We start from the raw sequence: 105,327 nt of genomic DNA, 5'->3' as shown, positions 1-105,327 counted from the left end.
GAGTGTGACCCTTAACCTGTGCTATGTCCTGGCATTTTGGAGCTTGAGTGAACGTAGAAAGCCTTAACATGTGTTAAACCAAAAAGGGTTTTATTTTGGTTAGAACAGAATTGCCTACCTTTTTCACAGAAAGTATGTGCCTTTTAACAGATGCATGGTAGGTGATGACTCAGAAGAAATATCCCCCTATCCACACTGGGGGCGGAGGAGGAGTTAGAATCTCTAGGCTATGCTCACGTTGTCAGTTTAAAACACAGCTAGGTCATTCTTTTTTCTTTTTTTTTCAAATAATGAAAAATGAAGTTTTTTTATATATGTATATAAAAACTATAGAATAGAACCAGGATAGATATGGGTTGTGGGCTCACAATGTGTATACACCACTACTCAAACCAGTGGTGAGAGTGCACTGGGTGAAGAGTAAAAGGAAATGTATATGCAGCCTTAGTTTGTACAATTTCAGATGGCGGTGATGCTTTGGTTTGTGGGCATTGTGTGTGTTCTTTAAAGTCTAGCTACTACATGCCCAGACTTGCCTGAATTAGCCCAGACTTGCCTGAGCTGTCCCAGACTTTCCTTACAGTCTTATTTCATGTCTTGCACCCAGGGATGCACCTTCCAAAACAAGAACCACTGCACAGCTGTCCTTCAAAATTCACACTCCTCTAAATTTTCTACTTCAGTTCTCCAGCTGAGTAATGTGTACAGAAATGCATACACTGCGGTAAGGTGTGTAGAAAAACCATATATTGATGAAAATAACATTAAAAATGCATTTTTTTAGGGGAAATAGCTTTACAAAAATCTGTATTTTTATTGCAAACTGATGTGGAAATGTGGAGAACTGAACAAGTTTAGAAAAAAGAGGAACTGGATTTGTCTGCCCCTCCCTGTACCATATCTATTTATGATTATGCCCACGCATTCATTTCCCATTTCACAGTTCCAATTCCTTATATCAAGTAATCCACATACAGCCAATATTTTAGTAAGGAGTCTTATGAGTTGGAAATGCCCCTGGAAATGCCTTTTGCTGTGGATCTCCTTTTAGCCATGCAAAACATAAACAACTTTCTTCTTATGTCAGCCAGAGCATGTATTAAATCTAGAATCAACACTGTCCTCTGTTTAATTCCATGAATGTGATTCTCTTGTTTCTTTTTTTTTAAAACTTTTTTAAATTCAAAATTAAAGCAAAACATATTATCCAGAAACATATCCTTATTTTTTCCCCATTTTCCCTCCCTCCCCCCACCCTCCCACATAAAACCCACCCACCCCCACCCCCCGACTTCCCTCAGTTCCAGTCTTTGATTTCTCTGAGAATGCTGTTTTCTGCATGTTACACAGTTGTATAGATCCTCAAACTATTTAGCTGATTATCATCAATAAAAAGTTTGTGAATGTTCATTCAAAGCTAGCCAAGGAGTCCAGTTCGCTTTGTTGCATCTTCAAATACTTTGTAAAGGGTTCCCATTCATCTTTAAAGTCACAGTTATCCTTGTCCCGTAGCTTATATGTCAATTTTGCCAGTTCTGCATAGTCCATCAAATTTTCTTGCCATGATTCTTTAGTTGGGGTTTCTTCAGTCTTCCATCCTTGTGCTATTAGAACTCTCGCGGTTGTTGTCGCATACATGAAGATGTTTTCCAGCTTTTTTGGCAGATCTTTCCCTACAATCCCTAACAAAAATGCTTCAGGTTTTTAAACAAATGTTAAATGGAACATTTTCTTCAATTCATTGTATATCATTTCCCAAATTTTTTTAATTACATTACATTCCCACCACATATGATAAAATGCCCCTTCCTTTTCCTTACACTTTCAACATATATTTTTTGTACATTTTCCCTAACTGCACTGGTGTTGTGTACCATCTGTATATCACCTTCATGTAATTTTCCTTCAATAGGGAACAATCTGTAAATTTTAAATCGGTTTTCCATAATTTTTCCCAATCTTCCATCATAATGTTATGAGCTACATCTTGTGCCTATTTAATCATAACTGATTTTACCTCTTCATCTTTCGTCCCCCATTCTAATAGTATGCGGCCTTCAGTAATTTCACTTTCCCTTCGATCACTTCCGTTTGAAACCTAGATTTTGTATAACTGAATCCTTTCTTGCTGTCTTCTTTATGTGTTCCATATATTTGTCGATAATGCAACCAACTCTGAAAGTGGTCTTTGATGTCATCATAAGCTCTTAATTTCCATTTTCCATCATAGTCCTTTAATAAATCAACATATGTGAGCCATTTCTTTCCAAGTGGTTTGAGCAGTAATGCTTCATGTTTCTTTATTAGCTAATAAACCAAAGTTATTGGTTGAGCAATATTGGTTGGTACATGTTAGAGTTAGCCCCAGAGGTAAAGCTGGAACAACTAGATGCCCATCTGACTTTATTAAGAGACACATATGCTAGTATTATCAGGATAAGGACTGCCGAAACATCACAGCGTGTCAGGCATCAGCTGAAATTATATGGGAACAGAGGAAGAGAAAAGTGAAAAAGTGGAAGTAGAGACGCTGCATAGGATATGATCAGAACAGGTAAAAATGAAGAAACAAATGGAAAAATAAACTTCTCTTAGAATTCCCAAGTAAGCTGGGTATGAGGCTGCTAGTGGTCTATAAAGTATATCTGCATGTTCATTAGCAACCCTGGACTGTAGCACTTCCACAAGAGAACATCCTAGTGATAGGCTGGACTCTTCCAAAGCACTATGCTCTGAGCATTTCTGCAGGAGGCAGAAAGTCAGCAATAAATCCTTTATTCCATGGAGCAAGTTGAACAGTAGGATTTTTATTTATTTACTTATTTTTAACAACAACAAAAAAAAAATCTAATAAAACCGCCATCCAGTTGATAACCTGTCATTTTGGAAACTATTCTTGGGACATTTAACCAAAAGTCTTTGAAAAAGATGACATCTGTGCTCCTGTTCCTTTTATTCAGAGCTCAGTCAGCAGGCATTTCCTTTAAAAAAAGAAAAGAAAGAAAGAAAAGAAAAAGGGGAAATTATATCCCTTCATTTATACCACAGTGACTCTGCAAGGTAGGCAAGACTAAGAAATTCCAGAGACCTTCAGGGCCAAGGACCCTTTAACCCTTTGATCCTTTGAGCTATTTTTAAGGAAATTTGCCAAAATTGGATTTCTGCCTGGACACTGTTTCCAACTACTGTATTCCAGTTGTGTCCAGGAAATTTGGATGTATGGCAGCCCTACAACTCCCATCATCCCTAGCTAACAGGACCAGTGGTCGGGGTGATGGGAGTTGTAGTCCCAAAACATCTGGAGGGCCGGAGTTTGCCTATGCCCGGTATAAGCTTTCGTGTGCATGCACACTTCTTCAGAGATACACTATACAAGATACATTCTGGAGGCTTACATCATTAATCAGATAATAGATCTCCTAGATCCTTTTCAGGACTCAATACTTTAACACCACAGGCATTTGGGATGGAAGAGAGCACTTAATTTCTACCCAGTCTCTTATTAAAAATGAAGCAACTTCCTTATATAATCTCCATGGATCGGGAACTTAAGACACTCCAGTGAGACAGGGAGCCTCTGAATGCTGCCCAGCTCCCACAGCAAATAGATGGATGTGGTAGTGGTGTAGCCCAAGTCTCCCAAGACAGATGGATGCCAACCCAAATCCCCTAATAACTGTGCAACCTGCTCATATTCATATCTATCTATCTGCAGTGCAAATACACTTTAAAAACAGTAGGCACCATAAAATTATCAAAACGTCAATAAGATCAACAAATTTTAAAAGCAAATATACATAATAAATTGGGTAGGTTTGCCTAACCAAAATGTTTTTTAGCAAGTGCTGAAAAAAGTGCCTGCCTGATATCAAGAGGCAGGGAGTTCCAGAGATCAATTTGCACTTAGCAGAATGGTTCATCTGATATCATGTTTTCGTTGTGAGGCTTTGGATCCAACCCCACAGTTCATTCTGTCTGCTTTAAATCATTTTCAACCTTTTGCACAGGAGTTACTGTAAAGACTCAGGAAATGGTGAGGTTTAGGTTTTTTGGTTTTCTTTTTGGTAAGTTTCCGAGGAAAGAACTGAAATTAAAGCAGCAAGCTTCTAACTGCAGTCATCCTCAAGCCATTTGACTAGATCACTGCCAGCTGCGTCCTCGGAAACCAGAGCAAACACTGCTTTTAATGTGGTCTCCAGAGTGAACGCTGCGGAGGCAGTGCATGAAGCTCCAGCTAATTGCAAAGCAGAGGTTTGGCTTGTGGCTTCACTTGCTCTGCTTTGCATTATTTCACGCCTCTCCACCCTCATACCATATGACGTCTCTGAGTAGGAGACTATAGGAGGCTGTTTAATCGGATTGGGGAACCTCAGGCTCGGGACCAGAGGACCTCTTCAGCATCCGTGTCTGGGCCTTGGAACGCTTGGAAAGCCACACCCCCTTTCCACCCGCCACACCCTTCACTGGCCCTAATTTTGCTGTTCCTTGAGTGCTTTTGCCTTCCTGCAGTGGTTCTCAAAGGGTGTGGTGGGAAGATTCCAGGAGAGTCAAAGAAACATTTAAAATTTTCAATGTAGTATAGTACAGTATAGAACAGGGGTGCCCAAACTTTTTTCAAAGAGGGCCAGATTTGATGAAGTGAACATGCATGAGGGCCGATCAAACTTGCTAAACTTTTTTTAGGATTGAACTTGCTGAGATTTTTTTTAAGGATTTTACCCCAGGACATATATTGCCACGTGGGCTGGATTAAATTTGCTCGTGGGCTGGATTAAGCCCCCAAAACAGACTTTGGACATGCCTGGTATAGAATAATATAATTTTTTATATAGGGGTGTGTGTGTGTACAAACACACACACACACACAATGAGAGCAAGAGCATTGACTTTTCTCCTACATATTGTTGTGAACAGGGATTTTCCACTCTGACAAATATGAAAGCTCAGGAAAGAGAATGGCTTCTTCGTGCTGATGAGGAGAAGAGAGTTTGTTTGTCTCAAATTAGGCCTAATATAAATGAATCACTCAGCAAAAGCAAGCTCATACCTCTCATTGAGTCTATATACATACATAAGGTACATACAAGGGTATAGCCAGGACTTTTGTTGGGAGGGGGTGCAGAACCGATGTGATTGGTCAGTTAGGGAAGTATTTCTATTGTTTCTGGGGGGGGGGGGGTAGCTGCTCCCCTTGCCCTCCCTTGGCCGCTCCCATGGGTACATACATTAGAGGCTTACACAGGCAGGAAGAACCAGATGTGCAAATATAAGATGGGGGACACCCGGTTTACTAGCAGTACATGTGAAAGGGATTTAGGGGTTTGGGTGGGCCACCAGCTTAACATGAGTCAACAGTGTGATGCAGCAGCAGAAAAAAAAAGCTAAAGTTATTCTAGGCTGCATCAATAGAAGTATAGTGTCCAGGTCAAGGGAAATAATAGTCCCACTCTATTCTGCCTTGGTCAGACCACACCAACTGAGAAACATTGGCCTGCAAGCACTCCAGTTGGAGAACAGCCTTTACCAAAGGTGTCATGGGCTTGAAGACGCTCAAACTCAGGACAGAAGGGAGAAACGTGCTAGGAGGAAGGCACACTTGGCAAACCCTCCTGCCCGGAAACCAATGTCCCCACTGTGGAAGGACGTGTGGATCCAGAATTGGCCTCCACAGTCACTTACAAACTCATTGTTAAAACCATGTTTATGGAAGACAATCTTACTCGGCTACGAGTGATAGAAGAAGAAGAAGAAGAAGAAGAAGAAGAAGAAGAAGAAGAAGTGGTGTTCAGGTCAAGGGAAGTAATAGTCCCACCCTATTCTGCCTTGGTCAGACCACACCTGGAACACAGTGTCCAATTCTGGGCACCACAAATTAAGAAGAACATGCTGGAACATGTGCAGAGGAGGACAACCAAGATGATCAAGGGTCTGGAAAACCAAGTTTTAAGAGGAACTGTTAAGGGAGCTGGGTATGTTTAGCCTGGGAAAGAGGAGAGAGGATATATGATAGCCATTTTCAAATATCCAGAGAGCTGTCACATGAAAGATGGAGCTATCTTGTTTTCTCCTGCTCTAAAGGGTAGGACTTGAACCATTGGATTCAAGCAACAAGAAAGGAGATTCCAACTAAAAATCAGGAGGAACTTTTTGACGCTATGAGCTGTTCGACAGTGGAACGGACTCCCTCAGAAGGTGATGGACTCCCCTTCCTTGGAGATGGCCAACCGTCATAGCTACTTTAGTTGAGATTCCTGCATTGCAGGGGGTTGGACTAGATGACTCTTGGGATTCCTTCCAACTCTTCTATGATTCTATGTGCTTTTGCTTGTAAAGAACGGGATCTGTCTGCCACCTACTGGTATAAAGCAGGAAATGGTTCTGAGAAAGCAGCAGAGAATGGGTGAGCTCTAAGTTAGCTGAAGCAGTTTGCGGTACAGGCTTCTTACCCCTTCCCCTTTTTGAGGATTGTATATGGGAAAGCAGAACACTCCTTGAGGCACTGGATTTCTAATGCAGCTGATCTTCAGCATTTGTAAGGTGAAACCATGTATGGCAGTTCTACCAGGATGGGTCTTGAGGGATCTAGGATCCAGCTAGGTTGAGGGTCCAGATACAATGACCAGGAAGGGCCCAAAATGTAGCAGAACAGTATGGGGTAACAACCCCACCCTCTCTTTCAAAATGTCTCTAGCCATTTTATGCCGGCACCACAAGACATATAGCAAGAGTACCAACCCTTTCCATGTCTTTTTACCCCTCAAAAGTACCGAACAAAGGAATGCCTAGAAGATTGTCGCACCTCTGATATGGGCTCAGCAGGAGAGCATCTCCATTAGAAACCACATCACCAGGTGGTCTGTGCTGTATAATGGAGGGAGGGAGAATTGGATATTATCGAAAGCAAACGACCATCTTGATGGTCCTGATCTACCCAGAAAAAAGGACATGGGAAGGTTGCTTTATCCCAATTGAGACTACTAAGTCATTGCTTCCAGTATTCTTCACTGAGTTTCAGAAGCAAGAGACAAAGCCTCAAATTGTTGGTGAAAGATTCAGCTTTATCAATTGTCACATTTTTTGACTGATCGCAACTGCCCAAGTTCTCCTATCAAGGCATTGTTTGGTGTCATCAACCCAGGGGAAAGCTGTCATCAGCACATCATTGTCCCATGACAAAATAACTGCCTTAAGCTATCTTAGGCCCTTGATCCATTTAGCTCAGTATTATCAACACTAACTTGCAGAGACTCTCCAGTATTTCAAACAGGGGATACTGAGGATTGAATGTCGGAACAACTGCATACTATGTGTGTGCTCTGACAAGGCGTTTCGGCCCTTCCCTGAATACATAGGAACAAGTGGCTTCATCCCTTAATGACCCACCTAGCTTAGGACTGTCTACACTTGCTGGCAGAGACTCTCCAGAGTTTCAGGCAGAATCTTTCCCAGGCCAGTGTGAGTGTAGTGGTTAAGAGCGGTAATCACATAATCTGGGGAACCGGGTTCGCGTCTCCGCTCCTCCACATGCAGCTGCTGGGTGACCTTGGGCCAGTCACACTTCTCTGAAGTCTCTCAGCCCCACTCACCTCACAGAGTGTTTGTTGTGGGGGAGGAAGGGAAAGGAGAATGTTAGCCGCTTTGAGACTCCTGAAGGGGAGTGAAAGGCGGGATATCAAATCCAAACTCTTCTCTCTTCTTCTTCTTATCTGGAGATGCAAGGGTTGAACCTGGGATCTCAGCCACTAAGCTATGGTCCTTCCCCTTCAATTAACTGCTGATAAATGATGGCTCTGTACCATTTTGAGAGTTTGCCTCACCTTTAGAATAATTTGGTGCAGGAGGCTAGTACTTCCTCCATCACCATCTATACTATTGACTGTCAACATCGCTCCATGGTCTCACAAACAAGTTCTTCCTAAACCCTTTTCCAGGGATCCTTTAACTCAGGGGTGGGAAATCTGTGGTCCTGCACATCTTTGCTTTCACTGGCAATGCCAGGAATTTAAATGGAGACTGCCTGCAATTTTTCTGTCATTGCTATGGTACACACACACACTGCAGAGAGGCCTATATACACCCATACCCCTTGAATGCACACCAAACAATATGACACATTTTAAAAAAGACTCAGAGATTTCTGTAAAAGTAAAATTGTGCTTTTATTTAATTTTTTTAAAAATGTACAATCAGACACTGTCCTGCTGTGTTTTGGAAAGCATGGATTGTTTAAAAAAAAACCTTGATGACAAAAAACTTAGCTTATTATTATTATCATCCTTTTCTTTTCATTTCATTTCTTTTCATTATATTAATAATATTAATCTTAGGATGAAATGTTTAAATAGGGTTGCTTTCTTCCTTGCCCTTTTCTATATCTGTTTTTTTTAAATATATATAGAGAGAGGTGGATCCAGACTTGCAGTGCAATCTCCACCATGCCTACTAAGAAGTTAGGTCCTCCTTCTTTGTCTCAATGTTGCCCTTTTTGAACTCAGCAGAGAGGAGGATGGGGACAAAACTAGAATGTCATTGGCTCTGGTGCCACCTACTGTTGCACACTCTGCCATCCACCCTACCAGTCCAAATGTGCACCAGCCACCACTACTCCCAGGTGAGTGGAGATAGGATTGCACCTTTAGTCATGCTTGGAGTAAACCCACTGAAACCAATGGACCTTCAGTTAGTCATGGAGAAGTCTGGATCCAGTCTGTATATATAGGAAAAGCTTCCAGATCATCAGCTAATAAAGCTCAAGGATGGCTAATAATGATCACAATAATAATGTATATATTTTGTGTGTGTGATTCTGTGTGTGAATATGCCAGATTGTGTCCTCTTCCCTGACATCCCCTCCCCTCCCCGCTTCCCTCCCTGGCGATTGTCATCTTTGGTGCAAAGAAAGCCAGCTACAGATAGGGGAAAAAAGGATGCTCAGTTGAGCACGCTACGTTTTGAAGAAGCCTTTCCCACCCCCAATAAAAAATGGTCAAGGGAGCCAAGGTTACGTCAAGCAACACTGATGCTTTGGTAAAGTTCCCATCTCCATTTCTAATCTCCCTTCCCCCAAATTTCTGGAAAAACAAACAAACAAACAACCATTCTTTTTCTTTCTGTTAGCCAACCCCGTGGAGGATTCATGCTCTCTTTCGTCTCCCTTCAAGATTCCTAAAGCTGTATGGTCTCAGTTTCATCTCTGCAAACTGGATGGAGTGCTCATGACCTTTCCAGTGGAACCAGTTGATACCCTGCAAAAACAGAGGCAAGAATGGAAGGTTGATATAAATGAACGGGCGAACGCAACTGTTTACTAGCTGCTGTGTGCAGTTAAGAGTATCAGCTACAAACCTTGGCATCCCTGGTTGAAATGCCATCATAGCCATCAATTCTATCGGCTGATATTTATTCCCAAGCAGTCCTTAATAGCAATGGTGGGAAACGTCAGACTCAAGGGACAAAATGTGGGCTTCCAGGGCTTCCTATGTGGCTTCGGGACTTTCCCCACACCACATCTTCTTTCTCTGGGCCTCCTTTAAGTGCCTGGAACTGTAGCAGTGCCGCCTGCCTGCTTGTCTAATCAGAGAGTAGGTATGTAGGCAGGGAAAGAGGAGGAAATGGGCTTTGCACTGCTGGAAGCATTTAAGCAAAGCTGAAAATATAGCCATCTGGTGGGCCTGATGTAGCTACACCCTGAACTTAGCTCAGTTCTTTTGCCTTGATGTAATGATTCACCTTGTTTTACTCAGTATACACCCATTGAAATTAATGGATCTAAGTTTAGTGAGTAAGCATCAAGGGAAAATCTGCACCTGATACCCTGTGGGACATCTTCAGGAGAAGAAAGGGCTAAGAAGGAAACACTACACAAATGCAGCGTGGAGTTCCTAAGGCTGCCAAGTGGCATCTTGTATGCCTCCTTCTGGGAACTCCTGCAGCCAAGCTGGTGCCAAATGTAGTGCTATGCTTTCCTTTTGGACCACATCAGAGAGGCCGAGAGGGGGCACATTGTAATCAGGACAGCCCAGGACCTCCATACACATTGCCCAGGCTAGTGCCCCAGAGAGGGCACTGCTAACACAGCAAAAACAGCAAGGAATGCATCAGTTATGAGTCTCTTCAGCCACAGCAGGCACTACAATTATCCAGCAGTTTTGACTTCACCCCCAGAGGTGCACTGCATTGTCTCTTGATGGAGACAGATGCCAACAAAAAGTTAGTGCTATCCATTAATTTCAATGTCTACTCTGAATAGGGCTAGCACTGGTAGGACAACCTCCCATCTCCACTTCTAAGCTCTGCAAGGTGGCGACTTGCCCACTTGTACCCTGCATGACAAGTGCAATGTACAACAACTTACCTGGCTGTGGTTGTTGTCCCCATATCGACCCATCAGGTTAACACGGTGGCAGTTCTTGTACCAGAAAGCTCCTTTGTAGGATAAAGCGCAGTTAGTGATTGCCATATCGTGGTCCTTGTCGTAGGTGGAAAAGGCGCGTGCATTGTGATAGGTCATGGAATCGCCTGTGTGATGGAGAAAAAACATAGCTGATTTTTAGGTTGTTGCTAGCAGGAACTGTACTATACATTTTTGTGACCCGAGGTGAAGGGCAAAATCTCCTCTTCCTCATTCCAAATACAAGTGGCTGCTGGCTCCTATTGGAACCTGTAGGGTGGAAGTCTGGGAGCCCAACAGTAGATGGCACTAGAGTCAATAACAGGTGGAGCCAACTAATCCTAGTTTTTAACCCACCCTCTTCACTGCTGAGTTCTAACAAGGGCAACACTGAGACAAAGGAGGAGGAAGACCACAGGCAGGGCCAACCTTTGAACAGGTAGGTGGCTTGGGAGAGGAAACTGGTTGAAGAAGAAGAAGAGTTTGGATTTCATATCCCGCTTTATCACTACCTGAAGGGGTCTCAAAGCGGCTAACATTCTCCTTTCCCTTCCTCTCCCACAACAAACACTCTGTGAGGTGAGTGGGGCTGAGAGACTTCAGAGAAGTGTGACTAGCCCAAGGTCACTGCATGTGGAGGAGAGAGGACGCGAACCCGGTTCACCAAATTACGAGTCTACTGCTCTTAACCACTACACCACGCTGGCTCTCTTGAGCAGTCCTGACTGGTTTTAAGAAAGAAGGCAGGTAGGTTGGAGCTGACTGAGGGGGGGTTCAGTGCAGTGGTGTAGTGTGGGAGGGCGGGGGGGGCATGGCTCTTGGTGTGTGTGTTTTTTTGTAGGTGCACAACCAGACTCCCTCACTGAAGGTGCACCCAGGCCAGGCCTTCAGGGTATGGGTGGTGGCAGCACCTCCTTTGTGCACAAGAAAGGGATGCCCATGCATGCCCCACCCCTAGGCTGGCCGACAGGGAGGGGGAGGATGCAGTTGCCACCACCACCACCCACCACAGAGGGAGGATGAGGGTGTGACCCAGGGGCGGAAGTGGTGGAGAGGACATGGCAGCACTGTCGCCCCTCTCCTCCACAGGGCTCTGGCACATGAGTGTGCTCCCTGCACCACTTTGCAAGGCTGGGATCAGACAGTCCTACCCCAGCCATGCAACGCTGTGCAGGGCTGCCAGGGCTATGTGAGTGCACCCTTCAAACCTGTCTGATTGGACTGATTTGAAGAAGCGTCGAGGGTAGGGCTGCTGCAGCAGCAGTCTCTGCGGTCTGCCCCCCGTGTCCCGTTGAGCACTTCACAGACAGTGGTAGCATACACCCTGCTGCTGGTTCAGTGGGTTCTACTTGCTCCAATGGACTTGGCTCCACCCAGGAGCACCTCCAAGAGACCTTTGGTTGTCCACTGTTGGAACCAGAAAGTTGTACTAGATGGGCCTTTGCTGTGTTCCAGAAGAGTTGTTCTTATTCCCACTTAAGTTCTTTAGATGCATATGTGGGTGGGACCTTTGACAATGGGACAACCTCCTCCACTATACCTAAGGCCAGTGGGCTAGCTTAGGTGGCACAGAGCAGATAGGTTTAGGAGGAAAAGGGCAGAATGCTGCTGTTCCCTAGCATCTACCACCTGAAGTAGCTGCCCCACTGCCTAATGATATTGCCAGCCTGGTTTGTGGAACACAAAAGAAAGACTGATGTCATGTGGCCAGAAACAAAGAGAATGGTCTGAAGTAGTGGTCTGAGTGAGCCGTTCCCCATATTGGAAGAAATCTGCAGAGAAATACTCATGAATTTCTATGACGAGGTTTAAATAAGTGAAGAAATAGCAAACTAATGGTGGAATTGTGAAGAACTAAACTTTATATTTTTTTTGGGGGGGGGGAGAAACTGAGAGAATCAGAAATGGACAGATACAGCCATCTGCTTTTGGAGGGCGGTTTACAAAATTTCTAGTCTGGTGACCACTGGCATTTTTCACCCTGCCCCTAGCAGGCTTCAAAACAAACCTTGGAAGGGTGCATATGGTTTGCATTATAAACTTACCTATCTCTGGGGATTCTCAGAACAAACAGACCCATGGAGATTAGCACACATGACTAACTTGCATCTATTAATTCCAACAGGGCCTGCTCTGAGTTGAATTAGCTGGCCACAACTCCTCTAGATTCTTTACTCCCTTTCTATTGCATGTGTTTTGTTTTTGTTGGGAGATCATCCAGCTCATTCCAATACAGGTTCCAATATAAGGGGGTGGGAAGGGGGCAAAAGAAAGGAGTGGAAGGAGCCTGTGGGATTTGGCCTGCCATCTTTGCAACAAAGCAGATGTGGTCTTCTGAAACATTTTCCATGCTTTGTCACACAATGTACAGCTTGTTATGATGGGGAACCGCTAAGCACATTCTTGGCATCTTGACCCATCATGTTCCTTCTTGTGTAAGCCATATTCAGGACAGGTACTTAGAGCTTCAAGAGAGACATTGCTGGGCTCTGGCTGTTTGTTTACATTCCAAGACTGAAAAAACAGCAAGTTGCTCAGCACCAGGTAGATTTAAAATGGAAATGACACACAGAAGCAAAGTTACACAAAAAGGCCCATAATCCCTTGCAGGAAACAAAGGTATCCCAATGCAACCCATTTTAACCCTGTGTTAAATTGATGGACAAAAATAAAAGAATGCTCCTTCTGGGGGTGGGGAACTCTATATCAAGACGTGCTCAACCACCACTTACCTCAGCTCTTAAATGCATTGTAAGAACCATAAATGCCAGAACTTGGGCTTGGGTTTGGGTTTGTTGTCCCCCCCTTCCCCCCCCCCCATGCATAGCTTACACAAAATTAAGGCTGAGGGTCACAACAAGTTATTAGCATACATTGTTGACAGAGAGGATACCACAGTTTGAAAAGGATTTTGACAAGCTGAAACATGTGCAGAGGGCAACCAGGATGATCAAGTGTTTAGAAACCAAGCCTTATGAGGAATGGTGGAGGAGGCTAGCTATGTTTAGCTTGGAGAACAGAAGACTGAGAGGAGATGATAGCCATCTTCAAACATCTGAAAGGCTTTCATGTGGAGGATGGAACAAGCTTCGTTTCTGCTGCACTGGACGGGAGGACCCAAACCAATGGATTCAAGAAATAAGAAAGGAGATTCCTACTAAATGTTAAGAACTCGCTTGATAAAGAAAAAGCATTTTATATGTGCTGTATAAGCGAGATAACCATAGCTGTCAACTTTTCCCTTTTCTTGCGAGGAATCCTATTTGGAATAAGGGGACTTCCCTTAAAAAAAGGGAAAGATTGACAGCTGTGGATATAACACTGTGACACCAGATGGCGCTGTGGGGTCCCATCTTTCCCAACCAGATTTCCCTGTATGAGTTTACAAAGCATTTAACTGAAACGCTTCTTTGATCCAGCCTGACGGTAATAGCTGTTTGACAGTGGAATGGACCACCTTGAAAAGTGATGGACTCTCATTCCTTGGGTGTTTTTAAAGACTAATTGTATGACCACGTGTCAAGGATTCTTTAGTTGTTATTTCTATATTGCATAGGTGGACTAGATGACCCTTGGAGTCACCTAGAATTCTAGGATACCTATAAAAGGTGACTAAATAATGAATGACTGCCACATTGTTTCCATTTTTCATTTCCCCTACTCCGAATAAAACTTAGTTGGCTATCACCTGTTGTTGTTGTTAATTATGCTAATCAAGACTCAACAAGAGAAGAAATCAAATGAGACATGCCCCAGGTAAGGATTCCTTTCTTAGAGATATTCAGATTGCCCCAGAATCTTTTCTTTTTAAAACAACTATGATACATTATTGTAACTTCCTCCAACTTCTTCATAAAATGAAAATGAGGAGGCAGGAGCAGAGGTGTGGGTCCTTCTGTGACTGACAGCTCCAGTTTGCAATCTAAGAATGACTTTACCAGAGCATTGGGGAAGGACATAGAACACAACAGAAGTAGTTTGAGCTTCTGATTTCCCTCTGTTTTTTTCAGAAAGGTGCTACTAGATATGTATTATACTTTACAGCTGCATCTGTGATAAGGTTATTAGACTTTGTATTTTACAGAGTGTACGTGTTTATTGCTTGGATGATACTGTGTATCATTCCTGTTTAGCATATATTAACTTTGCTCATTACATATTATGTACCATTAGGCATTGTTTATTATTATGAGTTACATAAATGCAACTCATAATAATAATCAGTACACCGTAATAATCAGCACATAATAATACATATATATATATATATAAGTAAGTGTTTTGTATTGCATGGATTTTGTACGGCATGCATATTGTGTTAGGGATTGGCATATACTGTTCATTATGTTCTGCAGAATCATAGAATCATAGAGCTGGAAGGGACCCAATTGGTCACCTAGTCCAAACTTTTGCAATGCAGCAATGTTGTAAATCACCTTACAAACAAACAATTGCAGAGGCTTACAAGTTATTCTGAGGCTAGCACACAAACCCACCTGCTGTGCCACTATATCCTTCCACTTTCAGCCGGTAGCGAGACCTGGCATCACCGACAAAAAACTTGTCATAGAGGGCATAGGCAGTTTCTCCATGGTCACGCAAATCCACCCGCAGCTCATACTGGCCCTGGGAAGTGATTTTGTGGAGCTTGTCCAGACCTACAGGGAACAATCAACAACAGTGGAACAAATATATGGTTCTATACTTAGGCAGGAATAATCTGCTGCAGAAATATAAGACGGGGGACACCTCAGTTGTCAGTAGTACATGTGAAAAGGATCTAGAGGTGTCAACACACAAGCTTAACATGAGCCAACAGTGTGATGCAGCAGCAGAAAAAGCTATTGCTATTCCAGGCTGCATCAACATAACTATCCAGATCAAGGGAAGCCATAGTATTGCTCTAGTCTGTCTTCGTCAGACCACACCTGGAATACTGTGTCTAGTTCTGGGCACCACAATTTAAGAAGGATATTGACAAGCTGGAAGGTGTGCGGAGGAGGGCAAACATGATAATAAAGGGACTGGAAACCAAGCCTTATGAGGAATGGCTGAGCGAATTGGGTATGTTTAGCCTGGAAAAGAGGAGTCTGAGAGGAGATATGAAAGCCATCTTCAAATATCCAAAGGGCTGTCACATGAAAGATGGAGCAAGCTTGTTTTCTCCTGCTCCGGAGGGTAGGACCCAAACCAGTGGCTTCAAGTTACAAGAAAGGAGAATCTGGCCAAACATCAGGAAGAACTTTCTGGTGGTAAGAGTTGTTTGATGGTGGTACAGACTCCCTTTGAAGGTGGTGGCAGTGCCAAATATAGGCTGGTGTAGGTGGTCCTCCTGCACAGGGCACCAAGCCAAGGGCGCAGTCCTTTGTGCAATGTGAGGGGACACTTGTTAGTCACGTACCTAGCCAGAATTCACCATTGGGATTTCCAAATCCAGCCTCATAAGTCCTCCAGTTCTGGTAGAATTCCTGCTCTCCATTCTGCCTTCTTAGAAACACCTAGAACCCCAAAATAAACATTGATATTGTTATAAACACTGCTATAATAGGACAGTGGCAGACAGCATGTGTATTTATATACCCAGTGCTGCCTGTGGTGTGTGGCTGGTGATCTCCAGACCCTCATGCAAGAATCTTTCCCGATGCTGCTCACTAGCCGTTACTCAGAGACACCATGAACTGAACCTGGAGCCTCCTGAACGCAAAGCCTTTGATTGGCGACATAGACAGTTTATGCACCAGACCAGCAAACACAGGAAGCCACTTTATACTAGACCTTTCCAAATCCCAGACCCTGAAGTAGATTGGGCTGATGCAGTCTTCTTGAGTTGAGGCAGTCCTGGATCACCCCTAGGATCCTGCCACAATGACAGTGACACTTACTTTTTTTTAAATTCCATAATGTTTCTTTCTTTCTTATTAAAGATTTTCTTGGTTTACAAAAGTACATGCCTTGTCTCTTTTTTCAGGTTGTACAGTCTTTCTTACAGATCAGTTATGTTCGTTGTGAGACATTAGTGTTGAGTACAGTATAAGGTTGGGGAAGAAGAGGGGGGAGAGGAGGGGTAGGGTGGTAAGGCTTAAATTCTTTTGTATAGTGTACTTGTGGGGTTTTATGTCAGCGTCAACTGGGTAGGTTCTCTTTCTATTTGCTTGTTATAGTTCCTTGGTAGTGAGAGGTATTGGGGAGCAGGGTGTGGTTGGTTGACTGTGGTTGTCTGCATGGGGTTTATTTGCATTTGTGAGGGAGGGGAGGGCTTGTTGGGTCAGTTAAGGGAGATTGATTTGTATGCTTTCAGTGGATTCTTGTTGTTGTGTTGTTCGGCTGTGTATGTGAGAAAGGGGAGCCATACTGGGGTGATGGCATCCTCTTCTATTTGTCCCCATGTCAGTTTTAGTTTATTGGTTAGCTTTTCTAGTAAGGTCATTGCCCATACTATTTGATACCATTGGTCCATGTTTACTCCTGACAGGTCTCTCCGGTGCCTGGTTATGAAGTTTCTGGCTGCTGAGAGTACAGTGACTCTTACTTGAGGGTAAAGAAGAGATGTGCATTTATGCTATCAGCAGTACATGTTCAGCAGAAAGCACAAGGTCCAGAAGTCAAGATTCTAAGGTGGGTGGGAAAGCAAGGCAAGAGGTTAATAACCAAACAGAAGTTTTGAATATTGCAAGGCAGTTTTCATGTAACTCCCACCAAGCTTTTAAATATGAGGTGGGTAGAGCTCATGGACAATCTCTCTTGCCTTATGTTCCTGCCACATTAACACACACACACTCCACATGGGTGGGTGCATCTGATCTCACCTGAAAGGGTGGCACCTGCTTCTCATCAAAAACACTGTCTCCTCCCCTGCTTCCAGGATTGAAGCCATGTCACCTATGTATTCCTGTTCAGGGCCTCCCTCTGACTAGTCAAAATCTTTCCCCTCCCTGATGAGGTTCTGTGTTCCATAGGAGGATCATGGGAGGGAGTTGTTAGATCTGTTTCCTCCTCTCCAACATCTAGAGACTCAAGGAGAGGACCTCCCTTCTCCATTCCTGGGTGCCTGCCAGCCCCTCATTTACTCCTCCTCCTCTTTCCTCTTCCTCTCACACCTGGGACTGTCAAATCATGCCAGGTCCCTCTGGGGTCAAGGGGTCTTGGAGAGCCACAAGTCAAATAAGGTCCACTTGGTCCGGCAGTGAAGAGAGGGGGGAGAAGGATGCAAAAATGCATCCTCTGTGCAAACATCTCCCCGTCCCCTCTCACCCCCAGCCAATTACATGTTAATTGAGTTTGAAAATTTGTCCATCAAGTTCAGTATCATCTACACTGACAGGCAGTGGGCTCCCCAGGGTTGATCAACAATTCTACCTGGAGATGCTAAGGACTGAACCTCAACACCACGTGCTCTCCCACCGAGCCAAGCATCCACAAATCCACCGTATCACCAGGAGCAAGAGTCTGCAGCATGCAGGAGACCCAGTGCTACACAGGACCCTAATCTGGATGTATTGTCTCCCCTGAAGCTTTTGAGCAAGTAAGAAGCAGCTTTCAGGCAGTGGGTAGAGACTTGGACTGTTTCTTAACTTTCCCCATTCAATGCAGAAAGGGAAGAAGACTCTGTTTCTCTCTCATGCCCTTTGTGAATGCAAGAAGATGGGAGTAGATTGGTTGTAGCTACATTAATGGCTCATAGCTACCGATTGTGTGGAAAGGTAGATAAGTAATTAAGTAAGTGGAGTAGTACAAATACTCACAATCCATCCGCCTCCATCAGAACTCATGTCACAGAACACCTCTGTAGGCTGAGACTTGTTGCCATTTAGGTAAATAGTGTAGAGGCCAGAGGCTGTTTCTCCATTCAGTAGAGCCTGGGAGCAGTCTCTGGGGTAAGGATACAAGAGTCCAGCTGCAGCAAAGGGGAACAAGCAAAGAATCACTACTTGAGTACCAGCCCTTGTTACCGAGAAAGCAGTGGTGAGTGGTGCCTATTGAGCCTGACATGGAAGAAGGCAGGTAGACCAAAAGAGGTCGAGGCAGAGCCAACTAATTCTAGATTTGTCGCCATATTCCTCCCTGCAGAGTTCTACAAGAGCAACACCCAGGCCCCATTCACACTATACATTTAAAGTGCTATGATACCACTTTAAACAGTCATGGTTTCCTCCAAAGAATTTTGGCAACTGTAGTTTTTAAGGGTGCTGGGAGTTGTTAGGAAATCCTCAATCCCTTCCCAGGGCTACAATTCCCAGAGCACTTAAACAATCAATTCATAATCACTGGGAACTCTGGGGGTTGTGGCTCTGTATGAGAATAGAGGGTGTCCCAGCGACTCTCAGAACCTTTAACAAACTATAGCTCCCAGAATTCATTGGGGGGAAACATTGCTGTTTAAAGAGCTATCTAGTCTGATCCCCAGCAATGCAGGAACCACAGCTAAGGAAACATAGTGCTTTAACTGTATGGTGTAAATGTGGCATGAGACTAAGTAAGAGGAAACTGGCATAGGCAGTTTGATCCTCTAGAGAAGATGTAAGTAGAAAATCAGGCTGCTAGGGGCTGTCTGGTGGCACATGGAGGTTAGGGGTGCAGTGTCCCATTTCTTTCTTGACCTCCCTTGAAAGAAAGGTGTGATTTTGTTAGGCCCAACAAAGATGTCAAATTCTGACCACCATGACAACATTTACGATAAGCATAGGAGCCAATTTCTAGGGGCCATGGAGGCTTCAGCCCCTGCAATAAAATATTTAAGGGGGCTGCCCCCCCTAAGTTGATGGCCATTGCCATTCAGATGTTGTGTGTGCACTGCATCATGTGATCGATTATGCAGGATGGGGCTTACCTACCCGCCCCCCATATTTTATTCAAGTTAGCACACCTGACGCTGAGGTAAATCATGCCTTCATTTGAATGTGGAAGTACAAGGGTCCACACAGCTGCTCCCTGGTCCTTCTCCTGCTGTGTTACCTGAAGCTAAGCCATGGTTTGGCTCAGCATTATGTATGAACCATGCATCATGATCTGTCTCCCTCCAGACAAACCATGAGTGGTATGCCAAGAACAACTCATGACTATAGCTTGTTGCTTAAGGGGAAACATGGGTCCAGGTTCAGACCATGGCTTAGCTCCTGGTAGCTTTGGAGCACGAAGATTGGGGGAGGACTGAGAAACCACCCTTCCCCTTTGAGCTGCCTTTCCCAGCTCTGTGGCATTTTTAAAAGATGCAATCAGAACTGAATGTGATAATCCAGACTCAGGTGCACAGCAGATGTATTGAAATATGGGCCAGTTTGCTTTGGGGGGCAGGAGTAGGAAGTGTCACCTGCCACCTCCCAGTCCCTGCATGTATCATACTTGTGGTGAATATTGCTGGGATGATCTTGCTCTTCAAATTCCGGTTTAAGGCCTGTAATTTCACTGTGTACTGGGTGGATGGACTCAGCTCTGACAAGCTGTAGGAATTCGACTCAGGTCCCAGGATAACTTCCTGCAGGGTGGGGGGAATCAATAATGAATGGAGGGTGAATGAATTAAGAATGAAGACTTGTTCCATTTTTTACATGGTTGTTGAATCATTCATGCTACCTTAAGAAAACAGTGTCAAAGATTGATGAGGCCATTTCTGTTCCTGATAAGACCTTCCCACACCACACCACATTAGAAGCAAGGGAATGGTTTCCTTAAGATAAAACTTTCATACAAGAATATGCTGGTGGCATAGCTAGAAAGCAAGGTTAGTGTTGGTATGAACGTGGCTGATACATGCACTAAGCACAGCAGCATATTTGGAGCACATCAAATATGTATCCCCTACTGTGGCATCTCTATGAACATGACTGCACTAAATAGAGGGGATGTTTCTGCTGCCCAAACTCATCATGTCTTAGACACCCATCGAAAATGGTCTCAAAGGGCATTTGCTGGCAAATAATTTGGCTGTGCAATGCCAGGCTTTTTATGAAGAAAGCATGGAAGAGAGAAGGGCAGTACCCCCACCCCCACCCCTGGCTATTTTCAGGGGTGGGGTGAATTTTGAAGGCAGAGGTTCAAAACTCACTGCCACTCCTCTTTGCCCTTCCTAGGCTGGCACTTCCAGTTTCTTGTCCCCAGAGATCCCATTGGAATGATGTGGGATGCTTGGCATTCTGGGAAAACAAATATGGCAGCCTCCAGCCCAGGAAGAGCATTTTTTGAGCTTGGCCTCTTTGCTCTTAAAATTCACATCAACAGCCTGAAGTCCTACCCACAAAGGTTTTGTGTACTGCTGGAAATGTTCGTGTTCCCCTCCAAGCCCTCTGATATGTCTCATGTATATCTGAGCAGTGCAATTCTGGTTACATTGGATTGTGTCCAATATTATTTTCGCTCAGAGAAGACCCATTGAAATTAATTGGTCAGGACAAACTTAGGCCTATTGGTTTCAATGGGATCTAGTCTGAGTGGAACTGGCATTGGATACAACCATAATTACCCCCCCCCACTGGTGTAGATCTCCTGTTCACAGGAGGAACACAGAAAGCTCCTATATACCACTGACCCTGTGAAATGCTGATTGATTGCTGCTCTATGGGGCCTTCTGACAGGGATTCTTGTCAGGCTTATATGGGAACCTGGGAACTTTTACAAACAAGCCATGCGCTCTAAGGCTGCATTCACACAGCAGTATACTCCATTTCCCTAACATTTCCCAAATTGTTAATTCTCACATTATACTTGAGCCTTCACACAACTCAAAAGCTGGAAAACTAATGGAAGATAGCACATGTTCATTTCCATTTGATTCCACTGAAGATACATTTGCAACCATCCTTAACCTGGAAAATTGTGAGATAAAGTGACAGAATTGGGGGCAGTGTATGGGCATACAGATCTTTCCTGTGGTTTTCATGAGGGGCACTTTGGTGGTGGAACGAGGGCGATGGCCAGCCCTCCTTTGTTAAAATTATTGTTCTAATGGAGAAAGAGTTTTAACTTGGGTGGGTGCTGTTTTACTGGAGGGGGCGGAGGTTGATTTAAATTGTTTTTAAATGTTATATTTTTTTGTATTTATATGTATATTGTATTTTTATGTTTTTATATTTATATGTATTATATTTATATGTATATTGTATTTTTTTGTATATATGTTTTATTGTATTTTTGGTTTCTATGGAAGCCACCCAGAGTGGCTGGGGAAACCCAGCCAGATGGGCGGGGTACAAATAATAAATTATTATTATTATTATTATTATTATTATTATTAATTAATTTAGATTTTGTATTTGTATTTGGGGACTGGTGTATTGTTTAGGGGCCTTTGTTGAGGAGTGTATTTTTTATTGTTATTGTTAATTGTTTTAATTATTTTTATTATGCATGTTGTGCTTTTTATATTGTAACTTCATGTTGTGAACTGCCCCAAGACCTCTGCGTACAGGGCAATATGCAAAACAAACAAACAGTCATGGGGAAACAAAAGCAGGCATGTGCAGAAAGGGTAAAGGATTACAGTCATACCTCAGGTTACAGACACTTCAGGCTGTGCGTTTTTGGGTTGTGCATTGCGCCGAACCTGGAAGTACCGAAACGGGTTACTTCCGGGTTTTGGCGCTTTGCACATGTGCAGAAGCGCCGAATTGCGACCCGTGCATGTGCAGATGTGGCGCTGCAGGTTGCAAACACTGCAGGATGCGAACATGCCTCCCACACAGATCACGTTCGCAACCTGAGCGTCCACTGTAGTGATATTGTCTAACAACATTCATTGTTGTGTCACACCATGCTCAATGATGCGAATGAAATTTATTGCAACATGCTGGTATATCAGTCTAAAACTCATAGTTCCATAATGCACCAGCCACTGCAGTGTGAAAGACACATTAGAAAACAGACAGAAGTGCTGTCATTATAATCAGAGGGAAACTTAATGCATGTCTGAACGCATCCTTAATATTGGGTCCTCCCCTTTGCAGTCTGCACATAACAGAGACTATCATACTAGACTCAAATGCTTACCTTGACTTTGCCATCAATTGATTCATAGATCAAGAGGTAACCTGTAACAGGGGCACGAGGGGGCTTCCATGTTAGCTGTGCTGTTTCAAACTGAACATCAGTTGCAATGAGATCCCTTGGAGCATCAAGGTCTAGGAGAAAGATGAGAAATTTTTATTTTTATTTTTTATTTTAAATATATTTTAATATAAAGATCAGTCTGCCTGGTGCCTTCCAGATGTTTTGAACCATAGCTGCCATCGACCCAAGGCAGCATGAACAATAGTCAAAGATGTTAGGAGTCATAGTCCAAAAAAACCCCTGAAAGGAACAAGGTTGGAAAAGATATGTATAGGAACCAACTCATGCAGACTCAGCCCTCCCTTCTGAGAATCCAGTGCAATATACTTGTTTTAGGACCACAAGCTTCATCAGTAACCTATGATAGAACAGAACCTACCTGTAGTGAATTTTGTGGATATGACTGTGCTTTTCTGTGGTCCCTTCCTGGCATAGATCCGGAGTGTATATTCAGAGGCTGGACGGAGGCCAGTGAGATCATATTCCACAGTATTGCCTGAGACACTCTGAGTAATTTCACGCTCTAAAACAACAAAGAAAGACAGAACATCGATCAACGAGCAACTTGGATTCAGCAGGTGCATTTGTTGATCCATAGAATCCTAGAATTGTAGAGTTGAAAGGGATTCTAAGGATAATCTAGTCCAACCCCCTTCAGTGCAGGAAGATGCAGGGATCAAACCTTCAACCTTGGCATTATTATCACAGTGCTCTAAGCTAATGGCATATTGGATTCACTGCTTTTGCAAAGCATGTGTTGCTCCTCTTAGCTAATTTTGGCCACTCTATATAGAGAAGAGGACTCTGCAACACAGCCCACTTGGATGAGAGAGCTTGTTGAACTTCATCCCTGCCATTTTATTTTCTTTCTTAGAAATATCTCAAACCCATCTCCCATCATAAGGTCTTAGGTCAGGATACAATGCAAATTACAATTCACATTGAACCAATCTGGATCACAAATGAACTTGCCAAAAAGAGCAGGCTACAAATACAACAAACACCTTTAACATTTCAAATATATTTATACTATAACTTAACATGGCTACTCTTCTGCAATTCATGGGTTGTAGCCAACATTGGTCCTACTCAGAGTAGACCCATTGAAACACGGCCATTGCTAAATTAGGTGCATTAATTTCAATGGGTTTACTCCAAGGACAACCCAACAATTTTAGGAGAGCTCCATGACAGAGTTAGCAAAAAGCAAATAGTGCAATTGTGGCTGGTGCCCATTGGTACTGGTAGGGCAGAAAGGAGGGAGGTCAGCAGGAGGTGAACCCAGGGCCAATGACAGACTGAGACATCCCCTCGAGTGGTTGTAGGTAAGAAGAAAATTCCACAACTGTTTGCATTAAAAATAAAAATAAAAATCCTCATCTGCATGGTAGTGCGAATTTCTCCTAATATACACATTTTGTATTCAGTTTTGCCTGACACACATTTTTACAAAGCAATCTCCCCTGACATAATGCATTTTTGTTTGTTGTTATTTGTATATACACTATTCCCCCCAGCAGCTGCATTTTTAGTACACATTTCTTGGCTGGAGAACTGCATCGCAAAATCTGGAGGATTGCAGATTTTAAAATATGACTTTGTTTCAGTTCACATGCTATTTCAGAAAGTGCAAATTTGGTAGTTTTGACTTTACAATTGGGTCGCATTTCTCCCCCAGCCCCAGCCTTACTTCAAAGCAATGTTGACTTACCACCCTCAGTAACATAGGAAATGATGTACTCATCAACAGCAGCAATTGCTGGCTGCCAAACAGCCAGTGCTTTGGAATCAGTGATGTTCACTGCCATTAGCCCTGATGGACTATCCAGAGCTACAGAGTGGGAGACAGACAGAGATAGAATGTCACAATCTGCCTTGGTACCACTTGCTAGAACACCTGTGTGGTATCATCTGTATTACTTCCTTCAAATCCCTTCTGAAAGAAAGACATACATTTTCTGTCAAGGATAGCCCTCTAGTTCCCAGTAATGCAGTGGGAACTAAGTCTAAATGCATGCAACTGTAATGGCCATATCTTGCTCCCTTGTTTCTCCCAGTCTTTCTTCTCCTTTCTCCATTGTTGCCTCTGTGTCAAATTTTAGGCTGTAAGCTCCTCAGGGCAGGGATCTGCCCTTTTGTACTCTCTAAAGCAATTGTGAGGAATCTCCAGTCCACAGGCCTAATAAAGCCACTTCGCCCAAATCATGCACACCTGACATTATATGTTACGCCAAATGGCTGAAAAAGAACAACCAGGAACCTTAAAATGAACTCTTCATTTTTCCATGGTAAGCAGGGCTTTTGCTACCAACCCCAATGTGGCTGGCTGCACTCAAAAGTGGAACTGTTCCCTGCCCCTAAACTATGTCTGCCTGCAACCCCATATTGGTAGGTATCTTCCTTTGCAATCTCGCTTGAGTCCAAAGGAAAGAATCAGGAGCACACCTGTGGTAACCAGACATCAGGTGTTTGACAGTGGTCAGCCCTATCTTTTTCTCAAAATGGCTCACCAGGAGACAGGAGCTCTGGATCCTGTTCCCTACTCCTGCTGTAAAGCATCCTGGCTACTGATCACTTAATTACCATCAACTTCTGGGACATACCTGTGGTCACAGATCCAGAAACAGGCTCACTTTCTTCAAATCCTTTGACAGAGATGATACTGACAATGTACTCCACGCCAGGGATCAGTTTTACCAGTTTAGTTCTACTCTTGCTTCCATCTACTGTCACATAATTGGGGGGACCTGGAATAGATAGTAGCTTGGATGACTGGTGGGACTAAGTGTGCAAGGTTCAGAAACCAGAAGCAAAGGCTTAAGTATTTTGTCTCCAACATTCACAATACGTTACCAGCCATAAGAGAACATAAGAGCCCTGCTGCATGAGCCAAAGGCCCATCTAGTCCAGCATCCTGTTCTCAGTGACCAATAAGATGTTTCTGAGAAGCCTACAAGAAATACATGAGCACAACAGCTCTTTCCCTACTCCTCTTCCACAGCAACTGGTATTCAGATGCATACTGCAACCAGCGCTGTGGGTAGTACACAGCCATCATGGGTATGAATTTGTCTAATCTCCCCTTAAAGACATCCAAGTGGGTGGCTGTCACAACATCTTCTGGTTGCGCATTCCATAGTTCCTTTATGCACCATGAGAAGAAGTGTTTTCTTTTGTCTGTTGTGAACCTCCCAACATCCAGCTTCATTGGTATTATGAAAAAGGTAGAAACATTATTTCATCCCAAGGGTCATAGCCTTCCTCAGGTAACCTTGGGGGGTGGGGAGGCACATGCCAGCAGAGGATGGGGTCAGAGACAAAAGTAGACAAAGCAACGGATGCAAATCTTATCTTACACACATACCATCTCTCCCTATGCTGCATCCAGGCAAGCAAGAGAAATGATCACTGTTCATGAACACTTTTAAGTCAGGCAAAACCATTCGTAAAGGGCATAGATAATTGCTGGTGGGAGATTGGGAGATGTGGCCTGAAAAGATTCTGAGGGCCAGGCATTTGGCCACCTCCAGTTTCCCCTCCTCTGGCCCATCCCTGTTCATACACCCTTCTTCTTCCTTACCTCCTGTAACTGGAACATAGGTAATCCGGAAGAGGTCCACCCTTGTCCGTGGGGGTGTCCAATTGACCACAGCTGAGTCTTCGGTAATATCAGAGAATGTAATTTCCTTGGGAGGTCCCATTGCTAACCAAGAGACAGACAGTAAGGCAAACAAAGAGAAGGAGTTAACAAATTGTTGCATCAGCCAGGCTGGTAGGGAAAAACACACACACACTTGGTCTCAGATTTCCAGTCCAGGAGCTACAATAAATATTTGGTCCAGTGTCATGACTGGAATGGAAAGTTCCATACCACAAAGCATTTTTACTTGGCACAGGCAAATGATTGTCTTCATGGCCAAGTTTTTGTTTTTGACAAGGATCTTGAAGTTGTAGTCAACACTGGACACAACTCCCCCCTGACCCCCCCCCAAAGAATTGTAATGCGCAAATCCCAAGACACCCTTCTGCCAGGAGACGACATCAGGATAGCAAATGCTGCACTCAAAATGGATCATTCATGGTCTTTGACAGTATGTCAGGTGTCATAGCTCTAGCTGAGAGATTCATGTGTTCTCAGTTGTGAACATGGAGCTCTTGTATTGGGGAAGCCTCTGCACATTTATGCTCCAGGGCCTGGCTATCAACTTTCCCTTCTTTAGTTTCAGTATTACCCTTTTATAGAACTCAATGGGGAGGAAGGTGGGGCCAAAACTGGAATTAGTCCTCATCTGCAGTATTCACTTAAAGCAGTACCATAGAAGCATAGAACTGTAGAGTTGGAAGGGACCCTGAGGGTCATCTAGTCCAACCCACTGCAGTTCAGGAACATGCAGATGTTCCATATGGGGATCAAACCTGCATCCTTGGCATTATCAGCACCACACTCTAACCAACTGTGTCATCTGATGATTAACGTACCATCCCACTTTACACAGTCATGGTTTCCTCCAAAGAATCCTGGGGACAGCAGTCTGTTAAGGCTGCTGGGAGTTGTCAGGAGACCCCTTCACATAGCTACAATACCCATATTTTCCCAGGAAGAGTGATTGCTAAACTACTTTTAGAACTGTAGTTCTGTGAGCAGACAAGGCATCTCCTAGGCACCTCACAGCACCTCCAACACACTAGTGTTACCAGGATTATTAAGGGTAAGTCATGACTGTGCATTCACGCACACACACCTAGGAGTTTCCAGTGGAAATGTAGATTGGACAGGGCATATAGTCATTATGTTTCTATTTCCCAGCTTTTTGCCTTCATAGCATTGTTGGGGCATTTTTGTCACAATGTTTATGCTGATGATTGGCATCAGACGTAGATACTCTTTGAATAGAAAAAAAAATGTGGCTGATGTAAATCTGTCAGTTTTGTGTATATCCTGCCCTCTTCCCCTTGGTTAAATGTCCCTGCATACTCATTGCAGATAATGATAAAACCATGTGCAAATCAAAGCTGTTCAAGTTTACAAGTTTTCATGTCAAGATTTTTGCTACGGGTCTTACATTTCTTTTGGCAGGTCAACTTGCAAAAGGGAAATAAAATGGAAGAGCTATCCAACACCCAGAAGAAAAAAATAATCTGGCAGCCCAGTATGTACATTCAGCCTTTTAACTGTAAATAGATGATTTCCCCCCAGTTGCAATGAAAACAACTTAGGGTTTTGTTTTTTTTAATAAAAAATAAGCAACCCACACAAGAGATGTCCATTAGCAAGCAAGAGACAAATACCAGAAGCAAATCACATTAAAATAATCTAATAAGACATGCAAGTTAAAGTTCAACTAATTTTTTCTTCTTCTAAATTTGGAGGATGTATGTGCTTTCCTAACTTGACTTTGCTTACAAAACCCAATTCTGAAACATCTTCAGCATTTCAAGATTTGTAAGGAAAGAATGAGAAAAAGCTATCCTAAGGGCTGATGGGTGTTGGAGTCCAACAGCATCTGGACCTATTTACCCTTTCCAGTCCAAAACTCAGTGCAGAAGGGATGGGGGACCCATGGCCCTCCAGGTGTCACAGGTTTCTTTATTTGCCTTTGGGAAAATCTTTTTTGCATTAGCATCAAAATTTGGGTGTACTGACAGACCGAAAGGCATAAAATCAAAAGCTAATTACACGTCACTCACACATCATGAGGACCACGATTCCTTGAAGCTCTCTGAATTGCTGCACTATAAGCAATGTTGTTGGAGATTTTAATGGACTTTTTCCTGTTACAGAATTAAATCCTGGGCTCCTAAGTCATTCTGAAAAGGGGCTGACTCAGATTCTGTCACTGATGATGGTGGGAAGGAGGCACTGTAACAGCTAATAGATATTTATCCTGGAGAAAAGCTGTATCATAGTGGCAAAGTATTTACTTTCCATGCAGAAGGACCTAGGTTCAATCCAAGGCATCACCAAGTAGGGATTGGAATGTCTCTTGCCTGAAACCCAGATAGGGCAGGAGCACCGACATGTCAATCACCTTGCACCATAATAACATTGACTGATTGACTTGTAGGTGTTCCTTCCAACCTGTTAAAAGCTGGCCTATGGAGTGGGGGAGAGATAGTGATAAAACAGTATTGAACTTCCTATGACATCAGGTGTGGTCTAAGTGGGCATGGTTGGAGGAAAATGATCTTGTGGTTCAAATGGGGAGGCCTTTTGGGTTAAATGTGGCCCCTGAGCCAGAGGTTCCTCAACTCTGGTGAAGACAATACTGAGTAAATGGACCATGGTCTGAGTTGTTACAGGACAAGTAAAGCCACTTTGAAATAGCTGTCCTCTTTGCATGAGTTGGTCTGTGTGAAGACCTACTGACCAGTGATGGATGCATGTTCCAACAAGGATTCCACAGACGTTACACCCATTTTTGTACTTTCCAATTTTTTATGGTATGAAAAGCTAGCATTGCTTGCAGCTAAATTTTATCCTTTGGAATTAATGTACTTAAATTAGTCATGTCCATCAGTTCCAAAGCCTCTGCTTTGAGTAGGACTAACACTGGATAATACTCCTTAGTTCAGAATGACAGTTGGGCTCACATGATGGGATGCTCCTTCACCTTAAAAAATAAAGAAACAAGACCCTGCATATGGAAATGAAGCGTGTCAAGAAGAAAGGTACAGATGTGAAAGACACATGCACACATATGCAGGTGAGTGGATCATGCCTTTCTCATCCTTGCCACACTTTATCCAAACAATACCTGTTGTAGCGATTGTATTTACAGGTTGGGAACGTTGTCCACTGGTAACTCCATAGAGATCAATGTAATATCCTGTGCCTTCTTTCAGCCCTATTATATCTTGGGTGCGTTCATGGCCTGGTACAATTAGTTCCAGAGGGTCTGATACCATATTGGTGTCCCTTATTTTAAGAACAAAACTGTCAAAGGCTCCATCATCTGCCGTCCAAGACAGACGAAACCCATCAGGGGTTGCATCTGACACCAGAAGGTTGTCCACTTCAGGTTCTGCTTCTGAAAGTGCAAGAGGGAGAGAAAGAGAAAGAAAGAAAGCAAGAGAGGGAGAAATAAGATTTTTAATTTCCTTTAAAAGAAGAAAAAGGAGGAGACTCCGAGGAGATTTGCCCCAAGTCAGATTAGCGTATGATGTAAATGTTCCCGTCACAAATTCAAAGAAGTGGAAAGAATCCGCTATCCAAAAAAAGGAGGGAAATGCATTCAGAGATTATGAGCAAGACACATTCTTATCAAAATATGTGGGTGTAGGTGCGATCACTCTTCAAGGACCCCCAAAGCAGCACGGCATAATCACTCACCATCTCCCCCTGCCATGCAATATTAAAACATGCTGGTAGTAAGCCTGATGTTCATTCGTTCTCTGTCTTCCATCAGAATCTCCTATTTTTCTGCTCATTTTTTTAAAGAAGGTCATTAAAAGCAAAGCCACTGTAAATTATCTGAACATTGTCGTTTTCCCGGGTTCACATCAAAGCACGCCTTTGAACAAAACAACCTATTCTTCCAATTCACAAATTATAATAAGTTTGTAGCCCCTTTAGTCCAGCACCCCTGATCCGGTGGTGGCTGGTGGCACAGAAGACGAGGAGACTATCAGTAGGTGGAGGTGAAGCCAATGATATGCTGAGTCAACTTATTTCAGTTTTGTTCCCAACCTCCTCACTGCTGAGTTCTGCAAGACTAACACTGAGACTGGTAATAAGCAAGAAGGCAGGCAGGTGGGGATACTGTCTTATTGAACCACCCCTTCTGCCCTATCCATACAGAAAATGGAGGGCAGGAGTGGGGAGCTTCTGCAGCCCTCCTGATGTTGTTGGGCTACTATTCCCTGTTGGCCATGCTGTATGGGACTAATGGGAGCTGAAGTCTAATAACATTTGGAGGGGCAGAGGTTTTTCATGCCTGAGCAGATGACTCTCGACTGAGGGAGAGCCTAACCAATTCCCTAGGTAGCTGGTTCTATTGTTGAGCTGCTTTCCCCTAGCAATATGTTTTCCTATTGCTTATCTGAAACCTGATCTCCTGTAACATAAGCACAAAGTTCTAGTTCTTTTCTCTGAAGCAGATGAGAATAAATTTTTGCTCTCTTCTATGTAGCACCTCTTCAGACAAATCTGATCCACATGGTGGATGTTTGACACCTGACTGAAGCAGTTTGATTAGTGATTTCACTGGAATACTAGGTTCATATTATGCATGTGCCCAGCTTGTAATGAGCATCTGGATCTCAAGATGAGCATAGTCCCAGGTGCAAAAGCTCTTATCTGGCTGTAGCATGTCCTTCCCTCCCTGGTGCCAAAATTTGAACTGGGTCAGGCCATCACAAACTAACCTTCCAGGTACATAGGCAGCACACATGTTTGTAGTGAACTAGTTTGGTTTAAGTAGTTTGGTTTCACTGAATTGTTAGAAAAAACCCTTCTGAACCACACCTGAAAGTGGTCCTCAAAAATTCCGGGTGAACTAAACATGAATTAAGTTTATTTGGGGGTAGAAACTTTGAACAATTTCTAGTTCTTCTTCAGATTTATTTTCTTACATGTGGGTTTTGTTTGTTTATTTACTCTTTGGGCCTTTAAACGTAAACATCATAATTGGGGTAAATAAACCAAAGAACTCACAGTCTACTGTGTGTGTTCTGATGTCTTCTTAGTCTTAAATATATTGTATACTTCAGTTCAGCAACTTGGGAATGCTGATTTTTTTCTCTTTTTTGCTTAGGGTTACTTTGGATGAACTTAGATGGAACTGTGAACTGAACATGAACTGAACTAGCTCATCTTGTAAAGGGACATATGTGAACTGGAATTAGTTCCTCTGGGGACATAATAGTTCCCAAGCCCATCTGGCTGGCCACTAGTGGAAAAAGATAACTTGGCTATATGGACTTTGGGTCTGATGCAGCAGTGCACTTGTTGCACTTTTACAGGTGGAAGGAACTAAATAAAGCGGTATCACTGTTTAGCCATGCATGCTTCAAAAGCTGCCAAGATTGCTGTAGCATCAATTTTCTTCCACCTTCCGGAGCTGTGTTTACTTAGCAAGATATTCTGAGATAATGAAAGAGAGATGGAGAGAGAGAACAGAAAGGCTACAAGTAAATATGGGTAGATGTCAAATAATGCTGCTAAGGATTGGAAAAATCCTTAGTTTCTTGGCTAGGAATTGAATTAATATGGTGATTTTTTTTAAAGGATTAAACACACACACACACAGAGAGAGAGAGAGAGAGAGAGAGAGAGAGAGAGAGAGAGAGTAGGATGGTCAAGAGCTTCCTGCAGGGTTCTACAAGGGGCAACACTGAGACTAAAACACTGAAACCCCCTGGACTGGTTGCAAGAAAGAAGATAGGCAGGTGGGTGCTGGCTAAGTGCAGACTGAGGTTGGTGGGGCAATGCAGTGATGTGTATGATCCCCACACACTCTCACATGCACATACAAAGGACATACACAGGCAGACAACCTCCTCATCAGCTGAACAAAGCAGATCAGCTGAAGAGAGGGAATATTACTGCTGTCTATCCATTAAATGATCAAGGTGATGGTAGGGAAGCATCTCCACCCATCGCAGTGCTGTGTCTACTTCCATTCCTTTTCTTTTGGCCATTGGTCTTGAGAGGGCAGGACGAATTATTTATAGAGGGCTAGATCATACCCTTGAACTAGGAGTTTGCTACTTGAGTGTGAAGGCACAAGCTACAACAACCTGGCTGCAGCTCAAAACCAGTCTAGGTCTATTTAGTGCCTAGATGGGAGATTGCCTAGGAATCCTATGTATGCTGTGCTGCATTGAGTTCTATGGAAGAAAGACAATATATTAATCAACTAAGTAAAATCTTCCCCAATAGGATTCCAATGAAGCTGGATACCTCGGCTTACAAGGAATATGAAAGCTCAACTATGTATGCAAACTTAGATCATATTTGCCATCATTGCAGATCCTCTTGTATGAAGAAAATAGATCAGACTATCATGGAGAAGAGGTGTTTTAAGGAGTCCTGGAGTACTACCAAAAAATGTTCCAAGCATTTAGATTATTCTTCCTTCAGAAGTAAGTTCCTAACACGGATTTAAATCCTTGGTCAAAGCCACTGCTGAAGATTTCCAATGAAGACAATATGGTGGTGAGGCTAAGTTTAGTTAAATGGATATATTGATGGGTTTAGATGTGGGGTACCCTTCAGAATACTTGGTCGGCCATAATGTTCACAGCTGGTATTGTCCCTGTCATCATTTTGCAGAATGACCTAGCTCATAGGGAGTTTAACACTCATGGAGTTCTTGAAAGCTCAAGTTTTCTTGAAGTTAACCATATCTGTGAGCCTGATCAGTGTTTGGATAGGAGAATTCTTCTCTTGCTGTGTACCTCATGCAATCTGCTTTTCCAAAAGTAGAATAAATAAACAAGGGAAGAGAAGTAGAATGTATAAACAAAGATTCAATCAATGAGGATACATTGAAACTCCCCCTTTGGATAGGGGTTCAAAGACATCTGAACAAATCAACATCTGTTGGTTCTCTCAGTTTGGTTCTCCAAGAGACAGGAAAAATAGGGCATCCAAGAAAGAGAAGTATGGGAGTCATGTTAGTGGATGTGTCAGTAGCTAGTGATGAGGAAACCATGGTTGGTCACCAAATGAGGCATTAAAATAAAAAGTGTCCAGAGGAAGGATGAAGAAAGTGTGCATTAGAGGTAGAGAACATTCCAGTTGCATTAAAATACCTGTTAGAGCAACAACACTTAAGGGCCTAGTTTGACGACCATGAGCAAAACCGTAAAGCACAACCTCATAGCCAATGCCAGTTATGAGACCTCTAAGTGTCAGCTGACGCTGGGCTCCTGAGAGGAGGAACTCCTGGGGGTCCAGCAGTTTGCCAGAATCCACCACGATTATTAGAAAGCTGTCAAAGGCATTCTCTGATGCCATCCAGGACACTGTAAAGCCATATGGATTAATGCCTGAGACAGTGAGGTTTTCCAGTGGGGGCAAGGGCTCTGAAAGAAGGGGAAGGTGTGAAAAACACAAAGGAGAAAAAAAAGAGTTAGATAAGACAGTGCGTGTAACTTGATATAAACCACAGGTCTGCATGGGGGAGCAGGGGAAACTAGCAACTATTACAGTGTAGTATTAATGGTGAAATAATTGTATATAGTTTTCAAGGTAGATTCATACATGCATATCCATCACTCAGTGGGCTGTATCCAGTGCCAGTCCTACTCAGTATAGACCTGTTGAAATCAATGAACTGAATAATTTGGGTCTACTCTGAAGAGAACTTAGTTTGGGTACAATCCAATATCTCCATGGATAGCACAGTCAAGTTTCATGATGTGGTCTATGTAAGCTGCATAAAGGGTTATGCCACAGTTTGAGACCAGGTTATTAGAAGACCCATCAACACCTGCATGGACCTGTCCTAGTCATAACCGAGACTATGGAAGCTCTGCTTCAGTGCCTTCTAAGATCTATGGCCGTGTTTCCCAAACTTGGGTCTCCAGCTGTTTTTGGACTACAGTTCCCACCATCCCTGACCACTGGTCCTGCTAGCTGGGGATGATGAGAGTTGTAGTCCAAAAACAGCTGGAGATGCAAGTTTGGGAAACACTGATCTATGACGGTGGTAGACAAACTTCAGTGTGTTTACTCAGAAGTAAGTCTCAGTGTGGTCAGTGGAACTTGGTTCCAAGTAATTGTGTATAGCACCAGAGAACCTGTGGCTCTTTAGATGTTGTTAGACATCATCCCTGACAATTGGCCATGTTGGCTGGGATTGATGGCAATTTTAGCCCAACAATATCGGTCTAAAACCTCTGGCAAAGGAGAATTTACCACCTTCCAAGGCAGACCAAGATCTCATGACTACAATTACACGAAGATGGAGATCATATTAACCGTCAATGTTTTCTTCTCCAGACACATAGTAATATAAATTTAGTATTGTCCATTGCCTACTGCTGTTTGGTTTAAAACAAACAAACAGGCAACCCTCAATTGAAAGTCAATCAACTTTGCTCCACAAAGCTGTAATCCATCAACATTCTTAGATATGGGATAGGCAGTACATGGTGAAAATGCCGCAATCATAATTGCCAATTCATTTAATCCAAATAGGAGGGGAATGGAAGGGGTGGGGGGAACAAACACCCAATGTCTTTTAAATGGGTACCTGTCATCAACAAAGAGATGAGAGACTCAGTGTGTCTCCCGCCTGTGGTTGTGCCCTGAATGTTAATGTCATAATCAGTATAATCTACTGAGCCTGAGACGAGAGTGTCATGAGCCTCTCCTGACACCGAAAGCTTCTGAGACTCCCGGAACAAATGGGAATCTCTAACATTTACAGCCAACTTTGCAAAAGGCCCATCTCTTGTGGTCCAGGAGAGGTTGAATGTGTTGGCCTTAGCATTTGTGAGTGTAAGCATGCCCAGCTGTGGTTCGACCTCTGAAGAAAAAGGGAACACAAAAAGCGGAAAGAGAAAAGCATTACTGGTTGGCAGCCATGTGGTGGTAGAGAAAACAGAAGGTGCATCACTTAATCAACAACATGTGATGTTCCCCACCCCTGGCACAAAACCACTAAGTCCAGAGTATAAAAATGACATAACTTGCATCAATGGATGGTCTGCTCATCTAGGAGAGCCCCCCAATAAGTCTCCCTTCTCTTTCCCCAAGGTAAGATGTTTTATTTTTTGCCTCAGGAAGGGAAGGGAGAAAAATGGGTGTGAGCAGGGACCAAAGCAGAACTTAAGCAGGCGCCAGCTCCCAAGAAGCTGTGCTTGCCTCAGCACTGCTTACTGCATGTGTGAAACCTAACTGACCCCAATTAAGGACTCATGCTAGAACTGCCCTCATGCTGCCATATGGTGACAAAGCAGTGTTGGCATGGTTTTGTAATGCTCATGTGCCTTTAAAGAAACAAGCTCAATGTGATCTCATGATCACCTGAAGATGGTGGAATGTACAGCAACACAGAAGACAGATATAGCACCACCAGACTTAACATGCAAGTTTGAAATAGTTTCCCCAACATTTCTTCACCACTTGGACATTGTCAAAGCATGCTTTTCCGGTCACATCAGGCATAGGCCTTGGAACTTAAGAGCTCCTGCATGCAATGCAAAATGAAAGAATCCTGTCAGGCAAGACATACAGTAGGATCTTGGTTACCCTGGAGGTGCCTTTGTTAGCAAAACACGCTGGCATCTTGTGGAAGGTATGTTATCATCCTAACCCCAATCAAGGATGATTGGTAGAAGTGACTGTACTCTTGGGCTGGAAACTCAAGAAAGAGATGGGCTTTGCTTTTCCATTCCAAGTATTGACTCAGCATAATAATATATGTAGAGATGCCAGGCAGATGATACTCTTGATATGTATAATGGTATTGGTACCAACCATGCAGCTTCCCACCTCTCTTTGGTTGATACATTGCAATACTGAAAATATAAGTAACTGAGGTGTCTTCTAGGTCCAACAGCAGAACACTGATATGTGCCATCATAAAGCGAGGTGGCATGCAAAGATTTATCTCTCAGGATGACAAGAACTGTGGGATAGCAAGGCCTCATGATGAAAACATCAAAGCAGGAAGAAGAAAGACAGAAGAAGTGCAATGATGGTCAGTGATGGGAGATCAGATGCAGTGATGCTCTAGAAAAATGTCTGCTGGAACAAGTACATACACATATATTTATATATGCATATATGTATGTTGTAAGTAGCACACACACATACACATACATATGTGATGTAGATTAGCATGTGTGCATATATAGAAGTCCTTAATTGTTGGGACACAACAGTTGTAACAATGTTGTCCTCCTTCAAGATTACTCCGGTTCTGAGAAATAAGCACCCTTTCTAAATTAAGACAGGAAGGAAAATATCATACTTGGGGAAACTGCACTTATGAGTAAAAGGAATCAGAGAAAAGGCAAACCTTGGAGGTGATATACCTGTGGTAGCCCATGTCGTCAAGGTCTGGCTACTTTGCCCATCAACCAAGCCATGAAGCTGGAGGGTATAATTAGAGTTCGGTCTGAGATTGATGAGGACAAAGCTCCGAGAGTCCCCCGGCACTGTGTACTGCTGGGAGTCCAGAGACTGGTTGTTGGTGTTTCTAACATCTAAGAGGAAATGGTCAAAGGCAACGTCCTGCGCTTCCCACATGAGGGACAGGCTGTCAGAGGAAGTATCTGAAACTGTGAGTTTGCTAAGGAGATGTGCAGTTACTATGAGGAAAAAACACATTGGAATCAACATGGGCAAAACTTCCAAGGTGGAATACAATAACAGAAGAACTCAAGGATGCAGAAGAAACATGCCCGGTGGAATCCTACCTGTAAACTTTGGGTTGTATCCGGCTAAATATTACTGAGCATATATCCACTGAATTTAATGGACTTAAGTTAGTCACTGGGTCTACTCTGAGTAGAGCTAACATTTAAAGCAACCTTTAAAGGGTGCTTTTTGGTTGTCCAACTTATACAATGGCAAAAATACAGGAAAGCAGTAGGTAGCATTGAGACGACTAGGACTGGAAAATGAATCAGTTTTAAAGAGATATATACACAGAATTCTAACCCATGGGCTTTTCTCACATTGAACTGCCTCTTGTATTGAGAACCTACTCCTGTCTAAACTATGTGCACTGTTGGTTTGTTTTTGGTTTTTTTTAAAAAAATCTGGATAATAATATGCAAAATTATGTTTAAAAATACATTTGTGCATATGTTTGTGACAATACCCATAAAATGTCAAGCCTCATGCTGTACTCTGTTTCCTCTGGACACTCTTATATGTATATTGAAACATATGCATTTTGATACCAACATGGTGCTCTCCAGGTTTTGTTGGACTACTAGTCCCACATACTGTGCTAGCTGAGACTGCTTTATAGAGTTATGTGTGTTGCTGTGTCTATCTATTTATGTGCAGGTTACTTCAGTAAATCTTTAGTAAATCTGGGGGGGGGGTATAGTATGTGTATAATATTATATGTATAATGGGAAACTTCATAACTTCATATTTTTAGTGAAACTGGGGTGGGTGGAGACTTTATTGTTAAGATTAAGGCCCCACCTGCACTACACATTTTTAACACATCAAGGGTGCCAAGAATTGTTAAGAGACCTCTATTCTCTTCACAGAGATACAATTCCCAGAGTTCCCTGGGAACAGTGATTTGTTGTTATACTCATTAGTTCTTCACATGTATAACCAACATCTGCAAGGGGCTACAGAAGATGCTAGATGTGGTTACATATATTCAGCACACTTTCCATTCTCTTCCCTATGAACCTTTGGAGGATCAATGGAAAGTATAATATACCTTAGAAAAAACTACTTAGAAATTTCCCAAGTCCATCAAAATAGGATATTGTGATGGACTAACAAGCATTTCTATTCTCATTTTCCCTTAAAGTGGATGTGTTCTACACTTCTAGAAAAAATGGCTGCTTTACTTCATGGAACATAATAAAATCTATGCTGCACCACAGGAAAGTCCCAAAATTTAAATAGGCATTGAGTGAATTATTATTATTGGTCCTACATCTGCCGCCAGCCATCTTCACCAGATAACCCTTACTTTCAGTGTTTATAAGAGAGGAAGAAAAACTTATCTCTGTTACAAAATTGTAAGAAGAGCTCTATTGGATTAAAGCCAAAGGCCCACCATAGTCCACCATCTTGTTAACACAATCTGTGATTCCCACGACTGGTATTCAGAGGCATACAGACTAGAGGGAGAACTTGGCCATTGCGCCTCATGATAGTCTTACCCTCCATGAATTTGTGTACTCCTCTTTTAAAGCCATCCGAGTTGGTGGCCATCGTTACCTCTTTCATAGTTAAACAATGACTTTAAAAGTGGCATACACAAATAGTTAATTTTCCTCTTTATTGCCCCTTCTCCCTACCAAAAAAAAAAAAAAAAAAAAAAGCAAGCCCATGAAGAAAGCTCCAAATATCTTTTCATGTAAGGGAACACTTCAGCACACTTACAATTTTGGTTGTCCATTTCTGCAATTCACCAGAAGGCAATAGGAAGTATAAAAGAGTAAATGGTGCTGAGGTTACGGACGGTCTTGAAAAGGAAACTGAATAACACATGATACACGTGAGGTAGGATCATATACCTGTAGTAGCTGTAGTGCTTAATGCCTGAGTACGGAAACCACGAGTAACTCCATAGAGGTAGATAATGAAATTAGTTTTAGGGGACAGCCCTGAGATATGAGCAGCCTTTAAATGGCCTGAGATGTTGTATTCCATGGGTTCCAGCAACCTGTTGGAATCAATAATTTCAATGATAAAGCTCTCGAAGTTTCCTTTGGTGGTGATCCAGGAGAGATTGAAGCCTTCAGGGGTGATGCCCCAAACTGTTAAGTTGCTGACCTCGGGCTTCATCGCTGAAGAAGGGAAACAACATTGAATTTGATTTTAATTTTGATTTTAACTGAAAGTTCAAAGTCTGTTCTATTTGACTTCAAGTCCCGAGCTGAACAATGCAGGAGATGAAATGGGGAAGAGACCAGCTCAAGCAAGCAAATAAGGAAAGAAGCTAAAAGCCAAGGCAAAATAGATGTCGAAGATAATCAAGACCCCCATGCGTAGAAGCAGAATGCAGAGCAGCTCCCTAGGAATGATTTTGAGACTTCTCCTATGCACACTTCTAGAGGGGAAAGTTGCAAGAATATCCTTTAGATCTCACACACACACACACACACACACACACACACACACACACACAAACTAAGCTGGGAGAAAACTCTCAGGAAATAGCTGAGCATTTTTGAAACACTTGCAAAGAAACTTTGTAAATACTGTACTGAGCTGATAGCATATGGAGGGGAAGAAGAGGCATATTATGCTGCCTGGAGATCTTCAGAATACAGATGATTATAAAAGAAATTAAATGCAGAGGAAAGTGCCTTTGAGCATAGATTTAGGACTATGGTTTTCATGCTGGAAGATTACTTTAATCTACAGCCAAGCCTCAGTTCCTTTCACTCAGTTCCTTAATATTCTGCTAGGGATGTTCTTCAAATAAGGAAAGCATCACAACTGATAAACCCCTGTCTCTGTTTTTTAGATGAAAATAGCAGGGAAGCAAGTAGCATGTCAACTGGTAGCTCTCCAGAAAGTGGTTCCACGGGTTACCATGAAATGAAATAGTCAACCTACAGGAGATTTGCTCATCATTAGGGAGGGAGGGAAACAATGCAGGGTTGAGCAGATGCCATTCTCTCTCTTTCTGCAAAGGAAGGAAGGAAGGAAGCAAGAAATGGTGGCTGAAACAGGTGAGCAGATGCAAAAAAAGACAAGAAGATACCTGTCATGGATTCAACTGAAAGGGGCTTTGTTCTGTAGCCCCGAGTCACACCATAGAGAGTGATAGTGTAAAGAGTGCTTGGCAGGAGGCCAGTAAGATTCGCAAATCGCAAGTAGCCTGGGATGGTGATATTATGTCCATTTTCTGGCTGGTTTGGCTCCTGCACCTGCATGACAAAGTTCTCAAAGGCCCCTTCTCCAGCCGTCCAGGTGAGCTGGAATCCATCCCAGTGAACCTCTGAGACTGATAAATTCCCCAGCTCAGGCTCTTTTTCTAGATATAAAGGACAGAGAGCCAAATTGGTTAATCAGATTTGAAGGTCAAAGAAAGCAAGCAAAGGAGTGATGAGGTACCGTCTGTCTCAAAGCTTTCATGATAATGAGTTCCATTTTTACCTGGTTACGTATTTATGAGCCCATCTCCCTTTCACTTATACACACACTTCAGGAGCTATATGTCCTAGGAGACAACCTGGGGATAAGATTTCCAAAGGAGATTCAGGAACACAGCTGAGGATGCAGACATCAGCGAAGCCACCCATAAACCTTGATAGCCTCAGTAAAGCTATAGCTTTCTAGCAAGCAAGAATATTAAGCTGTGGGATCTAAAAAGGCAATTCAGGGACTGATTTCCATCTGAAATTCATTTTGCAAGACATACACATACAGTCTGCTGCTTTACAGTAAACCATTAACAATTCAATATTTGCTCCCCCAAAGCTTTTACAGGAATGCAGTAACAAATGAGGTAAATTGAGAGAGTGCAAGTAGTGGATGGGAAGACCTTTCATGCTAATGGCACCCCCTGGATATTGTGTATTCTTTGAAGATAAATTACCTTCAGTGCTTGCTCCAGCTTTTGGAGGGCCCTTTGGCCAGACACCCTCCATGCCTTTCCCTTACTCACTGACTGCCTTCTCACTGTGGGTTGTGTCCCATGTTAGTCATATTCAGAGTATCCATTAAAATCAATGGAGATGACAAACGTTAGGCACATTAATTTCAATGGGTCTGTTCTGAGTAAAATTTACTTGGATGCAGGTCCTTCATTCTCACCAGCTGCTCTACTACTTCATCATTAGTACCACCTGCTTGTTTGACAGGTGGCAAGCCAATGAGCAAGCAGACAGTGGCATCTGTTGCTCCTTCTCCTCACCACCACTGTGGTTTGAGCCAGAAAAAGAGGTGGTTAAACAAACAGATTACAACAGTGAAGATAACAAGCAAGTCTGAGGATGGGGCTTGTCAGTGGACCTGCTTCTGGAGTGTGGGTCCTCAGCCAATGCCTGACCGTGCCAGCTGACAGCATCAGCCCTGATCACTATTTCTGTTCATTCCCTGTCTTCAGCAGAGAGGGAAACGAGGCAATCCAACTAGGGAAAGGGAAAGGGAATTCCAAGCATTTCAAGGTGAGGCAAGATGCTTTGGCAAATGTACATTCCCAGTTCAACACTGGCATCTGATTATGGAAGGGTGAACCTATCTGTTTCAGATATGCATCATTTCATGTGTTTCACCCATAACTCTGTTTCATTCTGTTTCTGCATTTATCTGCAGTTTAAAAACATTTTTTAAAGCATTTATGGTACCATATTTATGCAAACCTTATGCACAATCAAATCCAATGCACACCTCAGTTTTCAAAACCTTGAAACCAAAAAAGTAATTGCTATGTCAGCGGTGTTTTTCAAGCTTGCAATCAAATCCAATGCACCATCAAATCTAATCCACACCCTAATTTTCTTGACTTAATTTGGTCAAAAAAGGTGTGTATTAAATTCAAGTAAATACGGTAAATGCTTATTTGTGTCTCAAAAATAAATGTACAGGAGTCCCTGCACTTACATGAAATTGACTCATGTGCAACCACGTATATGTGCATTACTGGAAAATAAGTAAATAAGGGGACATTTGGCTTACTAGCAGTACATGTAAAAAGGATCCAGGGGTCTTGGTGGAACACTGTTAACATGAGTCAACAGTGTGATGCAGCAGTAAAAAAAAGTGAATGCTATTCTAGGCTGCATCAACAGAAGTATAGGGTCCAGATCAAGGGAAGCCATAGTAACGGCCTATTCCGCCTTGGTCAGACCACACCTGGAATATTGTGTCCAGTTCCGGACACCACAATTTAAGAAGGATGTTGACAAGCTGGAATGTGTGCAGAGGAGGGCAAGCAAGATAATCAAGGGTCTAGAAGTCAAGCCTTATGAGGAATGGCTGAAGGAGCTAGGTATATTTAGCTTGGAAAAGAGGAGGCTGAGAGGAGATATGATAGCCATCTTCAACTATCTAAAGGGCTGTCACATGAAAGATGGTGCAAGCTTGTTTTCTCCTGCTCTGGGGGGTAGAACTCGAACCAATGCCAGTGTTTGTGGTTGTTTGTTTGCCAACATGCCAGACTGTGGTACGAACAGAACCTTGTGGTCAGCACACACCCCTGTTATCTGCATAGCAGTGCAATCAGTGGACCATTCTCTGTTGATTCCCTCTCTTTTCAAGCAGGAGTGCCAACTTGAATAAAATATTGTGGGGGTGCTGGTAAGCCCCACCCCACATAATCGACCACATGACACAGTGCATACACACCATTTGAATGGGAATGCCCATCAACTTCATGGGGCCCCAGTCCCCTCAAATATTTTATTGTGGGGGCCAAAGCCCCCACAGCCTCTAGGAATTGACTCCTATGTTTTCAAGGAAGGGAGTGGATAGTGCGCCCTATATCTCCATATTAGTTGTCTTCTATTGGCAAGGGGAGAGAATCCTGTTTTCATAGTGAACAGCAATTTCATATTTTCTGGGATACAGTGGTTAAATGGGTAAAATGTCATGCTTTCAACAACTAAGAAAACAGATTTTCCTAATATAATGCATTTTTATATGTTATTTTTACTAACATGCATGCTCCTGCACAGATTATACTAGTATATGCATTTTTGTACACATTTTTTTAGCTGGAGAACTACATCACAAGATTCAGAGCAGTATGAAATTTGATGGTTTTGCTTCAATTCACATTATTTTAGGAAAGTGTGAATTTGGCAGGTTTATCTTTAAATGCAAACTGAATCCTGTTTCTTCCCCATCCTAGTAACAACCCAGTGCATGATCTGTTTCTATAACATTGCCAAAGCAAAGCAGGCATGAGCTTGGACTGAGAGCTACATGTAGCTATTCTGAGCTCTCTAACAGGAAGAATGGGGTAGAAATATAATAAATATGAGAAATATAGAGGCCTAGATGAGGCGACAGTAGCCAGACATAGCAGGTAGATTAAGAAAAGAATAAATACAGTCTTGAGTTAAGAGCTTCTTGGATGGACAACAGATATCTGGCTATAAACATTCTTTCCAAAAATGAAATTCCTCTATTTATTATACTCTAAGCAAAGCCTGCAGCTTCTGCTGCTGCCATTTCTATATATGGTTCATATTGTTCATATTGAGAATATGAATGCTATAAAGAATTTAAATGTGATCCCTCACTGTTACTTCAGCCATAGCTCAGCGGGAGAACATCTGCCTTGCATGCAGAAGGTCCCAGATTCAACCCTGAACATCTCCAGGTAGGGCAACGAATGTGTCCTGAGTGGACACTATTACCAGGCAATTGGGGACAATAGTGTGCTAGATGGACCAATGGTCTGCTTCACTCTAGGGCAGCTTCCTATCTCCCTAAATCATACCAGATGGGAATGCTTTCCTGGATGCTGACTGGGGTAAATCTGTCTTCTTTTCTACCTAAAGAGATGGACCTGAAACCTGAGGAAGTGGCTGTTAGTCAGTATTGACAGCACAGGGCCTAGATGCAGTGGTTTTCTTTGTCCCAGGAATCAGCCAACCCTTTACAATGGAGTAGGAACTTCCTGCTGCTGAGGAGGTGAAGAGTATGAAGCATTTTTACTGATGTTAATGAAAACAAGTAGAACTTTGACTGTCTTTGTCTCAAATGGAACTATACTTCAGTCTGTCTGTGGTCCTTGAGCAGAAGGAGTTAACCAGAAGGAGAGTCACATCGCAACATGACATCATGACGTTACATGCACTGGGCACCCATAACCTGGGGCCCAAGTTGGTTCCACTGCTGCTGGGGTCCCTCCGTAATAAGAGTCTGGCCTGCCAGAAAAAGGGTAGGGGAGATAATAAATGTTGGAAATGTAAAGAAACTGAAGGTACATTCTTTCACCTTTGGTGGACGTGCCCAAAGATTAAGGCTTTCTGGGAAATGATATATAATGAACTGAAAAAGGTATTTAAATATACCTTTCTGAAGAAACCAGAGGCCTTTCTCTTGGGCATTGTCGGCCAACTGGTGCCAAAGAAGGATAGAAGCTTTTTCATGTATGCTACAACAGCAGCAAGAATACTTATCGCAAAGTATTGGAAGACACAAGATCTACCCACTTTGGAAGAATGGCAGATGAAGGTGATTGACTACATGGAACTGGCGGAAATGACTGGCAGAATCCGAGACCAGGGAGAAGAGTCGGTGAAAGAAGACTGGAAGAAATTTAAGGACTATTTACAGAAATATTGCAAAATTAAGGAACTTTAGAAGGATGTTGGATAGAAACTAAGAGGTTTTTAGCTGTAATGCTTTAAGAGACATGGGAAAAAAAGGTTAACAATTGGGTAAAAGATTAATGGTAAGGATTTGCTGAACCAACAAATTGAATTGGAATACAAAGAAGGGAGGTATGAGGAGGTCCGGGGAAATAAGAGTAAGGAAGATAGGTTATGGAACATTATTGTGTTTTTAACTGTTTTATTTTGTATGTTTTTTTTCCTTATTTTTTACTGTTTTTGTTATATCTTAAAACTTTATACTTTTTCTTTATTCTGTACTTTCATGTATCTTTAATAAATATCTTTAAAAAAGAAAGAAAGAAAAAGGGTAGGGGAGGTTCAAATCCTAAGCTGCAGCTATGAAGCTAAGTCTACCCTACCTCACAGGGATGTTGTGAAGACAACACTGGTGGGCAGGGAATGTGTTTCACCCTGAGCTTCAAGGAGGAAATGCAATTTAAATCCCTGTTGTTACAGTGGGATTTGAGACCATCTCACTTAATCTGGATCAGGGCCTTGGAACTATTCATACCATTTCTTTTTCTAGTGCCCCAATCCCACAAAACAAATCCAACTAAGTTCTGCTAAAATCAGTGTACCTAAGTTATTCATGTTCCTTATTTTCCAGAGTGTGACTGACATCGGCTGCGGCTCCTAAAAGCCCACTCATGTTTTGCTTTGGAGGAATGCTATCAAATTGCCCCAGTCTTCGCTTCCATGGGTTGTTCCTGGGGGACATCAATTTAAGAATCATAGAAGGCAAAGCCTGGGTTACTCAAGCTGCCTGATGCTAAAGGAGTACAAAGGGGACCCAGTGTCATTTAACAGCAGAAGGGGTGAAGCAACATGTCTTGTATGATTTGGCTCAGGATGGAAGATTCCTTGCCCACGTTAGAGGCAATCAAGGGAATATAATAAGGGAACAATCATCTCCCTGAGTCACATCCCAGCATCCTTCTGGGCCCTTGTTTGAATGGTCCTCCTGGTGCTTATATATTGGGACAAGGGCAACTTCACTTGGGGGCAGAGGGAGACAGAACAGTGGCTAGCAGAACTTTGATGCAAGAGCTCCTGTACTTATTACGGAGGGACCCCAGCAACAGTGGAACCAACTTGGGCCCCAGGTTATGGTGCCCAGTGCATGTAACGTCATGATGTCATGTTGCGATGTGATGTCATGATGTCACACACATCCCCCGGCCTCAGAACCCGACTTCCTGTGGCACCAGAAGTCAGGTTCCAAGACCTCACAAGGCCTAGTAAAGCATCTCTGAGGTCTCACGAGGCCTCAGACATGACTTCCAGTACTTCATGAGGCACTGGAAGTTGAGTCAGGGGCCCTGCGGTGTGGGTGCTCGGGCACCCAGAGCCCCTATAGTTGGCGTCCCTGTCCAGCAGGAAGAGGTGGGTGGGAAAGAAATAACTCTGGGCTGGCGATCACTGATAAATAAAAAACAAGAAAATCCTAGGGGGTTTAGGCTTTGATGCTAGAAATGTCCAGATTTGGACATCTGAGCTCACTTGTTTATACAACTTTTGTTCAGACCTCATTTATACAATCCCTAGAAGAATATGGAACACAGGAAGCTGGCTTTAACTGTGTCAGACCTTTGGCCCATCTAACTCAGTATTGTCTACATAGGGTTGTGACCAATGTAAGTCCTATTCAGAGTAGACCTACTGTACTTAATGAGCATGGCTAACTTGGATTCCTTGATCTAAATAGCCATGCTCCCAGTTCAATACAACTCACTGACTGGCAACAGTTCTCCAGGGTTTCAGGCCAGAGTTTCTTATAGCCCTACCTAGAAATTCTGGGGGATTGAACCTGGGAATTTCTACATGCAAAGCATGTGCTCTACCACAGAGCTACAGCCCTTTCCCCTGGAAGATAGGAAGCTGCCTTATACAATTCCTCAATCTAGCTCTGTATAGTTTACACTGGCAGTGGCTGTCCAGGACTTCAAGCAGGAGTCTTTCCCAGCTCTAGCTAGAGACGCCAGGGGTTGAATCTGTAGTCTTCTGCATGCAAATCAGGTGCCCTACCACTGAGCAGGAATGGGAATACCCCTCAGAATCTGGACCTTCCTCATATAGAAGTTGACAGATAAAACTAGGCAAGGTGAGAGCAATGAATACCTTCCCACCATCCCTTTCCACAATAGACCTTTACGTACCCAATAATTTATTTCATGCAGAGAGATTCCAGTTATTTATAGCATGTGCATTTTTTAGAATTTTGCCTTGGCAGATGGTTAAAAGAAACTGTCTGCCTTGAAATTTTCAAATGATCGGTATTGGATATGAGACTCTAGAAGAAAGCCCTTTCCCTTCCTTGTGGTCCCTAAGTACTCAATACCTAAATGGGGGAAATGTGGAGCATGTGCTAATTTGGGGAACATCTGCATTTCACTGTCCTGGGTTCTCAAAACCAGATGGGACTATAGAGGTGAAGAAAAAACCTTCCATATGGTGTTAATGAGCTGCCCATGCCAGTCCCCCACCATCAAAGAACTCTATTTTTTATTGCTGAAACATAAAAGGAACAATGGGGATTTCATTAACATCCAGACACTAATCTGAATATCAATGCACATCTTGTAAATATGTACAGAAGGAAACTTTGATCTTGTTACTTCTTTACTGCACAGACCACCAAAACTGGAGCTAAAGACTTGGAGTGGCTGGCTTGGAAACTCATTCCTGAAAAGTTCTTTCCTAGAAAGAAGATGCTGTTATCATATTTATGGCTGCAAGCATTAATCAGATGTAAGCTTGTGTCTTTGATGGTTCCTCTCCCAGTGAATGAGCTTTTGCAAGACAAGGGCCATAGTCACACCATACATTTAGAGCACTATAGCACCATGTTAAACAGTCATAGCTTCCCCCAAAGCTACCAGTCCCAGACTTCCCAGTGAAGAGAGGTTGATTGTTAGACCACTCTAGAAACTGTAGCTCTGCAAGGGGACTAGGGGGTCTCGTAAGAAATGTCAGCACCCATAATGAATTACAGTTCCCAGATTGATTTTTAAAGTGGCTATTTAAAGTTGTATCATAGTGCTTTAAATTTAAGGTTTGAATAGGGCTAAGTTCAGTCTGTCCCTAACCTGTCCCAAGTCAGTCTAGAAGCCTATTTAATGTGGCAGCTTGCATCGCCATGCAAATAACCACACAGTGTCCTGGTTCCATCCTTTGAAAAGAGGCGTATTACAGGGCTCATCTTTGGGGTCAAAGCACATTTGCTGCTCATGTGCCTGCCCACTGGAACTCTTGAAACATAAAAATGATGCAAATATAAGCTGGAGCAAGAGGGAAGTGGGGCTGATGGCAGAAAAGGCATATTATGGGCTGCCTGTCTTTTTTTTTGGTCTGCTGTACCCACACCCCATAGGAATTTAAGCCTACAATTTTGTTGGAGGCGTGAACTGAAGGGTCAGAGCCAAAGGGTCAGTGTACAAGGGGCTATTGGTTTCAGGCCCTCAGCCATGGGCTGTAAACCATTGTTCAAGCCAAGAACCTGTTTGGGGAGATGCAAACACAAAGGCACGTACCAGTAGAGCCAACCACTGTTGCAGGCTTGCTCTTGTGCCTGCCCTTCTCTGCCACAAGGTTGATGGTGTACTCTGTCCCAGCATCTAGGGATCTTAGGATGTGAGATGTGCTATCGGCAGGAATCTCCATTTCATTCTTCCTCCCATCAGGGGTCATGTAAGTAAGGCGATAGCGATCAATTTTAGCCCGGGGTATTTTCCACCGCAAAGTGAGAGTTGTCTCGGTAGGATCAGTGATTTCCAAGTCCTTGGGACGATCCAGATCTGTGTGCAAAGAGAAGTAAGAGAATTGTAGAGTTGGGGGACCATTTTGGGCCATGTAGACCAATCGCTTTAACAAGACTCAATTAATGAACAATTGTGTTTGGGTGGAGCTGGAGCAGTATATTCTGTTGATCCTGTTCTTCTGGACTACAAGCTGTGTAAAAAGTGCAGAGAGAGGTTGAGTTTCCTTCTACTGAGAACTGTTACTGGAAGATTCCCAAACATTTGGTACTGTATTGCTTAAGAGATGTTTACTCCTATATTACTGAAAGGGTTGCGAAAGGGTTGTGGGGGTTGCAGGGGTGTGGAAGCAAAAAATGTAATGCATGTTGGGTACAGACCCCCCCCCCCAAAGTGAACAGCATGGTACAAGTCTGCTCACCTTCTGTGGTGGGCAGCATTGTGGCCAGGTATCCAGGCTCATGCAGTGATCCCATGGGGGGGTTGACACCCCCCTCATTGCCATCTCAGCCATGTCACCAACGTTTGAATTGCAGCAACGGCAAAATGACCTCAGTGCATTTTAAGCAGCTAATGTGACCATACTGTACCCTTAAACACATTACATCTAGTCCTGCCTTCAAGGGCAGCACAAAGTAAGTATTTATCCTCTTCAGTGTAACAATCCCATGGTTATTCAAAGAGTAATACCATTATTTTAAAATCTTTGAATCCCCTTTGGTAGGTTTGGGAAACCTCAGGCTGGAGATCTGAACACAGCCCTCAAGGCCTCTCTCTCCGACCCTCAAGATTGGGATACTTCCCAGGGCACACCCCTCACTAGTCTTGCTTCACAAACTCCTTGAGTCTTTCTGCCTGGTGAAAATGTGTCTTCCTTGAACTCTAATAATGCAATTATCAGACTGCCAACATGGAGGAGATGGAGGGGTATATGTGTCTAGAAACTGTATAATGGTGGCATTTACATTTGCTGTTCAACACACTTCTGTATCTGGCCCCGACTCCATAGACCTGTGGCCCTCAAAAGGTTGCTCAGAAGGGAATGTGGCCCTCAGGCTGAAAAGGGTTCCCCATCCCTGCCATATGACGAAGTTGTTAGTTGCGCAAACAGCGTTGCCTCTGCAAACCCTCAGATAGATCCTGTTGCTTGGCTGCAATTTTGTATGCGCTTTTGGGACACATTTCCCAATATAAGATACAGTGGTGAGCAGAGGGCCTGCAGTTCAGACCTGGCCTGGTGACAACCACTGGTTGACCACCACTATTAGTGATTTGAAAGAAACTTTTTAGTCCATGCCAATGTCCTCTTCAGAAGTGGCTTCAAGAGGGAGGTAAAACAGCCCTACCCACATACCAGTTTTCTGACTCCCCTCTCTATTCCAGGACAGGCAGAGTGCCAGTTAGAAATTTGCTGATACAGGAGGAAAGAGTGCAGTGTGTTCCAAATTTACGTGGCTTTATGCATGACAGAGCCTAGCAAGCTCTCTCTGCAATTTTGAAAGATACATATATCCGCAGAACATTGGCACGATATTTATCCATTTTTTGAAATCACTGGTCTAGTTCAGTCCTGGGAGCTTTGTGCTCTGTAGTCCCCTCTGTATTGAGAAAGGTATTGGTTCTAATCTAGATCATGTGAGTTGTACTCTTAAGAGTGCAGAAAAATCATTTGTGAAAGTATGTGGGATATTCTGAATGTTCATTCACCTGGTGCCCAAGGTAATTCAGCACTTCCTATGTGAATACACACTGCATCCAACAAAAACACTGGCCTGGTTTGTATGTAATAAGCAAACACATAGGCTCCCTGACAGGAGAATGAAGCCAATTTGCTTCTCCCCAGCCATTTTGGTGTTGTGCTGTGCCAAACTAAGCCATGGTTTGGCTCAGTATGTCATCCAAGCTTTGAGCCAGGATTTAGCTCTCTCCAAACAGACCATGAGCTCATACAGGTTTGCTCTAGAGTTTACAGCTTGTGGAGAGAGTTAAAGCACAAGCCCAGGTTTGAATGACCCTCTAAGCCAAACCACAGTTTAGCTAAGCATAGCAGCAAAGTGAGCAGTGAGGCATAAGGCAGCCATGATCTCCTCTCTGGAAACCTGCACATTTGCTTATCTGTACTGTATCACTGTTTGGCTTAGGGTTACATACAAATGGGGAAAATGTGGGCTTCAAAGAGGTCTGCCTACAAGCTTTGGAAACCAATATCACAAGAAGGGAACCCAACTATACACCCAGGTCCCGGTTTAAGTGGGCTGTGGTGATGGTCTACAGTCTCACTAACTGCCAGCTCATTAAAGAAAAAATAAAGGATAATAATACTTATAATGATTCCCATTTTCACTGGCTCCCCTTATTTTTCTAGGGCCCAGGGGCCAAATGTGGCCCTCCAAGTCTCTCTATACAGCCCACAGAACTCCTCCCCAGGCCACACCTGAATTGTATGTGACACTGAATTGTGATTATTCCCCTTTCTTCCCTGGATGGAGGATGGTGAAAGGCGTGTGTGTGTTTAGAAACCTCTCACTTCTGCAAAGCTGGAATGGAGCCTAGTTTACGAAGGTTAGAATCCCATCCTTTGCTTTGCCTACTTTTTGCCTCTGGCCATACCCACTACTGGCGTGCATCTCTAAAAGGGATGCCCCTGAGGTGAAGCATCCCTCGAGCTGGAAAAGCTTCATTACTCCTGTAATACTGAGTGTTTAATGGAGACTGTCAGGGTCAGGTGGCAGCCCTGGGTGACAATACTTGAGACCTGCATAATGTATTCTGTGGCTCAGGAACCCAGGCATCAGTATCTTAAGCTGGGAAAGATGGAGAAAGTATTTATATCAAATCTGGACAATCCAAAGGCTTTGTACTGCTTGTCGATCACTGCTGCTATTCCTTTCTGTGTCTGAAGAGGGCACTGAAGCCTGGCTACACATACAATCCACAGCCCCGGGGTTCCTGGCAGGCAATTTGTTTCCAGTTATAAAGAAGATGAGACATTTTCCTACCAGTTCCAGCATTAATAGTGGAAGGAGAGCTCTCTTTGTCCTGCTTCACAGCTGTCACTCCAATGCCATATTCTGTTCCTGGCCTGAGACCTAAACAACAACAGCAACAACAGAAATAGCTTTTTATTCATGTTGCCATTTGATTAAAGAAGTTTCAATTAATTATATGTTCTTAAACCAATCAATTAATATATTAAACAAGTGTACATTTTCATGGGAATAAAACCTTAGTTGTGAAGATTTTAAAAGTGCAATTATTTATCTTTTATATTAAACATATATGTTTTGCCATCTCTGTGTCAGTCAAAAAGGTGTCCCCCTCTTTTATTTAATAAAAAAGATTAAGAACTTGTGAATGCCACAGCATGATAGGATTTGTAGTCTTATAACTAGCCCTGCATGATAAGATTTGTAGTCTTAAGAATGCAATTCAAGCTTGAGGCCATGCAACTTATATAGACATTTGGTCCAACAGTAACTTGACTACCTTTCAGGTGAGCCATACCTGTGAGTGTAGCTTTGGTTGTGGCTTGGTCACTTCTGGGTACTGTGACTTCAGCATGATCACCACCAGAAATGGGGGCATACTTAATTCTGTAAGCTTCCGGTGTTGCTTGGCTGTTCTTCCATTCCAGGGTGATGGTGCTATCCGTCTGAGACAGGTGTTTCAGATTTTTTGGAGCATCCAGTTCTGGGCAGAAGGAAGGTGGTTAACTGTTAGCAAACTTTGCGTATGCAGAACTGCAGGGGAAGCTTTGGGCTTAACAAATGTTAGGACGTGTTCCCCATTAGTGATAGGCAAACTTCCTTCTGCTCTGTTCAGATTTGGTTCAGCATTTATGAACTCTCTCTTTCTAACAGCACAGTGGTTTCTGCCCAATGCCAAGCCTATTAACAGTAGACTCATTGGCATTAATGGACATGACTAACAGGTCCATTCATTTCAATGGGTCTACCCTGAGTAGAACCTAGTAGGATACAACCCAATACTTTCAACCTTGGTATGTTAGCATAGATAGGAAACCTGTAGCCCTTCAAGTGTTGCTACACTACAATCCCAGTGAACACTAACCATTAGCCATGCTGGTTGGTACTGAAAAGGATTGGCATTCAGCAACATCTGCAGACTGCAGGACTACAAGTTCCCCACCCTTGTGATAGAGCAGTAGTTTTTGGATTAAATCCCAGGGTGCCTTGGTGTTCCTCAGAAGATTCTCAAAAGATTCCTCAATGTGGTGGCACACCAGTGTTCCCAGTACTCCCAAGCATTTCCAGAGAAGTGTTTCTGCAGATGCGCTTTGGGTGAGCTTTGGTGCACATCTGCAGTTCATGTGGAACAATAGTGATGCTCAAAGGCTTAACTAGTACACTGAATGTGCCCCGTGGATTGCTCCATAATGTTCTGCAGTGCACCATGGTTCCAAGGCAGTTATTTGTTGTCAGAAAAGTAAGGACTGAATCAATTCTCCGAAAGTAGATAATTTTAAAAGCAATGGATTTAGTGCATAGTAGACGTCTGCTCTGAGCTAGCAGAGCTCAAGGGCAACACACACTGGCCTCTGTAATCAGCCAATAGACCAAGGCCCACTGGGGGGCTGCTCCCTTTTCTCCCAGGGAGAATGTCATGGCAAGAAAGAGACTAGCCTGGACCCATCCATTGGCTGAAGCAGCTGCTGCTGCTTTGCCAGAAAAGGACACCCTGCTCCAACTACCTGCTGGAGTTCTTAAACTGGAACTGTAGAAGCAAAAGTCATCAGCTGCTATTCAGGCAAGAAATCCAACAAGGGAAGACCAGCCTGGTTCCAACTTGTAGCTTGCTCTGATCATATACTTTGCTTTTCCAAGTGATCTGGGAGAAAGTCAGATCCAGTACAATTAATACAAGACCTGACAAGCACATAGAACTGAAAAGGGAAGTGGGAAAGTGTGTCTGACTTCCAACTTCCTCCCCCAGCTCTATGCAGTTCTCAAGGGATGAAAAAAAGTAAATTCCTCACCACATCATGACTAAAAGGGCATTGAGTGAGAGGGAGCTCAGTGGGTCTATGGGCACCAAAGTTATCAATCAAGGACACCATTGCATCCATCGATGCCACACTGGAAACCATGGTAGGTAGGTAGGTAAGTAGGAAGAAGAACTCTGACCACTTCTTACCTGTGACAAAGGTTTCCGTCACAGGGTCACTCTCCATATCCCCACGTCGGGACACTAGTGTCACCTCATATTTGGTGTGTGGTTTCAGATTCCCAATAGAGTATTGGCTATCATCCTTCGAGAGGTCGATGGTTGTTCGGTCCCCTGGGACATCCTTGGGCCCAAAAGTCAGCTCAACACCATCAATCTCAGCCAATGGTTTAAACCATGTGATCAGTGCTGTAGTGTCTGTAACATCATTTGCCTCGATCTGGCTAGGGGCATCAAGTTCTGTTGAGTACAAAAAAGGATGAGACAGGGATTTAGAATATTTGGATACCATACAACTCCTTCATGAATAGGCTTTTTAAAGGGTGCAAAAATAAATTTGAATGAATTGCAAAAATTATTTGGGGTGGGGGTGTGCAGAGACCATACAATTCCATCTCAAAACAGTCTTCATTTTCATTTAATTAATTAATTAGTTGGCTAGTTAATTTACCACATTTTCTAATTTTCTCTGTATCTAATAAACCATATAAAACTTGATAAAATGTTTTCCCCATGTGGTGAGCAGCTATTCAATCTGACAGTTGCTACAGGCACATGCAGAGAGCCCCCCCCCCCACTTCAGTACTGCTGCCCACTTACTAACCCTCTGGGGATATCCATACTCTTTTTGCAGCAGCAGCGAGAACTGCAGTGACATAAAGTGCCTTTATTTTTCCTCTTTACTGCTGTAAGAATCTAGACACAGCAGGAAGGTGACCCAACAGAAATGCAGAGAGATAGTTTTTTCAATGGATGGCTCTACCTCCTCCACAGTTCCATTGTACTCTTCCTTTTCCTATCCCAATGTGTGTCAATATTATGTTACTAGTCTCTCCAACAGTATTGGCTCCCAGTTCTTGTGGGGCATCTGGAAGGAGGTTGTCAGTGGGCCCTCAGCCCTAGCCTTTCAATTAGGGCCCCATTATGAAATGAGTAGCCATCTGGTTAGATGCACCCCACACTATGTTAGGAGAGGTTAGGAGACTGCAGTTCTGAGAAGCAAATTATCTTTCCAATTGCTGCCTGTTACATTGTGGAGGTGAGGAGGGAGAACATGTGAGAAAGGTTTCAACTCCCATGACTTGCTCCTTGGCTGACATGCCCCAGACCAAGAATCCTCATGTGCCCAGTGGTCTCACCACAGGAGTTCCAAGGAGGCGGCTTGGTTCTTCCCATGTGGACCTGCTGGGACCAGATCCCTTATCATGTTCCTGAGATCTAAGGAGATTTCTGGTCAATGGGTGAAACCTGACCAGTGGGTGGACCAGAGATTCACCAGAGGATCAGGAAAGACTTGAGGAGCTGGGAGGGAGATGGGTATGTTCAGAAAGAAAAGACTGAGAGGTGAAACAATAGCCGTCTTCAAATATTTGAAGGTCTGTAACATGGAAGGTGGACCAATCTTATTTTCTGGTGCTCCAGAGGGTTGGATCTGAACAAATGGATTCATATCCATTTGTTCTGCTTTATGGGGCCAATACAGGTTTCTGGACGGATTGGGTTCTGCAGCAGAGAGCATCGGCGCTTGGAGAGAATCTGACTAAACATTAGGAATAAAGTTCTGGTGGCAAGAGCTGTTTGACAATGGAATGGACTACCTTGGGAAGTCATGGACTCTCCTTCATTTGAGGTTTTCAAACAGAGTTTGGATGGCTATCTGTCAATGAATCTTTAGATATGATTCTTGTGTTGCAGGGGGTTGGACTAGATGACCATTGATGTCCCTCCCGACGCTACAGTTCTATGATTCTGTAATTCTAAGTCCCCCAGCTTCTTGCTGCGCAGAAGACACCAATGTACACAGAAAAGGTAACAGGCCCTTTAAATAAGATTATACACCAGTTATCCAGCTCCTGAATCCTAAAATGAACTGCTTTTGGGCATGCTAAGGCTTTGACTGAGTCAGATAAAGACAGTCTCATATTGCCCAAGGTTGGGTTGGGCTATCTGGAGTGTTCTGCAGCTGTTGAGGGGCAGGGTGTCTGGTGAGAAGAAGGAGCTCTTGTTGCATGGGCCCTTTCCCAGCAGTGGAAGTTAAGAGGAAGAGGTTGGTTTGACTGGTTTGCTTTCTCCCTTCCCTTTCACAGCACAGGCTCTAGTGTTTGCTGTCAGACCTCGGCATCTCATTTTCTCACTATGGAAAGAGTAGTGATTTTTCAGTATTCTGCAATTGCAGTCTCTATTGGGAAAAATAGATTCAAATCAACTAAGTAATTTTTAGTGTTAAAATGTTCTCCAGTGATAATGGTTGTGGTTTGGATATAGAGTACTTCATTATGCTTTTGTTAATGACCTTGCTCATCCTTTGTTTGGTGAGAAGCCTCTTGAAGATTGCAGCAACTATCAGTTTTGACAGTTGCTACAGTCATCCACTGCAAATGCCATCCATTCTAGCTTCTCTCAGCATTGCTGCTTGCTCACCTTCCCAGGGTATTTATTTTCTTCTTGCAACAAACAAGAGAAGCAACTCACTAAATAATCAGACTAATAACTGGCACAGTCACCTAGAGGCTGATCACATTCAGTTGCTACTTACTTGTTGTTATTACCCTGGAGAGGCCAGGTCCTCTGGTTTGATTCTTCACAACATAAAGAGACACATTATATTGTTGTCCTGGTGCCAAGCCTGGTTGCAGATACGATGTTTGAGGCTTCTTTAGACTGTTCCTGATTCCCACATTGTCTTCCTCCTTCTGCAATGCATAAGTTTTGCAATTTAAAGAAGCAAGAAATGTAACCAGGACCCTTCACATCACAAGGGACCCACTCATAGGTCATATCTTTCCTTACCAGGCTGTTAAAAACAATCTCCCATCCACTGAATGGGATGTCCAGGGGGTCCCACTCTACCTCCACTGATGTCTCTTTAATAGATTTGAACTTCAAGCCATCTGGAGCGGGCAAATCTGGAAAGCAATAGCAGAAAGCAGATGCATGAAGCATGGCTTCAGCATTCAAACCATATTCATTAAATATATATATAGAAATACCCCCAACACTATATGCTGGAACACTACTTGAAAGCCAGTAAGCTACAAAGAAGAAATCTGACATACTGGGAACACACTATCAAATCTTTTCCCTGTCATTCTTGAGGAAGGCCCAGGATTTAGGACTGAAACAAAGCAGTTCCTCCAAATCCATCAACTCATTGGAAGGTTGCAAAGAGCCACATTCCTGTTTGCAATGTGGGATGGGGCATGTCAGTACGCCTTTCAACCGATGTCAGCGACTGGGCTCAATAACTGGTTCTGCCCCGACTGGGCTAGGCAACTGGAGCACTTTCAGAGGCCTTCCAGTTCTGGAAAGCAGGTCTCAGTGCACTGGACTCACAACTGTGCATTGTGAGCACCAGACTCAGCAGAGAATAAATAACGAGGGAGCTAGCTGTGAAGCATAACTTCTTTTATTTCTAATAGCTACTGCAAACTAAAGAACTACTGGCTTGCATGAGTGTTACAGCTCTCACTCAGCCATCTAGTCACTACATAGATAAGACTCTCTCCACACACAGAGTCAGGCAGGCAGTCAGGAGCGGAAGAGCAGAGCAGTTTCCAGCCCCTCTTTTCTGAAAACATCAGATCAGGAGATTCTTGCAATGGGAGGGGGTTAAAATATCAACAGGGCAGGAGGTGGGGCTGTAAAGATGGCTTAAATCTTTTCATGCTTTGCTCCTTGGCCCATTTCCCCCCTTTGCCTACATGTTGTCATTCCAGAGTAAGAGCATTGCCTTCACTCAGGTTTGGCTTTCTGATGAAGCGCCTTCCTGCTTGGTTCTGCAAGGGGCAACACAGAGAATTGGGAGGAGGAAGCTGATAGGCAGTTCTACCCTCTGGGCTGGTCCTAAGTAAAAAAGGTAGGCAGGTGAGAGCTGGCAGGGCAGTGTCAGGCCCCATTCGCCCTAATGGACCAGCCTCCTTTGCTAAATAAGAGGTGTTTTGCACTTGGCTAGTATTGGAGAAAGGATTTCTGAACCAGGGGAAATGATGGCTGCCCCAACTAGTACCCACTTAATTACATCTGGGCTCATAACATAGAAACAATAACATAGAAGCAAACAGCAGTGCACCCATGTATTCCTTCCTGATTTTACAGGAAGGTAAGTGTTTTGTAGACAAGCAAGTTAGTTGAATGGCTCAGCTGGGCTTTAATGTACTTACAAGTGGCAACCCGGGCACTAATTGGGATGCTCTTCTTGTTCTTCAGGATGGCAAAAACACGGATGAAGTATTCCACACCAGGCTCCAGCTCCCGGATGGTGGCTGACGTATGGTTCCCAGGCACTCTGAACTCAAAGTCTAAGCCACCAGTTCCGGTAGGGATGTAGGTGATGAGGTATTCAGTGACCACATTTTCATTCTTCCATTCCAGGTTGACAGTCTTGTCAGTCACATCTGTAACTGTCAGATCTTTTGGAGGCAATACTAACAAGAGAAATTAAAAGATAAAATAAAATCATGTATCATGGAAGGGAATCAAATGGCATATGTTTTTAAAACTGAGACACAGATCATTTGCCATGCTAAGGGCTAGGATGCATGACGGGGCTGGGGGTAGTAATTTTGGACTGCAGGTGGGGAATCAGAGTTCTGAAGGCTCCCACCAGCACCCTATGTACGCTAGAACCTGGATTTCACATTGCTTGTTGTTGTTTTTACAGGAAAAAATGCTACCCATACCCTGCTGTTCAACATAGTACAGTTAAAAGAGGGCTCTATTAAATGTTTGTGCTGAACCTTTAGCTCGTTTCTAACTTTGAAGCCGTCTGCACTATACATTTAAAACAGTATCATAGCACTTTAAACTGTAATGGCTTCCCTCAGAGACTCCTGGAAACAGTTTGTTTAGGGTGCTGAGAGGAGGTTGCTTTTCTCTTCACTCTAGCCTCCTCTTACCTCACCTCCATGCTTTAAAGCTCTGTCCAAGTGCTCTTTTTTTGTTGTTGCTGCTCCTGAGCTTTCCCCACAAAAACCTGCTCTTTACAGCAGAATTGGAGGAAACGGAAATTCACAGAAAACCCAAATTGCTTTTCATTGCACTTCAGTTTTAAAGAGCAGGTTTTCATAGAGAAAGCTCTGGGGAGGAAAAGAAAGAGTACTCAGGCTTGGAACTTTAAAGTGCAGACCTCTGCCTAGAAAGTGTGGGGCAAAATGGGCCAACGACAAAATGGGCCATAGATATTAGTACCACATATTAAGTAAACCTACAAAAGATTATGTACCGGTGGTCCTTGACACCCAGAAAAATTAGTGAAAATGTATTTAAAAGGGTCTAATTTATGCTGGAAGTGCCACGAAGTGGAGGGAACCCTGATCCATACGTGGTGATCATGCAAATATGCTCATGTAAATTATCCACACAGAATTAAAAACAGATTCTAAAACTCACATTTCCCCAAATACCAGAGGCCTTTCTATTAGAGATAATAGGTGATGACATTCCAAAAAAGACACTCAATATTTTTTTGTACGCAACCACTGCAGCTAGAATAGTATATGCAAAAAAAAAAAAAAAAAAAAAAGGCAAGAAGAAGAGATACCCACAAAGGAAATTTGGCAGAACAAATGGATAGAATGCATAGAATTAGTAACCATGATGGCAAAACTAAGGAATAAGGATGAGTTAAAGATAAGAAAAGAGTGGAGGTGTTTTGGAGATTATCTTACAGGGTATAATATGCAATTTAACCTACAAGTAGGAGTTAACATATGAGTAGCAGATAACATCAAAAAGGAAGTCTTGAAATGATAATGGGTAAAATATGAGGATATGCAGCAGATCAAGATTTCCATAGTATGCCACAGAGAGATGGATTAGGAAGTCTTTGGAAAAGAAGTGATGAATACAGTATAATGTGTGCATAAAAGCTGTTAAAATTTTATAAATAAAAAACAAATAAATAAAAGAATGCTGAGAATGATGGTTCATCCATGTGGGCAACTGCCCCACCTTGCCTCCCACTGGGAGCCCATGCACATAATGGTAACTGTTTGGGTGGTACTTACCATCAGAACAGTCATCCCCTACATAACCTTCTTCACAGACACACTGTCCGTTGACACAGCGCCCGAGATCGTTGCAGTTGTTGGGGCAGGACTGCTCACTGCAATCTTGTCCCTGGTATCCCTCGTCGCATATGCACACTCCGTTGATGCAGCGCCCTTGATTGTTGCAGTCTTTGGGGCACTGCAGTTGGCTGCAGTCTACCCCGGTGAAGCCCTCTTCACAAACACACTGCCCATTCATGCAACGGCCTCGGCCACTGCAGTTGTTCACACAGGCCAGTTCTCGGCAGTCATCCCCAACAAAGCCTTCATTGCAAACACACACACCATCGATGCAGCGCCCACGGTTGTTGCAGTCATTGGGGCAGGTCCTTTCAGCACAATCCTCCCCTGTGTAGCCCTCATCACACACACACTGGCCATTGATGCAGCGACCATGCCTGTTGCAGTCTTTTGGGCACCGCAGTTCACTGCAGTCCACACCAGTGAAGGCGTCATCACACACACACTTGCCATTGACACAGCGTCCCCGGTCGTTGCAGTCATTGGGGCACTGCAGCTGCCCACAGTCCTCACCCACAAAGCCCTCGTTGCACACGCACTGCCCATTGATACACCTTCCATGGTTGTGGCAGTCATTAGGGCATTTCAAGTCTCCGCAGTCATCCCCCATAAACCTGTCATCACACTCACACTGCCCCTTGATGCAGCGGCCACGGTTGTTGCAGTCATTGGGGCAACGCAGTTCACTGCAGTCATCTCCCATGTACTTTTCATTGCACACGCACTGGCCATTCACACAGCGACCATGGTTGTTGCAGTCACTGGGGCATCTCACTTCTCCACAGTCAAGGCCCAGGAAACCCGCATGGCACACACATTGTCCATTAATGCAACGGCCGCGTTTGTTGCAGTCTTTGGGGCACCTCCGGTCAGCGCAGTCATCCCCCATGAACCCTTCATAGCATACACACGAACCCTTGTCACAACGACCATTCCCATGGCAGTTGCTGGGACAAGTCATTTCCCCACAATCTTCTCCAGTGAACCCAGCATCGCAATAGCAGGTCCCATTAACGCAACGGCCACGGTCGTAGCAGTCGTTGGGGCAAATAAGCTCACTGCAATCTTCTCCAGTGTAACCTTCGTCACACTCACACTCCTCCTCCACACAGCGCCCACGGTTATTGCAGTTATTGAGGCACAGGGATTGGCTGCAGTCTGTCCCACTGAAGCCTTCTGTACAGATGCACTGCCCATTGACGCATTTCCCATTCTCACTGCATGGCACCAAGCAAACTTCCTGGCTACAGTCCTCCCCGGCGTAGCCATCAAAACACACACACTTGCCATCAACACATTTGCCTTGGTCATTGCAGTCCCCAGGACATGTCAGTTGCCCACAGTCCTCCCCTGTGAAGCCTTCATCACAAATGCACTTGCCATTGACACATTGCCCTCTGTTGTTGCAATTCTGGGGGCATTCTGGTTCAGAGCAGTTGGGGCCCTTCCAACCAGGTTCACAGATGCAGCCACAGACATCATTACTGTAGTTTCCCCGTCCACTGCAGTAGGGAGTAGCATCAATGTGACCTGTGCCAGTGAAACAAGGAAGCAGGCCATCATAAAAAAAATACAGCAATAGCTAACAAAGAAGCACCAAAAAACATTATGGATTAGAAGTTTCCCTCCATTAACATAAACACATGAGAAGAGCCCTGCCGGATCAGGGCAACGGCCCATCTAGTCCAGCATCCTGTTATCACAGTGGTTGCCTGGATGCTTATGGGAATCCCACTAGCAGGACCTGAGCACAACAGCCCATTCCCCAACTTGTGATTCCCAAGAACTGGTACTCAGAGGCACACTGCTACTCTTTCCAAGTCCTGGTTTAAGTCAGAAATTTTCCAAAAAATCAAACTTGAAAAAAACCAACCAATCACCTGTACTGGCATCCTTTCAGCTTCTGACAATACTTACGTAGGCGTTCCCTTGTTCTCTTGACTTGAGGCTCCTGTTTTAACTGCTTTAATGGGATTGTTTTGTTACATGTTTTGATAATGCAAGTTTATATTGTTTTAATGTTTTATTCTCCAACTAACTTATATCTGGAACAGACTCATTGAAATTAGTCATGACAATTAATTTCAGAGAGTCTTCCCTGAGCTATGTCTCTGTCTGCTGAAGCAAAAGTCTCTTGGGCTAGTGGACAACTGAGCGTTAGCCGTGGGCAAGCTGAAATTCATCGCACGACAGAGTGCCAAATATGTTGTGCAGCAAAGTTACTAGAAACTTGCTTATGCATTTTCTTGGGCAACAGCATTCACAAACAGAACACGTATGCCACTAAATGCTTTTAACATAGAATTTACCAGTACATTTAATACAACACAATGTGCTGTGCATTGTGGATGTTTTTATATTTGTGTAGCTGTTTTTGTAACCCACTTACATACTTATCTTGGCATTAAGCAATTAATGAGAATGAGAAGTTGGTTCACTGACTTTTCTGCCTTCCTTGGCATTCTTGATTCATAAACCTGCACTGATAAAACATGGCGGGGAGGAATCTCAGTAACTGCAAATGTATGTATGAATGCAGGATTGTTTTCGTGTGGCCTTTTCGGGCCTGTTCAGAGCTCACTGGATGAAGGATGCATGGGGAATGCTTTTCCAGGGCTGACAAAAGTGGCCTGTATTACCATGCTTCTGCTAAGGCCCGTCCTCTAGTAGGGTACCTATGGCCAATCCCAATTGCTTCCTAACTGTGATGCACCACCTCTTTGCATATAGTCTATCGCCTACCCAGGGGTGGGAAACTCAGGCTACAGAGCCATACGCAACCCTCCATGCCTCTTTTTTTGGCCTTCAAAAGGACTCTCTCCAGATCATAGACCCTCCCATAGGCTGCATCCAGCCTGAATACATTTGGGTGGCTAGAATGCTTCTTTGATAATGCTTCTTGCTTGCCTGGATGGGGGATGGAGAATTGTGATGTGTGTATACAGACTTCTCACTTTTGCATGGCCGGAATGCAACTTATTGCACAAAAGTGAGATAGAATCCCTAGCTACCCACCATCTATTCACAACACACTCACCATTCCAAACAGGGAAAAGTATCAGCCACACTGGGGTTTATTTTGTGACTGCTAATAGACTTTAATATTGATTCCCCTTTAAATGTTGAGTGTTTTATGCATTTTGTGTTCTGAATGTGTAAGTAGGCTCTTTGAAGAAATATTTGGGAATTGGAGGTATACATTATTAAACAGAATGAACAACTAAAAAAACTGCACCCTGTACCTGTTATCCATCATGGGCCTTTCTCGACTACAACTTCCTATCCTGATTTATTTATTTTGGTCCACCTAATAGACTGAAAGCCTTTTAGGACAGCAGACATCTGAAGAATCTGCAGTTTATTGTGCAGCATTTCTGAATCCCACAACAATAATACCTGTTGTTATGGCTTGGTGGTAGAACATCTGCTCTGCATGCACTGGAGCCTCTGCTCCAGAATTCAGCGGCTGGTCTGGTTACTGGGAGTGGCAGTCGAGACCATATAACACCGGTCCTGAAAGACCTACATTGGCTCCCAGTATGTTTCTGAACACAATTCAAAGTGTTGGTGCTGACCTTTAAAGCCCTAAATGGCCTCGGCCCAGTATACCTGAAGAAGCATCTCCACCCCCATTGTTCAGCCTGGACACTGAGGTCCTCCTCCGAGGGTCTTCTGATGGTTCCCTCACTGCAAGAAGTGAGGTTACAGGGAACCAGGCAGTGCGCCTTCTCAGTGGTGGCACCCACGCTGTGGAATGCCCTCCCATCAGATGTCAAGGAAATAAACAACTACAGTGGTGCCTCGCAAGACGAAATTAATTCATTCTGCGAGTTTTGTCGTCTTGCGATTCTTTTCGTCTTGCGAAGCACGGTGTCGGGAAAGTTTTGGAAAAGCTTCAAAAATCACCAAAGTCTTTAAAAACCTCAAAAAAGGCTACCACACCGCGTTCTATGAGTTGCTCCTCGAAGTCAAGTTGCAACTGTATTAACGGTGTTAAGAAAAAGGAAACAAACTTGCAAGACGTTTCCGTCTTGCGAAGCAAGCCCATAGGGAAAATCGTCTTGCGAAGCAGCTCAAGAAACAAAAAACCCTTTCATCTAGCGAGTTTTTTGTCTTGCGAGGCATTCGTCTTGCGAGGTACCACTGTATCTGGCTTTTAGAAGACATCTGAAGGCAGCCCTGTTCAGGAAGTTTTAATGTCTGATGTTTCATTGTGCTTTTAATTCTGTTGGGAGCCACCCAGAGTGGCTGGCGAAAACCAGCCAGATGGGCGGGGTATAAATAATAAATTATTATTATTATTATTATTATTATTATTATTATTATTCCCAGCATCTCCTGGTAGGACAGGAAGAGCCCCCTGCCTGAAACTTTGGAGAGCTGTTGCCAGTCCGTGTAGACAATGCTGGACTAGATGGACCAGTGGTCTGACTCAGCATAAGGCAGCTTCCTTTGTTCCTAACTCAGCACCCCAGTCATTACATTGTTGAAGGGCCACAGCTCAGTAGTTGGAGCATCTGCTTTGCCATACCTATTGCTGGTTGTCCACTGGGGCAGCACCCGGATCCACTGGTGCACTGGTCTCGCAGAGAGGACACCAGTCCCTCCAGTTCCTCCAACCTACTTAGGAGATCCTTGATATCAGGGGCTGCTGCACAGCCACAAGCCCGCCGTGGGATGTTTATCCTGTGTGTGAAGACAATCTGGTTCTCCTCATTCAATGTATGCTCCTGGTATTGCTTGTCCTGCTCAGTCTGAGTCTTGAGTTCTGAGTCGCCACTTGCTGAGTCCAAGTCCACAGAGCAGAGGTTGCCTGCGGGGACTTTAATATTGTAGACATGGTTAAAGACCACAGGCTGGTTGTCCTCCGGCAATGTGACATTGAGTCCAGCCTCCCTCTTCTGCCGAATAATTCTTTTGATGAGTCCACCATGAACGTGTTGATGGAATAAAGCGATGGTCACCAAGGCCAGTACCCAAACATGGAGGCCCATGTTGAGGTTCAGTTCCTTGGGAATTCTCTTATGGCTTCAAATCTCCTTTATGTTCACAATAGAAAGGAACAATGAGAAAAGCTTGTTTCGATGTGATTGTGCCGATCAGCTCTCCCTCCTATCAATGGTCCTGCAACAGTTAAAGTTACATGGAGCAAGTTACTTCTCTGTGAAACCAATATCATGACAGGGTGGTTGACCTCCAGGAAGAGGTCAGCATTGAGTTCAGAAGCGATCAGTTTGCAACTGAATAAGACCTTCAAAACTGTGGTGAAACAGAGTGGCAGATGCAGACTCTAGGATATGCTGAGCCCAAACCATTTAAGTTGTTGTGGAGTCAACACCAGCACCTTGAACCAAATCTAGAAAGTGATATGGAATAGAGATGGGTGAACACCCCTTGGCTTGATCTAGAAGAAAATGTGTCCTTCTGAGCTTCCTTGATTGGTGGGGAAGGTCCTCATCATCTGGATGAGGCCTTTGTGTGGCTCGTGAAATATTAGCCTGCGGTGGGGAACCTTATATCTGGGGGCTAAATGCAGCTTCAAGGTCTCTCTTCCTTGCACTCTGGACTTTCCCTGAGCTACACCCACTCTCCCTAGGCCACGCCCATCACCAGTCCTTTTCCATGTCCTCCTTTGAGTGCTTTTGTTTGGCTGGAATGAGTTCATGGACTATTACAATGCCTCTTGCTTGACTGGATTATGTTTGTGTGTATATTTGGCACGGTTGGGATGTAGCCAACTGTACAGAAGGTAAGAGTTACATCTGTTGCCACACCCATTTTTGCATCTATTGTTGTTGCTCTTGTTGTTATTCTACCACACTATTCAATTCAAACAAACACTCAAATAAATAAAAAAGAAATAGAAATCCAGTACATAATATTGAAACCTCAAATGCAGTAAATAAAAAATAACATTCATTGGGAGCAGCAAAACGACTTCTCAAATCCATAATTGTATTCCTGAAGATGAGGGTAGCTTGAACATCCCCACACTTTGCACTGTTAAGTTGGATGGCTTTGTTATTGCTTGCACCCCTTCCATGCCCTCCAACATTTCTCCGACAAAACGAGGGACATCCCATTCCATATTGATAATTTTCCTATTCATACCCTATACATCGTATTGCATTGTCCTAGGCACTCTGGGCAGCTTCCAACACATATAAAAACATAATAAAACAAGAAACATTTTTTAAAATATTCCCTAGACAGTCTTCAGATGGCTCGGCGGTCAGATAATTCCATACCCTCCAACATTTCTCCAGTGAAAATCGGGGAAATCCTAAGGTACTGGCTTCTGCCAATTACTTCTTGGTAGCTCAGTTTACCTTTTCATAATAAAACACAGAGCCCCTGGGGCACAGCAGATTATTTCTGTTGAAACAAGAGAGGCAAGAGAGAGGCCACTGTGTGCCCATAATTATTTAAGTATGCTTAGAGAGATGTTAAACCAAGGAGGTGGGCTCATGATACCTCTAGCTCCATCAATCAGGAAGAGAGAATGTTGTTGTTGTTGTTAATTTTAGTGCACTGGTTTCAGTCAAAGTCCACATCCTGAACAAAACAGGGCCAATGAAGGGGGATCCAGGCTTTGGCTGAGGGGGAGCAAGTTCTGGACTGCCCTGGGTCAAGGATTCCAAAGTGGCCAGGGCTGTTAGGGTATGAAGCATCAGGTAGGAAGAAGATTTGGCTATTCATCTATGCATCTATTCCCAGATGATACAAACAAGAGCACATTAATACTGAGCAGGATTGAACCCTAAGGTGATTCAAACCAGCAGGCTGCAGGTGTGTGATACGCCAGCATGATCATTTCAGGGAATGTGCTAGTGAAACATCACCCAGCAGGGTGGACCCTCCTATTCTGCAATGTGGTCAAGAGGAGGGGATGGACACACAGCACCTCCTTCCTCTGGCCCTCACAGCCATGTTTATAATTAGGATTTTAAAACCATCCCTACCACTGAGTTGAGTTGGGGCCAGATCCAGGTTGGATATTCCCTGGGTCAGCCCAGCCTAGGTTGGGGGGAATTGGGGGGCCCATTGCATTGGTGGGGAGGCTGTGCATAGCCCTCCCTTTCTTACATTTCTCTAGGCAATTAACAAATATACCATAAAACAACTAAAAGTATTTCTAAGCACCTACAGAAAACAACAAAATGAACACCCAAGGCAGATACCTTTTCATCCAGCTGGAAAAGCTTGTCAAAACAAAAATGACTTTAGTTGTTTCTGTAAAGTATGGATAGTGTATGCCTGTCATATCTCAACAGGAGTACTTTTCTGCCAGGATGCTGTTAGCATCAATGTATGTGTGCATCGTGTAGGAAAACCATAAGCAGTGGAGACTGGTTTATTGGGGCTAGTGGGGCATTGCCCCACCAACCTCAGCCTGTCCTCAGCACATCCCAGACCTCCTTGCCTTTCTACTTCCAACCATTGCAGGGAGTGGCCCTGCCTCTCAGCTTCCTCCTCCTTTTTTGTAGAACCCAACAGAGACAAGATGGCGAACAAGAAAATAATTAGTTCACTCTACCTATATCTTTGGCTCTGGCTGTGTCTGTCATTGACTCTCGTGGCACCTGCTGTTGAGATCCCACCCTTCTGCACCACCAGTTCTAATGAGGATCAGCTTCCATTGGTCAGAAGGTGTTTCTTATATTATTATTATTATTATTATTATTATTATTATTATTAGTATTATTATGACTTCTTATGAAATACTCTAAAAGAATCTAGATGCATGAGCTAGATAATCAAGAAGACTCTGGGTATTATCAGGTTCAGTCAAATGCAGTTACCTTGCGGAACCCACATTTTAGCAGCTTCCTTACAAGGATATCATGGAGGGGGGGTGTCCATAGCATTACTGAAATCAAGATGCACTATGTCGACAGAATTCCCTTGATCCACCAAGATCGTAACTCATGGAATTAGCTGTCAAAAGATGCAGCAATAGCCACCATGTAGCTTAAAACAAGGATGAGGAACCTGTGGCCCTGGACTACAACTCCTATTCACCCCAGCCAGTACAAACAATTGTCAGGGATGTTGAGATGAGCTGTTAAATGAGCTACTTGTTGAGACTCCCCCTGCCAAAAAAAAATCCAACACAATACACAGCCAAATATAGACACAATTGTTAATGAAATAGAATGCACTGTGCATGGGTAAAACTTTTCATATACTCCCCATAGTATTAAATCATATGGAACAGGGGTGGGGAACTGGAGGTCTTCCAGATGCCATTGGACTACAGCTCCCATCATCCCTGACCATTAGCCATGCTGTCTGGGGCTGATGGAGTTCACAACACTGGGAGAGCAGCAGGTTTCTGTATTCACTGATGTAGAAAATAGAAAACTCATTTATACCAAGGCAGGTCATTGATATCTGTCAGTGGACAAAAGCTGGCTTCCTCGGCCTGAAGCAAGATGAGCAGTGTACCCCATAGTTGTCTTTGACTGGACTTAACCGTCCAGGGGTCCTTTACCTTTTACCTATTCCCTTTTCTGCCTGAAGGTGGTTCTGTGGCTTGAGACCCCAACCTGAAGCCTTCAGCTAAGTCCTAAGGTTACCAGAGTTTGGATATAATCTGTAATAGTTTGGTTAGTTTTGTAGTGTTCAAGTTCCAAGTTCTGCAGTCCCTGAAAACCCCCAATAACCAGAGGCCATAGAACAGCCTTCCCTAAGCTGGTGCCCTCCAAATGTTTTGAACTACAACTCCCATTATTATTGGCCATACAGATTAGGGCCTGTTGGAATTAGAGTTCTGAACATCTGGAGGGCATCTGGTTTGAAAAAGCTGCCACAGAAGTGCCAATGTTCTTGTTCTGCAGCCTTCTCTAACTCAGGTCAATTTCTCTCTGCTTATATATTTCAAGCTGCCAGGCGCTTTGGTGTGGGAACTTGGAGGAACCAGTGAGGTCAACTCACTTGTGCATTCTCCAATGAGATGCAAGGGACCTCATTAGGGCAGATTACAAAAATGAACAGTGGCAGTCAGAGGAGGCTTTCATGGGGAACAGCTTGAAATGGCTTGCCTTGCTTAATGAAAATCTGCTAGTAGATCCAGTTGCTGCCAAAAGACTCTGGGCCACAGGCCATCTTTTGGCACTTGGTGGGGGGGAACCAGTATGTCTTGAAAGGGATTGGGTTTTTTAAAAGAAAAAGAAAAAGGAAAGAGGAGGCAGATTGAGAGGATTGCAGCTTTTGACACAGCAGGAGTGAGAAGACTTTTGATATGTCATTGCCATTGCTGCTCTTTCTTAATGGGTAAAAGACTCTCTGCCTTCGATGGTTCAATTGTATGGAGAAAGTGGGAAAATAAAATAGGGATTTAAGGATTTTCCCATGTTATTTTACTTTATTGCAGGGATGGGGAACATTTATCTCTCTGGATATTGCTGGAATTCAACTTCAATCTCCCCAGATCATTGATGATGTTGGCTGTGGCTGATGGGAGCTATTCTTTGAAGGCAGAGATTATCAGCAGCAGTGGGTATTTGGGACAAGCATCAAGAATATATATTCACATCCACTTCACAATGACAGGGATCTGGAATGTGAACTTTCAGACTCAAGTATATGTGTACCCATGTGCTGTTGAACTCCTGTCCTCTTTGTGGGCTTCTGAGAAGCATCTGGTTGGCCATTGTGAGAACAGAATGTGGGGCTGGATGGGTGTTTAATCTGATTCAGCAGGGCTTTTCTGATGTTCCTAGGATGTTCCAATCATCATCATAGTTGTTGTCATTTAATTCATTCATTGCTGCTTCCTTTCTTTTTTCTTTTTGAAAGGTCTTAGAATGACTCACACAACAGAAAATCCATACCACGCACTTCAAGCAAATAAAACACGAAGATCAACAATAGCAAACTAGAAGAGAATATCAGTCATAAGTAAATAGTCAAAAAGCCCTATCTGCTAATAATACTAGGTGGGACTGTGACCTGACAAAACAGAGGTCTTCTGATGTTCCTAACGGGGAAGAAACAGTGGCTGAAGGCATGCCAGCAGTAACCTCTCTTGCTGCTCTTGCATTGTTATAGACAAAGGTGCTCTGTCATTACCTGACAAATTTATCTATGACGGGAAGGGCAATAGCTCAGTGGCAGAGCACCTGTGTTGCATTCAGAAGGTCACATGGCATCTCCAGGTAGGGCTGGGAATAGGATCCCCTAATGAAATCCTCCCCTATAGTTTCCCATGGGAAACTATGTTAAACTATAGTTTAACATAGTTAAAGCTATGGTTTTCCCAGTAGTGATGTATGGAAGTGAGAGCTGGACCATAAAGAAGGCTGATCGCCAAAGAATTGATGCTTTTGAATTCTGGTGCTTGAGGAGACTCTTGAGAGTCCCATGGAATCAAGAAGATCAAACCTCTCCATTCTGAAGGAAATCAGCCCTGAGTGCTCACTGGAAGGACAGATCCTGAAGCTGAGGCTCCAATACTTTGGCCACCTCATGAGAAGAGAAGACTCCCTGGAAAAGACCCTGATGTTGGGAAAGATGGAGGGCACAAGGAGAAGGACGACAGAGGACAAGATGGTTGGACAGTGTTCTCGAAGCTACCAGCATGAGTCTGACCAAACTGCGGGAGGCAGTGGAAGACAGGAGTGCCTGGCGTGCTCTGGTCCATGGGGTCACAAAGAGTCGGACACGACTAAATGACTAAACAACAACAACAATGAAATCCTAGAAAGCCACTGCCAGTCAGTGTGGACAATATTGAGTTAGGTGGTCTAATGACCTGAACATAAGACAGCTTCATATATTTCTGCTATACATTTTTATTTTATTTTATTTTATTTTATTTTATTTTATTTTATTTTATTTTATTTTATTTTATTTTATTTTATTTTATTTTATTTTATTTTATTTTATTTTATTTTTACTCGAATTGGCCTGTGACTCTTCCATCACAAAAGAGAAAAAAAACTGTGTGTGACAGGAACTTTTGCCAGTGTTGTTTGGGGATGGCTGTAAATGGATCCCTTTGTTTATAGCAGATGTAATGATGGGCAGGCATGGATAGAATTTCAAAAGGAACCCACAGCATGAAGCCATCACCAAGAGGAAAGATGATTCCCTTTCTCTCTGGCTAAACAAATGCAAAGGAACTTGATTTGCAATGGTAAAATAAGAGAAACCCAATCTCTCTAAGAGCGAATTCTAGACACGCTCAAGAAACAGGCATGGCTTACTGTTGTTGATCTTAATATATAATTATTTCACTTCATTTATTAATTGCTTCCCCTGAGCCATCCCAAAATGATTTACAACATAACAAAGACAGATGTAAAATGGCTACTTATATATAAACCTTTGAAACAATTGCAAATAGAAACATATACACATAGCACATACAAAAACTGGGATAAAATATAACTATTTAGAACCAGTGTGGTGTAATGATTAGAGTGTCAGATTAGGACCTGGGAGACCAAGATTCAAATATGTAGGATTGGGTTTAGACACTAAGAGAGGATATATTGTTTACTTATTATTTATTCCTTGCTCAGGTTAGTAAGATCAGCCGAGTATCACCCTTTGTAGCTTAAATTTGGAAACTAAGACAAGGTTGATATAACATTCTAGGAACAACAATCCAGGATGATTTTAAGGCAGGCTGGATTTTCCTGGTATTACCTCTCCCTCCCCACCCCCCTTAAACAAGAACAATCACACAAACATTGTTTTGTGAAGAAATAAAAGTAGTATTTACTTACATAATCTAGGTATTGAAGCTTCAGTTTACAGAAGCAAAATAAAGGCAAGTTTATAACTACTATCTAAGTTACAAGAATACAAAAAATGGTTTCTGAGCTGCAGAGCTCAGACGTGCATATGTGGTCAACTTGGAAGCATGATGAAGAAAGAGGAGGCTACCCAGGCAGGAAGGAACAATGTAGTGTTACAGCTTCCTACCAAGGCAGACAAAGGAAGTGATCTCAGAGAGTTCTCTCTAGCAAATTTTACAGGAAAGCTCTGTGAGCTTCATCCCCTTCATGGGCTCATCTGGCAAAGCATGAATTGCTGGCCTGACTCCAATAATGTCCCATGAAATCCCCACTCATTTATGAAGCTCACTTGGTGACTTGTCCAGTCACTTGTCCCTCAGCCTAACCCACCTCACAGTGTTGTTCTGCAGATAGAACAGGAGCAGAGAACCATGTATACCATCTTGAGCTCTTTGGAGGAAAGGGTGGTATATAAACGTAGTAAGTAAAATAGAAAATAAATTAGAAGGCTTCTTGAAAGAAGGCCATCTTTAAAAGGTGCACAAAGGACAAAAGAGAAGGTGCCTATCCACTATATAAGTGGAGGGAATTCCACTAAAGTCCTGGTTTCAATATTGTGAGAAATGGACCTCCTGATAAGATGGTCTGTGGAAAACACCCTGTCCTGCAGAATGCTGTGATCAGTTGGGTGTTTAGAGGGCTATGTAGTAATATTTCATTCATATATACCAGGGATGGGGGAACCTATGGCTTTCCAAATGTTGGACTCCATCTCTCATCAACCCCAATCAGCAAGGCCAGTGGCTAAGGATGATGGGAGTTGGAGTCTATAAACTTCTGAAGGGTGATAGTATATATTAGGCATGGGGAACCAAATTGTAATCTCAGTTCTCTGAACACAGCCAAAATGCAAAAGGTGGAAGAAAGAGCAAACTTGGGGAATGCCAAGGTTTGGATAAATACCCCCCAAAATGGAATGTGACTCTACATGGGGGAGCATCCCCAAATCTCAATAAGTTCAGAGTATTCTCAGTGGCTATCGAATGCTAAGTGACTGTTCAAAAGGGAGAGGAAGTCATGCCATCTTACTAGTATAAATTGGAGGCTTGTTTATGTTTTCTTTCTTGCTTGCATGGCTAGAATATGTCAAACAGGAGGAAAGCAGACCTCAGCACATCTGCAATCTCTTGTTAATGGGATATCTCTAACAGGGATGTCTCAATGATTTGGTGCTAATTATATGCAATTAACAGGAGTTACAGGAGATTAAATACCGAGACATGAACACAGAATGACTAATTCTGAATTATGAATGCCAGTTGCTTATTCAGACAGAGCAAAATTGATTGTTTCATTTCCAGGAGTGAGTTATGAGGAGCGTGGAGATCCTTTTATTTAGGCAAGGCTTTTCCGTAAATCTGGCCAGCTAAATATAACCATTACATAATGCACTCATTGGTGCTACTTATTCAAACATCTGACTCAAAGCAACTGTGTTTATAAAAAGTATCCAAAGTTTATCTGACATAACCCACAGCAGTCAATAGATTCATGGCTACAGTGGATGAGCTTCAGCTGTGAAAGATTTCACTGCTTGGTGTTTTTGGCTAAGACGGGTTGGCGTCAAACTTGTTAGCAAAGACCCAAAGCGCAGTCCATCATCCCTCCAGTTCTACTATGTAGTAGGGATAGGCACAGACTATAAATTTTGCTTCACCCTGAACTTGAAGCTTCAGAAAACTGTCCAACAATTTCCAAAGTGCTCCATAGGCTGCCCGATTTGATAAATAGCTGGAATATATATAAATAATAAATTTCTGTTAATTTTGATGTCAGCTGAACTGATCCATACCACCAGGCTTAAACTGCAGGCTCAATTTCATTCTTTCTTTCACTGCAAATTAATGTGGAATTGAGATTGACAGGTGAAACTGACACAAATCAGTGGCTTTCCTATCCACTCCCTAAGTCTGAGTGGTAGAAATTATACACAGAATTTCCCACTGGAAATATTGACACTTGTGATCCCAATTCTCAGTAGGAAAAGACTTGGAGCACCTACCCTGCCTTCAATGCCTTTCCCAGGCTTGAGGTAATTTTCTGGGCCTTGGGACAGGGGGAAAATAAGGTGGAAGAAGGCTTCATACACAATGAAGGCAGACATAGTTTGTTCACACAGGAAAGCAGCTCTGCATTAATTTTGTCAATACCCCTAAAGCAGGCATGTCCAGCTCCCAAAAGACTGTTATCTATTCCCAGTATAAAAAAAACTGGCGGTGATCTACCCATTGTCACTGGAGGGAGGAGGAATGTGCGTGAGGTGGGTGGATTGCCCAGAGTTGTTGAGCTTTTCGGGGGGAGGATTGCACAGACTTTTTAAGTTATCCTTACCATAACTTTTTGTACATGGTAAGGATCCCAAGATCTATCAGGATCAGCCAGGGATCTACTGGTAGATTGCGATATACTGGTTGGACATCCGTGCCCTAAAGGAATCTGGAACAGACTCAGAAATGAAGAGCACCTTTTCAAATGAAGAAGGTGACAAGTTTTGAGACAACTCTGTCTTAACCACAGGTGAAAATCATCTCTACCCCCCCCCCCCCCCAGAACAATGGCTTTATTTCTTCTGGGCAACCTTGTGGGGTGACATGTCAAAAGAATGGTGGGTGTGACCAAAGGCAAAGTGGGTGGAGGAATGAACATCAATCTCGCCTTTGTAGAGTAGGCTAGTTTCTACACACACCCCCCCCTCTATCCTCCATCCTGATAACCAAGAGGTATTACCAAAGCTCAATGGCACATTCCCATCAGGGATAAACATTCAAGGAGGGCATGAAGTAGGGCTGGTGAGGGATGTGGCCTGTGGACAATCTCAGTGCATAGCACAACATTCATTCACCTCAATCTGAGGGTGCTCACTCCTGGCCTGAACTTTGTGAGCATTGCTGGGCACAGATAGATCTCATTTTAGGAGAGTCAAATTGGCTCCACTAATTGGATCATGAAGCACTAGAAAATGCAGTCAGGACTGGGAAAAATGAGGATGCATCGAAAGACAACTCATCAACAGCATGGAAACTGACATATGACAAAATGAGAAAAGAACACTAGCATGTTTGTGAGAGGCTTTTGGCAAATCAGCCAACTCAAGTTATTGATATGATTTGCAAGAGGCCATTGTTTTGGTTGTGTATGTGTGTGCTTGTTTGTGTGATAAGGAAAAGTGATAAGGTAAATCACCCATTAATAGGGGCAGGTGATGAAATTCAATTCAATTCACATTTCAAGGCAAACCTACTTCATTCACACTTTCCAAAACAAAATGCAATCCGAAACACAGCAATCCTTCAAAATTCACACACCTCTAAATTTTGCAATGCATTTCTCCTGGTCACGTGATGCACACAACACTGCCTATGCAAGGGTAAATTGTGTATAGAAATGCATATATTAGTGGAAATAGCATGCAAATAAATGCATTATGTGGGAGAAAATGATCTTGCAAAAATTTGTATAGTAGGCAAAAACTACATTCAAAAACATACATATTAGGAAAAATTTACACTAAAATGCTGATGAATGTTCACGAGGACTTTAAAAAGAAGTGCAAACTGATGTGGAGCACTAAATGAGAAATGGAGGTCAACTAACAAGGACAGCATTTCCCACCCTTACCCACCGGTAAGCTTGCCTATTATCAGCAAAGCCGTTGCTATTATCTTCCACCCTTTTCCAGGGCCTGTCCATAAAGGGCCTCGGGTAGATCCAGTTTATACAAAGGCCATAGATTGGAAACAGCAGGTCACCATGGCACAATGAGCAGCAACGATCAGACTGAAGAGGGGGAACATTAACTCTGTTCTAAAAATGGAAATGGAGCTTCAGAAGTAGGCCACACAAAATGACTCCCTGGAAAGCAAAAAACCTGCTTCCCCGCCTCCCTGCCAGCTTCTCTTTGGAAACTCTCACTCACTCACTCTGCCTCTGCAAACTCATTACAGGCAGTGTCGTGCCCTTAGATTAGAACCTGCTGGGAATTCAGCTACCCCACCTAGGGTGCCCATGTACCCTAATTTGCACAGGAAGGTCCTCTATTTGGGAAGGAGGCCTGTTTGAAAGAATCCTCCATTTGAATGACTGTCTAGTCCAAGTCTGGATTGCAGATAAACAACCCTAAGAAGGAAGAGCAGCATGAGGCATACCTCAGTGGTGAAAGATCTGCTTTGCATGCAGAAGGTCCCAGGTGCAATTCCTGGTGTCTCCAGGTAGGGATGGGAGAGAATTCTGCCTGAAACCCTGAAAAGCCACTGGCACTGACTAGATGGACCAATGACTAATGACCAGTGACACTAACTGAAGCTAGATGGACCAAAGATCTCACTCAGGAAAAGGTAGCTTCCTATGGTCCAGGGAAGCTGCCCACCAACAGTAAGCACCTGGTTAGCAGACCACCCAATTAATGTCTTCCCCACTAGAGTAAGATGCATTTGATTTCTGCTTAAAGTATAGTAATTACTTCTAGATTTGCATAAATCAGCATATACTAATTGCATATAATCATACAATCTTAGAGTTGGAAGGGACCCAAGAGTCATCTAGTCCAACCCCCTGCAATGCAGGAATCTCAGCTAAAGCATCCATGACAGATGACCATCCAGCCTCTGCTTAAAAACCTCCAAGGAAGGAGAGTCCACCACCTCTTGGGGGAGACTGTTCCAATGTCGAACAGCTCTTACTGTCAGAAAGTTTTTTCGACTGTTTAGTCAGAATCTCCTTTCTTGTAACTTGAAGCCATAGCCTCAGTTTCTAGCCTCCAGAGGAGGAGTAAACAAGCATGCTCCCTATTTCATGTGACAGCCCTTTAGATATTTGAAGATGGCTATCATATCTCCTCTCAGTCTCCTCTTTTCCAGGCTAAGCATATCCAATTCCTTCAAGTGTTCCTCATAAGGCTTAGATCCAGACCCTAGATCATCTTGGTTGCCCTCCTCTGCACACATTCCAGCTTGCCAACAGCTTTCTTAAATTGTGGCACCTAGAGATGGACACATTTGTCCCTATTGAAATTTATTTTGTTAGCTTGTGCCCAGTTCTCCAATCTGTTATGGTCATTTTGAATTCTGAGTCTGTCTTCTGCGGCATTAGCTACTGCTCCCAGTTATGTGTCACCTGCAAATTTGATGAGCATCCCCTCAATTCCTTCATCCAAGTCATTTATAAAGAGGTTGAACAACAATGGGCCCAGGACAGAACCCTGCACCACCCCACTTGTCACTTTTTTCCAGGATGATGAATAACCATTAATGAGTACTCTTTGAGCCTGGCCAACTCCTTTGCGCCTGGCCAGCCTAAACCTAACAGTTACCTTGTTCAACCCACATTTTACCAGCCTCCTCATGAGAATATCCTGGGGAACTTTGTTAAAAGCCTTACTGAAATCAAGATACACTATGTAGATAACACTATGTCCACAGCATTTCCCTGATCCACCAAGTTTGTAATTCCATTAAAAAAAGAAATCAGATTGGTCTGGCATGACTTATTTTGGAGAAACATGTGTTGGGTCTTAGTAATCACAGCATCCTTTTCTAAATGCTCACAGACCGACTGTTGAATTATCTGTTCTAGGACCTCCCCTGGTATCGATGTCAAGCTCATTAGTTGGTAGTTACCTGGGTCTTCCTTTCCCCCCCTTTTGAAGATGGGGACAACATTTGCCCACCTCCAGTCTGTAGGGATCTCACCTGTTCTCCAATAATTCTCAAAGATCATAGACAAAGGCTCTGAGATTACATCCACAAGCTCCTTTAGTACCTTTAGATGCAGATCAGGCCCTGGAGATAGGAATTCATTTAAAGCATCTAGGTGTTCCCTTACTACCTCTTTTCCTATCTTGGGCTGCAGCTCCCTCCTTACATTAGTTACTCTGTTATCACCAGGCTGGGCATCACTTTACTTTTGGGTGAAGACAAAGTAGGTGTTGAGTAGTTCCGCCTTTTCTCTATCACCAATAGCATTTTTCCGTCTTCCCCACACAGAGGACCTACCACTTGCTTGTTCTTCCTATTACTTCAGACATAGCTGAAGAAACCTTTTATTATTATTATTATTAACCTCTCTTGCAAGCCTGAACTCCTTCTGAGCTTTAGCCAGCCTGATTTCCCTCCTGCAACTCTTGACTACTCTGTACCTCCTTTTTGTCCTCTTCTTTGGTGATGTGTAAGTGACCAAATCCCCATTTGCGATTTCCCCTCAATAAAATCCATTGCTTACATTTTGTTAGGCTGCCAGGCTCCCCTAAACAGGGATGTTGCCTTGGAGGAGTCCAGTACAGTGGTACCTTGGGTTAAGTACTTAATTCGTTCCGGAGGTCCGTACTTAACCTGAAACTGTTCTTAACCTGAAGCACCACTTTAGCTAATGGGGCCTCCTGCTGCTGCCACGCCGCCGGAGCCCGATTTCTGTTCTCATCCTGAAACAAAGTTCTTAACCTGAAGCACTATTTCTGGGTTAGTAGAGTCTGTAACCTGAAGTGTATGTAACCTGAAACATATGTAACCCGAGGTACCACTGTACCTGCTTACTCTTCCAAGGCAGAGGTGTGTAACCTCAGGGTCTGGAGCAGAATGTAACACCTCCAGGCCACAAACCTCACAGATGATGCTCCTCAATTTCCTCCAGTGTTTCTGCCAGTCTGGAATATGCCCTTGAAGTGTGACAATGCCTCTTGATTGCCTGAATGGAGGGGCCAGAGCTGTGTATGTAAACACATGTGGTTTTTTGTTTGTATAGAACTCTCTGACTTCTGCGTAGTTGAAATGCTGCCTTCTGTAGAAAGGTTCTGATTGTGGAGACAATCTTGATTTCATCCACCCACCCACACTGATGCTGTTGCTGGGAGCATTCCACAATTCTGGGGTGGGGGGGAGAAATCTGCTCAGTGGTAGCATCAGTCATTCCCATTTTACAGAAATCACTTTAAAAGGTAACTGCAGATTTCACTCCATAACTTTCTTTCCAGCTAAAGGCTTACATTTTAAAAAACAATGAAAACTCAAGATTCTGGGGCACCTGCCCAGAGCAAGAATAAAAGCTTTGTGTGTGTGTGTGTGTGTGTGCCATGATGCCTGGCTGCCAACCCCCACCTTGGCAGAACTAATGGGAGCCAGTGTGGTACAGTGTTTAGAGTGTCAGACTACAACCTGGGGGATCAGGGTTCAAAATCCCTGCTCAGCCATAACACTCACTGGATGACCCGGGGCCATTCATGCACTCTCAGCCTAAACGACTGCACAGGGTTTTTATGAGGATCAAATGGGGAGGAGGAAAAGTAGGTATGCCACCTTGAGATCCTTAGAGGAAAGGTGGGATATATGTCTAATAAAATAAATTAAATAAAATAGCACAACGCAGAACAGTACTTTGCCTTTGCCGAAACACACACTGGAGTTTTCAGATCAGTTTCCCCCACACCCCAACTACATGTGCAGCCAGTTTCCCCACCACCCTGTTTCCAACCACCCCTCCTTTTTGAAAAGACATATGTGGAGCTGGCAAAGATCTGAAAAAAAATCTTTTTTAAAACATGCCTTTGGAAAGTTCATTTGCCAAGTTACACATGGTTGGGAGCTCATTTTTTGTCAATGACTTCACTTTGAATTATACCAAGCCCTTTACAGCTTTCACTCATATAGGCCTTGTAATTCTTTTCTCTTTTTTTGTCACCCTTTGTACTCCCCCACACCCCAAAATAAATTGCAGCAGCTAATGTGAAATTTAAACATAAGGCTGATGTTTCAGTTTCACGATCCTTGGGACTTCTTTTTTGAAACACACACAGATCACAGATTCCACAGCACACCCTCCAATATTTCAAGGTGGGCAAATTGGGACACCCCCCCCCATCCTACCACTTACTCACCCACTCACTGATGCCTAATGCCCACCCACTTGCCCCCACCTTTCACCCACATTCACTTCCACCGCACATACACCTGATGTCACCTTACCTTTGCTCACTCATGCATGGGCATGGCTGTCAGCTGACTGGCTGCTGTCATGTGCCTCTGCCTGCCACCACACACACACAGAGGGCCACAGTGATGTAGTTCCAGAAGTGGCACCGTCTTCCAGAAGTACATTGCTATGGCCCTCCTTGAGGGTGTATGGCGGTGGTCAGTGGCAGCCAGTCAGTGAAGGCGCAGAACCAAAGAAAGCACTGAACCATAAGAAATCCCAGGACATCCTGGGTTGGAATCGGAAGCCAGGGTGGCTTTTGTAATTCTGGGAAGTCTGGGTTAAAATGGGGCAGTTGTTCAGTATGCTACAGGCCTTTCGAATATGGTGTTCTAGCTATTAATCCACTTACTGAATAGCTGTTCCACTGGATGAAGCCAATCTGGTCTTTTTTTAAAATAGAAACTTTGACGCCACCAAGCCTGGCAAAGAGGCTGTTGCCCCACCAACCACATTCTGCCCAGAGCCAGACTCTTCTAATCTTCTTTCTTACTTACAACCAGCCCAGGACATAGCCCTGGCTGAGAGCTTCCACCTCCCCCTTAGTCTCATTGCTACCCCCTGTAGAACTCAGCAGGAAGGAGGATTATTGGAGAAAAACTAGAATGAATTCAACTCTGCATGTCATCAGCTCTAGTTTCACCTGCTTCTGGGCTCCACACCTTCCACCCCAAGTGTCCCAGTGGCTGAGCTGGATTTAGGGCAGCAGTGATTACGTCACACTGGGAGTTGAGCCTAGGGGCGCCTCAGGGATTTACAACTATGATGTAGTGAATTGATCAGAAAGGGGGTGGGTAGGCCACCAAATTTTGGCCTCACACAAGGTACCACTGAAATTTGAAAAACCAAACTCCACCCCTGCCAGTGGGCACCATTAACTTCCTCTTACTGCCCAGTATGATGGAACCGATTTCCATGTCTGCATTAATCAGTGATATCAGTCTTTACTGGCAATGGCTGAGAATGGAAACAAGCAGTTCAGATGTGCCTGCAGGCCTAAAAGGGCCAGCGCCCTCTGCTGAAAGATGGTGTGCTGAATCTCCACTTTCTAGTTCTCCTTCCCAGAGAAGATAATTTTTTGATTTCACCACATCTGACAGAACTAGGCCAAGCAGCTCTGGGGATGTGTGGAGGAGATTAACACAAGCCTTCTAGGAACCATTTATGTGGTCTCGTGCATGGTGGAAAGGGATTTTTCGTCTTCCCACACATGTAAATACACTAGTACAGAAATGTTCTTAGCAAGCAATGGATGGAACACTCACTGAGCAACCCAGGAATTATTTAGGAGGAGGGGGCAGGAAGTTCATCAGAAGGAAAACTTATCGACTCACCATCCTCATAAAAGAGAGTGGAGGTACATTTAGGCCACGTTGTACATTTAAAGCAGTATTAATGCCATTTTGAAAAGTCCTGGCTTCCCCAAAGAATTCTGGGAGCCATCCTTTGTAAAGGGTGCTAAGAGTTGTTAGGAGACCTCTATTAACCTCAAAGAGCCACAGCTCCCAGAGTTCCCTAGGAAAGAGGGATTGCCAATTATTTATTTTACTGATTTTCAATAATTTTAAACAAATTACTACCAAATTAATTCAAATTTAAAAGCTGACTCCCCCCACAAGATGTTCCTTCTTTTTCCCTCCCTGCATTGCTGCTCCAAGTACATTAGCTTTTCCAACTTTCATTTGAATATTCATTTATCCTTTCTCCCTGCGCATCCCTAGGAAAGAAGGCTTGATTGTTAAACCACTCTGAAAATTGTAGCTCCTTAAAAGGACTAAGGGTCTCCTAACACCCTTAACAAACTATAGTTCCTAATTTTCTTTAGGAGAAGCTATGTTTAATGCTGCTTTAAATGTGTGGTCTGTCATTAAAGGCCCTGGTGACCTCTGTGGATAGCCTTTTACCAGCTTTGTCTGGTCATATAACAATAACTTGGTTACTGTAGTCCAGGTAAGCTTGAGGCTGGATTACTGCAAAGCACTTTATTTGGGACTTCCTTTGGGCCTGATCCAGAAGTTCCAGCTATTGCAGAATGCAGTGGCTATACTGCTGAAGGGAGCAGATGACTAGCAGCTTGTGACACATTTGCTGAAGCATCTGCACTGGCGGCCCACGTGCTACCAGGCCAAGTTCAAGCCTTTTACATTGATAAAAGAATACCTTAAGGACTGTCTGAGCTCTTATAGTGCAGCTTAATCACTGAGATCATATGGAGGAGCACTGCTACTTGTTCCCTGTGTTACAAATGCCTGAGTGGTCTCAACTGGAAGTCAGACATTTAGTGTCCCATGCTATGGAATATTCTTCCAGTAGAGAGTTGAAAACATCCTCACTTTTGAATTTCAGACATTTCTTGAAGACCGTTTTATGCTGAGAAGGGAACAGAATGTGATTCTATATCTATCTATCTATCTATCTATCTATCTATCATCTATCTATCTATCTATCATCTATATATCTATCTAATCTATCTAATCTATCTATCTATCATCTATCTATCTATCTATCTCTATCCACACACACACACACAGCTAGATTTGTCTGATCATGACAATGGGTCTTAACATTAGTTTGGGACTATAAATGGTCAAACAGTGAAATGAGTTAGCAAAAGGGGAAGGAACATTTCAGAGACTGTAGAAGTAATGTTTCTGTTCTTACTCAGCACCATTGAGATTTTTGTTTTGTTTTGTTTTTTGAGTAGTGACTTCAGTTTGAGAATTGACAAGTTGGAATGGATTCAGAGAAGCACTCCAGGGAACTAAATGGCAAACTTCTGTGGAGAGATTGAAGGCACACTGTGTATGTTGTTTAGCTAAGAGAAAAAGGATTTACAGAAAGGAGAAGCTGACAGTTTGTATTTAAAAGGATGTCAGAAGCAGGGAGGGAGAGAAGAGGAGGAAAACTGACCATCCTGTCTTCCATAGCCAAGACAAGGAACAATGGTTTGAATTTGGCAACCTTCCCCAATTTTGTTGAATTTGGGGATATTTATAAAAGGCTTCTCATTCAGATTTCTCCCCTGATTTTTGGAGTTCTGAAAATGTCCTAAGCCTTGTTCACATGAGAATGAATGCGTGCAGACCACTGTTAACCAGTGTGGTACCTTCTAGATCTGGACTATAACTCCCACTCTCCCTGACTCTCCCATGCTGGTTGGGTATGCTGGGAGTTCAAAATGTCTGGAGGGAAATGCATTGGCTACCTAATAATAATAATAATAATAATAATAATAATAATAATAATAATTTTATACCCAGCCACTGTGGGTGGCTCCCAGCAGAATATTAAAAATAGAATCAAACATTAAAAACTTCCCTAAACAGGGCTGCCTTCAGATGTTTTCTAAAAGTCAGGTAGTTTTTTATTTCCTTGACATCTGATGGGAGGGCATTCCACAAGGTGGGCGCCACTACCAAGAAGGCCCTCTACCTGGTTCCCTGTAACCTCACTTCTCACAATGAGGGATTTGCCAGGAGGCCCTCGGGGCTGAACAATGGGGGTGGAGATGCTCCTTCAGGTATACTGGGCTGAGGCCATTTATGGCTTTAAAGGTCAGCATCAACACTTTGAATTGTGCTTGGAAATGTACTGGCAGCCAATGTATGTCTTTGGGACCGGTGTTATATGGTCTTGGTGGCCACTCCCAGTCACTAGTCTCGCTATATGTACAGGGAATGAACAGAATTGTTCCAGCTCTGAGCTGTTGGTCCCATCCTGTTTGAGTGTTTGGATGATGGTGTAAAAAGTTATTATTTGCCTAAGTGATGGATGTAGCTCAACAATAGGGCATCTGTATGCAAAAAGGTCCCAGAACAATTGATAGAATAACTTTACATTATCTCCTTTGGACCCTCTCTATGATGGTGCTATGCATTTCTGCACTTAATTCAAAATGTGGTAAGCCAGTCCTTGCTCAATCAGCTGAGTGCTGCACTGGACCTCTGCCCTGAACTCCTTCCCTAAGTGCACCACTGATTTTGCAAGGAGAAAACTACAATATGCATTTATCTATGAGCAACAGATGAACAAATCAATGGAAGCAGCCTTCTGTGAGAAAATCTCCATTTGGAAAAGATAGCAGTGTTCTGCTTTGGAAGAATGGACCTTGGGTGGATCTACACACAGGGAAAAAAACCACTATAAATAAGTCAGAAATTAAATCGTTTTAACAAGAGGGGGGGAATGCTATGGAAGATTGCTAGGTTCGGGGGCAGCTCGTGGGCAAGTTAAATGACCCCATGGGCCACTTGTGGCCCATGGGCCTTAGGTTGCCTACCCTTACCCTAGGACAAACCTTGGTTGAAGCTTGTGGTTAGTCTGCAGACAGCTAAACCAAGAGCCTGGGTTTGGCTGACATACTAAACAGAACTGTGGCTTAGCACAGCACAGTGGCAGAATGACTGGGAAGGAGCAACGTGGCCTCAATCACCTCTCTCGAGCTCGCATGCTTGCACCAAGTCACTAATGCTATCCAGTTGCAAAACTGGTAAGTTAGCATTGCTTTCAATTCCTCCAAAGGAAACAGATTGACACAGCACTGTTCCACATATTTCACTGCAGCAAAGCTGAATCTGCTACTCTGTATCACTGAGCACCAATTCCTACCAAATATACACTAAACAGCTAATCTGGACTCAACATGTGTGCTTAAGCAGCCCTGTTTGGCCATTCTGCTCACAGTTAACACCACTGCATGAACACAAATCAGGGCTGCACCAAGTAGCCTCTCTCCTTGCCATCTCCGCATAGGATGCAAATTTCTCATGGGAGGAGGAGATGTGGCTCAATGGTAGAACATCTGCCTTGCATTCTAAATGTCCTAGAGTCTCCTCCAGCACCATAACCCAAAAGCATCAATTCTTCGGCAATTAGCCTTCTTTATGGTCCAGCTCTCACTTCCATACATCACTACTGGGAAAACCATGGCTTTAACTTTTGCTTCTAGCATTGCCCAGTACTAGCATGTGGCCCCTGGAAGGTTGCCTAGAAGGGAATGTGGCCCTTGGACTGAACAAACAACAACCCTGCTTCTGATGTGAATGAGACCAGTCTATTCACACAGAGGTCTCCCTCTCCCACCAATCCCAGCTGCAAGTCCTTAAAGCTCTCCCTAGCATTTTCTAATCAAACAAGAAACATTCTCATGAGAGAAAGGGCAATCAGGTTTCTGCATAATGAAATGTGTATTTTAACCTTAATTAGATGGACATGGCAGGCTCTGCCTACTCATTATGGCTGAAGACATGTCAAGTCTCCTTTCAGTTCCTCAGAAAGCAGTACTGAAACCCACCTCTCATTCCCGCACCCTCCCCACACATCCTGCTTGCCAGACAGACAGCCTCTTGTCAGGCCAAGGAACTCCCAACTCTCCGGCTTATTTACATCATATTTGGGGAGGGGGATATTTCAGGATTTCCTGGACAAGTGCCTGGTTCTTAATTTTTCCCACATGTGGAGAACATTTGCCACTGACAAAGAGAGTCTGAGGAGAAGAAAATACTGTGGCCAAACCTGAGAGCATCCTTTGAATACAAAGCAGATTATTGCTCACTCTTAACAGCTTTGTGTTTCACCAGCAAATGGGCCACTAACTTATTCATTTTTGTTTCATTCTCAGGTTTCCCTCTGATATTTGTTGGTTTTTGAACTAGCAGACAAAGTTGATTTTTGGTTAGCAGTCGTGTCTGTGTCAAACTCTAGCTCCAAAAACCAACACTGTGCACCGTTTCCCACCCACTTGACCCAATCCAGGCCAACCTGAGGAATCCAAGATCCACCCTCAAATCAATTTGGGTGTGGGGCAAATGTTTAATAGGATTTTTAAACCCTAATTAAACATAGGGGCAGGAGCTTCCTCCTTCCCCATTCACCAGCCATGCAATAGACAGGAGGGTTCAATCTTGCTTGGTGCTGCTTCACCAGTGTGTCCCCTGAGGGGAATTTGCTGGTGTTGCCTACATCTTGCCTCCAATTGCCATGTTACCAGAGCAATCCACTTTTGGGGAAGGAAGTCTTGAGGAACAGTTTGCAAAATTCAGGGGAGACACATTTAAGTTTGTGCATTATTTCATGAAGTGCAGATGAAGCAGGTTTTCATTAGAATGTGAACCACACTACATTTCCCTCCCATCCTCAATTCGAAGTCCATTTGGACACCTTTAGCCAAAGTGATACCATGCATCCCTAAGGTCAGAAATGTCCTGAGAATGTTAAGTGTTAGCAACCTTGCAAGCCCATAGTCAGCAGAGGGCAGCATTGAGAGCAAGAGACAGTGTATTTTCCCCTATGTGGTTTCCTGCCAAACTTGCAAGCTCCGCCCCTTCCACCTCTCTTGCAGGAGACAGCCATGAGAGAGTAGCTCCACCATGTTGACTTAGAATTCAAAACTATCCTTCTAAATATGAAGTAAGTGTAAATAAAAAAAAAAAACATTTTCTTCTTTATCAACGAAACCTCAGTTTTATTTACTCTTTTATGCAATACTAGTACAGTGGTGCCCCGCAAGACGAATGCCTCGCAAGACGGAAAACCCACTAGACGAAAGGGTTTTCCGTTTTTGAGTTGCTTCGCAGGACGAATTTCCCTATGGGCTTGCTTCGCAAGACGAAAATGTCTTGCGAGTCTTGAGATTTTGTTTTCGCTTTCCCCCCCTTTATCTAAGCCGCTAAGCCTTTAATAGCCTTTTAGCAGCTAATCCGCTAAGCCGATAAGCCTTTAATAGCCGCTAAACCGCTAATAGCGCTAATCCGTTAAGCCGCTAATAGGGTTGCTTCGCAAGACGAAAAAACCGCTAGACGAAGACACTCGCGGAACGGATTAATTTCGTCTTGCGAGGCACCACTGTAATATGTGAATGAGACAAGTGGTGGAGGGAGTGGATAGCTCCAGCTCCCGTCCCTCCAACTCTCCTATATACACCTAATTAAAAAAGAAGAAGCAAGTAGAACATTGCACGGGAAATTAGTCTAGCAGCCTCTGAAGGGCAGCATGCTCCCCATCCCTATTCAAGGCAGCAGCATGAGGAGACTTAGCACTTAGACAGCTGATACAACTACCACCCTAATCAACCTGCTTCCATCAACCCTTATCTTATATCAGGTTCTGCCTAGTCAAGCACCTGTTCACCCCTGCTGTGTTGCTACCTGCACCCAACTTCCTCCTGTTGCTTTCTGAACTTCAGCAGCTGCTTTTGAAACATGGCTCAGTTGCTGGAAACTGCAGTAGGGAAGAGATGCTGTTTCATTCAGGGGCTGTTTGCTGTCTACCAATTGGGGCATCCTGGGCTAGAAGGACTAATCAGCTTACAATATATAATGGTAAAGGTACCCCTGCCCGTACGGGCCAGTCGTGTCCAACTCTAGGGTTGTGCGCCCATCTCACTTAAGAGGCCGGGGGCCAGCGCTGTCCGGAGACACTTCTGGGTCACGTGGCCAGCGTGACGAAGCTGCTCTGGCGAGCCAGCACCAGCGCAGCACACGGAAACGCCGTTTACCTTCCCGCTAAAAAGCTCTCCCTATTTATCTACTTGCACTTAAAGGTGCTTTCGAACTGCTAGGTGGGCAGGAGCTGGGACCGAAAGACGGGAGCTCACCCTGCCGCGGGGATTCGAACCGCCGACCATGCGATCGGCAAGCTCTAGGCACTGAGGTTTTACCCACAGCGCCACCCGCGTCCCTTACAATATATATACCCCACCTTTTCCCCTGATGGGATTCAAGGCTTACAGATGAAAACGAGAACTGCTAAAAACAGAAAAATCAATCATTAAAATATAATTAAACATTGATAGAATTAAAACTATATATTATTTAAACTGCAGGTGGTGACAGCAGTCACGAAATTAAAGACGCCTGCTTCTTGGGAGAAAAGCGATGACAAACCTAGACAGCATCTTAAAAAGCAGAGACATCACCTTGCTGACAAAGGTCCATGTAGTTAAAGCTATGGTTTTCCTTTTAGTGATGTATGGACGTGAGAGCTGGACCATAAAGAAGGCTGATCGCCAAAGAATTGATGCGTTTGAATTATGGTGCTGGAGGAAACTCTTGAGAGTCCCATGGACTGCAAGAAGATCAAACTATCCATTCTGAAGGAAATCAGCCCTGAGTGCTCCCTGGAAGGACAGATCCTGAAGCTGAGGCTCCAATACTTTGGCCACCTCATGAGAAGAGAAGACTCCCTGGAAAAGACCCTGATGTTGGGAAAGATGGAGGGCACAAGGAGAAGGGGACGACAGAGGACGAGATGGTTGGACAGTGTTCTCGAAGCTACTAACATGAGTTTGATCAAACTGCGGGAGGCAGTGGAAGACAGGAGTTCTTGTCGTGCTCTGGTCCATGGGGTTACGAAGAGTTGGACACAACTAAACAACAACAACAACAACAATTTAAACTATATTAAATATGTTTAAACATACCAGGATTTACAATAAAAACAGCACAACACCAGCCCTTTAATTAAAAGCAGCCAGTCCCCAAAAGCCTGTTGGAGCATAAAAGTCTTCACCTTCCGGGGGAAGGACAGCAAGGAAGGAGCCAGTCTGGCTTCTCCAGGGTGGGAGTTCCAATATCTGGGAGCAGACATTAAGAATACGTCTCTTGGACTCTGGAAGCTTGTGGCCAAATCCCCACTAGAGCTTACAGTACCCCACTCTGTTTATTTCTTTTACCTCATCTCACATCTTTCCACCTCCTTGACCCTCAATTATGAGATTGCAAGACATAATTTCCAATTGCGTTGAGGAACCTCAGGCCACCTGGAGATTCTTTCTAGACCACACAACCCTTCACAGCCACACCTGCTTTTCCCAGGTCACTCCCCTCACTGACTTCACTTCACATCCCCCTTTTGTTTTCTTTGCTAGATTTGAACTCTGATCATGACTCTTACATGCCTGGGTGGAGGGCAGAGAGGGATGTGTGAGGGTAAAGAAACCAGTCTACTGTGTAATGGTAAAATTCACATTTGCTGCTCTGCCTACTTTTCCTTCTGGCCCCATCCACCACTGGTATGTGACTCCCAGAAAATTACCCAGAAAGCATGTGGCCCTTGGGCAGAAAAGGTTCCCCCACCCCAATATACAGTCTCTTTTGGAGGAAGATATAGGATAGAAAATTGATAAATAAATCAGTATAAGAAATGTAGTTTTACAGTTTTTCAGAAACTTAAAGCAAATCCCTTTTAAACTTTAGAAAGCAGAGAGGGCTTATATTCCAACAAGCAAATTGTGTGTTTCTAGCCTTGCAGGCTTATGAGGTTCTCACTAGCCTTTTCATTCAGCAAAATCTTTAGGGCTCACATCCTGTTTCTGAATCTGATATATACTAAACCAGTTTGTGGATTCTGTATGCACCAGAATATTCCATTCATGCCAAAAGCTTAAAGTCTGAAAAATGGTGGAATTGATCGCAGCTACTTTATTCCCTCTCAAGTTCTTATTCCCTCCCCTCCCTTCAGAATCTCCTGACACGCAGCAAATTAGCACGTAAAGAAGAACCAACATGAGAACTCCTCTCTTGATGTGCTAGCTTTTTACATGAAGGGGCCACTCTCAACATGCAGACTAATACACTGGCATTTCAAAGCAGAACAGTCCCAGCTAGGAGGGTTGTTTGATTTGCATCTTCTAACATATCGACTGACATACCAAATTGCATAGCTGGAAGGACCATAAAGGCAATCTCTACCCAATCATGCATCTAATGAAAGGTTTCCCAAACTTAGGTCTCTAGCTGTTGTTGGACTATGATTCCCATCATCCCTGACCACTGGTCCTGGTAACTAGGGGGGAAGGGAGCTAAAGTCCAAAACCAGCTGGAGACCCAAGTTTGGGAAACCCTGATCTAAAGATAGTCCCATCACCTCCTTATCTGACCCACCTCATTTCCAAGGGCAACCTACCTAGACAATAGGTAGGCTGATTACACATTTGGATGTTGCTGCACAAATAATGGTCCTGCCCCCTTGACCAACTGTACTAAAGGAAAAGGTAAAGGGACCCCTGACCATTAGGTCCAGTCATGACCAACTCTGGGGTTGCGGCGCTCATCTCGCTTTATTGGCCGAGGGAGCTGGCGTACAGCTTCTGGGTCATGTGGCCAGCATGACTAAGTTGCTTCTGGCGAACCAGAGCAGCTCACGGAAACGCTGTTTACCTTCCCGCCAGAGCGGTACCTATTTATCTACTTGCACTTTGACGTGCTTTCGGACTGCTCTCTGGTTTCACCTCAGATCGTATAAATCTTTCGCCTTTTACGAACTGCCAACCTTCTGATCAGCAAGTCCTAGGCTCTGTGGTTTAACCCACAGCACCACCCGCGTCCCAACTGTACTACTGAATATATAAACTAATCTACAGTATTCAGGGCATTACTTCCCAGCACAACCTGAACTCTAAACCTGAAGAGTTTTGTAATTCCTCCTGCTAAATATTGATTGTTTGTGTGAGAGTAGGATCCCATTAAGAAGGAGAGGTCTCATTGTAAACCTGTCTTCCACCTCTGGTAGCCAGGTGTGGAAATTGTTTCTCTGCTAAGGTTACATTCCCATCCTGCCAGTGCTTATCTCTTCAGATTATTTAGAACTACTTATTTTAGTGGGTTGCATTTTCTCCCCAGCAAAAGTGGAACCAGTTATACTTTCAGCACATTAAGCTGATCCAAGACTGTGCCATAAATAAATTACCAGTTGCTTTAAAACAATAGCCATTGGGAGCACTGGGAGCACTGCATAGTGCTTTGTGTGTGCTTGCAAGGGGATGAAATAAGACACAGTAGTGAAATAGGAGCTGGCAGGCGGGGGGGGGGGAGTTGCAAGTGCACACCCCCCTCTGTCCAGGCAGTTTCTTGGCAGTCCCAGGCAAGTCTAGTCAGTCAGGAGTAAGCTGCACTAAGTTCAATAGCACTTGTTCCCGGGTAACTGTGTGTCAAGTTGAAGCCTAAATGTGCTACTGGCTGGGTTGTATTCAGACTTCCTCATAAGGGGATGCTGAAAGTGGGAGCTGATACAAGGAGGGCTGTAAGCTGAATGTGTTGCAATCTGGCTGGTGTGTCCCATGTGCTTTCTCGTGCACAATCCACAGCCTATTCTGATGCATGTTCTTGGCGCATCCTGTTTTCATTTACTCAGAAGTGAGTTTAATGGGACTTATCCCAAATGCAGTCCTCTAGACCTCGCTAGCTGGAGGCCACCATTGCCACTGTCCTCAGTGACACTTCTTTTACCCAGCCATATCCCCTTCCCAGCCTTACATCATACCCTCCTTGAGCATTCCCCCACCCCAGGACTCTGCCTCCCCAGCTGGGATAGGTCCTTAAACTTGGATGGTGCCTTTTTGTTGCCTGGGTGGAAAACAGAGAGGGAAGTAAAAAAAAAATCCTTCCAGTAGCACCTTTAAGACCAACTAAGTTAGTTCTTGGTATGAGCTTTCGTGTGCAAGTGTGCTTGCACACGAAAGCTCATACCAAGAACTAACTTAGTTGGTCTTAAAGGTGCTACTGGAAGGATTTTTTTTATTTTGACTATGGCAGACCAACACGGCTACCTATCTGTAACTAGAGAGGGAAGTGTGAGTGAAACTAGTCTACCGTACAAAGCAGGGGTGTAGCGTGGCGGGATCAGGGGTGCCATGGCCTTGAGCACATGATGTTGAGGGGGTGCAAACCAGGCACCCTCATGCAGGGATCCCCATCCCACCCTGCCTCCTGCTGGGGGTCTCTGGGTCCTAGAGCCCAGCCTGGCCTCACTGCTGTGTAACCCTGGCCCCCTTGCTGAATGACCTCCCAGTGTTGGGGGGATTCACCTGCACAGGTAGGCAGGTTGTGCAGTGTAGCCCTGCTTGCCTGAGTGGGGAAGCTTTATTTTATTATTATTTTAGTCTGAAACCAGTTCCCCATCCATGGTGTTTAAGACTGCAGTGTTGTGAATCTAATCTTACTTCATTGAGAGTAATTCTATTAAGCAAACCGGGAGTTAGTTTGGAGCAAACACTCATAAGGTCAGGCTACTGCTCTCTCTCCCATGGGACTGAGTGGTAGATGCAACATGATCCTTCAGGCATTTCCTCAGACACATTTTCTGTTATGTCTGATGGGGTGTTTAGTTAGGAATACAACTTTAAATGGCTTAGATTTTAATAGTCGAAAACAACCTCTCCTCTGTGAAAAAGCTGCTTATCAAAAACCCTATGATAGTTTCCTTTAAGATTCCAACTTTCACTTTAGGCAGAATTCAGTGCAATCTTCAAAGTGGATTTCACAGCATTGATGCTTTTTAACTGTGTGATAGTTCTGAATTAAAACTGTAAGCCTAAACACACTTAGGTGAGAGTAAACCCTTCTGAACACAATATTAACCATATGGAGAACAGATCCCCATTGAAAATCATTGACATGCTTAACTTAGGTCCAATAGTTTCAATGGGTCTACTCCAAGTAGAATTGTTGGATCCAACCCAGTGGATATGGCTTCTGAATGAAATAGGACCAGCCAGCCTCAGATCCATACTACATCACACAAGACTTCTGAAGTACTTGGGAAAGCGGGCAAGAAAATGTTCCATTAATAAAAACCTACAGCCTGTCCTGAAAGATATTATACAACTGCATGTAGCTGGCAAGTTGAGAAGCTAGATCCAGCTACTTAGCCAAGCCAAGGGTTACAGATCCATTTTTCTTCTCATTCAACTCATGAGATCCCATGCTTGCACAAATGCACTATTCAGCCAGCTGATGCACAGAAAAGTGTAGAGATGAATAAAACTATCAGAGTGATAGGCTGCTCGGTGTGGAAAAAAAGCAGCTTGCTTCAAGAGCTGTGGAGAGGTGGGAGAAGAGAAGCATTTTCCATCCTCTGGCACAGATCACCCTCTGTTTTCAATAGCCAAATGAAAGAAAGATACATGCTGAACTTTGCCTTTAAATTTTTTGGTCTGGAAGCCAGGCGCACACATTTCAGGAAGAAATTGGAATCCACCGCCAAACACAATATGGGCTTCTTTCTTTCTTTCTTTCTTTCTTTCTTTCTTTCTTTCTTTCTTTCTTTCCAATGAACAAGGTTCATTTGCATCTTTAAAAGGTTACATTCCCAATGCTATCAGTTAATCTCCATCACCCCTTGAAGTCTCAGAAACATGAATAACCCCCATTTCCCCATCCTCACTTGCCATTTTCATTGTGTGTTTGCTTTGCTACTTTAATTGGGGTGTGTGTGCCTGTGTGTGTGCATGTACACCCTCCATTAGCATGCCTTCATCTCTCATTCATTCATTGGCTAATTTATGCATCCACTGAAAACACCATAGAAACACAGATCTGATCCCATCTGGCATTACACAAAATAAACAAACTTTTAAATTTCTGCATATCTATATCTATATCTGTATCTGTATCATCTATATCTAAATCACCTAGTAATCTCAAAAGCATCTCCAGGTCCAAACTCCAGCAACTCAGAAAAAAAGAACCATAAAAGAATGGAACCTATTCTAAAACATTTACTTTTCCATCCCCTGAAAAATGCCATGCTCAATGTTGGAGAGAAGACTTACCTGCTTGCCTTTGATATGTGTTAGTTCCTTGTGGTGTGTCAAGTCTCCAGGGGATAAATAGGATGCTTTACTCTTGTCCGCTTCTGTCTTGAGGGAAAAAATTCAGAAAACTTGTCCCATCTATGGTATAGACGGGACAAGTCAGAGAGAGAAAGACAGAGAGAGGGGAAAAAGAGAGGGAGGGAGAATGTTTGACAGTAAGGCAAACTCTGGTTGGAGTAAGCAGTTTCTGCTGGTTTATATAGCTGAGTAGATCCTTAGCTCATTCCACTGTAATGGGATGCCTTCAAGGCACAGACTCTGTAGTTTTGCAGTTGGCAAATTAAAGGCACAGGTCCTCTCTGGACCCTGCGCTTGCTTGTGTGAAAGACACAGGCACTCACATATATAGGAGCGGAGGCACAAAAGGCATTTGCATGTAATTTATGATGAGAGGAAGGCATAACCGCACCCTCTTTCCTCCCCACTAAGGGACTGTGTGTGTGTGTGTGTGTGTGTGTGTGTGTGTGTAGGAAAATCAGCTCAAGGCATCAAATGATTCAGAGGGGAGAGCATTTCCCCAAGGAATATTGCACATTTCATTATATTTTTGTTAACACAGACCCCCACCCCCCCACCCACACCCCATCAGATCACTAAGGCTGCCAGGACTCTCTAGCACAGTCCTCTTAAGGCAGCACCATATATCCAGTGTGTGCATGTGTACACAAACAAGTGTGAACTAGTTTTCCAGTGCTCATGAAAAGTATATGCTTTGTTGATAGCTGGGGCATCTCAAAAGCAGATGCTTAGGTGAATAGAGTCAGCTGCGATTTTTATTTGAGGAATTTTATGCCTTGCACAACCAGCTGGAGTTGTGGCTACACTTGGTCTACAGGTGCCTCTCCCAGAGTTTTGACAGTGGCAGGCACTCACTGACCCCCGTGCTGACAGATACCAAGCTGGGCATGGTCTAGGTAGAGAGCCTGCCCTACACTCAGTGTCTCAGCTTGATCAAGTCCCAGATCTCTTAGAATCATAGAACTGTAGAGTTAGAAAGAACCATGAGGGCCATCCCGTCCAACCCCCTGCAATGCAGGAATCTTTTTACCCTATGTGGGGCTCAAACCCATGACCCTGCGGATAAGAGTTTCATGATCTATTGACTGAGCTACCTTGTCTTGTGCCAAGGACATTCACAACACCCTCATGCAGTGCTCAAACAAGATCATGGGCAAAGCCCCATCCCAGGGGGTCCTTGAGGGCTGCCTTCAAGGTGTTTCGGCCGGATGTTTCAGCTTGAATTGCTGGGCGAGTGTCAGTTCCCAATGTGACCAGAAGGAGGCAGTCCTGTCAACAGAGACAGACAATGAGCAGAGATTCTCGTGGTCCTACCTTCTCTCCATTCCTTTACAAAATCCTCCCCGTTTTAATATTTTAATGGGGTGAGGGATGTTTCAAATCATTTTTAAATTGTTATGTGTACTTTTAAAATTAGTTTTCTATAAGTTCGTTTGGTTTTAAGGGGAGAGGGCCAGGGCTGCCTCGAAAGTACGGCCTAGCCAATATAATGGCTGGGGAAGTGCAACTAGGGTGGATAAAATGGTCTTACTCTTCACGGCCTAGGACCCTCGTACCTACGAGACCACCTCTCCCGGTATGCCCCACGGAGAGCCTCAAGGTCCATAAATAGCAACACCCTAGTGGTCCCGGGCCCTAAGGAAGTTAGATTGGCTTCAACCAGAGCCAGGGCCTTTTCAACACTGGCTCCGGCCTGGTGGAACGCTCTGCCTCATGAGACCAGGGCCCTGCAGGATCTGATTTCTTTCCGGAGGGCCTGTAAGACAGAGTTGTTCCGCCTGGCCTTTGGCTTGGAGTCAATTTGATTCTCTCCCCCTCTTTCTTTTTCCTTTCTCCTCCTGTGATGAGGCTGCATTTTAATTGTTTTAATGTTTTAATGTTGTATTTTAATCTTGTTTTTAAGTTGTATTTATTCAACTTGTTTTTATTATTGGTTGTTAGCCACCCTGAGCCCAGCCTTGGCTGGGGAGGGCAGGGTATAAATAAATTTATTATTATTATTATTATTATTATTATTATTATTATTATTATTATTACTACTACTACTACCACTACTCAAAGCCTTGGAAATGCCTTTACCTCTGTGCACATGGGTGGTCTGACACTAAGTAAAAGTGAAACAAAAGAAGTGCCATGGTCAGATCACTTCCTGGTGCAACTAGACTTCTGTGCAACCCTTCCCCGCCGCAGGGATGTGGGACCAATTTGAATGGTCCAAATAGTAGGGGATACATTATCTCATGTTGGTGGCCTCTCAGCTGATTCCCCGGTGGCCCCCTGGAATGCAGAGTTAACCAGGGCTATCAACTGTCTGTCTCCAAAGTGCCCTCTATGCAGCAGCGGAGGAAGCCGCTTGGGTGCCGCAGGGTCTTCAGAGTCTGCCTGCTTCCTCCCACAGCTGGGGGGGGGAGGGAGGCAGCGGGTGGACCGTTTGGGCAGCGTGGAGCCTGCGCGCACCCAAGCCACCGCGTCTCTTCCAGGAGAGACATATGGCTCGGGTGCACTGCAGGCCCCGCTGTGAGTGCCGCCTGGCATTTTGTCACCCCCCTCAGTGGTGACACCTGGGGCAGCCCACACCCACCACCTACCCCTTCCTCGGTCTCTGCCTCTCCGATGCTGTGGAGCTCAGACTGCCTCAGGAAAACTGGGGGGACGGGAACCATGGGGTGATAAAATAATCGCTGAGACTGCTAGAGCACCATTGGTGAAAACACAGGTTAGAGTTCAATGCTGAGCCTACCAAGTGGCAATAATGATAGTAAAGAAGGCCTTCTTCACCATCTCTCTTGCATCTGTTGAAAACAGTTCCAGGAGACTCTTTCATGTGGCTTAACAGTACCACCTTCTCCCTCAGGATCCTGTAAGGACTCCAAAAATTATTTTGCAAATTCCCCCCCCCCCCCCCAGATAAACTCGCTCAAATTTGGAAAGAGGTTCACTCCACCACAGGGTTCCCAACCCATTATGTGTGTGTGTGTGTGTGTGTGTGTGTGTGTGTGTATGTATATATATATGTGCTGATTCAGCCACTCCACAGCCCCTGTGTGGGTTTGCAATGAATCATCTAGCAGCATCAACTTTTAACTGCTCTGCAAAGCATTTAACAATGTGTGGGGCAAGGTGAGAGGAGGGAGCCACTTACTCTGATGGATGGATGTCTGATAACTTTACATGCAGTTCTCACTTCCGACAGAAGCACACATGCTGGAGCCATTAGCCAACCCAGGGACTAGTTTCGGGAGGGGGATTGGAGTGGAGAGAGAGAGAGAGATTCACTATTTTCTTGGGATGTCCCTAAAGTAGGGTGATACAGTAGGATGCATGGAAAGAAAAGACTGAATTTGCTGAGGAACACAAGGACACGACTGGAGAAAACAAAGCATTCAGGGGCACAACTGAGGGGCCCCATCATGCGCTGATATTAATATGGCTTGCAGAACAGACATTATCTCTGTGGAGCCAGAAAAAAATGAATCTGCAAAACCCCATCCAGTCAGTCCAGCATCCTGATCTCACAGTGGTTGGCCCAGTGCCTGAGAAGCGCAAGAGCAGACCCTGGACCCAACATCTGTGATTTGCAGCTACTGGTATTCAGGCATACCGTCACTGACAGTGGAGAATGGAGTAGTCATCATGGCCATCAACAGACTTCTTTGTTGATTTGTATAATCCCCTTTTTAAAAAAAGTGAATTACACTTTTTATTTCATTTCATTAAAAAAAATTATTAAAGATTTCTTAGTTTACAAAAATACGTGCATTGTCTCTTTTCAAGTTGTGTTTTCTACAGATCAGTTTCATTTGTTGTGAGACATTAGTGTTGTATGCAGTATTAGGTTGGGAAGAAAAGGGAGAGAGGGGAGGGGGAGTGGTGAGTGGGGTGGTAATGCTTCTATTCTACTACTTAGTGTATGTGGGGAGGGGGTTGTGTCAGGGTCACTTGTATTTGTTCTCTTACTACAGTAGCATCTCTGGATGTGAACAGGATCCGTTCCGGAGCCCCGTTCACATCCTGAAGCGAACACAACCTGCGTCTGCGCGTCTGCATGTGCGCAGGTCACGATTCACCACTTCTGTGCATGCACATGACGTCATTTTGAGCGTCTGCGCATGAGCAAGCAGCGAAACACGGAAGTAACATGCTCCCTTACTTTCGAGTCACTGTGGAGCACAACTTGAAAATACTCATCCCAAAGCTACTTCAACCCAAGGTATGACTGTATTCGCTTGTTATATTTCCTTGGTGGTGAGAGAGGTTGGGGGGTGGCCTAGGGGGTGGTTGGTTGTCTTTGGTTGACTGTAGTGAGATTTGTTTATGTGTGGGGGTGGGGGTAGGTGGATTTTAGTGTACTCTTTGAATAGGGGAGGTAATACAACACTTCACATCTGGTGCAGCATAATGGTTAGAACAAGGGTGGAGAACTGTTCTGAGCCTGAAGGATATATTACGGTACCTAACGGGCAGCTTCTCAAGTGCCTTTGCCTGGTTGGGACGTGTCCTTGAACCGTGCTCATTAACACCTCTTGCTTTCCTGGATATACAGTGGAGAGGTGCGTGTTTAGAAACCTTTGGCTTTTGTGTGGCTGGAACATAGCTAACTGTACAAAGATGAGAGTCTTATCTGTTGTCCTGCCCATCTTTGGCACCACCTTCTCCCACAATTAGCATGTAGCCTATGGAAGATTGCCCATAGGGATGGATCTGTCAATTCTGGTTCTCTTTGTCTCTCCTTTTCCCCATCTTAAATTCAGTTCTTCATGTTGCTGCAGAAATTTACCCCTTCTATACATATAAAAAAATATTCATGTTTTAGTGCAATTTTCTCTTAATAAACACATTTTATGTAGGCAATTTGCCAGTCGTGCAGATTTTTTCAATAATAATAATAAAAATTTATTATTTATACCCCGCCCATCTGGCTGGGCCTCCCCAGCCACTCTGGGCAGCTTCCCAAAAAATATTAAAATACTGTAATACATCAAACATTAAAAGCTTCCCTAAACATTTTCAAGGCATTTAACTTAATATAATGCATGTTCCAAGCTATTTTCATTAATTTATTCATTTTTTATGCACACTCCCCCCTAATTTATACATTTTTGTACACATTGTTTAATCGGAAAACTGTATAACAAAATTCAGAGAAGTGCTGATTTCAAAAGATATCTGTGTTTCAGTTCTCGTATTGTTTTGTAAACTGTAAATAGAATTTCTCCCCCATCTCTACCAGTAGTTCAATGACAGGTACTGAAGTGTTGAGCATTTTTGCCAGGCCAGAAGTGTCCTTGAACTCTGATGTGGATGGAGGACAGAGAGAGGTGTGTGAGTAGGTGTAGAAACTAGCCTACTGTACAAATATAAAATGTACATTCATTTCTCTGCCCACTTTTGTCTCTGGTCCAACCCACTACTTGCATGAAAAGGTTTCTCTGAAGGGAATGTGGCCCCTGGGCTGAAAGAGTTTCTATACCCCAGCCATAAGCTTTCCTCAAACAATGAAGTCGTTCCAAGCTTCTGTTGATTTTCCTCGCCCTTTTCAACACCTACTCCAGTCCCGCATATCTGGAAAGGAAGCCGCATGGGACAAGATCCTCTGATTAAGCCGTATAGTGTGTACAGTTCCTTCAGCCCTTGTGTTTTCTTCTGGGCCATGTATGGTTCTCCAGTTCCTGTCATGGTGGGAGGCCGTGGCTGATGAGGTCATTCCCAAAAGGCAGACAAAGAGAGCATAGGGAGACATAATGCCTCATGTTTCTCTCTGCATTTCCGGCACAGCAGCGTACACCTCTGCTCATATCCTGCCTCGACGTCTTTGGGGACGAGAAGGAAACCTCCAAGCATATGGGATTTGACTTGTTCACATTTTCTGTGGCTAACTTGTGTGTGTGTGTGTGTTTAAATTATTATTAAAGACAGCTGCCATCCCAAAATCCCTTCCAGCAGATTTCAGTAGCTCCGTTGCAATGCTCTGATGACAGATTCTCTGCAATCTTTTCCCGTTGCTGAGCTCAGACTTGCAGAGCAGGGAAAGAGAGAATGTTTGGCAGTCCAGAAGGAATGAGTAAGCTGTCATTATGTTCGCTGTGCACGATTATGGAGAATTAAGATATAATCTCTCTCCCTACCCCCCACCCCAAGAACAACTCCCTATCACCTTGTTTTTCCAGGTAGGAAGATGGTGGTGAAATCCAGTGCAAAGCTAACATCAGATTGAATCCTGGTAAGATTGAGATGCTGTGACTAGATAATTCTCAAATCTGAGAATGAGGGAGGCAACCTTCCCTCTATGGGACATTATTCCATAGCCTATACACAACTGGTGTTGTGGTTAGAGCATTGGACTAGGATCTGGGAGACCAGAGTTCAAATCCCCACAATGGAATGGAAGCTCAGTGGGAAACCACATTACTGTCCCTCAACCCAATCTACCTCACAGGGTTCTGCAGAGGGGAAAATGGAGAAGGGCCAACAATGAAATCGATTCTACATTTAAATGTGAACCTTCCTGTTATGTACTGAAGTTCTCACCCTGGGCCAGCAGGGGGATACTGTAGATAGTTATGCAAATGAAGGATTGAAAGTGACGTTCAGTGATTGGATAGTTTGTATGCAAATGAAGGATCAAAAGTGACGTTCAGTGATTGGATAGTTTTAGAAAGTTGCAACAGTTACGTTGTTCTGGAGCTCTATATAAGCAGGCTGACTGAGCTCCTCAGTTCAGTTCTGTTCTGGCCTTTGAATAAACAAGAGCTGTTTGAAGAATTGCTGTGTCGTCTGATATGTTCGCCCACAACTTAACACTTCCTAATTTCACTTTCCAAAGCAATAAGTGAACTGAAACACAGATACGCTTCTGATTGGCTGCTTGCCTGGCTGTAGCACTTGACTCTCTTTTCTTGCACCACTTTCAAGTGCTTTGGCACAAGAGCGTGAAGATGCAGAGTGGGTTTGGAGGGGCTGTGGCACAGAAAGGAGAAGACAGCTGCAATAATAATAATAATAATAACATGTATAATAATAACAGTGTTATCATGTATACACTGTCCATCTAGCTGGGTTTCCCTAGCCACTCTGGGCGGTTTACAGCATATCTAAAAACATCTTAAAAACATCAAGCTTTGAAAACCTCCCAATACAGGGCTGCCTTCAGATGTCTTCTAAAAGCTGTGTAATTCTTTATCTCCTTGACATCTGTAGGAAGGGTGTTCCACAGGAAAGGTGCCACTACTGAGAAGGCCCCCTGCCAACAGTGCATGTTTATTTGTCATTTGGAAAACCCATTGAATTGGGGTTGTATGTGTGTGTGTCATGCACGTGCTGGGGCAATTTTGAATTTCTCTGTGTGAGAGGGAGTGGGAGAGAGGGAAAGAGCAGGAGGAAGGGAGACCGAGAGACAGGCAGCAACCTCTCGGCACCCGACTGCAGCAGCGCTTCTTGATTGAAGCCCCCCAGGACAAAATCGATAGGGCCTCTCTCTCTCTCTCTCTCTCTCTCTCTCTCTCTCTCTCTCCCTCCCTCTCTCCCTCCCCTTCCTCCCCCAGTGTGCTTCCTCCACATCCCCCCTCTCCCACTCTCTTTTTCCATCCAACGATCCCTCCCCAAACCACACAACCACCTTTCTCTTCCCTTTTGGGAAGAGAAAATGAGGCTATCTTTGGCTCTGGGAGACCCTTCTTCTCCCCAACTGGGACTTACTGATTTAATCTCCCTCCTCCCTCCTTTACCCGCATCTCTGCTGCGCTCCCTGATTTCCCCCCCAAACGAGTTTTCCTCCTGCTTCGATTTCTGATCGCTCCCCATTTGCTTGCTCTCCCTTTTTCTGTTGCTGCATTCCCTTGCCTCGACCCCAGCCTCTCGCCATTGCATAGCTTTTTCAGTGCTTCCCTTGCCCCTACCACCCCCAGCACTCCCTTCTCCTCCACCAGACCCTCTTCCTTCCCTTCCCTCTCTCTTCTCCTTCTGCTGGGATCCCTCTTCCATTCGCCCCTCTGACTCCCTCGTCTTGCCAAGGGCTTTCCCCTCCCCCTCCCCCCTTCAAGTCCAGTGTTCTACCCCTACACTACACTGCCCAGCCTCTGCCTAATGCTGAGTGAGAGCCTCATCCAGGCTCTGTCCATCTCTTGAAACCTCTCCCTGATTGTGCAATCTTCTGCTTGTTTTAGGGCCATAGCTCAGTGGCAGAGCATCTGCTCTGAATGCAGAAGGCCCCAGATTCAATCCTTGGCATCTCCAGGTGGGCCTGGGTAAAGAGTCTCTGCCTGAAACCTTGGAGAGCTGCTGCCAGTCAGTGTAGACAATACTGACCTAGAAGGCTGTGAACTCTTTTTTGCTCTTTAGAATTTGGCAACCCTAAAAATATCTATCTACAATGATGGCTCTCCAGAATTTTAAACAGGGTTTTCTCCTAGGTCTACCTAAAGATGCTGAAGATTGAAGCTGGGACCCTCTGCGTGCAAAGGAGATGCTTCACCATTGAACTATGGCAATTCCCCAAAGGGACTATCAAGGGGAGTTGGGATGAAGAATTCACACCCTGTTGTGCTTCCCATTATGTGAATCAGGTTGATGGTGGTAGGTTATGGAAAAGGGAATGATTTTGAATTTATTTTCTTCTGCAATGTGTGGCATCAGGACATGTACAGTTTTAAATTGTGCAAAAGAGACTGTAATGATTCATTTTTGTGTTTCAATTACCCTCTCTCAAGGAGCAGATTTCAACACACTGGCTGCCAAATTGAATTTGAAGAGCTTCCTGTAGTACGTTGCTATATTAATACTATCCCATTGTTTGTTTTGTTTTATTTTCTACATTATTTTTTTTTTGCAGTCATACTGCATCATGGGTCCTATGAAGGTTAGCAAGGATTCTCTGCCCGATCTGCTTCAGGTCATGGCGGATGTTCTGCTGAAGACACCTAGTTTGATTGTCCCAGGGGATTTTAACATCCATGCTGACACAACCTTACAAGGGGCTGCTCAGGACTTCGTGGAAAACATGGCACCCATGAGGCTGTCCCTGAGTAAGTTTGGCCCAACTGGTAGCTGCACATGCCTTAGACATGTTCACCTCTATGGATGTGGGTGATCTGAAACTAAGTAAAAGTGAAACAAAAGAAGGGTCATGGTCAGATCACTTCCTGGTGCAACTGGACTTCTCCACAACACTTCCCTTCTGCAGGGAGGTGGGACTGATTCAGATGTTCCACCCCCTCCACTTAATGGATACAAATGGTTTCCAAAGAGTGGTAGGTGATGTTTTATCCCATGTTGATGGCCTTTCAGCTGATTCCCTAGTGACCTGCTAGAATGTGGAGTTAACCAGGGCTATCGACTGTCTGGCTCCAAAGTGCCCTCTCCAATTGCATGGAGCCCAGACAGCCCTATGGTTTCCACCAGAGCTGAGGATGATGAATCTATTGCTGAGACAGCTAGAGCGCCAGTGGCAGAAAACTTATTCTGTATCAGACCAGATATGGGTTAGAGCTCAACAACAAGCCTACCAAGTGGTCATAGCAAGAGCAAAGAGGGTCTTCTTCACTGCCTCTATTGCATCTGCAGAAAACAGCAGCAGGAGACTCTTTCAGGTGGTTCCCTCACCGTGAGAAGTGAAGTTACAGGGAACCAGGCAGAGGGCCTTCTCAGTAGTGGCGCCCACCCTGTGGGACGCCCTCCCATCAGATATCAAGAAAATAAACAACTATCTGACTTTTAGAAGACATCTGAAGGCAGCCCTATATCAGGAAATTTTTAATGTCCAATGTTTTACAATTTTTTATGTGCTGTAAGCCACCCAGAGTGGCTGGGGAAACCCAGCCAGATGGGTGGGGCATAAATAATAAAGCTGTTGTTGTTGTTGTTGTTGTTGTTGTTGTTATCATTATTATTATTATTATTATTATTATTATTATTATACAAATAGGTTATCACTGCTATGCACTGAATCATTTCCCGCCCCCAGAAGCCCACTTACCATGCAGCAACATTCCACCTAGTGAAGTCTCAGATGGAAAGGGATGCACACAAAGACAGAAGATGAAAGGACACCTCCCCACACACAACAGGGGATGTGCATGGTAACAGTTGAAGACAAACAGCCCCAACAAGGGGAAAGGGTTTCAGAAGAGGCAAGTCCTTTTGATCTCTTTTGACCTCTACCACTATTTACAATGGAGGATGCTGTCTTCACCCTTGACTCTTCCCTTGATTGTTTTCCATTCCTCCATCACACAGCCCCTGGTATCTATTCCTTCCCTCTTGCATTTGATCAGGTCTAATCTGCTACTGCCAAGCACCAGGTGTGCACATGGTTGCCATGACACATTGCTATTCTGGTTTCCTCTAGGTCCCAGTGCCCATCAATTCCCCTAAACACCCTGTTATTTGGCTCCCCTGGCTTTTACATCACAGTCACAAGGAGGGGGAAATGGTTCATGTCAGTATGACTCATTAATGGAAGCACTGAAGGCATGGGAGATTTTGGACTAGTTGCCAGAGGCAGCATTATTTCATTAATCTATTGCAATGCACAGGGGATTTTCTTGTGTTTGTTTTGCTAACCATTGTTTAGAAAAGTTGTAATATTTGGCTTAACTTGATTAATCATTAGAATAACAACTAAGTTAAGAAATCAAGAAAGATACCAGTGGAACCCACTGGACTTGTATATTAAAGAGGAAATAGAAATCTCATATGAGAGTCTTGATTGCATGCTGTTGAAGACCACGTGACAATTTCTTTTTAAACATTATTCTATTTATATAATAAACAATATAACTATCTATACATGATGTTACAACTTTTGCTTTAACTCTTTTCCTTACAAAATCTTCTTTCTGACATGTACACTGAATGCAGTTTGATAAAAAAATTGAGAAATCTAATGCATTCAACTCTCCTTAAAACATTCTAATACTTAGATTTTTGCACTTCTTCTAACTTGCCTAATCATTTCTCTCCATATTACGAACATTGTCTTTTCCATGTCTGACAACACTAATAATTTCATAGCATTGCATCAGTGGTCTGTACCGTGGTACCTCTAGATACGAACGGGATCCGTTCCGGAGCCCCGTTCGTATCTAGAGGTAAACGTAACTAGCAATGGCGCGTTTGCGCATGCGTGCATCGCATTTCGCCGCTTCTGTGCATGCGCGTGATGTCATTTTGAGCACCTGCGCATGCGCAAGTGGCGAAACCCGGAAGTAACGCCGCATATTTAACCCAAGGTATGACTGTATAAGCAGGTTAGGCAGCATCTAATCAATCCAATATTAACAGAACAACCTGGAATTGCTGACTCCTTTCATGTCAAGATTCTACTTGAGGATAAGATGGATACTATTACATAAGGTTGCCATACATCCGGGCAGATGTTTATTTTTTACAGGAAATATCCGGGGGGTGGGTTTTCGTTTGGCACACGCATGCTCGGGAAGGTGACAACTTTGAACCGCTATGCCTCGGAAGCAGAAGCGCCACGTGGAGCAGTCACTTTAGCTGGAGGCGAGCATGCAGAGGAGAGCCATTAGAAGATCAGGTAGGAGCTAGGGTCCTGCCGCCGCCACCACCACCAGCAGCCTGCCACCATCAGGCGCCTCTTTTCCAGACTCAGGCTGGCAGATGTTGCAGCATGCAATGCAGCCTGAGTTTGGCGCTGCCTCTGCTTCTGCTGCCGCCAGCATCGTCACTATGGTGCCAGGCCTGCACACCTCTTTCCCCACCTCAGGCTGGCAGCATCACCACCAGGTATGTTCACGTGTTATTCAGGAGACATATAACTTGGGTTCATGATGCTGTGCCTGATCCAGAAGTGTCTCAATGCAACAAAACAAATTAAGACCCTGCTGTTTCAGGGATCACATTTGTGTGTTTAGGCACTATCCCATAAAGGTTGGATTCAGAATGATGCAGTTCACCTTCAGTAAGCAAGTGGCAAGTCTGGGCTGATATATAATAAATATAAATAAATAAATAAATAAATAAATAGTCAAAGTCGGCAAATGTGTCCTCTTTTTTTGCTCTTCAAGATATGGCAACCCTAGTATTACACTCTCTGTAGCATAATTCCTCTCGAAGGCAGTAATAATCAGAAATCAGTATGTACAAGCTGAAGCTCCTCTGTTGGCTAGCAAGGCCAATCTTACACCTTAATAACTGTTGTACTGTGTATTTTAGGGATGCGGGTGTGCTGTGGGTTAAACCACAGAGCCTAGGACTTGCCGATCAGAAGGTCGGCGGTTCGAATCCCCGCGAGGGGGTGAGCTCCCGTTGCTCGGTCCCAGATCCTGCCAACCTAGCAGTTTGAAACCACATCAAAGTGCAAGTAGATAAATAGGTACCGCTCCAGCGGGAAGGTAAACGGCATTTCCGTGCACTGCTCTGGTTCGCCAGAAGCGGCTTAGTCATGCTGGCCACATGATCTGGAAGCTGTACACCGGCTCCCTCAGCCAATAAAGCGAGGTGAGTGCCGCAATCCCAGAGTCGGTCACGACTACACCTAATGGTCGGGGTCCCTTTACCTTTACCTTACTGTGTATTTTGGGTCAATGGACCACAATAA

General features: G+C 43.9%; 1 protein-coding gene across 6 annotated transcripts; it reads right to left on the bottom strand.

Annotated features, from left to right (window-relative positions):
- Positions 1-8,134: 8,134 nt before the first annotated feature.
- Positions 8,135-93,108, bottom strand: TNC (tenascin C). 6 transcript variants are annotated; one of them, XM_080990761.1, is made up of 27 exons: positions 92,709-93,108; positions 63,925-64,432; positions 59,331-60,923; positions 57,486-57,749; positions 56,116-56,231; positions 55,862-56,018; positions 53,296-53,565; positions 51,646-51,831; positions 51,141-51,230; positions 47,917-48,180; positions 39,799-40,071; positions 38,603-38,875; positions 36,419-36,694; positions 34,630-34,905; positions 33,185-33,457; positions 29,185-29,457; positions 26,010-26,132; positions 25,033-25,176; positions 24,141-24,260; positions 22,809-22,952; positions 22,370-22,500; positions 19,730-19,862; positions 18,133-18,284; positions 15,792-15,888; positions 14,887-15,048; positions 10,355-10,518; positions 8,135-9,245 (listed from the first exon to the last, which is right to left on the bottom strand). In XM_080990761.1, exons 2-27 carry the CDS (start codon positions 64,385-64,387, stop codon positions 9,135-9,137), a joined length of 6,528 nt encoding a protein of 2,175 aa, XP_080846887.1. In that variant the 5' UTR covers positions 64,388-64,432; positions 92,709-93,108; the 3' UTR covers positions 8,135-9,134. The 6 variants fall into 6 exon arrangements, with proteins under 6 accessions (XP_080846887.1, XP_080846886.1, XP_080846888.1 ...); XM_080990760.1 differs by having other exon boundaries at positions 63,925-64,517; positions 92,709-93,107; XM_080990762.1 differs by lacking the exon at positions 34,630-34,905 and having other exon boundaries at positions 63,925-64,517; positions 92,709-93,106.
- Between the last annotated feature and the right edge of the window lie 12,219 nt (positions 93,109-105,327).

This window comes from Podarcis pityusensis (genome assembly GCF_964106645.2).
Source record: "Podarcis pityusensis genome assembly, chromosome: Z".
NCBI classification, from domain to species: Eukaryota; Metazoa; Chordata; class Lepidosauria; order Squamata; family Lacertidae; genus Podarcis; species Podarcis pityusensis.
This window is presented reverse-complemented; position numbering and strand designations above follow the sequence as displayed.

Excerpts from the sequence above, each read along its gene's own strand:
- TNC (XM_080990761.1), bottom strand. The coding sequence starts at position 64,387 with ATGGGCCTCCATGTTTGGGTACTGGCCTTGGTGACCATCGCTTTATTC. Across the intron at positions 29,458-33,184 it reads AAGTGTTGTTGCTCTAACAG|AAGCAGAACCTGAAGTGGAC; the intron begins GTATTTTAATGC and ends TTGCACTTTCAG. Across the intron at positions 15,889-18,132 it reads CTGATGGAGGCGGATGGATT|GTGTTTCTAAGAAGGCAGAA; the intron begins GTGAGTATTTGT and ends TTGGGGTTCTAG.